General features: G+C 40.4%; 1 protein-coding gene across 3 annotated transcripts; it reads left to right on the top strand.

Moving 5' to 3' along the window:
• Window positions 1-23,499: 23,499 nt before the first annotated feature.
• On the top strand, window positions 23,500-134,755 carry LOC121489616 (cytosolic beta-glucosidase). 3 transcript variants are annotated; one of them, XM_041752849.1, is made up of 7 exons: window positions 23,500-23,664; window positions 50,725-50,883; window positions 59,323-59,550; window positions 66,711-66,803; window positions 69,641-70,437; window positions 71,159-71,282; window positions 132,578-134,755. In XM_041752849.1, exons 2-7 carry the CDS (start codon window positions 50,799-50,801, stop codon window positions 132,778-132,780), a joined length of 1,530 nt encoding a protein of 509 aa, XP_041608783.1. In that variant the 5' UTR covers window positions 23,500-23,664; window positions 50,725-50,798; the 3' UTR covers window positions 132,781-134,755. The 3 variants fall into 3 exon arrangements, with proteins under 3 accessions (XP_041608783.1, XP_041608785.1, XP_041608784.1); XM_041752850.1 differs by lacking the exon at window positions 23,500-23,664 and adding an exon at window positions 24,180-24,262; XM_041752851.1 differs by lacking the exons at window positions 50,725-50,883; window positions 66,711-66,803 and having other exon boundaries at window positions 23,504-23,664; window positions 132,578-134,717.
• The last annotated feature ends 9,424 nt before the right edge of the window (window positions 134,756-144,179 follow it).

Below are 144,179 nucleotides of genomic sequence, written 5' to 3'. Positions count from 1 at the left end.
TATCTTCAGAGTTGTGAGATGGGGTTAATAATACCTTTCTCATACAGTTGTCCTGTGAAGTCTAAATGACACAAAACAGTGTATGATACATATTAAGCACTTCAAAATATTGACTGTTTTTAGGGGAGCGAAGGTAAAGATACAAACCATTTAAATAGTTGAGCATGAAATGAACATGATATTAATGAAAAATGATGAAAATAAAAGCCCACAGGAATCACTTACTTAAGAAAAATGTAAAGACACACAATAGCATAAATCCTATGAAATTGGTAACTTTTTTTGGAATTTAGTAACACTTAGAGTTCAAAAAATTCAAAACTAAATTTAGTATCCTAAAAGCTTTTCCAATGAAAGTCAATAATAATAATGATGATGATGCTTCATTTCTCTATTGTTAACACCAAAACTCACCATCATCTTTAACGTTGCCCTATTTGAGGTGAATGGACAGATTAAATGTCCAAGATAATGTGGATGCTGGAAAAGACATTATTAGAATCTGGCAAAAAGTGTAACAGGTCAGACTGACACCCATGAGGTGAGGAAGAAGCAGTCAGGAGATGTCTTTCTTGTAAAACTTGGTGTTGAAATTATATATGTGATATGCAATGCACAGAATACAGGGGAATCAGAAAATCCTGTTCATAATGGAAAACGGTGGCCTAGAATAAGAATATGTCATGTTTTCAGCCTTAAGCCAAGAGCCAATGGGTTCTGATTCTAATCAGCAGTTTCTCTTTATTCCTCATTTGACTTAAAAACATTAGCTCTGAATACCAGGTACTCTTGGAAGGAAGGGAACATGCCACATATTTTGTCATCTTTCCATGGAATCCAACAAGGTGTTGAGCACCTTAGAATCCTAGAAGCAACCTTAGAGAACACTTAGTCCAAGAAAATCCAGGTTACTCCAAAAAAACTAGGAAAAGAAATCCCAGAAGAATGTAAGATGCAACATTCTTTGGTTTGACCCATAGAGAGTCTGCTAATAGATATTTGATAGATTGTCGCAGTGCATAAAAATAAATTTTGACAATTGGCCCAGGCATATTTTCCAGCATATTTAAAAGTAAAGATGGAATCTCTTTTATCTGTATCCTGCAGCTCAATTCACAGGGACTCAGGGAAATGATGAAATTAAGTTTTCTGCTCAATCCACCTGGAAATGGGATCTCAGATCTGAAATAATCTCATCAAGTCAATAGTCATAATAATCGCTAATATCTATATAGTACCTTATAGTTTGCTCATTTCTTAAAAAAATCCATTTATTTTGTGTCTTCTGTGTTCTGCATTTAGCTACTATTGTTAAAATAAATAATACATGTCATATGTTGAGAAGTTCCTCTGTCATACTTTTTTCTGAATTTACTGCTTATATGCATTGTATCATTTTTTTAAATTTTTTTATTTATGATAGTCACAGAGAGAGAGAGAGAGAGAGAGAGAGAGAGAGAGAGACATAGGCAGAGGGAGAAGCAGGCTCCATGCACCGGGAGCCTGATGTGGGATTCGATCCCGGGTCTCCCGGATCGTGCCCTGGGCCAAAGGCAGGCGCTAAACCGCTGCGCCACCCAGGGATCCCCTATGCATTGTATCCTTAAAACAACCTGCCCATGTAGCTAATATTACCTGCATATTACAGGAGTGAAATTGAGACATAGAGATGAAAGATCTCATTCAATGACCCACCACTCTTAAATAACAGCTGATAGAACCAGGTGTGTGTTTGTCAGGCTTTAAGACTCCCATGCTCCATGGTATCTGCCTTCCAGTGGCTCCTGGTACAAAGGAAACATCAATACAAAAGCAGTTGTGGTATATTATAATAGAACCTAGCACACAGTAATGTGAAAATATTTCTGATATTTATTCTCCGAATGTGCCATGTGCTTTGTTTACAATACTGCAAATTCTCAAGACTTTGTAAGCTGCTCTGGTAGTTTCTCCCCAACACTAATATTCTCTCTCTCAATCTGTTTTTATTTTTAAGAGTTTATATTTTTAAGTAATCTCTTTAACCAATGTGTGTCTCAAACCCACAATCCTGAGATCAAGAGTTGCATGTTCTATCAACTGAGCCAGCCAGGCACCACTCTTTTTCTATTTTTGGTGAAGGAACTGGAGTTTAGAGTAGGTTTAACAGACTTAATAAAAATAATCAGAATGATAAGTGATTAAGCTAGGATTCAAACATAGGGTTGTCAGGTGTCAAAAACTATACCTTTCACTGGCCCGTGAAGTGCTCAGAGTCTGTTGGGTGCTATGAGATATTGGGAAGCATTTAAATACTTCTGCCTGGGAGAGTTCTTACTGATAAGGTAGCACTTGGACTGTGGTTTGCATGATTAGAAGTCCACTAAGTGAACAAGATGATGGAAGGCATCTCAGATTGTAGAGCCAGTATGGGCAAAACATGCCTGGGAGAGAAGAGCAGAATGGTGTGGGGGAGAGAAAGTCATTCGCCATGGTTGTTGAGATGCAGTGGCATGTCAGATGAGCTCTGATTTCCCACAACATTATAAATAAAGCACCAGCATTGTTCAGAGAATGAAGAAAATATTGTTGACCCCAGGGAAATGACATAGGAATGACATTTAAATCTTGAAGGATGAGTGAGGAGAGGATTGGGCAGATGAAGACAGAGAAGGAAAAGCATTCTAAATGGCAGGAATAGCATTAGAGAAGGAATAAATAAATATCCAGTCTGTGGATAGGAATAGTGAGTAATCATTCACTTTGAGGAGACTCAGGGAAATAAGATTGGAAAATAAATGCTTTGCTAAATCTGGGAAAACCTTGACTTCCAGGAGAAGGAATTTTATTTTACTTGTAGGAACCTCTGATGAAAAGACATAATCAAAACTCTGCTTTAAAGGGATCCTGGGGGGCTCAATTGGTTGAGCTTCTGGACTCTTGGTTTTGGCTCAGGTCATGATCTCAAGGTCCTGGGATCAAGCCCCACATGGCTCTCCATTCTCAGTGGGGAGTCTGCTTGGAGGCTCTCTACCTCTCTCTTTCCCACCTCCCTCTCTCTACCTCCCCTCCCCCAAATAAATAAATAAAATCTTAAAAAAAAACAAAAAACAAAAAAGGTGCTTTAAGACATTGCCAGTTGATACAGAATTAATTTCTAAGACTTTATTTACTTATTTACTAAATTTTTTAAAGAAGATTTTATTTATCCATTTGAGAGATTAGAGAGAGAGAGAGAGAGAGAGAGAGAGCGAGAGCGAGCATGAGCTGGGAGGTGGGGAGAGAGAGATGCAGGGCTCTATCCCAGGACCTTGAGATCATGTCCTGAGCCAAAATCGAGTCCAGAAGTTCAACCAACTGAACCATCCAGGAGCCCCAATTTATAAGACTTTAATAAAAACTATAGTCAGATTAATTTTGGTAAAAATCAACACTAAGATAAATAACCAAACTGACATTTATATCATGTTTTTCATTTTACAACAGGTTTCAGCTAAGAATTCATTTGATTGTTCAACATTCAAGGCAAGCAGATGAGGTAACTTGAAGAAAGAGATTTTAGGAGATGTTCCCACGTGCACCCTGTTCTTACAGAGTGCCTTCAGATCTTTGGATTGCAGGCTCAATATTTCCTGAGTATCCTCACGGTAGGGCCTGGAATTTTACATTTCTTTGTTTTCTTCTTTAGACCATCTTGTTCTCCTTCCCACAATGAAACAGATGTCTGTTTCAGCATGAGTGATAATAGCTAGCATTAATGATTATTATATATCAGGCACAGTCCTAAATGTTCCCCGTGAATAACATATATTAATGGTAACGATTATCCAAAGTGGGTACCATTACATTTCACAGATAAAGGAATTGAGGCATAGTTTGCTTCGAGTTCTTGCAGCTGTAAGTGACAGAGCTCGGATCTGAACTCATGACGTAGGGCATGAACATGTGACCTTGTAACTGCCACACTCCACCATTTTCTCGAGAGCAAAAGCTGTGTTGGAGTTTGGTTAATATAAATGCAAAATAAGCAGCCCTTTCAAGACGACAGAATTATTTTTCGGCCTGACCAGAAATCTGTAATAACACTTTGTAAAAGCAATCACAGTGTAAATCTATATGCGATCCATTTGAAAGTAGCAATTCAAATTTACAGGTGTTAAAATGACCTTTGTAGCGTTCCGATCCTCTTATGAACATCTCTAGTTGACCTAGAGTTGAGCCAGTGGAGAAAGCAGGTTGAAGTCAATGAGATCAACTTGCATTGGTTTTACAGGCTGTAAGCCAGTGTCTTAAATTCCTCATTTCTAAAATAAGACCAACAGAAATAATCCCTAGGAACCAATATTCCCTCTTTCTTGGCTCTTTGCTTTCTCTTTACATGGTTGTATCAGTAGGTACACCCACCCACTGATGTGATATTTGCCAGAGGCATCAGATCTAGCCTGTTGAAACATTTTCCTATGTACTTATTATGCACATCATCAACAGGTCACAAATCAGGAGGTCTTAGGGTCTGATGTTGTCCACCAACAGAAAATTAAATTTTGCTGATGGAATACATTTGAGCCACGCCTGAGTGATGATCTTTCTAATATGATTTTATTTATTTTTATTTTTTTTTTTTTATTTTTATTTTTTTTATTTTTTATTTTATTTTTTTTTTTTTATTTTTATTTTTTTATTTTTTTTTTTTTCTAATATGATTTTAAAAAGATAAAGGGAGGCGAATGACCAAGATGATATATGGAAGTGGATTTGGAAAAAAAAAAAAATGTGTCAGATCTCGGAAATCTGGGAAAAGCAGCAGTCTGGGTTTTTGTGTGTGTTTGTGTGTTTTCCTGTTTGTTTTGTATTAGAAAAACTTTATCCCTTTCCATCCAGTCCTTTTTCCCTTACTTGCCTACTTTACTCAAGAAAACAACCAGAATGCAAGTTCAGGTCCTTTGAAGATATCAAAATAGTTAAGACAGGTCAGTTTGTACTCAAGAAGCTTAAAATCTACCCTTGGAGAGAGACTCCAAGCCCCCGCTATACAAAGGAAGAAGTCTCTGGGAGGTAGAGCTTTTTAAATGAAGGTGTTAACAGTCCAGGAAGTCAGAAGTCAGAGCTCCAAACAAAGATGATTTCTGCAACAGCTGGTGTCCCATAAAAAAGGGGAGGGTGGCCTTCTGGGGCTTTTGTCTCCAGTGACTCCCAAACTGTAAATCAGAACAGTTCCCACACTCCACAGGGCTTTTCTTTCATCTATCAACATGAATACACAATCCTACCCCAGGGGCTAAACCTCCTCCTTTCTAGGCATCATTTGTCTAGAAGAGCCTAAATTTTGCCTAAATGGAAAATGGTGATATTTGAGGAATTCAGTTTCACTGAATAAGCGGTCGGGGCTTCTAAGGGGCTTGTCCTTTTGCCCAAGGGTGAAGAGCTAAAATCACACATTGGAGATTAGCTTCGAGTGTCATGATTTGGGTTAAGGCCAATAGGTCTTATTGTCAGATAAATCCCCATGCCGCTCTTCCCCAGCTTTGAATTGAGCAAATTGCTAAACCTTGATAACGGTCCATTTCTAAGACTTTAAGAAGAGTAAGACTTCTTGGCCTTGAAGATTGTAGAGAGGAACTACGTTGACTTGGCAATGTGGTTAAGATAATGCCTGGTCTACACCTGTTGATTCTCTTCACTGGTCTCCCCAAATACCTACTTTCACCATGAAAAATGGGAAACATTTTAAGACATAGTGAAGCAGTTATTGTAGATCTGAGCATGGTGAACACAGTCCCATATGTATGGCCAATAGTCATGGAAAGAATAACATGTCTATGTGTCTGCTTTTTGGACATTTCTTTTTCTCAGACATCTGAAGTTTATCTGTGAACTATTTGCATTTATGGTAGGGGTTTGTGAAGAGAGAAAGGAGAGGAGAGGTAAAGAGTTGATCCTCGGCTTGGAAAACCCACCGCATTCTCCTACCCAGCCTGGACCTTGTAGTACAGGTTTCTAGAATCAGGCTGTGTTCTGGAATGTGAAACCTAGGCTGAAGTAGAAAGCTCAGATGTTAGAGCTGATTGTTCTGACTTAGGGAAGCATGTCGCTTTTCCCTCCCTGTTAAAGGCAAGTTACCTCGCTATCTTCAAAAAGTATTATTCTCACCTACATAAATTAACCCAACTAAGTTCTTTGACATTTTTTTTTTTTTTTTGAATGATTTAAATTGCAGGAAGATTTTTTAAAAAAGCATTTTGGTGGACTTTTTTTTTTTTTTTTAAGTGTAGTGTTGATCCAACAAAATGGAGCCAACTGCTAGAATTCTGGTTGTATGTTCACCCTGGAAAGAAATATTTGTCCAAAATACACTGAGCTCTTGAAATAACCCTCCTGGTTCAACGCTTTGTAGTCAGGGTGCTACCAATTCATTTCGAGTGTGCTCCATGGTCATGAGTTTCTTTTATTCTCGTGTGTAAAACCCAGTGCCAAGCCCTTGTCGACACGTATTTCTAGGTGTGTCCCTCCAATTGCAATTTTTTACTTTTATACATAGGAGAGTGGGGGAAAGAGTAGAGAGGGTTATTAACAAAACAAAACGTAGATCGAAGAGATGTTGGCTGGGAGTGGAATTTTCATGATCATTTTGGTTATTGTTAGATACATGCCGGTTGAAAAGTGGAACTACCAAGTAAAGATAAGTGCTTGTAAAAAGCTAAAAAAAAAAAAAAAAAAAAAATCAAAGCAATTTTGGGAAAAGCTCTTCTAGGACATGGGCTCTGTAGCAGAAATGTGTTCTGCCTTTTATAAGAATAATCACTGAACCTTCAAACGGAATGAAAATGCTGGAAAGACACAGCACTTGGAATGGAAAAGCCTGGACTTGAGTTCTGGCTTTGCTGACTTATCACAGTGCTTTTCCAGGCAATGCTCTGGCTCTCTTCTTCATTTATAAATGATTGCTCCTTACCAAATGACCTTTAATATTATTTCTAGCTCCAAAGACTCTATGACCTTACCCAAGGATTCCTCTCCAAATTCCATGAATAGAGCCTTTTCAGTTCTATGTTTTATGATGCTGAATGGAGGTCTTGCTTCCACTTGACCGCTGTGGAAAAAGAGGAGAGAGATTTGGAAGGGGACTGTGTGCAGTTAACTGCTCTACCATGTGGCACAAAGAACAGCTGTACTCCAAGCATGCCTGTTTCCTAAAAAAAATAAGATGTTCTGAAGTGGACAAAAAAAGACCAAAGAGTAGAAGGGCAAGAGCCTCTGGAATGTTAGCTTTATTTAGCCCCAAATGATTGGCAGCCAGTTGTGACATTATTACTCAATGCGTCTATGTTGTCATTCAAAACAGTTGTTGCAAGTGCTCAGGAGAGAACAGTAGGCCTGTGTAGCTCTGTTTTTCCCATTTTCTGGTGGGGGCGGAGTGGAATGCACACACAGCTTGCTTTGAAGAGTGCTGGTGGTTAGAATCGGGGTCTGTCCTTGGTCAGTAGAATTCATCTACTCCTCATGTGGTCTCATTTTAAGGAAAATGCTTTCCCCCCTCTGATACATAATGTATACTTACTGGGAACATACCATAACCTCGACGGCAAGACATAACCCCATTTTTGGCAATGTAGGAAGTGTATCTTGTAAGAAATACATCAATAAGAAGCCAAAGGGGGACGGGAGGTAAGAAACACAGATGTAGGCAGATGGAAATAGGCACTGGAGAAGTCAAGGAACCTTGCAACGTCTACAGATTCTTTCTACTTACCACACTTCCTCAGGGGCTCCGCTCACCATTTCAGAGGAATGAAAGCACTGTTGACATCCAAAAGCTAGAGTAAGGTCCTGAGAGAAGGCAATCTTTTTCTATTTCTTAGGGAAGAAAAGAATCACAGTGCTCACCAGGATAATGATTTTGGAAGCTCAGTTAATTGTGAAGGTGAGGCTGATCCAGCTTGTGGTTAGATACAAAGGAAATATTGTTCACTTCCCATAAATGATTTCCCATATGTAAAGTGGGGCTGATCCTAGCAGGTGACTTCAGAGATGTGGAAACATTTAACCACATATGAATAAATCTTGCAAACACTTGAAAAAAAAATGCAAAGTATAACCTTTAAAGCAAAATCGTGGCTGTCACATTTTGAGACTGAAAGCTCTAAAAACGGAGCTTTTTATACCAAACCACAAAGGCCAGGGACCTGTGGTTTTATTGGATTTCTCATCCCAAGAAAATATTTACACTTGGAGGAAATGATGCGTTTTTAACTATAAAAGCCAAACATAGCATATTTATGAAGAATATTGCAAATAAAAATGTTTTTTTTTTCCTTAGGCTGGCAAAGTTGACAGCTCTGTTTAAGGAACAAAAAAGTTAGTAAAATACAGATTCTAGTTGTCTTTTTAAAAAAGATTTTATTCATTTATTTGAGAGAGAGAGAGAGAGAGAGAGAGCAAGCATAAGGCAGGGGCTGGTGGGTGGGGGAAGAGGGAGAGGGAGAGAGAAGAGTCTCTTCACTGAGCAGGGACCCCCATGGCCTTGGGGCTCGATCCCTGGGCCCCAGGATCACGACCTGACCCGAAGGCAGATGCTTAATGGATTGAGCCCCAGATTTTAGTTCTTTTAAATGGGTGGAGCTTTTATTCTTAGTAGGATGTATATGAGTGATGGCCATGAAGGAGAAAGACCTTCGGTGAGTGTCCTGCTTTCACTGCCAAAAAATCCCAGGTGCTAGAGTTTTTGGAAACTTAGGTACATGTGTTGAGAAGAGAAAAGAACAGCATAAGAGAGAATGAGGGAAAAAAAATTAACACAGATATAGTTCAATAGACCAGAGGCAAAAGGAAGTAAATTAACATTGTAGGGAAATAAAGTCATTAGGGAGAAATTTTTTTTATTTTATTTTTTTTTATTTTTTTATTTTTTTTTTTTTATTAGGGAGAAATTTAACAATGTTTGCCATTCAATCATTGAGAATCCATTTTTTTTATTTAAGTTACTTATTTAGGGGTCGATCGGTTTGGGAAAAAACCCAACCCAAACTAAATATTTGCCTCATGTATTAGCCATTATACCATAAAATAAAAGTCCATATTTTTAACTGAAGCCTCCAGGCTCCTAAATAACAGAAATAAAACAAAATCTGGGTAAAGTGATCTAGAAATGGATGGAACGAGACACGCTGGTATTTTGTCCTAACAAAAGTAATATCCAAATGCACTAAAGTGAAAGGGGCAAAGTCTCATCCATCCTTAATACTCTGTATTTCTTTGCTCTTTTTTATAGTTTCTGATTGCCTCTTTAAAAAAATATGAGGCCAACCTCATGACCAAATTACATAAAGAACTTCTTACACTGTCAGGATTTTTATCAGCTTACGCTGACATGAAGTGCCAAGACTTATCTATGTTGGTCTCTGGCCCCTGTTCCTGACACAGAGCTCCTAAAGTCCTTGTAACTTCCAAGGTTACAGGAGCATCTTTTCTTTTAGCCAGGGGACCTTTGGTAGGTCCCTGAGTGGGACTGGTCACAAGAAAGACCAAGCCATGGTGGGGGTGCTTGGAAGTTTCAGCTTCATCCCCCCATTCTCCAGAGAGGGTGAAGGGGCTAGAAGTGTAGTTAATAACTGATCATACCTCCATGAGGAAGCCTCCATAAAAATCCTAATTGTAGGAGGTTCAAAGAGCTTCCGGGTTGGTGAACACATCCAAGCTGGGAGATGGAGCATCTCAACTCCATGGGGACAGAAAGTCCTGCGCTCGGGACTCTACTAGACTTTTTGCCCTGGGTGTCTCTGCATGTGGCCGTGCATCTGTGTCCTTTATCACATCCTTTATTATACAGCAAACTGATAAACACACGTGAGCGTCTCCCTGAGTTCTGGGAGCTGTTCTTACAAATCATCAAACAAGGAGTGGGGGGTGGGACCCCTGACTTCTAGCTGGTCGGTCAGAAGCACAGGTGACAATGTAGGACTTTTAACTGGCCTCTGAACTACTATTGAGCACGTAACTTGTGGTATCTGATGCAAAGTCTAAGTGGATAGTGTCAAAACTGAGCTGAGTTGTAGGACCGCCTGCTGGTGTTGAACTGGTCAGTGTGGGGGAAAAAAAACCCACACGTCTGGCATCAGAAGTACTGTGAGCGCAAGGGGCGCCTGGCTGGCTCAATCAGAAGAGCATGTGATTCTTGATCTCAGAGCCATGAGTTGAAGCTCCAGGCTGTGGGTAGAGCTTACTTAAAAAAAAAAAAAAAAAAAGTATGGTGAGTATAAGAATATGGATAACTATATTTTTCCTGGACAGTTAAGATTTACAATCATAGTGTTTGTTGGACGACACTGGGTCTCAGTTGGAATAACAAATGGCAAAAAGCCACAAGTCCAGCAAAAGAGGGGGCACCTCACACTGCACGTTGGAAAGAATTAGCAGGATGCAGTTTTCCACCCACATGTGACTTCTGTTCTGGCTCCATTCCTTTGTTGGATTTGCCTAAATAAGAGCGGGTCCTTGTAAAAGTGGGAGAACCCGTGTCAGAGGAGCGGTGTCTCCTGAGAGCAGCCACTCACAAGTGTGAGCCTGGGCAAAGCACTGCTCCCTTACCCCCCATAACTGTCTGCTTTAACACTTTCTCTGTCTCCCACCTGTGCCCCTTCCACTGCCGAGTTACACTGACTTAGGGAATTGACTGCTTTTAGATGTTCTAGTCGGCGGCCAAGAATCCCTGCCCAAACTTACAACTGTCCTCTGGTCCCCTGAGACTCCTACTTTGAACAAAGAGCAGTGTCTTCCCCATGACTGTTTCTGAAGGAGCGTACCCGGTCTGGGCCTGGTACTCTTCCCAGGGCTTCCGCTGTAACGTCTCATTTGATCTGCAACAGCAAGCCCGTGAACTAAGAATGACCATCCCTCCCTGGCAGGAGAGCTGTTGTTCAGACAGGTCAAGAAATGCATTCAGAGGGGTGCCTGGCTGGCTCACTCAGTGGAGTGTGCAAGTCTTCAACCCAAGGTTGTGGATCCGAGTCCCACATTGGGTGTAGAGACTGCTTAAAAAGAAAAAAAGAGAAATAATAAAACAAGGAAATGCCCCCAAGCTTACATCTAAGGAACAGCCATGCTGTGCGTCTCATGGGGCCCGTTGCTTGACCCCCAAGCCCGAGGCCTCTTACAGTTGCTATTCTAGAAAACAGATATCACCTGTAGTTTAAAAATACTCCGTATTCTAATTTCCTTTCCAATAAAAATGGCGAAGGCTAAGCCCATCGATGTCTTCCTTTCTGTTAGAGCACCTGTAAGACGGAGGGGGAGTGATCACTTGTGCGTGGGTTGAAAATGGGGGAAAATGATGAGCTAAGAGAGCACTTCCCCAGTTTTCAAACTTTGGGTACTGCCTTTAAATTTTTTGCTGTAGCCTTGTAATACCTGCATTACTACTTACTTTATCTTGACTTATTTATTTTTTTAAAAACCAGAAAAGGATTTATAAATGTATTTATGTCATGGTGGCATATGGAAAACTACTGTCATGTGTTATAAATAAGAGGTACCAAGAAATATGTATAATGACAACATAACAATTTTACTGTTTTAGCTTCCTCTGTTCTTGGATTTCCACTTCAGTTTCTAACCACCAACCCATCAGGCTTCTTCCCTTGTCTCCCTTGAGGCCAGAGGACAGGGGTGTCCTGCTTGACTTCTGTGAAGGGTGTCCTCAGGACAAAAACCTTTAAAAATAGATCACACTCTGGTTCACTTCCCTTCTTTCACGGTTTAAATCTTCCCCAGTATCTTCCCCACTTTTGTATTATCTTCAGGTGTTTTTGGTGTTATATTTAGAGTTTACAATTGAAATTGGTAACAGGATAGTTCAGATACAAGCTACTCTGCCGTTATCAGAAGCTGGAACTTCTGTTTTCTATCGCAGTTGTAATTAGATTTTTGTGGGGTTTTGTTGTGTGTGTGTGTGTGTGTGTGTGTATAATGTCTGTCTTTTCAAAGAAACTCTAAGCACATGAACTGAATGTGATAAAAAGAGGTTTTCAGGAAAAATTCTCGTCTGTCACAAGCTTCTTCATGCTGACTTTAGCTGCCTTGGCATATTTTAATGACCTCCCTTTGACTTCAGGAATAATATCAACGTGTTGCTCATGTTTTATACATTTTGATTGTTATATAGAGAGATTGCAATGCAAGACATCATTAGGATACAACCACATAAAATGCACCCATGAAATGAGAATAATCTTTTCTAATTGTTGAAAATGAACAGAGTATATTTTAGCTCTAAATGTTATGAAACAAAACAGACGTTGAGGGCTGATGTGGTGCCGTGCGGTATTGTTCCATGCAGGGATTCCCAAATAAAGGGAAGGTGTACAATACATTCTTGTACAGTACAGTACAGTCTTGCCTGGGTGGGACGGGGAGGAGGAGCTCCTGGCTTGGGCAGATGCTGAGAGATGCCCCGTACCATGAGTAGCCCAGATTGGGCTGGCGGACTTTTATGCCAGCCGCCCTAAGACTGAGAAGCTTCATGGAGAGCTTTTCTGGTGGAGGGCTCTGAGGAGCATCCTTATTGTCTGCTACATGAGCCTAAATCCTAAGAAATATTGTCCGTTGTTGGGGGTGGGAGTGGCAATAATACACTTAGGAAAACTATTGGTAACTCCCTACTTAGTCTTTGAGTCTTCCCTTAGTACCTTGGTGTAAAAATGGGATGCCATTAAAACAAAGTTGTGGAGCTTTAATTAGTAGATTGGAAGGTGATTCAAACCCTGACACCGTGTTGATTGGATTGGTTTGCCACTTTCTTCCTAGGGTTTAGTACGCTGCCTTACTCATGGCAAATACTCGTCATTCATTTGGCAAATGGCTTGATGAATTTAGGGAAAAAATATACCAAATGAGCCTCTCATTCCTAGCTTGCCTGAGTAAGGTAACCTCTACTCCTGAAAAGTTATAAACTGTTCAAAAAGTCAGACAACTAAATACACTTTAAAATAAAATGCCATGAGTGTATGACAAGGGGTGGACCAGGTCCACTGGGAGCATGGTGCAGGGACCTAGCTTGTTCTGGGGAGTAGGTCCTTCGAAAAGTAACCTGAAGTCGGCCGATGGAAGAGAAGTGAGAGGAGCCCAGATAAAGGGAGAAAGATGTTCTAGGTAGAGGAAGCAGCGTTTGTTAAGAATTAGTGTTGAGTGTATGTTCTCATTCATTTGGGGAATATGAATAATAGTGAAAGGGAATATATAGGAAGGGAAAAGAAATGTTGGGAAATATCAGGGAGGGAGACAGAACATAAAGACTCCTAACTCGGGGAAACGAACTAGGGGTGGTGGAAGGGGAGGAGGGCGGGTGTTGGAGGGGAATGGGTGACGGGCACTGAGGTGGACACTTGACGGGATGAGCACTGGGTGTTTTTCTGTATGTTGGTAAATTGAACACCAATAAAAATTAATTAAAAAAAAAAGAATTAGTGTTGAGAAAGAGATGGAGCATGGTAGATTGGTTTGCTTTTTTTCTTTTTTTTTTAATATGTATTTTTTAATTGGAGTTCAATTGGCCAACATGTAGCATAACACCCAGTGCTCATCCCGTCTAGTGCCCCCTCAGTGCCTGTCACCCATTCACTCCCACCCCCCATCCACCTCCCTTTCTACCACCCCTTGTTTGTTTCCCAGAGTCAGGAGTCTCTCATGTTCTGTCTCCCTCTCTAATTTTTTCCCACTCGTTTTTTTCTCCTTTCTCCTATAATCCCTCTCACTATTTTTTATATTCCCCAAATGAATGAGACCATATGTTTGTCCTTCTCCGATTGACTTACTTCACTCATCATAATACCCTCCAGTTCCATCCATGTCGAAGCAAATGGTGGGTATTCATCGTTTCTAATGGCTGAGGAATATCCCACTGTATACACAGACCACAGCTTCTTTATCCATCATCTGTCGATGGACACTGAGGCTCCTTCCACAGTGTGGCTATTGTGGACATCACTGCTAGAAACATCGGGGTGCGGGTGTCCTGGCGTTTCACTGCATCTGTATCTTTCATTTGCATTTGTATCCAGTGCAATTACTGGGTCGTAGGGCAGGTCTATTTTTAACTCTTTGAGGAACCTCCACACAGTTTTCCAGAGTGGCTGCACCAGTTCACATTCCCACCAACAGTGCAAGAGGGTTCCCTTCCTCCACATCCTCTCCAACATTTGTGGTTTCCTACCTTGTTAATTTTCCCCATTCTCACTGGTGTGAGGTGGGATCTCATTGTGGTTTTGATTGGTATTTCCCTGATGGCCAGTGATGGGGGGCATTTTCTCATGTGCATGTTGGCCATGTCTATGTCTTCTTTGCTGAAATTTCTGTCCATGTCTTTTGCCCATTTCGTGATGGGATTGTTTGTTTCTTTGCTGTTGAGTTTAATAAGTTCTTCATAGACCTTGGATACTAGTCCTTTACCTGCTATGTCATTTGCAAATCTCTTCTCCCATTCTGTAGGATGACTTTTAGTTTTGTTGACTGTTTCTTTTGCTGCGCAGAAGATTTTTATCTTGATGAAGTCACAATAATTCATTTTTGCTTTTGTTTCCCTTGCCTTCATAGATGTATCTTGCAAGAAGTTGCTGTGGCCGAGTTCAAAAAGGGTGTTGCCTGTGTTCTCCTCTAGGATTTTGATAGATTCTTGTCTCACATTTAGATCTTTCATCCATTTTGAGTTTATCTTTGTGTCTGGTGTAAGAGAATAGTCTAGTTTCATTCTTCTGCACGTGGCTGTCCAATTGTCCCAGCACCATTTATTGAAGAGACTGTCGTTTTTCCAGTAGATAGTCTTTCCTGCTTTGTCGAATATTAGTTGACCATAGAGTCGAGGGCCCATTTCTGAGTTCTCTATTCTGTTCCATTGATCTGTGTGTCTGTTTTTGTGCCAGTAAAAGGCAGAAAAAACTTAGAAGAGCTTATAAGAAGAGCACTGGTGTGGATGCAAGTGGAAGGGAGGCAGGAACCAGATCATTGCAGACCTCATACAGGTCAAGAAGTTTGAACTTCAGGGGCAGGTGACAATCTGAACAATTTGCATTTTAGAAAGATGGCTCAGAAAAAAAAAAATGAAGAAAGATGGCTCAGACTGTAGTAAAATCTGTCAAGTGAGTACAAAATAGGACATTGGGAGTTAGTATATTTGAAACTTCATAGGCTTGAGGGGATTTCTATGGATTTTGTATAGAGAAGAAGCCACAAGGACGAAAGGTGAATGGACATGTGTAAGACATGTCAAGGAGTGGAATCCATGATATTTGGAGGTGGGCTGCACATGGCAGGAAGTAGGAGGAGAACAAGAGAAGGGTTCAGAATGGTGTCCAGGCTATGAGGTGGTCTTTGAGGAAGGACCCAAGAGACAAAAGTCTGGGTAGGAGCTCCTAGATCATCACATGGGATACAGAAGGCAGTGCTTGTTCTCCCAATATAAGTCATGGAAAACAATTTTTTGATGCCTGAAATTGTTCCTTTCACTCTGGTTTTTCATTTTATTTGGCTTGATTCCACCCTTTTACGCTTCCTTTTCAGATTGTGGGCATCCAATGCTGTATTCACTGTGGGAAGAAAATGCTTTTGAAGTTCTAAACCCAATCCCTGAAGCAAGATTAACAATCAAAGATACTTTCAAATGTGCAAATGCTCACGGGACTTAGGTGAATTAGCTACAGTCTAGTCTGGAGTCAGAGGGCACACCTGTGCATGTCCACAAACCGTTCAGAAGGAAAACCAGTTCGTGGTCTGTAGCAAGGCATTTGAACCTGAATGGTCTGTTTCTGACATTGAACACAAGGGTCAGGACTGAGAAGAAGTACCTTCCCTCAGTTTTGCTCCTAGGCCATGAGGGACAACAAATACCCACCATTTGCTTCAACGTGGATGGAACTGGAGGGTATTATGCTGAGTGAAGTAAGTTAATCGGAGAAGGACAAACATTACATGGTCTCATTCATTTGGGGAATATCAGAAAAGGAGACAGAACATGAGCGACACCTAACTCTGGGAAACAAAAAGGGGTGGTGGAAGGGGAGGTGGGCAGGGGGACCGGGTGACTGGGTGACGGGCCCTGAGGCAGGCACTAGACAGGATGAGCACGGGGTGTTATGCTATATGTTGGCCAATTGAACTCCAGTAAAAAAATATACAAAAAAAAATTTTGCTCCTAGGCACCTCACTTGCTGTACCCCAATTCCAAGCTCAGTTTATCACTTCTCCGAATGATCCATAAGTTTATAAATGGAGTTTAGATGGCATTGGTGGAGGAGTCTTTTAGGAGGATGATCCGAGTGGCTAAATCCGAATTTGTGTAACAATAATTCTGGTGAGTCTGAAACATCCGTGAGGGAGACAGAATCATGGGCAGCTGCACCGTGAATAATGTTCTGAAGTGTGCGGCTCCTGGAATCTGGTGTTGTAGCTGTGGGTATTTGCTGGAAGCCTTTTATTATTATTATTATTATTATTATTATTATTATTATTATTACAGTTTGAAAGCAGCATTTACTTTGGTTTTCACTTCTCTGAGGCCCCAGGACCTTTTAAAAGTCCTCGCTGTTGGTCCTGTGCTCTGTGTCCATTGATCCTGCTCCAGGCCCTGCAGTAGCTGAGGCGCAGGTGATGATGTGCGGGCACCTGCGTCAGGAGGCGGTCAGGGCCTGCAGGCAGCAGCCCTGGGACCAAGCACCCCAGCCCAGGCTCCGGGAACGTGGGACGCGGCCAGGGGGGCTCAGGGTGCTTGTCCTTGACCCCCCGCTCGATGTCCAGGTAGGGCATTCCCGGCTGCACCACGACTGCCTTCACCAACTGCTTTATCAAGCTTTCCTAAGGAGTGAAAAGCACCTGATGGTGGGACTTTGGTGGAAAAGAAATCAAGGTAGCAAGACCCTGGCCCACTGGTCGTGTGGCTTGGGTGACCCAGGAGACCCCAACTCCTGACTGTCATCTCTCCTCCACCTGTCGATGCCTCTCCACCAGGAGCAGGTGCGGCCTAGTCTTGGGTGGCTTTAAACAGCATCGCTACCCCCTGTGTAAAAGCCACCCTGACGTGCTTTTTGAGAAACAGTAATGGGAAGTGACGTGCGACCGAGCTGAGGTAGGGGCTTGTCCCCACTAAGTTAAGGACTTTTTTTTTTACAGCCTAAAGCAGGCCTGAACCCATTGCTTTTAGATAAAAATGTACGTGATGCTGTATTATATAGAAAAAGTTTAAAATCCTGTAATTTAGCACAGCAAAAAGTGTCAAAAAGTATCTTTTTGAGCTCTGACTTTTTACAGTAGCGTAGGAGGAAAGGTGACCCATTGTTTACAGATGCCGACCTGTGGTTGGGCCATTTTTAGGGGAAAAGCTCATTAAGTCCTGCTTAATGTCCACGCGCCTTCCAAGAAAAATGTGGTGAATTCTGTTTCGGGTTGACTCTCCTCCTCCTCCTAAAATTGGCAAAGCTGTTTTTTGTGTTTTCTCTTCTGATGCAGTGTTGTGTGTGTGTGTGTGTGTGTGTGTTTGTGTGTGTGTGTTTTAACACCAATTGAAACATTTCATCTGTGGTTCCTGCCTCATTTCTCATTTCTGGGGGTTTGTCAATCAGAGTTCGCTAACACTGGCTCCTGAGAACTAACGGTCTTTCGATTTCTATTATCTTTTTAATCCCAGGGCATTTATTTCCTTTGTCATATACACTTGGTGTCCTTTACCAAGTGGTGAGTTCAACTTAAAAAAAAAAAAAAACACACAAATAAATAAAAATAAAATAAAAAATAAAAAAACCTCAAGGGCTCTCTCTGCTTCTTCTGCCTTTTATTATTAGAGATTCTAAGCTCAAAGGTTGAACTTTGAGTGGTATTGGGTGTTTTTTTGTGGTTACCTGTATGCCATCATTAGTACCAGCCTGTCAACACTACAGTGGGACAGAGCATCTTTCTGTTTGTTTTGGAAATGACTCAACAGTAATCCTTAATTATAAAACAGTATGACTTTTTGAAATATTGATTGATGCACTGCTGTTGTTTTATATTGCATTCATGCTAAATCTTACAGAGTGTATGGCCTTCAATAAATAAATGCAAATAATGTAATTGAATCCCACTTCAGCGTGCCATTAATTATCTCACATATATCTTCATTTCCAGGCTGGTGATGTGAGCCAACATTCATGACACCTAGAAAAAATATCCAGTAAAGTTCCTTTATTTGGAGGGGATTTATGATGTGTACTCACACATATGAATCATGTGCGTGTACACACATCTACTCTCCATATATCTATGTCTGTGCTCACTTAGAGACGTCTACATCAAACCACATGCGTGGATAAATATAAACACATGCACATATATATTACACATATATACACACGTGCATATATATGCACGTATATGCAGAGATAGACATAGGCGCACACACACACTGCAAATAGATATGTGTACTGTGCATGAATCTTTTGGTTGCAAGTCATAGGAAACCCAACCCAAACAGGCCTAAACCATGAAGGCAATTTATTGGTTCTCAAAGGTACAATTCCTTCCATCTTTCTTCCATATCCCAAAGGTAGTCCTCTTTATGTTTTTGAAATGGCTGCCCAAGACTGCCACATTTAAATGTAGCAGGAAGGAAGGTAGTGTCTATGGAAGAGTGAAAAAGCTTCTTTCTCAGAACCCCTAAAAGTACATTTTCTCATGTCTTACTTGTTTGATTGGATTTCAAGCCCACCTTTAATCCAATCCTTTAGCCAGCGAGAGTTGTGAAGATGCCTAAAATCAATCCCTAGAGCTGGTGGATTAGTGGGTGGGGTGCACTGTCAGCTCTTCCAGAAACCTGTGGGCTACATAGGGGAAAGCAGATAGTCAAAGGAAAATCATATTCTGTTACCAACAGGAGCCTGAGAGTTGATTGAGTCCTGGGTGGTCCAGATTAACAAATGCCCCTACGCCCGGTCTCCCACACTCGTGTGTTCACACATCACGGTTGTCAGGAATCTCACAATCCAAGACTCCTTTTATAGTGGATTTACTTTCTGGACTTCATGTTTTGGCAGATTCTATCTACTAAGGAAACTGAGAGCATTGTTATAACAAATTCATTTTTGCATTTTCATGCATGAGAAACTGGTATTATCACAATGAGTTCATATAATTCCAGGCTAAAGTAATAAAATTGAGCTTTTAGAAAGACTGGGAGACCTGATAGGAAGTAAATGTACAGTTGCAATTAGAATAATTGAAATATTAAAAATAGCTTGATGACTCTCAGGAATCAAGGGCTCTGTTTGGGAAGCACTTTTGTAAAATGTGCCTCTTCAGGTCAAGTTTTGACTAGATCTTTCTTGACAAATGCAGAAAATCAAGATGAATAATCCATTGCACAAACAACCTGGGGTAGATTTGCCCTTTGGTGCCTCACACCAGCTCCACCCCCTTCACTTTCCCTGTCACTGCCTTTTCCCTTCAGTGATGTGATGATACTACCAAAGACTCTCCCTGATAGAAGAAAAAAATACCTTCACATAATTAGACTTTTTCCTTGGACCTTTTTAAAAAAAATTTTTAACATAGTCACTATTCAGAAAGTGTGATTATCAGCAACTCTCTAATATCAGTGGTTTAGCAAAATAAATATTTATTTTTCATTCATATGAACAGTCCAGAGAAGATTGCTCATGGAGTCTGTATGGGCCTGCTCCATGCTGTGATATGGGGAACCAGGCTCCTTCCATCTCAGGAGCCCCTACGGCCTCAGAGTTTTCTAGTGGAGCCTGTGTGTCTGGTCAGAGAACGAAGAGAAAATGATGACATCTGGATGAAACCCAGATGATTGTGTGGGCAGGTCTCAGCAACCTGGCCTAGAAGTGGTGCACATTATTTCTGCCCACATTCCATGGGTCAAAGACATAGTCCTATGGCCTCATCTAACTGTGAGGGATCTGACATGGCCTGATTGTGGTCTGGGTGTGTTCCCAGATGGAAAAAGATTTGGTCAATGCAGAGGAGTCTTTGTTGTAGACAGAAAGATGCTGATTTAGAACCTTACTTTTCTCCTGACACAGGTACACAGGAACATTTTGAAAGCCAGGGTTTTGAATTTCAGCATTTTAAAGCAAGAGGATCATAACGAATGAGCTGAATCTTCATTGAAGAACAGTTTGTTTTGCAATTAACAAAAAAATGAGTTTCTACAAGATGTATTTTTACCCCAGAGATCACTGGATACAGCCTCTTGGTACCCCCAGGACTTCTGGTGACAGCATACATTACGGTAGCCATTACGTGAGTAACCATAATGCAAGTAACCAATTTCCATCCAGTTGGAAGGTAGACGGAGGTCGGTGGCTCTCATGAACAGCAGGTTCGGAGTTCTATCCTGAAGCTCTTCCCTGGGAAGTTAGCAGGATCTCAAAGGAATTACTGTGTGGTTTTGAGGAGGGAATTGGACCAACGTCTCAGATTTATGCCCATAGAGAGGGATTTCTGTGTCTCAAGAGCAAAGAGTATGTGGATTTGAAGGACCCACGGCAGCTTTGGATAGTGGACATCTTGGCACTAACGAAGATGGGCCCAAACTGAGAGATGGAAGAAATGAGACCCTAAACATCTTTAAAATAAAATTTGATCTTTACATGATCTAAGTCTTCTTGAATGGCCCTAGAATGGAGTGGAGGGGACCCACATTATATGACAAATTAAATTATTAGCCAGTTTGCTAGACAGGGCTATAAAATCAGAATTCATTTTGTATAAATAAAATAAATAATTCTTACTCAAGATTGTGTGTGGCTGCACATTTACAGGTCTTGCATCCATTAGGGCTTTAGTGCAGAGAATGTTAGTAGGGGGGACTCTCTGTAAGGGCAGAAGAATACAGAGGGATTGTGGGTAGCAAAGCAAGGTACTAGAAGAGAGAAAGGAAGAGAGTTCTAGGAAAATCATGGTTCTTAAAGTGTAGACCATGGACCCCTGGGATCCTTGAGACTCTTTTGGAAGTGCAGAAGGTCAAAACTACTTTCATAAATAGAAAGACATGATTTTCCCGTTTTATTCTTGTCTCTATGAATGTACAGTGAAGTTCTATAGAGACAACAAAGAATAAGAAGCAGATATGATCATCCAGCTGTTTTCTCTTAAACCAGGCATAAAGGGATTTGCAAAAATGTAAAACAGTCTTCCCGCTAAACATTTTTTATTTTGGATTATACGATTATTTTTTTCATAAAATATGTTATTTATGTTCCCTGCTTTCTATTGCTATGTTAAATCAAGTCATCAGTAATTTTTTTAAAGTCTCAGTTTCAATTTCCAAAACTGTAAATATTGATAAACATAATCCAGATTTTTAAAAAGTTCCTCAGGGGCCTCAATTATTTTTAAGAATGTAAAGAGGTCCTGACATCAAGTTGCTTCAGAATGCTATTGTAGAGAATCATATCAGGGGTGAGAAAAATTAAATTCTTCCATTTGTGGTCAAGTAAACTCAGAGGCTGTGGAGTGCTGAGAAAGTAGGTTGTTCCTTCTGGAGAAAAATGCTTAGAAGAGCAGTAGCAATTAGCCAGAGGTTGCAGGGGTGGGTGGTCATTGTTGGGATAACTAAATGTTCCTAACACTTCCTACGTCAACGTGTAAACCTAAAATAATTGCAATACTGCCATCTAGTGTTTCATAATGAAAATATTTTAATATTTATTTATTTTTCATTCAATTTATGATGATGGCTTCAGAACCGAATGACTATAGAGACTCATCTGAATAGTATGCCCTGTAATTTTGTATGTGTGTTTATTTCACCAAACACGTACCTTTAAATATTTGAAGTGTCTTCTCTCATTTCTTTCTATATTTGACCTCTTCTTCTTTCTTCTTAGGGTTAGGATAATGGACAGGGTAGGATTCCCATCTAGTTATACCCCGTTCCAATCTTGTGTTCCTGTCATTACACAGGGTAGGAGGATTTAAACACTGTCTTAGGGGGGACTGAATTAGTAACTTTCCCCATTGTGATTTTGCCTAACTCCTCTCTCCACTGGCATTAAAAACAAAACAAAACAAAACAAACAAAACAAAACAAACCAAAACAACAACAACAACAAAACTTAATTTTGCCTTATTTTTTATTTTTTAAGGTTTTTACTTTCATTTTAGTTAGTCTTCAGTGTTATATTAGATTCAGGATCCATTTTAGATGCGTAGAAAAGCTGCAAAGGTCGTACAGAGCATTCCCACCTACCCCCCACCCAGTTTCCCCTAAGGCCAACATTCTGCATTACTGTGGTACCTATACTGAGTGCCTGACGCAACGGAGGAAGAGTCCCACATCAAGGCTCACGGCTGTGAGGTTTCAGAAATAGAAGCTTGGGAAGCAGGGAAAGTGGGCTGGGGCACAAAACAGGTTATATATAAAAGACTAGGACTTGGATTGTCATCAGACTTCTCAGTAGCCACATCAGAAGCCAGAAGGGCATGAACCAAAGCCTTCAGAATTCGGAGTGAAATTACTTCCGTCAGAGAATCCCATAGTAGTCAAGCTACATATCAAGTGTGACATTAGGATAAAGACAATTCCAGAAACACAGAGATTCCACAGAGTTACTTCTCACGTCCCCTTTATCAGAAAGTCATTCAAGGATCTGCTTCTCTAAAAGGAAGAGACAAAGAGGAAGAAAGCACAAAGGAGAGGTGACGGAGGTTGCAGATTATGTAACTCTGTGCTGGCCTGAAAAACAGTGCAGAATGAGCAAGGGAAACAGAAGCGTTTGCACATCGGAGATGTAGAGCTCTATCAGAGTGTGTGGGGATGAATTAGGGATAGGCATATAGAAAATTCAATATAAAAACCAGACAGTTGATTAATCCCAGAGAAAATAGAAGGTTGCATGTAAGCATGGTCTATTCTTACATGGCTCAACTTTGAGCCATATATAGTCGTAGTAATGTAAATACCGAGTATTTATTTAAACAAAAAAAAAGGGCATCTCATCATGTTGAGGGAGGAGGAGAGACAACAGGAGGGAAGGGAAGAGAGGGAGCAAGAGAAGGGAGACGAGAGAGTGAGTTAGATCTTCTACCTCTATATCCAGAATCTGATAGCTATCATCTAAAATTAAAAACAAATTAAGAAGCAGTAACCTGAGGTTATTATTTAAATAACATGGGAGAAAACTTTAGAAGAAATAGTTGTGAATGGTTACCTCTGAGGAGTGGGGATTAGGAATTGGGAGGAACCGGTTAAGGGAAAACTCTAGAAGGATTATGTGACTTGTAAAAAACAAGGAAAAAAATAAAAAATAAAAAATAAAAAACAAGGTCCATGTATTTCATTAAAATGGATAATATTAGATGAATGGGTGCCCTGCCCAAGCACCCAGGCTGGCCCAGCTCTGTTAAGAATCAGGGAGTGCCCGGAGAAGAAAGTGGAAATGCTTGCCTTTACAAAAGTGTCTTGGATTTATATTAAGGCCATGGCCAGTCAAGTGTGATCATTTAATCTGGCTCCCTTCTTGTTTGCGTACGTATTTGTGTTCCAGACTTTGGTCAGGGTGAGTCCAATGACTGTTTACTGGGCTCCTCTGAATAAAGGACACACAAGTTCCCGTTTGGCAGCGTGTTCCAGCTGGCCACCCTCTGACGGCATGGCTTTCCCGGCAGGATTTGGATGGGGGGCATCCACTGCAGCTTATCAAGTGGAAGGTAGGAGAAGCTCCTTCCCTTTCTCGAGGGCTGGGGGGAAAATGACTTCTGGTGGACTCTGTATGCCTAGAGGAGAGGGTGAGGGCCAGGAGGCAAAAGGAAAGGAAGGAAGAGGATCAATGAGTCCATAAACTGTACAAGTGAAACTGTCACTTTACACAGAAGAGGCTCACCTCCCCTCGTCCCCGTCCCTTTCTTACGCAAGGGTGGTGGTAGTGAGGGCTTGGCGACCAAACCGCACCTCTAATTTCAGTCAGTCCAAGTTTATCTGAGACATCGGCTTACATCAGACTAGCTGCTTTTGTCATTGGTTTCTTGAACACATTTGTCTCAATTCCCCCAACAAAAAAAATATATAATTTCCCTATTGGATGGAAAAATATTGGGTAAATCTCTTCAAGGAATCCAAGAGACTTGATTGGAGGATGTTCATCCATTGAGAGAGGTGTCCTGTTCTATTTCTGGTGGCCACAAATCAGAGCCTCATCTCATGTGCCACCCTATCTCCTGGGCCGCTGAGAGGTACGAGGAAGAACCGCAAGATGACGGAGAGCGCCCTGGAGTCAGAAGTCTGGGTTCGGTCTCGATGCTACTATACGTGAGCATGAGCGTCAGAATCCATCATCCTCCCCACGTCTCAGCTTCTTCATCTGTAAAACAGGAAAATTAGGCTTTCCCAAAATATATATATTTCCCATCTAATGAATTAAGGGTTGTTAATGTCTATGATGGGAACAATATTTGGTTAATTTTTTGGTTAAATATTTGATTAACTTTATTTGGTTAAATAAATGTGGGAAGCCCTGGCTTTAAACAAAACTAAGACTTTCTTGCAGTAGTTTCCTAGAGCTGCTGTAGCAACTCACATATAGTGAGAGGTTTATTTTCTCATTGTCCCTGAGGCCAGAACAAGCCACTTGACTCCCTAGACTTGGTGCGCATCTCAACTTTTTACTAGTTTGGTGTGACTTTGGGCAAGTTACTCAATTACTCAACCTCTCTGTGCTTTCTTATCTGTAAGATGGGGATAATCATGGGATCTACATTATAGTGGCTGTGGGGTTTAAATAAGATGATGTGTATCAAATGCTTGGTGCTTAGGAAGTGCTCAACGCATGGCATTTGTACTGAGGGGGGCATAAAAGGATTTCTGAGGATGACTCTATAGAATTCAGCTGTTAACTTGGCATAAATCTGCAATTAGTTATAGAAGACAATATTGTGGGTTTCAGGTACCAGTTCCCAGTCCCATTCACTCAGCACCCTGGGATACCCTTACTGCTCCAATCTGACCTCCTTTCTTCATGGGTTGACCTTCTTCCTCTTCTTCCTCCTCCTCCTCCTACTACTCTTTTTCTTCTTCTTCTTCTTCTTCTTCTTCTTCTTCTTCTTCTTCTTCTTCTTCTTCTTCTTCTTTTTTCTTCTTCTTTGATTTTATCTATTTATTCATGAGAGGCACAGAGACACAGGCAGAGGGAGAAGCAGGCTCCATGCAGGGAGCCCGATGCAGGGCCCTGGGACCATGCCCTGAGCCAAAGTGTCTGCCTCACTCAACCACTGAGACACCCAGATGCCCGGCCACACTTGTTCTATCAGATTGCTTCACGCTCTTCTGCACCAGGCTTGCTGCAGCCTTATTTTAAGATTTTTATTTGTGACCCCTAACCTGCTCTTGTGCTGTTAACTCTCTATCAGCGGCTTGGAAGTGAGGAGACTTGATCTGACATGTCTCCTCTCTTTGTCAACTCAGAAAATTTTATGTCTGCTGTTCTCCACCCAGGAACTCTTACCTACTCTTTTGTGCTGGGTTTGAATACTAGGTCAAGCACTTGAATGACCTTGGACAAATAGCTTAAGCCTCAGTTTCCTTATTTGTAAAATCAGGAAAATGATAGTGCCCACTCTGTAGGTTTGTTCTGGAAATTGCAGAGGTTAGTATGTGCAACCAGAGCAGCAGAGTGCCCGGCACAGTAACAGCCACAATAACATAACACTAGTATGTCTGGCTATATATTCAGGCTATAGTCTCTCCTACTGTGTTACTGACGGGAGAGTGACATTGTCTGCTCCACGTAGTGGGAATGATCATCTCCTCTTTGTTCTGCATGTTCGAATATATTCCCTCTTTGCTCGTCTGGACTGGTTCTACCAGCAGCTGGTGGGAGAGTTACCATTTAGCTACCCCTCCGCTGTTGTGCAGGTCACATACGCAGGCTGTCAGTGGCTTTGTCAAATCAGTGTGGCCAGGGATTTAAAAGCTGAGGTCACCCTGTCACTTTTTGATTTTGAGAATCTCTGAACTTTTAGTTTGCCCTGGCTCTGAAAGTCTACAGAACCATCAGAAGTCACATACACTCAGCAGCACTGAGGACTGAACATGGATTGTATTTGCAAACACACTCCCCCCACCCCCCACCCCCCCAAAAAAAGAACCCAAAACCAAAATCTAACAGTTTGGCAATTTATTATAAAGCTTCTTCATAAAAAAAAATAAAAAAAAAAAAAAAAAAAAAAAAAATAAAGCTTCTTCATGTATATCTTTCCACTGGTTTTCAAAACACAGTTGTCTGTGTAGGTTTCTTTGTTTTCATGTATCCTCTAGAGAGCCTTGATAGATAACTCTCAAAATCTCCCACCTCCCCACTGCCCTGCGTACCCAAGCTTCACTCCTACACAGAAATGGAGATATTTTGGCTCTGTGACTTGGAGTAGAAGGCACTGTCAGGTTCCCTGCAGGTGAATGATGGAAAGGGCTGATGGAAAGGGGCAGGACAGGACTTTTATGATCATTGGGCCTCCTAATATGTTGATTGCTTGGTTGCATATTTCACCGGACCCATGGTTCTTCCTTTTTCCTGTCCTGGTTCATATCCCTTCTACTTCCATTCTGGCTACTTCCCTGTTCATGGTTTTTAAGAAGAGTTTAATGAAATGTTTATTATGTAAGAGTTGGCTGTGCGGTGCTTTGAGCCTTTTGGAGGAAAGCACAATATAAATCTAATAAATAAATAATAAACAAGCGATATAAGCAGGAGGAAAATTATGTGTTTTAGGTGAGTTGTAAAGAACGTTGTAAAACCTGTAAAATGTATTTGTTAGATGAAGAGGCAGGGAAAAAAATGTAGATAACCATCGTTCTTACAGAGGTGAGTCTTACACAATATTTTAAATGACAAACGCGTTTCTCACGAGTTTTAACCCTTTGTGAAGCCACCTTTGCTTCTGTTTTTGGCTGGAGGGGATGTGAAACCGAAAACAGCAGGTAGCTCAGTAGCATTTTGTTTACTTCCTCGGTAGGCCACGGAGGAGCTATGAAAATGACATTTAGGACCCAATTCTACAGCTCTTATGAGCTTATAACTCCCAGTGATTTCAGGGAAGGCTCTTAAGGGGTGAACATGCTCTGTAAAATCCCACAAATCCTAAGCAAAGTCTAAACTACTCCATTAACACTTCCTGGTGGGATCTGAATTTGTGGTTCTTAGGGAGGCAAAGACCTCAGTTTTATGAGTGCCATTATCAAACTTTGATGCCTCACTAGATACCAATATAATGTTTGGATTTTTTTTTTTAATGTTTGGATTTTGACTTTGGCTTTGTGTTGGCAGAAATTGAGGCTGGGCTCCAACTCTGGCCTTCTGTTTGCCTCTGTATGCCAAAGATGGAATCCTATAGTTAAGGAACTTGGAGTTATTTTTGCATTTAAAAAGTCGGACAGTAAACAAGGCTGCAGATTAGTTGGTTTTAGATCCCATTTGTGGTGATTTCTAGTCAGACTATTTCTTCTCTAGTCCCTTTTAAAAACTCATAATCTACGCAAACCTGAGCTGGAGGCACATTTCATCTGCCTGCTTTAGATGTCAGCACAGGCCATATTTTTTTTTTAATTTTTTAAAATTTTTATTTATTTATGATAGTCACAGAAAGAGAAAGAGAGAGAGGCAGAGACAGGCAGAGGGAGAAGCAGGCTCCATGCACTGGGAGCCCGATGTGGGATTCGATCCCAGGTGTCCAGGATCGCGCCCTGGGCCAAAGGCAGGCCAAACCGCTGCGCCACCCAGGGATCCCCCATATATTTCTTTAGGTCACTTCCTGTTTGTGTTCTCCATTCCAGCAACTTGGCCTGTGTATCTTGGTTCCTGTTTTCTGCTAAATCCCTTAGATTCAACATTCCAGTTTGGGATGACTGCCTATGGAAGTCTTCTTGAACAGGACTCAGCAGATAGATCTACTCATAGTCTGGACCAACTGGGGAAGAAGGAGAGGAAAATAGACTAAAGCATCAATCATTGTTCATTTTGTGGTGTGCAAGGAGAAAGGAAGAAGAGAAGGAAGCATGTATCCATGGAATTTTTGTAGCTTAAAGGTTGATATGACAAAAAACACTTTTATTTCTTTCCCCCAGGTTCAAATTTGTGGTCCACAAAAATCTCAGTGATTGCCCCCTTTAAGTTTTTATTTAAATTTCAGTTAGCTAACATACAAGGTAATAGTAGTCTCAGGTGTACAAGATCCATCCACACAGCACCCCCTGCTCATCACAGCAGGTGCACTCCTTAATCCCAACACCTATTTAATCCATCTCCCTTTTTTGACTCTGTCATGGAATTATATAGGCATCATGTAGAGTATGGGCTTAGGCAGGAATGATATTCAAATATTCATCAACTCATTTTCACTACCCAAGCAGATACCAACAGTAAACAATGGATGTAAGCTAGACTGGCACTTGCATTGACTAGTGAGACAGGGTGTCAGCCATAAACAACTGGTATGGGACCATTAAGACCATGAAGAGCGGAGCTCAGCTCTAAACAACTGATATTGACCAGGCTGGGACCCGCAGGAACCAATCCGAGTGGGTGGCAGCTGTAAACAAGCATTGGGACCACATTGACACGTACTGATTGGATTTAGCCTTGGGCTTATGAGTGGGACACATCTGGAATATATCCGACTCCAGACTTCTGGAGAACTAAATCAGTTAACTTCCTTAAGACTCAGATTTCTCCTTCTCCTTCTCCTTCTCCTTCTCCTTCTCCTTCTCCTTCTCCTTCTCCTTCTCCTTCTCCTCCTCCTCCTCCAACTCCTCCTCCTCCTTCTCTTCCTCCTCCTCCTTCTTCTTCCTTAAGATTTATTTATTTATTTAAGAGAGAGAGAGAGAGCATGAGCAAGTGTGCACATGCATGCACAAGTAGGGGAAGGGGCAGAGGGAGAGGCTCTTTAAGTAGACTCCCTGCTTAGCACTGAGCCTGATGGAGGCTCTATCTCATGAAATCATGAGATCGCGACCTGAGCTGAATCGAAGCTGAAACCTGAGCTGAAATCATGGAATCATGACCTGAGCTTTGACTGAAACCAAGAGTTGGACACTTAACTGACTGAGCCACTCAGGCACCACACCCCTGTAGAATTTCTAATGCTTATCTCTTTTTATTGGAATTTCTTTGGGTGAATACGGGAGAAATTTTTCTTATATTTTATGCTTCTTTGGATCTGGTTGATGGCTCAACTTTTTCTTCCACATTACTAATTTGGACTTTAGCTTCATTCATTCTGTTTTTCAACTCCAATATTGAATATTTAATTGTGGCAATCATATTTTTAGGTTTTCAAATTTATTCTTTGATTGCTTCATTTTCAGGAAGCCGTGTTTTGTTTTCTGGATGTAATCATGCCTCAAATCTTTTTAAGAATGCTAGCTTAAAAAATTAAGCTCTCTTTCTTTCTCTTTCTCTCTACCTTTCTGTATTATTTTGAGATTTTGGGGTTATTTGCTTATTTGGGACCTTATCTTTCATGCTGTTTGTTTTTGTGCAAAGTTTGGTGATCCTTGAGAGCCTGTTCATATTTATGAATGAAAGAGTATGTTGATATCAGTATTTGAGTTAGTTGTTTTTTAAAATTAAAGAGTTCTATTTAACTGAAACAGGCCCGCCTTTATAAGAAGCAGGGTTCTATATAAGTGAGTGGGACCTATTGGCAATCTTTTCATAAAAGACTATATCTGAGGTGAAAGAGCCAAGATTTGGAGCTCAAGAGTTGCCAGATTTCAAGGATTTTAAGGAAGAATATTTTTGTTTGGTTTTTTATTAAGTCTAATTTTTCAATTTTATTGAAATCTAATTGACATACAGTATAAGTTTAAGGTGTACAGTGTAATGATTTGACTTACACATACTGAGAAAGGATCACCACAATAAGGCCAGTTAGCACCCGTTATCTCGTATAGAAACCCACCATTCCCTAAAAAAAAAGTCTTTTTCTTATGATGAGAAATTTTAGGATCTACTCTCCTAGCAGCTTGCAAATGCACCATACATCAGAGTTAGCTATAGTCGTCACGTCATCCATTGTGTCCCAGTACTTAATTATCTCATACCTGGTAGTTTGTGCCTGTTGAACACCTTCTTCCAACCCCCAATGCCCCATCTCTTGCTTCTGATAGGCACAAATCTAAACTCCTTTCCTGTGAGTTTTGTTTGTTTAAGATTCCACATAAGTGAGATCATCGAGTGTTTGTCTTTCTCTAATTGTTTGCTTGTTACTTTTATGTCTCCTGTCCCTGTTCCTCTTTAAGTTCATATTAGGTTGAGTTTGTTCAACCTCTCTTGGCCATTTCAGTACCATTGATAAGGAGGCTTCCTACCACATCTCTCACTTTTATTAGACATTTCTTAGGATTTCAACATGGGCTAAGGGGGTACCAACTGTTCTGTTTATGGGGGAAAAGAACCAATCAAGCCAGCAGTATGACAGATAATACTTTAATTAATTATCTGAGGCCTGCTCTGCTCTCTGCATTGGTTAAACCAGAGATTCCCCAGAGGATGACCTCTTAATCCTTACCAGTCATCAAACTTTAAATTTGTGTTGTAATTCTTTGCTTTAGTTTCTCAGACAATTCTATTTTCTTTCTATTATCTGGAAATACTTTAATAAATGTGGTACTCTATCGGGACAGGTCTTTTTTTCTTTTTTCTTTTGTTTTCAGTTCAGCTGTGGATTTTCTTTTTATTTACTCTCATTTCAATGGGGTTGTAAGGGATTGAAATTAAATAGGTATATCCCATCCCCCATCTTGAACTTGAACTCTATTAACATGAGTTAATACACAGTAGTACCTCATAAACCATGAAGCATTGTTCCAAGTTAACAAGTGAATTTCCCTCTTCTTCTCCTTACCATTATCATTTTCCTCATTATCACTAACACAACCAACCTCTGAACCAATGTCTAGTCTTGTGCTTTTTAGATAGAAGATGAGATAACATGGAATTGATGGAATTTTAGACAATGTAACAGGAGAAAGTGAAATATTCAAGTAATGTGAGAAAAGTGGTTGACGAGGAATGCTATGACCTACACGTGCCCCATGTCCAGGTATCTGTTTCTGAGGTCGGCTGCTCTAAGCCATTTGCACTTTTCATCATTTATTAACTCCCTTTATTCTCAACACACAGACTCTTCATGTACCAAATTTTCTAGTATTTCCATTGGCTTCATGGACAGTGCTGAAAGGTACCTACCACCATCACTACTGGCCTGTGTGGATTATTTATGGATAAGTGTCTGCCTACTTGTGTATTATTTTGTATCAGCAGGATTCTGGATATAGATGCCTATCATATATGCTTAGAAAAAAATTGTTCGTATTATGAAAGTAATACAGATAATTGTAGAACACTTAAAATGTATAAATAAGCAAGAAATTTAAAAAATCATTCAGAGAGCTATTTTCAAACTTTGAGTATACACTTCTAGTCTTTTGCATATATCCACAGACTTTCATGCACATACACCCTTTTATATTTTTCACCCTCATAGGAATGTTCTATAAATGGTTTTGGCTTTTTTATGACACTTAACAACTCTCTTAATAAGCTATAACATGTCTGCATCTTCTATCTTAATCCTGTGCTTTTTCTCTCTTATTTGTCTTTCTATAGTCGCTCATGGATGTTGCATGGAAAGCTAAATGTGAGTCAATATATTTAACCTGGAAAAATAAAAAAAAAAATTGCCGTGCCTCAATCATTTTTTTGGAGTATGGGTTCTATATATTAGCCTACATATTTGTACATGAGTTTTGTTTTGTTACCACCAAATTCATCAGTTAAGATGGGACATTTGTTTCTTTGGATGAGTATGTGCCAGCACTGTACTGGAAAATAAAAATCATTACTTGTGTTCTTCCTTCCTAGGCCTGCCCATCTGGTAGGGTTGCTTTCCAGGTAAGTTCAGTGGTCCACAAGGTCAAGTGGTTCTTTAAAAATTATTAGGCCATCACACAGTGCCCAAGTCAGCACTCTGGGACTCATGCTAGACTCTTCCTCTTCCTCTCTCCTTCATTTAACCAATTAATATTATTTTTTTTATATCTCCTCTTAGCCCCCTGGTTACACTTTTTTCTCCATTACTATCTTTCCTTTAGTTCTGAGACTCACTGGCTCTTGTCTTCTTGAAATATTCTTCCCTCCTTCATACTCCTCCAATCTCTCCAGGATGTTGCTTATAGTGTGATCTGTTAAAATTCTGACCACATCGTTCCATTTCTTGAGAGATAGCGAGAACTCTGAAATCAAATAGGCCAGGTTTGAATCCTGACTCTACCACTTATCAGTTCTGTGATCCTGGGAGATCCCTGAGCTTTGCCATCTCAGTTTCCTCATTTGTACAATGGGAACAACAGTAATAGTTGTTGCAAACATTAAATGTGTTTATTAACATCAAATGCTTAGAGCAGTCCTGGGCAAACTGTATTCAGTAAATTTTAACATTGATTAGACACATTTTTATTGTCTTCCTCCCTTCTCTAGAATAATTTCTGAACTTTTGGCATGGCATGAAAAAACTCTTTGTAATTTCACCTCTGACTACATCCTGAGCTTCACCTCTTGCTTCTTCATTTGTATCTTGTTCTTTGACCAAGATAAAGCACATGTCATTCTTTAAATGTGCCATGACCTTCATGTCCTGCTGCACACACTGTTCCCTCTGCTTGGGTGCACACCTGACTGCTGGCATGAGCAGAGGCCAACAGGGGACAAAGATCCAGGCCTCCCAACTTCCAAGCTGGAGCTTTTGCTACTCCAACATACTGCTTTGTTCATCTTCATCCTTTATACCCCTCTTCCGAGTATGTTACCACGAACTTGGTAGAGGAGTAGAGGCGGGGGAGTGAAGTGAGGCAAAGGGAACACCTAAAAGAGGTTTTTAGTGTACATGAAAGATCTATTCTTATAGTAACTGTTTGAAACAACCTGCCTTTGTACCTAGGAGGCATTTGGGCATAACTCCATGCTTCTAAAGATGACTACAATCCTGAGAGGTGTTGATAGGGATACTGTAGCTGTGTGTTGGTGTTTTGGATGGCACAGGTAGTCAACATTGGTAGTAGCTGGGGCCCTATTGTTTTCCTTCTGTTCTGCTACCTGGGCCTCTGCCTTGAGGTGCCCTAAACCAGCTGAGCACATCTATATTGGCTTTGGATCTTTCTCAAGGTGCCTGTTCTTCCTTTCATTAGTGTGGATAATCAGAGTTTGATTGTAAAGTATGCCCGGGCCAAATACAAGGGCTTTTAAAATTGTCTGCTGTTTTAGATTATCCAGGCCACTGATCCCCCTTCCTTAGCATGGATAATTGAGAGTGGACTGGGCTGAAGAATGTTAAGCAGAACCAATTGACAAAATAAATGAGATTTTAAAAATCCTTTACATTTTAATAATAGAAAAAAAAAACAAGCTAGGTTTTCTTTTCTTTTTTTTTTTCTTAGCCTAAAAGGGCCTATTTTATATTTTGAAACTGTAAATTTATTTACTTTTACATTGATTCAAAATAGGAAAATATTTTCTGTGATGTACCCAAATAAAACCTATTTAAAATGTATACTAATTATAATAGGCACTTAATGGAGCTAGAGGAAAATTGAAAATATAGACAAGAGGTTGGACAGTTTCAGAGTCAATGTCAAATCTTCTTATAACTGTGTTTATGTTTCAACTAGGTAGCAAGGAGAGGGTGGTAGTCACTTCAAATATTGAAAATCTCTCTCTTGATAGTGGAGGCTATAATTCTTTGCCCCTAATGAGCAATAATCATGTAGAGAAGGGCATTTTTTGGATGTATGTATAAGATTAACAGGGTTTTGATCCCTGTCTGAATGTCTGTGCTCATTCACTTCTCATTTTCATCCTCTCATCTTTTCCCATGTGCCTCTGAATGCAGAGAGAAATGTATTTACATGTCACTTGACTGGGAATTTAGAGGACATTTTCTCCAAGGAACAATGCTGTAAATAGGGGTAGGTGTCACTGAATACCCTTCAGGTGTGTAATGAGATAAATAGATTTTGGGGGTTGCTTGGGAATTTGGAATGTAATATAAGAGGCAATGGTGAGTTTCTGGGCAAGTGACTCATAAACAAGGTTTTTGAAACATTACCCATTTTTATGTTGGGAATTGCCAAGCTAAGGTTTAAAGTCTCCCGCAACACCCATGAATAATCATTTAAATACAGGCTTTGAGACTTGGGGGGGAAAGTGCATTATTTACTCTAAAGACAATAATCTTCCTTTGGAGTCATTGTAGTCTATCATACAGATGCATACTTGGGGATCTTTGAAAGAGCAACATTTTCTCTTGATGATCCATTACTTCATATATCCTAGAAATTATTATTCGGGTCTAGATTGCAGGCACAGGTTAGAGATGCACATCAACCACTCTGTAAGAGTGTGGGATACTAAGGCTCTTTCATTCACACAGTGAAACATGACAAGGGGCTTTGGCCATTGCCTACTTTGCATGAAGAGCAAGATACGGAAATGGAGGTGATGGAGAATCTAATGTATCCTTTGGTTCCTCGCAATGCTGAGAACTTGGCAAATGTTGGTACACAATAAATTCTCATTGTTCGATTGATTTGCTGAAGGGAGAACCAAGGGCTTCTCAGTACAGATATTGTACAGCTGAGGCCAAACATTTGCCAGGGTCACCCCAGTACACTCCCTGCGACTCAAATAAAGACAAGGTGCAGCCATACTAAAACTGTGATGAAGTTGGCTTGATTTTGGATAATGTCTTTGGAGAGGAATTGTGCCAGAAGAGTCAGAAAAGATCTGTTTCCATGATGTGCTGGAACACCTGGCTCCTTCACATGAGTTAATAATTAAATTAAATTTAATGAATATTTATTTGAATTGATGCTATGTAGTCCATCCCAGTTAGACATTTATTCACTGTGGTATTGGAGCCTGGAAATGTAAAAAGCAAATAAAATGATCATTCAAATCCAACCTTCTAGTGAGAGAGAGAAGCATATGCAGAACTGTGACATCATGTGACAACCTAATAGTAGATCAAACAAAATGCTAGTGGAGCATTGGTGGGAAGGGTGGGGACACAAGAATAAAATGGGATGGACTTGATGGGTATCTAAGTTTTAATGAGAAGTTTGTTTCATTTTGCCTTGCTTTGTTTTGTTTTCCGGGATAGATACTAGGAAGGGCGTATCAGCAGGGGAAACATTTTGAGCCAAGCCTCGGAAATATGAATATTTATGTAGTTTTTGTGGAACGGTATAGTCACACCTAGTAAAGTAGGTAAATGGTTTAGGATTCTAATATTTTAAATCTATTAGAATCACCTAGCATTCTTGTTAAAATGTAGATTTGGGGGCTTCATGCGAGGCTATATAATACCACTATTTATAGATAGGGCCCATGCTTTTTTAATAAGCATTCTCTATGATGGCTCATGCTTTGAGGAAGCCTGCCACAGTCTGTTTTCTGATGATAGGGTGAATGGCAGGACCTGAAGTTAGAAAGGTAGGACAAGTCCATGTCATGATATATACAAGGTACCAGGCTAAGGAGTTGGTGTTAGGATCATATGCAATAGGTTCTTGGTAGCCATAAAATATTCTTAAGCAGTAGGAATAATGTGATTAGGTTTGTATGTTAGAAGGAGTTTTGACTGCAGTGTGGAGGATGAACTGGGGGGCAGGGGAAGGAGACATGGGAGCTAGGGAGCAGTTGTTAGGCTCTTACGGGAGATGAGGCGGGTGATGATGAAGGCCTTCATTTGGGTGGAGGGGGCAATGGAGGAGAAAGCATAAAGAGACATCACTGAGGGAGAATTGAAAGGATGTGTTCATGAATATAATGCAGGGAAGGAGGGAAATAGGAGGATGACTAAGGTGACTCTTGTCATTATAGTTTAAGTGACCAGCTGGCTGATGGCACTATGAATAGGAACACAATACACTGGAGAAAGAGCAGATTTGGAGTTGGTGGTGGTAAAAGTGGGATAGGTTCAACGTGGGCTTGGGATTCCCCTAGGTTATTTACTTATTTATTTGAGGGGGAAAGAATGAGAGAGAGAGAGAGAGAGAGAGAGAGAGCACAGGCTGGGGAAGGGAGGCAGAGGGAGAGGGAGAAGCAGATTCCCTGCTTCAAAGAGCCCAACTCGGGACTCAAACCCAAGACCCTGAGCCCTAGGCAGACGCTTAAGTGACTGAGCCACCCAGGTGCCCCCTGCCCTCCTTAGGGTATTTAAATGGGTGACTGGAAATTCCTATCTCCTTTTCAGGTTAGATTTGCTGGTAGTTACCAGCATCTAGTCGATAGTTAAAGTCACGATGGGTGAGAGTTCTTGAAATAAGGTCATAGAGGGAGGTGAAAAGAGGAACAAGGGGTTGCAAAGTCTGGACTGAGCACAGTGGAAGAACTCAGGAGACTCAGAGGGACCCCACATGAAACTGACATTCTTTCAGGACGTCACACTGACTAGAAAGAATTCTAGAAACCTTCTAATCCAATGGTTTCAAAATATTTTTTTTTTTTTAAGCAACAGAACTAAGAAAATCTAACTCAGAATTCTAACAAGAGAGATACCGATGGAGCGTCTCTGGTTGAAGGAAATGTCGGCAGACTTTGCCTGTCCATCCAGCATTTCTTTCTTTAGTGTTTCTTCCCCAAGTAGCAACTCTGGATTCCATGCTGGGGAACACGGTTTTTCAAACATCTTATAGAAGAGAAGATGTTTTTCAAACATCTTGTAGAGAGATGGCTTGATATGATCAATGTTGCACAACTCATTAGTGACAGAGGGCAAGTATGACGGGATAAGGTCCACGAGAAACAGAGCAACAAAAGACAATGTGGGATTCATGGCCAAAATGAGTGGTGCAGACGATATGGGTGTCCAGGCAGGGGGTTGACATTCTGCCTTGTGATATTCAGGGAAGGAGTTGCAGAGGTAGTAGATTTTTTGGAGGCTCAGAAAACATTTAGGGGTTTAGTTTCTTGCCCATTTAAAAGTCGGAGCTTTAAGTTTGTGCTGGGTTGGAGAAAGAAAGTGAGTCTTTCCAACTTCTAGAAAACTGAGGCAATTGTTATGTATGTGACGTCATCATTATTGCTCAGACCCCATTCCAATTCCATAGAAGTGGAACTTTAACGAGGGGACAAGCTGAAGAGTCAGAGTGAAGGACAGCAGTAGCTTCCCTTTCCATGCAGAAGGGACTTTGGGAGAGGCAGCTTATTTGGGGGGCAATGTCTCGGTAACTTGTCTTGAGGGTGAATTTGCAAGGCAAACATGCTCTCCTTACTAGAAGGCATATTTCTTTCAGAAGGCTATTTTGGGGCGTTCACCAGTGGGATACCCCTTTACACTGACAGTTGACATACTGTGGAAACGTAGCTGCCACAGTCTTTAACATGAAAGGTCCAGAAAACTCTGTACTCAAGGGAGTTGTTTTGAGACATCAGCAGAAATCTGCCGAGACTGAAGACTGACCCAGGGATTCCTGGGGGACCTTGAGGAAAGTCGATTAGTTTATGAGTCAAAGAAACCTCAAATTATTCTGAAAGGCGTTTGTGCCATCAGAAAGTTCCGTTCTTGAATTAGCAAGCTGCTACAAGTTCCAAGTGGTGTTCTTTCTTAAAAAGAAGCTTATGAGGTATAAATCTTTTGAAGTACGTTTTTTGTACCAATTGTTTCATTTAGAAAAAAAGCCCATTAGTTTGTTATTAAATGGTCTATCTAATAGTGTCAATAAATTCTAAAATTGGAGACTGGGTATTGTTATTTTGGATGTTTTAATGGTCCCAATTGTTTAAGTTACTTGGCTTAGAGTCATTTGCTTGACCTTTGTTGTTTTAAGGGCTTGGAAAAACTCCCCCAACTCCCCAGGGTTGATGTAGTGGTTCGTCATATATGTGATACAAATATGAAAAATATTTATAAGTTAACTAACAGTGTTTGAATGATTGAGTCAGGTCTACACAACCAAAGTAAAATAGGTAACCATGCAAATGCTAAAGTAATCAAAAAGTTTAAATAAAAATTCAATTTCTTACCAAAAAAGGCTTAACTTAATACATTATTATTTTGAGTTTAATTGTAATACTGATCTAGAAAAAGGGCTGTAAGGTTATACTAAAAAATTATACTAAAATATTAATATATAGAAGTAACATGATATAGTTGTTACTGGCACCAGTACTTCACTTCACTGGCTGAGGAAGAGTACCCGTTCATATTTGACTTTCACAAGCAATGTGGGCTTGTTTTTGCTATTGAACCTCTTTAAGACTCACTTCCTTTGGGGCGCCTGGGTGGCTCGGTGGTTGAGCATCAGGTCATGATCCTGGGGTCCTAGGATTGAGTCCTGCATCAGGCTCCCTGCATGAAGCCTGCTTCTCCCTCTGCCTGTGTCTCTGCCTCTCTCTCTGTGTCTCTCATGAATAAATATATAAAATCTTTTTTTTTTAGGGATCCCTGGGTGGCGCAGCGGTTTGGCGCCTGCCTTTGGCCCAGGGCGCGATCCTGGAGACCCGGGATCGAATCCCACATCAGGCTCCCGGTGCATGGAGCCTGCTTCTCCCTCCGCCTGTGTCTCTGCCTCTCTCTCTCTCTCTGTGACTATCATAAATAAATAAAAAATTTAAAAAAAAATTAAAATCTTTTTTTTTAAAGACTTACTTCCCTTAGGTGGGTAATATCTATCTTTCGGAGGTTATTGGGAATAGTGCATGAAATAATTGAGGCCACTTCTTAGCACATGGTCTGGCATTTTTTTTTCAAGATTTATTTATTTTTGAGGGGAAAGGGGCAGAGGGCGAGGGAGAGAGAAACCCAAGCAGACTCTGGGCTGAGCGTAGAGTCTGATGGAGGCTTGATCTCACAACCCTGAGATCATGATCTGATCTGAAACCAAGTGAATAGTACTTAACCGACTGAGCCACCCGGACCCCTCAAAGGCCTGGCATTTTTAAAAGTACTCAAAAAATGTTAATCCTTATCATTATGTCAACTACCATCAACACCACCATCATCACTGACACCACCATCATGGCCATCAGATGACATGTTAGACTGGGTCGTCCAGGAAGCAGTGGCCAGGATGGCGTTGAGTGTGCAAGAAGTTTATTCTTCATGACAGAAACGAGTGAGAGCGAGAGAGGCTGGGATGCAGGTCTGATGAGTGAAGGAGAGAGGGAAGGAAGAAGGAAGCTTGAGTGAAGCATTTAGACTGCAGGTCAGCTCAAGGGAAAGCTCAGCCAGGTCTTCAGGGAAGTCAAAAGTTGACTGTTGGGAAGTCCCACGTCTCCCAGGTGCAGACTTGTCACAGTAGGGTCACCACATTCAGCACTGCCTGGGGTCAGTCGGGGAAGTGTGGCCACAGTGTGTACTCCAGCACCTGTGGTGGATTTCAGGGCTCAGAGCTGGGGCCCTGCAGTCATCTATGCTCCCCGAGGTTGGGGGTTTGCAAATGTGTTGGCAATGACCGTCGTAGTTGTGAGTCATTTAAAAAATCTTTCTTTTTCTGGTATTTTTTTCATCTTTGAAAGCATTTATTGCTTACTTCTGAGCACACATATTGCAAGGAGGGGGCAGGTCCAGCCTGGGGGCCTGCTCCCTGGTGCAGCATTTCTGAGCTCCCAGTGGAGGCAAAGGGAAGACCAGCTCATCCTTCTATGTTGAGTAGCAGGAGGATCCCTGAGTAAAGGCCTTTCCTTAAGTGGGATGTGTCGAGGTCTCAGCAGCAGTCCTGAGGCCTAGTTGGGTGGGGTGTGGGGCTCCAGCTGCCCTTCAGGTCAGAGCATTGGCCACGACCACGGGAAAGCTGCCCCGGCTCCTCAGATCTTGCAGGCTGAGGCTCTGCAGCTGGGACTGGGCCCCTTTCAGGCCAGAGGCAGCTCCAACTTGGTTTTAAAAAGCAATCCGTGACCTGGGCAGTTTGCAGCATCTCTGCAAGCTCGCTTCTCGCAGCAGCCCCGAGTTGGGTTGAACACACATGTGTCACTCTTTCGGTTTCCACACTGATCACACTTGGTGCATTTTGGCTTCAGACAGGGATCTTGTGGGAGTGCCTCAGCTGCTGCTGCTGCTTTTTCTTGGCTAGAACGTCTGTGTCACCCTCCTCCTCCAGGGCCGGCTTGCTGCAGGCACCCCCCACCCCCCTTCTCCTTGCTCCCTCCCCTGGGCCCTGGCTTCTTTCCCTCCTTCTGCTTGGATATATCCTCCTGACACCGCAGCTCTAGCTCCTGGTTCGTAGCCACAACATCCTTCACTCTGGCGGGCTCTTCTGGAAGCTGCTGCAGCTGGAAGAGGTGGGCCTGGACATGGGACAAGGGGCAGGGTGCTGCCCCGCTCGGCCAGGCGCTCCTTGGCCAGCTCCCGGGGCAGGGCTGCGGCCCTCAGACAGGGTGAGGCTGTGCAGGTTGCCGTCGGCCCTCCTGACTGTACAGAGGGGGGATGTTCCAAACACGGCACCTGACGTGCTCCCGGGATGCTGTGCCAGGGAAGGGCCCCTCTGCACCTTGGTGCACCCGTGCATGGTCAGCGGGCAGCCAGCCCCTGGCGTCCGGGCGTGCTGCACGGTCTGGCCAGACTCTGGAATGACCCAGATTTGCGCTCTGGGGACAGAGATTCCCACGGGCCCGCAGCATCGTCCTCTGCAGCAGGTGCCCCCGCCCCCGCAGGAAGGCACCCTACTGACCTGGGCCGCGCCTCATCCGGGGCAGCCCGCCCTGAGGTCGCGGGCGTCAGCACAGTCCTGACCCCTCCCCGTGAGGTTCCCCCCGCACGGTGGGCATCGCGGACGAAGCCCTGGGCTTGCAGCAGGCGGTGGAGCAGAGCTGGGCCCCTGCAGCCTCCGCGCCAGCTCGGGGGGGGGCACCCCCGTGGGCTGCACCCCGTGACGAGCACCCCCGCCCCTGCCACCACCCCAAGGTGCGGCTCTAGAACCCGAAGCCCTGCAGCTTAGGCATCGCCTGCACACTGAGCCCTTGGCGGACCTGCCCCAGCGGAACCCCGGAGGGGCACCCCGACCCCAGGGGCCACCGGGCTTGGGGGGCGCAGCCCGCGCACCGCGCTCCGCGATCCTCCCGAGCACAGCGCCGCTCCCCCCCCCCAGGGCGCACCTGGGGGTCGGGCACGTAGGTAGACCCCGAGGTCCCCCGGGATAGTCCCCGAAGCGGCCGGAGCACCTGCTCCCCCCCGCAAGGGTGCACCTGGGGGTTCGCACATCAGGGACCCTGAGGTCCCCGGGATAGTCCCCGAAGCGGCCGGAGCACCTGCTCCCCCCCGCAAGGGCGCACCTGGGGGTTCGCACATCAGGGACCCTGAGGTCCCCGGGATAGTCCCCGAAGCGGCCGGAGCACCTGCGCCCGGGTTTCCCCCACCCTAAGGGCGCACCTGGGGGTCGGCACGTCAGGAACCCCGAGGTCCCCCGGGGATGGTCCCCGAACCAGCCGGAGCACCTGCGCCCGGGTTGCTCCTCCGGGACCAGCGCGCGCCCCGGGGGCTCCGTGGGGGGATGCAGGCAGGTGCCTCCGCCCCGCGGTTCACCAGTGGCAGGTGATACGCCTGCCTTCTTCTAACGTCAGGAAGGTGTGAAATAAGGACTTCAGAGCTTGGGTAACCCAGCGGGTTAGAGACCTGCCCCAGCCTCCCGGTGGCTCCCGGCCTCTTCCCTCCGCTGCTGCGGTATTTTGTCTGGGGCCTTGCCGTGAAAAGTTCTGCTGTGGAGCTCCAACTTCAGTTTCTATTTAGAGACCTGATTTGATTAAAGACTGGGAGTTTTTAAGTGTTTGTAACAGGATTCAATTAAAATAGGTCATTCTAGGGGCTCTGAAAATGGGAACTGGCCTTGGGCAAATTAGAACAAAAGTTATAAAATTCAATGGGATGCATCACAACATTTAACATCTTTAAGGAGGACGTTTTGCCTAATAGATTCAATTTAGAAATATTTAGTGTAGGTCATCAGCTTAAGCACCTAAAAAATGTGTTTATTTTTTCTTTTTTTTTCTTTTTTTCCCCCCTCTCCCTTTAGTTATAGCTAGGATCAGGACACCTGGACTCTAATCTACAAAATAAACAATTTGTGGTGGGACCTTGAAGAAAGTCAATTAGTTTCTGTGACTTTACCAGTAGGTTAAAAAGGAGATTGTAATATTGGTGAATAATGTGCTTAGAGATGTTTGCATAAAAGATGCTTTGTCATTGTAAAGTATTATTGAATATTTATGGTCTACCAGACTGAGCCAAATGGCCCAGAGGAAAAAACAGTCAGATTTATGTAAACCTTGTTCAGTGTCCCAGATACTTCAGGGTGGGTGCTCTATATATGAATGAATAAATAAATGGAATAAACATTATTCTACATTTTGAAGGTACATCAATATTATCTGGGGTTTTAGCCAATGTGCCTGACCTATGACATTGAAAGGAAGTGTCTGCCTCCAGGTAACTATGTCGATCTCATAAATATTTTTAAAGCCAGAGGCATCGCTGGCAAGTCATGTTTTCTTAGAGTTTTGTACCTGCAAATAAAGGCAAATTATATCTTTACCTAAAACCTACAAGAAATGATTGTCTCTCACCCACAGGGTCGCTCTGAGAATTCTCAGACGGAAATTGCGCATCTTATACATACTTCTTTGTTCCCCTTTTCTTTTAAAGAGTGTTTTACTCACGGTCCGTAGAGTAGTTTTCTATCACTTTATGTGAGAAATCTGAGCCTCAAAAAAATCATAATAAAAACAGTAGCCGTAAACACTGCCCAAGGACTTAATGGATCTTACCGAGCCACACGATGCAGATGTATTGGGACATAAATAGGTGATAAGAGAGAAGCAGCACAGAAGCATTGTGTTTGGAGCGGGTCACTGCTTAATCCGGATGGGTTCAGCACGAAGATTCATGAAACGTGACAGTGGGCCAGGAGGAGCTCGCTGTGACATTTCAGATGCCCTTCCTCTTCTAATTAACCATTTCAAGTGTATAACAAAACCTAGATCCCATACAGATTGCGTGAGACCCGGCGATACCAAGTGTAGCCCTGTCTGGGAGGGGATGGATGACTCTGCTCTCCTCAGGCAATGGACTATGACTCAGTAATACCTCCAGTTGGGCTTTTAATTTCTGTGATACATTGGTCCTGAAGAGCATCTGTCTAAAAGAGAAAAACTGTAGCAGAGCTGCTTTATGACATATCCTGTCATCAGATGTATTTGGGTATATTGCATGGGTCTAAATATACCTTAGCAAGTCTAATGAGATGTTTGAAACCATGAAAACCACATGTAAAAAAAGCTTGGTATCACAGGAACAATAGGAATAATAAAAATCACAATAATAGCTGCCTTTTAAAATATTGTATTTATTATTTTAAAGAGAGAGAGAGTGTGTGTGCAAAAGGTGACGTGTGTGTGTGGGGGGGGGGCGGGGGGGATGTGCAGAGGAGCAGAGGGAGAGAATCCCAAGCAGGCTCCATGCTGAGTGAAGAGTCAGACAGGGAGGGGGGTGGTGTGTGGGTTTGGGGCTTGATCTCATGACCCTGAGATCATGACCTGAGTGGAAACCAAGAGTTGGATGCTTAACCATCTGAGCCCGCCAGGTGCCCCAATAGCTGCCTTTTTAAACAACCACTATTTACCACCATGCCAGACATTTTACAGACTTCCCATATAATTATCCCCTCTTTACAGATGAGGACACAGACTCTAAGAAATAAAGCTATCCACGGTGAATTAGTGTATGGGAGTTCTGAATTTTTTTTTAATTATAGAAATTAATTTTAATCTCTAAAAAAAAATCTTTTAATCTAAAAAAGAAACCCACAGCCCAAATTCCTGCCGAGGCAAGTTGTCAGGAATTCTGACCCTATTAGTTGGTGGGCTCAGAAATGTTTAGGGTACTAATATCTGGACACGACCCACCACTCTTCATCTTAGCCTCTCCAAGTCTGCTCACCCCTAGCCATTCTCACTTGTCTGGGAAATGGGAACCAGGATTTAAACCCAGAGTCATGCCTCAGTATCTGTAGCATTATGTGACCCATAAATATTTGTTGGTATGATAAAAAAGACTCAGCTGACTCTGAAGCCAGTGATTTTCATTAGTCAAGGAAAGGATGCCATTAGCCCATTTTCACGAATGCCAGATTTATAGAGGCGTTCTAGAAAACATATATTAAAATGGAATTATTTAAAATAAGACATTTGTATTTAACTGGCAAACGGAATCAATTTACCTGGTGCAATTCATAGAGTAGATTTAGGAAGCACCCCCTCCTTTTCCGTTTAGTTCTGTTGGACAATGAAAATCTGATTGGTGATTGATAGGAAAATAATGAAAAGCAAATTGGTGCTCATAAAATTTCTGAGTGGATCTGCTACTGGAAGCAGGCCAGACCAACCCATAGGGGTTGAGGTTTTTAGGGGTATTTTTATGTCTGCCATGATGTCACTAGGGAGTTATAGATTAATAGCATAATAGCATGGCGCTCTTTATGATTTTCACGTAGCAGAGGGAGGAAAGAGTTAAAGGATTTAAGTGTTGCAAAGGGTATTTCTTCTAGGCAGGAGAGGTTTGAATGTAGGGCACCTTTTGCATTTTAAGCACGGATGTTTGATCCCTTGTCCCACAGTTATGTAATAAAAGAACTTTATTATTATTTTTAAAGGGAAACAGAAAAAAAGGCCACTGGGAAAAATACCTGCCCCTGGGGGACAGCTTTTACAGTGCATGTTGTTCAGGAGCCACTTCTTCCTGCCCCAAAGTTCTGGAACGGAATGCCCTTCTCAAGGTGCTGAGAGTCCAGAGCGACGACTGAGTACAGGCATCAGAGGAACCGTGCGGACAGGATGCACTGCACAGCCAGCAGGCTTGGGGGGCGTCCCTGGCCCCAAAAAGCCAATGCAGCCAGGCAGTCAGCCAGTCCAGAGTAGGGAATCTGGAGGAGGCCAGCAAGACAGGGTGGACCCCTAAGAAGACTGGATACTCCGAGGTCTCTTCTGAGGAGAGACAGTGTAGGCTGGAGCACTGGGTTCAGAAACCATTTATTAACAACAAGTATACGCTGCCTCCCAGAGCATCATTCCCAAGTGCATCAACTCCCCTAATACACCCTATAAGTTGTCTCAACAACACCATCTAGTAGGAAGACCCAGGGGGTATTATGACTTCTGCAGACGAGGCAACGGAGACACAGAGAGTTTGGGTGAATTGCCTGAGGTCACAGAGGTAGTGAGGCGTAGACATAAACTGATATGCTTATAGGAAATGTGAACAAGAGCGCAGTCTGTTCGGTGACGCTTGGCTTACAGTCTCACTTGTATCTGTTACCTATGCTCTCCTCCAAACCCTCAAACTCAAGGAAACTGCAGGCTCCTCCAGTTTAAGGGGGGAGGGTGATATCGGTGGTGTAGAGTATGGCATGGGGTTCAAGACATGGTCCAATACTTAGGAATCTGAAGGAGTTGGAGAAAACAGCCCAAGTGGGAAGGTCACCCTGACCTCCTCCCCCCCCCCCCGGAAAGAGGTCCTAAAGCACCCATGGGAGAGGTGCCTTCACTATACCTGGACGAAAGGAGCATCCTTAGCTCTGAAGACAGAGAGACACTGAGCAGAATCTGAGAAAAACAGGCCTTGCCAAGCGTCCCCCAATATCTTCCCCTTACCTTACGCTCTGCGGCCTATCGTATTCCTCCACAACTGTCCACTCTTCACCAAACCGGCATAAAAACACTCAGGCTTAACCATTTCTTCAGGTCTTTCATTTCCTCACGAAGGCCCCCGGGGCATATAAGGCTGAAATAAATCTGCATGCTTTTGGCAATATTTATCTGTCTTGGTCAGTTTAATTTTTAGCCCCAGCCAGGGACCCTACGAGAGTCCAGGAAAACTTTTTTCCTTCCCTACACATGTAGAGGGCTTGGCAAAGTGCCTGTCCCATCGCAAGGCCTAATAAATGATAGCGATTCTTATTATCATGATGCTTTTTTTTCAGTATACTCTTCCATCCTTCCAAATGGGGCTCAGATTAGCATAGTGGCAATCAGAAGCTGAAGCCAGTTTAGATTAGTGCGATGCTCTGATGGATGAAGAGAAGAGTAGAGATTTTTCTCCAAAGACAGAGAAAAGTGGCTTTCACTAGAAAGCGTGTTTCGATGCACGGATGGCTGAATGCAAAGAGACCTAATTGAAAGATATGAGAATAATCACAGCAGAATAGCAGAGGCAAAAGCAGTTAAGACAAAAAGCCGCACATGTTAAACAGGACGAAAGTCCGTGAAAAAGGGTGTCTGGGAAGCCTGTGTGGCGAAACGCCTTACGATCGTCAGAAAACGACGACACGACAGGTGCAGAGTTGAAGCCCAAGGGTCGAGGCCCCCAACCGGGACTGCACTATTTCCTCTCGCTATTTATTTCTGGGAAAATTGATCACATCCCTGGATTCCTAAATTAGCGGGGAAGCTGTATCCACACTCTTGCTATTCATTTCACGTGGCGTCCACAAATAGGACACTGAGGCCACGCTCTGAAAAGTTGCCCGTGTTTTTCTTCCCGCCGCTGTGCCTTCACAGGTGGTGGGGGTGGCTCCTCTCTCGCCCTTGGAAGGCAGCACAGTGGGCTCGGGGGCTCAGGGTCCCTTGTGTGCGGGGTATTTTCCTTTGCTTGTGCAGAGCTACCCTCCACCGCCTCGCCTCTGGGCCCCGGGCGAGTCACCCCGCATTGCTGTCGTTGTCCTTTTTACTCGGCTTTGGATTTGATCAAGGGCAGGTGTTGGCAGGAGATGGGAGAGTCCGGTGGGAGGAGAGAGAAGCCGGGCTGTTCAGTCTCCTGGTGCCTGCCCTGCTGGGTGGCCCTGAGCCACAGGCCTCGTCGGCCAGGCCGCCCCTGGCAAGTGGCTTCTCTCTACAGGCCCTGGGAACTGATCCTGCACCTGCCCCTCTGGGGGTGCTGATGCCTTCCTGCTGTTGCAAGCCCGGGGGTGCCGCAGCATCCCTCGTTGGGTCTCCCCAAACCCTGCTCACCCCACTGCAAAGAGCCCTTTATGAAGCCCACCTCAACTTCCCAGTTTGAGTGCCATCTGTTTCCTGCCGGGACCCCGGCTCATACCCACGGCCACTCCCCGTCACAGAGCACAGTCCCACTTGGGTGCTTAGAATAATGAGACCAAGAAATAGCTAAACCCCAAATATGATTGAGGGCTCAGTGCTGTTGTCTCTGGATGTCTCAGTGCTGTTGGAGGAGACGGTTGGCCAATCGTCTTTCTTTCCTTGCTTCTCTTATTTCTGCGTATTTACTGAGGCCTCTGACCTGGCTGAGCCTGGTTGACCCCGTTTGAGGCGAGGTAATAAAAAAGAACATTCTTAAGGTGGTTTCAGGACACCTGACTCTGGCAGGTATATAGGACGGAGCCTTCTTCTGCTGCACGTGCCTCCGAGTATCCCGGATGCCCCCGAAGCTGTGTGCTCCTGCTCACCCCTTGCTCTCTCCAGCCCTTCACCTCCCTCCATCTGTCCAGGGGAAGTCGCTTGTAAAGCATTTAGCTGCATCAAAGAGGTTCGTTTTCAGGTTTCTGCCTTTTCTTAACATAGTTTTAATAACACATTTTTCCCCCTTAAAAATCATTCTGAAAAAAAAAAGAAAAAAAAATCATTCTGCTTTAATCTTCTGTTTATTAGAAGATTTACTTAGAATTTCAAAAAAAATTAAAAAAAAATCCAAGTGGGTAGATGGACATTCTTTTCTTCTTAATCTTCCTCTCCCCCCTCCCTTTATTTTCTCTTTCATTCTTTTCTTTTTCTGCGTTCAATTGTCAGAGAATGTAGCCTGCGTGAGTTCTTTTTTTTTAATAAATTTATTTATTTGTGTTCAATTTGCCAACATAAAGAATAACACCCAGTGCTCATCCCATCAAGTGCCCCCCCCATCCTATCAAGTGCCCGTCACCCAGTCACCTCCAACCCCCTCCCACCTCCCTTCCACCACCCCTTGCTCATTTCCCAGAGTTGGGAGTCTCTCATGTTCTGTCTCCCTCTCTGACATTTCCCACTCATTTTTTCTCCTTTCCCCTTTATTCCCTTTCACTATTTTTTTTATATTCCCCAAACGAATAAGACCATATAATGTTTGTTCTATAAAGAACTTATTAAACTCAACAGCAAAGAAACAAACAATCCAATCATGAAATGGGCCTGCGTGAGTTCTAATATCCGTGAATACTTCAAGGTGTTTGAAAATAATTTTCTGTAGTTGAGTAACAATCTCTGTCTCTCGTGTGCCTGTGTGTATCCACACATCCATGTGTACCTATATGTAGAAAGTCATACAGGGACATCCGTCCATAGGAGCATAAGCTTGTAAACTACGTTCATCAAATTCTCTCTTTCTCTGCCATTTTCCAAGAGAGTCTCTCCTGCGTTAGTGGAGTTTTCAGTATACCCCTGCATTTATCTCTAATATCTCTAATATTATATTTCAAGACTCTATTGTTAGATGCACAGAAGTTCATTACTGCTATAGGGTTTTGGTGGGCTGTCACTTTTGTTAATGTGAGAATATTGCCCTGTCCCATGTAATGCTTTTTCCCTTATATCCATTTTATATATTATTTCTTAAAGTTTCATTTACTTAACTCATCTCTACACCCCATGCAGGGCTCAAACCCAAGACCCTGAGATCAAGAGTTACATGATTTTCCAACGGAACCAACCAGATACCCTTCATCTTTATATAATATCAATATTGCTGAGTCCATGTTATTTTTATCAGGATTTACATGGCAGATATATTTTCCTCTTCACCTTTACTGTATTCAAACAGGACTATTTAGTGGGTTTCTGATTACCAAGATTTCAGCTTTTTTATTTTTTTGCCGTATTATTATTTTATATTTTATTTTATATTTATATTTATTTATTTTCTAACCCCCTCCTCTTTTCCACCCCCTCCACTGCCATTTTATTTTTCTTTACTCTTTTTCCCACTGAGTGTGGTGTTCATTTCTTGGTTTTGTGTGTGGCTGCCCTGCACATGGCAGGCCCTCATTGTTGGCCTTGCCACTAAATATCAGAGCAGCCTCATTTCTGGGATGATGGAAAGCACACCTGCACCTTCTCACATACCACTCCTAACCTCAAAACGGTGTCGACTTTGGTCTGTAATTTCCTTTCTCTTGCGATTATCTTTATTTTTCTGACTTAATTTTTAATTTTATCTTAGTAACATGTACATGGTTTAAAAACTCAAATAGTACTTGGAGAATTATAACACGGAACAACAGAGACAGACCTTTTATGTCACTTCTCTCAACTTATTATAGTTCCCTTAAACCAACATATGTGAATCTTTTCACCATCTTTTTCTAGTACCTACTTCTATGTTTCTAAACAGCATGCATATATGGTCATTATTTGGTATCTAGTTGAAAATACAGCATATTGACTTCCCATTTTGTAAGATGAGATTTTTTTTTTTCTTTTTTAGCCTGCTCTAGCACCATACTCACGAAGCAAACTTTTTCGTCACCATTTTTTTCCATTTGGTTATTTAACAAATTTTGTTTAAATCTTTGCTGTTTTTACATCACTGTTTTATGTAAAAATTGTGCGTGACTGAGCCACCTAATGTCCTATGATTGAGTTTTTCTTGTACAGTTTTTGTTTTACTTGGGAGTTAATAATTGTCTCTTGGTGGTGGCTTCCATTCTAGGATCCTTTCACTAATTCATCCCCATGCTGTCGGCAGAAATGTAAATTGTTTCTTGATATGTTTAAACACATAGGATGCTTTGTCAGTTTCTCTCTTTCTTTTTTTTTAATTCTCGGAGGTATCTTTTCTGGAACCTTCTATCCTCCTGTGACACGACATCGAAATGCGTTTCCAACAGTATAGTGGCTTTTCCTGTTATTTTGGAGGCTCTGTCCTTTCTGAATTAGTTTTGGACACAGAATGCTGTTAGTAGATCAGGGAATCTTGGCTTACCATAACCTCAAAGTTCCACGTAGAATAGTTATGTCTAATACATTTGAAAGTTAATTGCAAAAATAAACATTTTTGTCTGAAAGTACGCCAGGTCGTAACTTATAAATGGCAATTGCTTGAATTTCTAGCCACATTTAATTTCTTAAATCATTTACAAGCATTAAAATAACTTCTGCATATTTCTGTGAAGCGACAAGATAGCAAACATCAATATTTATATTTTATGCTAAACACACCTCACAGAAACTATTTTACTCAGCACATACTACAGGCAACCCCCCACCCACTTCCCTGAAGTTCATGTTATGCCGCTTAGCTACAGTAGTATGCTAATGGCTTTATTCATAAAAGCCAAGTGGCATAATGCAAACCTTAGGAAAGCAGGGGGTACCCTTCGCTTTATGCCATTTCAGGTAATGAAAGGTTTCCTAGGAACGCTCTCCTCTGAGAGAGCCAAAAAATCTTATTTCCAAACAGTCTTCGTGGTACTGGAGAGACACAGACAAGAGTGAAACCTGGTCCCTGCCTGGACGGAGCTCCAAGTGTGAAGGAGGCAAAGATATTTTTAAAGATGACTCAACACTATATGCTAATTGTACTGAGTGTGCATCCAGAAGGGCGCGGTTCTGATGGGGAGTCGGGGAATATTTCCAAAAAGAGGTGTTGTGGTAGTGCTTTTTAGGGGGGTTGTTGAAGGAAGAGTACACACACACGTACACACACGCTCACATACTTATTTACTTCTTATTTGACGTGATTTCCTTTATGCAGAGGACTGAGGTCTACATAGATCTATGTCCTCTCCAACGGCATTGTCACAGCAAAAATGACAGTGACACGGCTCCATGTGTATTGATGACTCCCAATTCCGGCAGCTGAGGGCCCCACAGACCGAGTCATGCAAGCCTGGACACCAGTTCTTCATCACAGGCAAGTTTGCAAACATCTTTGGTTAGAGTCATTCCTATGTATGCTCTACCGTATCAAGAGCAGGCCACAGAGAGAAGGGAAAAGAGCAAATGGTCACTTTTTGTGTGATTGTTGTTAGCGTTTGTTGTGTTGAGTCTAGAAGAGAAGAAAAGGACACTTGTTGAGCACACACCTTCTACCATGTACCTTGCTCGCACCTTTGCTTTGGCTCAGTCGATTTTTACTAGAACCCCACAGAGCAGGTCTCATCCTCCCACTTCATATGTACAGAGAAGCGAAGTGAGGGGCAGAGACGGGATTTGAACCTACCTGTTCCTGGATCGAGAGCGTGTGCTATTTCCATAATACTTTTCAGTCTTGGAATCTTTGATTTTAGGCTGGTACGTAATATCGATATTTTACATTTTTTTAAAAAAAGATTTTATTTATTTATTCTTGACAGACAGAAAGAGAAGCAGAGACACAGGAAGAGGGAGAAGCAGGCTCCATGCAGGGAGCTCGATGTAGGACTCGATCCCCAGAACTTGGGGACCACGCCCTGGGCTGAAGGCAGGGGCCAAACTGCTGAACCACCCGGGCGTCCCTGTATTTTACATTTTTGTGGGAATCCCTCCCCATGTCCTAACATGGTAAGGACTTCAGAGACTATTTTATTTTCTTTCAAATTATTAAAAAATAAAATCTAGAAACCTATCATTTCCTATCAAAAATATTTCAATCACCTGCTAGTGCGGTCCTTGGGTCCCTAGTACCTTCTTTCCGCAAGTCAGCCTGAGCATTGCCACTGAATTATGCATTTGCATTTCCCCTTATCAGGTCCACTGTGACAACTCTTCCTCATTTTTCCACGCCTGCCTTAAAATGTTTCTCTTGGGCAAGTCTATCTAACTCCCAATGACAAAAGTAACTCAATGCTTTCTTCTTGATTCCCCCATAGTGTTTTTACATGATCTTAATTCAGCTCTTCTCTGGTGCAGCTTAAGAATTTATTTGTCTGATAGCAACTGGGTTGTGAGTTTTACATGTTTTGGATATTTTATAAATGGAAATATGTCATGTATTTTTTTCCTGCAATTTGCTTTCTGCGTCTCAATATTACATTTGGGAGAGTATGGATGTTGATCTGAATAGACGTAGTTCATTTATTCTTACTCCTGTATAGTCTTCACTATATGACTCTTCTCTAGGTTATTTATTCATTTATTGATTAATTGTCCTGACAAAGGAAATTTGGCCTGTTTCCTATGGGGTTTTTGTTGTTGTTTGTTGTAGTCATGGATATATATGCCTCCTGGTTTGCATTTGTAGAAACAGGATATATGGTGCTATGTGAATTATTGGGTTTTGGTTTATGCGCTTCTTCAACTTTACAAAATATTTCCGTATTGCTCTCTTACTAGCAGTGGATAAACATTGCTGCCATGCAACAATCTCTCTAATGCTGGATATCGCCCAATTTTTAAATTTGTACCAACTGTGTGGGTGTAGAATGGTATCTCATTGTGGTTTTCATTTGCATTTTCCAGATTTTTAATGATCTCTTACATTTTTTTGAATGTTTACTAGCCATGTGTTTCTCCTTCTGTGAAGGAACTGTTTACATCTTTCGTCCATTTTTCTATAGTCTTGTTGGTCTTTTTAATTGAAATACTCTAATAAAAGTGTATTTTTCTAGGTTTTGCAGTTCTATTAGGTTCTGCTTCTTGTATTTTGGATCTCTATCATTAGGTGCATAAACATTTAGGATTGTTAAGTCTTCTTGATAAATCGACCCCTTTAATTTTATGAAATGACTTTTCATATCCCCAGTAATATTCTTGCTCTGAAATCTACATGGGTACTCACATAGCCACTCTAGTTTTGTTGGATTAAAATTAGCATGGTATATGTCTGTTTTTTTCATCCTGACTCTTTTAACCTTCTTTTGTCTTTACATTTAAAGTGGATTTCTTATAGGCAGCATATAGTTGAGTCTGATGTTTTTATTTAATCTGATAATCTCTGTCTTTCAGTTGTTTAGACTCATTCACATTTAATGGTATTGATATGGTTGGGTTTAAATCTAGCATCTTGCTATTTATTTTCTATTTTTTCTGTCTTTTATTTTCATTTCCCTCTTTTTCTTTCTCAGATAACTTATCTTTAATGACTACTATATATTCTTTGCTGACTTACTAATTGTAATTCTTTGTTTTATTAGCATTTATAGTATATATATTTATATATATATATTTATATATATATATTTATAGTATATATTTTTAACTTGCTACAGTCTACCTTCAAGTGTTATTATAATGCTTATCATGCATAGCTAAAGACTCTTACAACATACTTCTATTTCTCCCTTCCTTGCCTTTGTGTACTGTTGCCATACATTTTATGCCTCCATATGTTATAAACTTTATGCTACATACTGTATTTCTTTAGCCAATAAATTATCTATGGAGATTTGAATAATAAAAAAAATTCTTATGTATTTACCCATGTAATGACCATTTCTGGTGTTCTTTCCATTGTGTAGATCCATACTTCCCTCTGGTATCCATTGCTGTCTACCTGAATGATTTTCTTTAATGTATTGAGGATTTGCTGGTGATGAATTCTTTGAGCTTTTGTATGTCTGGACAAGTATTTAGCCTTCATTTTTGCAATATATTTTTACTAGTATAAAATCTTAGTTACACAGATTTTTGTCCCTTTCATTTTTTTTCAAAGATGTTACTCCATTGTCTTCTTGCTTGCATTGTTTTTGACAACAAATCCGCAGTATTCTTATCTTTGTTCCTCTAGACATTATATATCTTTTTCCTCTGGCAGCTTTTAAGATATTTCTCTTATGACTGGTTTTGAGCAATTTAATTATGCTTTGGCATAGTTTTCTTCATTTGTCTTGTGCTTGAGGCTCATTGATCTGGGATTTCTAGGTTTATTATTTTCATTAAATTAAAAAATAATTTCAGTCATCATTTCTTCAGAAAATGTGCTTGTCCCCTCCTTTGTTCAGTCCTTTGGAAATTCTGATTATACGTGTATTGGGCTGATTGAAGTCATCTCAGAGGTCACTGATCCTTTGTTTACATTTTGAGTCTTTTTTTTTCCCCCTCATGTTTCATTTTAGAGAGTTTCTATTGCTATGTCTTCAAGTACACCAATTGTTTCTTCTACAATGTTTCATCTGCTGTTAATCCCATCTGGTGTATTTTTTGTCTCAGGCATTGTAGTTTTTATATCTTGAAGTTCAATTTAGATTTAAAAAAAATTTCCATGTCTCTATCTACATTTGCAACTGTGTTTATGAGTGAGATTAGCTTCTAATTTTTTCTTTCATGTAGTGTTATTTTCTGGTTTTGGAACTAGGATATTTTAGCCACATAAATTGAGAAATTCCAAAAAAAAATTTTTGGAATAATTTACACAACAGTGGACTTTTTTTGTGTGTGTTTGTTTGCTTTTAAATGTTTGGTAGAACTCAGTATTATAACCAACTGGCATGGCATTTTCTTTGTGGAACATTTTAACTACTGATTTAATTTTGAAATTGTTAAAAGATCTTTCAGATTTTTCAGTTTTCCTCGAACCAATTTTGTTAAGGCTAATTTCCTAAAATGTGTCATTTCTAAATAATTTTTCAAACATATTTTAATAAGGTTTTAAGAATAATATACCATTTCATCACTATAATCTCTGCAGTTTCTATAGCTCTATTCCCCTTTGCATTACTAATACTTATTTTTATCTTCTTTCATTTAAAAAATTATTTTGCAGGAGTTTTTCTATTTAATTAGACTTTTCTAAAAGCCACTTTTTTGCCTCTGTTAATCCTCTCTATCCTGCTTTGTTTTCTGTTTTATTGTTTCTGATATTACCTTATTTTTTCTATTTATTTGTCTCCGTTCTCCTGATTTGCTCCTTCTCCTCCTTCTTTTCTTCCTCTTCTTTCTCTCTCTGCTTTACACTTTTAAGTGAGATACTTAGCACATTAACTCTGAGGCTTGGTTCTTTTCTCATACATGAATTAAGGCTTTCTCTCTAAATACCACTTAAATCCCATACCATAATGTTTTCATATTTATCTTTCTGTTACAAAGTTTTTAATATTTTCTGATGACCATCATTATACCTTCTTTGAATCTTAAGTTATTCAGATGTACCTACCTTTTTAGATTTCTAAACATTTAGAAGTTTCTTTTTTTTCCTTTTTTTAGATTTTATTTATTTGATAGAGAGAGAGCGAGCACAAGTGGAGGTGGAGCAGAGGGAGAGAGAGAAGCAGACTCCTTGCTGATTTCTCACTTTTGTGCCTTTATGTTGTTTTGGTCCAGTATTTTAGTTATTCTTTTTAATCCTCATAAAATATACATTTTGTTATCCTTTTATATGTTAAGAGCTTGTTTAGGTTATCCATATATTTATTAATATCTTTATCATCCTCTTTCTTCTAATGTTTCATTTAATATTATTTCTTAAATTAATTTCCATGCTAATTAAAGCTTATATAATAAAATAATTTAAAGAATCAAAATGAAACTGTTTTAGAGACCATTAATCTCTGGTCCCCTTCCATGTTCCTCTCTCTAGAGGAAACTCCTTTAACTCTTTAGTTAATCCTTTTGGCACTGACTAGTATATTTTAAACAAGTTTATGCTACTAGTTCTTGGTTTTAGTCCTATTGTAGGCATAATCCATTGACTTCTCACTGTGAAAAGTGAGGATTTACCATTTTGTCCACTTTCTTTCCTTCTACCTTCCCACTTTCACTGACCCCATGGGCAATTCCAATACCATAAAAATTGGGGAGTTACTACTAACTTGGTATAGAGTTGCAGTTTTGCAAGATGAAAAGAGTTCTGGAGATGATGTGGTGATGGTCCCACAATAGCATGAGTGTACTTAATGTCACTGAACTGTACACTTGGAAGTAGTTAAGATGGTTAGTCTTATGTGTGTTTTACCACAATTAAAAAATACTATTGTCAGAGCACATACTGCAATGTTTATAGATTGAATGAAGGAGCATGGGTAGTTACAGATGAAACAAGATTTGCACCATGTTGAAAACTGCTAAAGCAGAGCCATGGGTACACAGGGCTTTGCTGTATTATTCTGTCTACTTTTGTGCATGTTGACAATTCCATAATAAATTTTTAAAAATTTGAGAGAGAGAGAATGGGGGGAGGGGCAAACGTGGGGGGAGAGAGAGAATCTCCCGCAGACTCCACACAGTGTAGAGCCCAGATGAGTGGGGCTCCATCTCACGACCCTGAGATTCATGGCCTGAGCCAAAATCAAGAGTTGCCTGCTTAACCAACTGAGCCACCCAAGTGCCCTCCATGACAAATTTTCAAAATTAAAAATATCATACTAGATACTCTATCAGTTTAATCTTCTTGAAGAACTATTTCCTATACCTTGTGATGTACTTACATTGGCTGGTTAGTCCCTAGGTTTGCTGCACAGCTGTATCCGTAGAGGTCTCCTTTTGCCATTGCCTGGAGATTCCCTTTCTTGACTTTTTTTTTTTCCTGCTGAATTCCTGTTTTCCTGGATCCTAGATTTTATCTTTCATGGTCTACATGATTGTTGTAGTGACACTAATCCTCTTATAATATCCAATGAAAAGAATTTTTTTTTCTCAGTATCCAATGAGATCTCATATGTCTGATAATATCTTTTCTTTTTATTCTCACAATTAATGGTTGGAAGGCTGGATTGTTGTTGCAAATATTGAGGAGTCATTTCCCCCTTCCACCCAACTTTGTGTCAAGTTGGTTGCTTTGTTGTCTCTTTCTCAGGTAGAGTTTGTTGCTTGTTTATTCTTGCACAGAGTGTGGAGTCCTTGCATTGCTAGCCTGATATAAGCATGTTCATGTAGGCTCCCATCTTTGGTAAGCTTTAGACTTTGTCTCCCTTCTGCTTTGTCCCACAGGCCATTAAAATGGCAGCTCACATCATCTGGGTTTGGCAGATGGTCCAGGAAAAAAATTTTTAATAGGTATGATTTCTTTGTATACATACTTAGTATCCGACTTGATTTCAACTGCCATTTCTGCTTTTGTCAGAGCTCTTCCTTTTACCAGTCTCTCCTGTCTCCCCACGGTCCCCTCCCATAATTTACAGCCTATACTGACCTTTTTTTTTGGTCTGAAAACGAATACCTAATTCTGCTTGAATTGTCCACAAAATATGAGTAACTAGTTGCTAAATGAGGACCTAAAAGACTTTCCTGTAATTGTTTTAGTTTACTCTATCTGTGGCTTTCTTTCTTACATAAAACTCATTATGAAATATTTTAGGCATATCAAAAGGGTTGTGAATAATATAATAAACATCTCTCCATATACCCTTAACCCAGTTTAAAGAATGAGATATAAAAGGTACAATCAAACTCCTCTCTGGTTCCATTAGCCCTTTTTCTCCCTAAATGTAACCACTAGCCTGAACTGATCATTTCCAGGCATGCTGTATGTTTATCTCATATGTATATATTCAGAATACATATGGATTGTTTTACATATTCAAAAATATACAAAACATGATGAACATATTGTGTATATTCTTTAAAAAAATAAGTAGATTTTATATTTTAGAGTAATTTTAGGCTTGCAGAAAAATTGAACAGAAAGTACTGAGAGTTTCCATATACCTCATTCCCCCAGTTTCCTCTACTGGTAATGTCTTGCTTTACTGCGAGACAATTATTACAACTGATGAATGAATATCAATATATTATTAAATAAAGTTCATACTTTATAGGCTTTGATAAATGTATCTACCATTACAGCATCATGTAGAATAATTTTATTGCCTTAAAAACCTAAATTCCACCCATTTATCTCTCTATGCATTCTTTTGAATCTCAATTTTTTTGGTTGTATAGCTTTTTTGTTTTGAGGCTGAGTCCATTTGGAGCCCTATAACAAAACATCATAAACTAGATGCCTTATAAACAATAAATATTTATTTCTCACAATTCTGGAGGCTGTAAGTCTGAGGTGAGAGTGCTGGCATGGCTCGGCGAGGGCTCTCTTCTGCATCACAGACGTTTGTGTGTTCACATGGCACGAGGGAGTGGGGAATTCTGTGGGGTCTCTTTTATAAGGGGCTACCTGATTCATGAGGCCTCCACCCTCCTGACTTCAGCACCTCCCAAAGACCCCGCCTTCTCAAACCAGGCCATTGGCATTAGGATTTCAACATAACTTTTTGGGGGGGATACAAACATTCAGACTGTAGCAGAGGGTTATTGATGCTCCAGTTCTTTTCCTTTAACTGCTCATTAGTGTTTCTTCTGTACAATTATACTTCAAATTAATTATCTGTTCTACTGTTGGTAGAACATAGGTTGTTTCCAGGAGTCTGTTATTACAGACATCTCTGCCTCAATGATCTCATATAATCTCTTTGTGAAAATGCATGAGCATTTCTCCAGGGTATGTACCTAGAAGTGAAATGAGAGAGTCATGAGATTTTTAAAATTACTCCGTTATACCATAAGATGGATTCTAACTACATTTTAAACAAGATTTCTGTGTGTACAAATATTCCACATGTAATGTAATTTCTACTTTCTGTTCTTCTAACGTGCAACAGTCTCTTTCCTGTGGGCTTATTTGGATCCTAGCTTCTCTTTTTTTCTATTTTATTCCCATTCCCACCTCCCAGCAACTCATCTTGATGACCCAATTTTTTCTTTAGGTGTCCGTCTAAAAGTCATTTCTCTAAGAGATCTGAGACTCTAGCCCACATCTGGATAAATGCCCCTCCTTGGTTTTCTGGCAAGGCTTGTACTTCGGCTGTTTTGCAATTGCCCATAGCTAAGTTCTCCAAGGACAGGAAGCACAGCAGAGCGCACTGTGCTATCTTCTGTGCTCAGCATAGAGCCTGACACGTAACAGTTGTGGAATTAGTGGAGGCATGAATGAATGAAGGTAGGACACTAATATCATGTCAAAAATGGCAGAAACTTGTGCCCTCCCCACAATAATTGACTGGACCATTGCAGGCTCCATTGTTGGCTAACAGGAGACTAGAGTTCAAGTGTAGAGGGCCAGGGACAAGGTCCTGAGACTCTGACAGGCACCCCAAGGACAAGGCTTGTCAGCCATGGCCAGGAGGAGATATTTTCAACTCAGACATTCATAAGCTGGGGCCTGCCTCTGTTTACCAGCTGGGAAATCTTCAGAAAATGAACCATGAAAGCCTGCTATGCGGCAGCACTGTGCAATAATTTTTCATTTGCCACCAGTCAGCTTCAGGGATCAAGGACAGCTAAACACATAACTCGCTCATGCATGTTATTTTAAAGGCATATTTTAAAGTTATAAATATGGTACATTGAGTTAATGAGGTATGTTCTTTTGGCGACAAATATTTACATTCCACATATGCCTCTTGATGTCAAGAGTGTAACTGTTTCATTTTCTTCTTTTTCTCAGGAGGCTGGGATGCAGATGGAAAAGGCCCTAGTGTCTGGGACACATTCACCCATCAGGGAGGAGAGAGAGTTTTCAAGAACCAGACTGGCGATGTAGCTTGTGGCAGCTACACTCTGTGGGAGGAAGATTTGAAATGTATCAAACAGCTTGGATTGACTCATTACCGCTTCTCTCTTTCCTGGTCACGTCTGTTACCTGATGGGACGACAGGTTTCATCAACCAGAAAGGCAAGTGTTTCTTAAAAATAGAAGGTTGCAGCTTTAATTCAAGGTTATTGCTGCAGTCTGGCATAATTAATCCAGTATGCTATTCTGCAGTGGAGCTTTGAAATTGCACGTTTTTAGGGTGATTATAGGATGAATTTTTTGAAATGGGTTTGCATGAGCTCTCTTAGTAATATTCTGTTTTCCCTTAACTGGAGATATTTGTCGGGAAGGGACAAATAGGTGAGTAGGAAAGGGGGTGAGAATAATAAGTGTTTCATTTGTGGAAGATATTCTTGAGTATTAACCTAAAGGTAAATCTCCAAAACTTAGGTACTGAGCTATTTTCAGTTGCGGTATGCTGCGAAGAGTTATGAAAAGCCCTGGAGAACTTGAGAAGATTTTGAGTGTTTCAACTGGAGCTGAGTTAGTGGAGCAAATTAACTAGCACACAGAGATGAGCACCAAAGCATCTGGAGTCCGCTTAATTTGGGATTAAGGGCCAGCTACCTCACTACTATCTCTGGAAGCATCCCTTGTGCATTTTTTCTGCCTCAGTTTCCCCGCAAGTAGAAAGGAATACCCTAATAGTTCCTAGTTCAGAGAGTTGCTGGAAAATTAAATGAAATAATCTTTGTAAACCGCTTTATACAGTAGCTGGTATATCGTAAAAGCTTTCAAAAAATGTTAGCTATTATTCTTATCAAGCTTTGTCATTAAAAGGACTACTGCCCTCTTTGAATGTGTGTTATTTATGAGGCATTTTACATACATTTTCTCTAATCCCCATAATCAGTGAGAAAGGTATAATTAATCACATTTTACAGTGGTGCATATCCAAATCCAGATATTTTGTAAATAGTATATTTGGAATTTCAGCCTAACACCTGGCTAGTTCCTTCCACACAACAGGGTTGGCAAACTATGACCTGAGAGCCAAATTTGGCCTGCTTCCTAATTTTGTAAATAAAGCTCTATTGCAGCATAGCTGTGCCCATTCATTACACATAGTCTGTGGTTGCTTTCCCATCACAATGGTAGAACTGAGTAGTTGGGGCAGAGATCATAGGGCTTGCAGAGCCTACAATATTTACTACCTGGTACTTTACAAGAAGTTTTGTGACCCCCATACTACAACTTAAGGGCTTCTTAATAAAGAACCTTTATTGCTTCTTTGTTCTGGAAAATATTTCACACTACTCCTATGGTTGGGACTAGGTGAGACAAGTGATACGTCTAAGGTGCAAAATTTAAAGAAATGTTGGCTCTCAGAAGTGCAAGATGGGCACTTGCAGCTTCCTGAGTGAAGGCACCTGCTTGCCCCACCCTACTTTCAGCTGTGGTGTCTTCAATGATCCTCGGGGGTTCTATTTGAATAAGTTGTCGGATTTCCTTCATAGTAAGAACAATCTGTGATAACAACTACTAGGTGGGCTTGTGTACTTGCTAGGCTCATTTTATGTAAGTTGAGGTGACCTGAACATTGGGAACTGCAGCTGCAACCTATGTCTCCCCCAAAATAGGGACAACACAAGGGTAGCAGGTCCATTGCTCGATTCCAAAGATAGTAGCTCCCTTGACTAACTGCTGTTGGTTGAATGTCTACTTTCTTGACATCACTGGCCAGGGTTTTGTTTTGTTTTGTTTTGTTTTTTCCTGACTTTGAACAGCATTTAATTTGTTGTAAAGTTTAAAAGTGAACTAATAATTTTAAAAGTGAATGTGCTTTGCTCATTCGTCATCTGTAACCTTCTCTTTTCTCAGGCACCATCACATCCCCAAGGACTAAAACCTAAGAGTAATCTTAGTTGCTGGGTCTACTTATTTTCACTCATTTTCTGTCCTTTAATCCCTTGCACAAAATGCTGCCTTGCACAATCCCTTGCACAAAAAACTTGCCTAAAGCTTTGCCTCAGTTGTGTTGGCTTGCATCATCTCCTGCTAAAGACAAAGCAAGATTAAAAAGTAGTAATAATATTTATTTATTTGAGGAGGGGAGGGGATGAAGGAGAGGAAGAGGGAAAATAATCCCAAACTGACTTCCTGCTGAGCACAGATCCCAAAGCAGTGCTTGATCTCATGACCTTGAGATCATGACTTGAGCCAAAATCAACAGCCTGTCACTCAAGTGACTGAGCCACCCAAGCACCCCTATAACATTTTATTTTTGGTCATCTTAAGCCTCAACTGCTGAGCCACCCAGGTTTCCCAACTTATTTATTTTATAATTGGAAGATTTACCTCTTAATTCTCTTTATCTATTTTGCTCATCCTCACTCCTCCATCCTCTCTAGCAACTATCAGCTTGTTCTCTATACCTATAGATATCTATATCTCTATATCTTTGTATCTCTCTCTATATATATATATCTATGAAACTGTTTCCATTCTGTTTTGTTTGCTCATTTGTTTCCTAGATTCTGCATGTAAGTGAAGTCATACAGAAATTGCCTCTGACTTATTTCACTTAGCATATTACCCTCTAGGTCCATCCATGTTATTGCAAATAGCTAGATTCCATTCTTTCTTATGGCTGATCAATATTCCATTATATACACACAGACACATGTACACACACATACATACACACATAAACCACATCTTTATCCATTCGTCCATCAATGGACATTTAGGTTGTTTTCATATCTTGGCTATTACGAATAATGCTGCAATGAACACAGAGGTTCATGTGTCTTTTCAAATTAGTGTTTTTGTTTTCTTCAGGTAAATATCTAGAAGCGGAATTTTTGGATCATATGACAGTTCTATTTTAATTTTTTTGAAGAACCTGGATACTGTTTTCTATAGTGGCTACACCAATTTACATTACTACTAACACTGCATGAGGGTGCCCCGTTTCTCCACATCCTCACTAACACTTGTTATTTCTTGATAATAGCCATTCTGACAGGTGTGAGGTGATACCTCATTGTGGTTTTGATTTGCATCTCCCTGATGGTTAGTGACATTGAGGATTTCTTCATGTGCCTGTTGGCCATCTGTATGTCTTTTTTGGAAAAATGTCTATACAGGTTCCCTGCCTATTTTTAAATCAGATTGTGTTTTGATATTGAGTTTTATGGGTTCTTTATATATTTTGGATGTTAAACCCTTGTGAAACTTATTTTTTATAATCTCAAGTGATTTCATTTGGTAAGAATATTTACATAATTTACTGCAGGAATATTAAGGGACACTGACCCAGACCCACTGGGAGTGTTAATATATGTTATTTGCTCTGTGTTTCCTTTCTAAAAATCCAGAAATTCTGACCACATTTGTCCCCAAGGTTTTCAGATAGGGGATTACCATACCACTATGTCAATATATGAAACTATTTAAAATGAACTTGAGATATACAGAAGTTCATGGAGCACTCTGTAGATCAGTAATCCAGGAGCGGGGCAGCAGAAAAGCTGAGGGTGGTGGTGGTGAGACTGGAGATACTGGGACCACTTGAATGATGTAGGAGATCACTCATCTACATCTCATGTGGGGATCATGTGCGCCAGCACTGAGCTCTTCATGTTTGGCCCCAGCTTTTGTAAAGTCATAACTCATTAATATTACAGACTTTTCCATGAACAAGAGGGCATGGGAGGTGCTTCCAGTAGGCAGGATTTCAATATGGGGTTGTTCACTCTTGTGCAGTGATCTGTTGAAGCAACTGGAACTGTTTTAACTTAGAAAGGCCATCATTTGTTTTTTCTGTTTAAGCATTTTCTCAAAGAGCCTGTAAAGAATTGGGAAACCTTTGTCACTATCCTTTACAGGGCACCTCCATTTTTTGGTATTCAACTCCCTATTTTAAAGTGTGATTAGAGGACATTTGGAAACTTGTAAAATCTTATGTTCCCAAACTGGAAGAATATTTTATGAAGTGGAATTGTTCCACAGCCTTTCTCTTTCAAATGTCAAGTTTTCAAGATTTAACAAGAAGAGATTGAGCTGGCAACTGAAATCACATATTTCTGAAATTCTCAACTGTTCAAGTGAATTTTCATATCTGCCACAAATGCAAGTTTCAGATGATTAGTAGGAACCCAAGTATTGGAAATAAAAAAAAAATGAATGTTTATGCGGAATTTCTTATTCACTTTAGTATTTAAAATATGAGCACAGTTAGCAGGAATGGTAAAGTAAATAACCAAAGAAACATTTACTAACTCCTACTCCATATTGAACAGAGTGTTGTTAGGCTGAATAATGGCTCCCCAAAGATGTTCATCCTAATTCTTAGAAACTGTAAATATGTTTTCCGACATGGTAAAAGGGACTTTAGAGCTGTCATTATACTAAAAATCTTGAGATGGGGAGATTGTCCTGGATTATCTGGGTGGTCCCAGAGTAATAACATGAACCCTTACAAGAGGGAGGCAAGGGGATTGGAACCAGAGAGAAGATATAGGAACTGAAGGAGGTCAGAGAGAAGAGGTACACTGTTGGCTTTGAAGGTAAAGAAAGGGGCCATGAGCCAAGGAATGCACGCAGCCTCTGGAAGCTTGAAGAGGCAAAGAAATGGGTTCTCCTTGAGAGCCTCCAGAAGGAATTTAGCCCTCCTGACATGTTGATTTTAGTTCATCGAGAATCATTTTGGATATCTAATGCCTAGAACTATAAGATGATGAATTTGTGTTGGTTTAAGCCACTAAGTTTATGGTACTTTGTTATAGCAGCAATTGGAGACTAATGCAGGCAGTGTGCTAAGAGAATGTAGGGCAATTAAAGAAATTAACTGGTGGAATGAGTCTAGAGGAGAGTGACCTCGTTATCATGTGTGATAGATGGTAGGCACTTGACCAAAATTAATTCTACATTAAGACATTTGTAGTTTGACTAGCAATATTCCTGTTCAGTAATTTTCTGTACTGAGACATCATCTTTGCAAGTCCTAGCCATGCCCTCTTCTAAGGGAATTTCCCTATTTCTTTGTTCTACATAAACCTGCTTCACTCCCGGCCATAGCTGACTGAACAAGGGAAAGACCTCTTTCCTTGTAGACGTATTATTGGGTAACCTAATGGAAAAGGAGAATCTTGCTCAATTGTCTTCACCTCTCAGGGATGTTTGGAATCAAGGAGTTGAGAATCTGAGTTGGTTGGTGTTGGAACCAGGACTATAAGGTAGCTTTGCAAATGGGATGCCATTTTGAGATCATAGCGAATTGGATGCTAAGGAAATGGGTTCTGGGAGAAGGAAAGGAATCAAGTAGATGTGTTGAATGAAATTGAATGAGTGATTCCAGCTTTCTGGAGAGGCAAACACTTTCTCGGCCTCCAGTTTCAATTCCCTTGAGTTTCAGTTGTAATTTTCCATCATTGGGTATCTGATAGCTCTCTATCATTTTGAATAATGCCCATGTATCCCACACTGAGTAGCCACCTGCCCCTCATGCTACCTTTATAGTTGAGTTAATCAAAGTGAGTTACTTGTCTCTATATCTAAAAGACCTTTAACTCAAATTTGCTTTATAAGTCTAAAGATGAAACAAGATGGAATGGGCTTGATTAAATCAGAAAAAAAAATGGTAGTAAGTAAGTATGAAGGAAGGCTGTGGGAGTCTTGATGGTTAATCAGTTATGCCCTAAATATCCAGAAGCAGAACAGGGTCCAAATATCCTGTCAAAGTTTCAAGATCCCTAGATTGGTAACAAATGATCATTTAAAAATATATATTTGTTCAGAGAATTAGTTACTACTGAATTGTGCTGATAAAGCTAGAGAAGCCTTTCATGGTTTGTTCTCATTTTTTACTCAAAATGGTCATGAGGTGTCACTACTAATATGCACTTTTTGCTGAGAAGGAAACTTAGGTGTAGACAGACCAAGTGATTTATCCACAAGTCCACGATACTTTGGTGGAACTGTTTGACTCTGGAGCTCTGCTCTTAAAAATCTTACTTCACCGCTTCATGGGAAACTTGCGTTACAGCACCAAACCAGAAGTGCTCTGTACAAACCAGAAGCACTCAGTTCTGGGATGTTAAATATTAATTATGCAATGCTCTGTTGCTCTGCCAGGCTGATGAGTGAGAAAAATAATCTTATTTAAAAAATTTTAAATCTTCAATTCAACTAAAGATTATCATGTTGTTTGAATTACATTGATTGCTATCATTAATGATTGTGCCATATCTAATGATGCTTACAAGAGATAAATCATTGATTCCTCCAAAAATGAAAAAAAAGGGGGGGAGGGATCCGATATTATGAATCAGCTCCAAAATAGGTGATTGTGAAGACCTAAAAAATAGAGTCACCATGTTTCTGGTTCTGAAACATTTATGGGACATGGAATGTCTTAGTAGGACAGGGTCAGTCTTTGTAGTGAGATGGGCTGGGTTATGGAGGTTAAATGCTGGTAGTGCCATATGACAACCATATGACAAAGTTATCACTTAAGTCTGGTATTCACTCTCTTTGAATCTTGGTTTTCTTAGATGCTTAGTGAGGATTAGAATGCCGACTTTTAGGGTTTAGGGCTAAGATTAAACAAAATGTGTGACATTTGGTATGTATAGTATGAATACAATGAATAAAAGCTGATATTATTTTTATATTCAGAGCCAATGGAAGGAATTGGTTATGAAAATCTTAACACAGGGCAGCCCAGGTGGCTCAGTGATTTAGTGCCTCCTGCAGCCCAGGGCCTGATCCTGGAGACCCGGGATGGGGTCCCACGCTGGGCGCCCTGTGTGGAGCCTGCTTCTGTCTCTGCCTGTGTCTCTGCCTCTCTCTCTCTCTCTCTCTCTCTCTCTCTCTGTGTGTGTGTGTCATGAATAAATAAATAAAATCTTAAAAAAAAAAATCTTAACACATACCAATTCCCAACTGATTCCATCATACCATCTTTGGGTATTGCATTTTACAGGTGAGGATATGTGGGCTTACAGAGGCCCAGGGATGGGATTGTGGGATGTTCTTTTATTGCAAGAGATAAGAAAAACTATACATTTTGGTGAATATATTAGTATTCTATTGCTGCTGCAACAAATTTACCACAAGCTTAGCTGCTTAAAAATAGCATAAATTTTATAACTGAAAATAATATAACATTGTATATTAATTATATTTTAATAAAACCCCACAAATGTATTACCTTAGAGTCATCAAGGCCAGAAGTCTGACATGGGTCTCTGTAGGCTAAAATTAAGGTGCCTCCATGGTCGCATTTTTTTCCACAGGATCTAGAAGACAGTCTTTCTTGGCTCATTCAGATTGCTGGAAGAACTCAGTTTCTTGTGCTTGTAGGACTGAAGTCCTCATTTCCTTGATCGGTATGAACTGAGGGCAATTTTAAGTTTCTAGAAGCCACCTGCATTCCTTGGCAAGTGGCTTCCTTCTTCTGTCTTTAAAGTTGGCAATAGTGGGTTGAGTCCTTCTTATGCTACTACCCTCTCCTACTCCTTCTTCTATTATTGTATCTTTCTGATCCTCTCTGCTCTAATCATTCATTTCCAGGGTGTAGTTAGTTTGGGCCCATCTGAATCATCTAGAGAAATCTTCCCATCTTAAGATCCTTAACCCTAATCACATATGCAAATCCTTTTTGCTATGTAAAGTAACATATTCACATGTTTCATGGATTAGGGCATGACATCTTTTTGGAGCTAGGGTATTCCATCAAGTGAGTAATGGCATACAAATGGGTCTTCTAAGTATGGAGTTATTATGCATGATTCACATTATGTTCTGGTTTGCAAAACAAGTGAACTGTTGTTAAAAATATCCACTCTTACAGACAGATAGGTAGACAACACATGGCCTTGCATAATTTGGTGTCTGTTTACCCCTCACCACTCTTATTCTTTCTCTGCTCAGCTATACATTCTCATTATACTGAACTTACAGTTCCCAGACAGAACTATACTTGGCTAAATTACAATATAAATGCAAACAATAGCCAGTCCATATATGATAATAAAACTCTGACCCACAAAAAAAATCTGGGAAACCTAACCACAACCTCTGCAGAGATTGGTCCAGAATAGTCAGAACTTGGTCAATGTCTGCCAACTTCTCTGTTTCTATTTTTGTTGTTGTTGTTGTTGGTGGTGGTGGTGGTTCATTCTCTTGCTCCCTGCTTCCAAATTAGGACCAACCAAAGAAAACCAAATAAGTAGCCCAAAGCAATTGCTTAGGATGCCCCATTTCTAGTTAGCCTACCTCCCGCCTCCCTTGCCAACAACTTTCAATCGGAAGGTAACTGAACCTTCTCCTTCCCCTCCTTTTTGTCACTCTAAAGCTTTCCCTCTTCCCTGACAGTCTTTGAGTATCTGTCAAATGCAAGCGGTGATGGCTGACTCCCTTGCTACAGCAAACTGAATAAATAGACTGCTCACAATTGGGTGGTATTTGTTTGTTTCCACACCCCCTTTATTCTTTCACATATTTGTTTCTCTTTGTTCTCTTTTTGGATCACTTGTTCTTCCTTGCCTTATGTGAGTAATTTATATTCATCATTTGAGTGTCAGCTTAGATGTCACTAATGACAACAATAACAATAATTATTAAAATGATAGCTAACCTGTACTGAGCCCTTACCTTATGCCAAGAGCTATTCTAACCATTTTCAATTTATCAACTCTTTAAACCCCTGCAATACATTATTGAAGTAGGTTTCTATTATTGTCAAAATTTTACAGACAGAGAAAGATAACTCAGAGAGATAGAGTAACTTGCCTAAGGTCACTGAAATAGGTGAAGGAATTGGGATAGAATTGTGGTAGTCTGTTGCCCTATTTTACTTTTGAAATAATGATGGTGTATTGCTTTCAAAATAAGTTTTCAAATGTCCTCAGTTTAGAATGGGTACTCCTTATCATATGCTTGAAAGGTATTTAATTTGTCTTTACCAATAACACTGTATTATAATTGTTTACAAATTATCTGTAATCCCTACTAAAATTGAAGCTACCTTAGACCCAGAACAATATTATCTTACATACGTTTGTATGTCCAGCATATAGTAGTTTATCTATACATGTGTATTGAAGGGATGGACAAATTAATGATTGAATGAATAAATTTAAAAATCTGAATTATTTTTTTAATTGGAGGATACTAAGTTAAAAACAGAAAAAGGGACCCTGCTTCTAGACAAACTTTGAAAGCAACACAATTCTACATATGAATGTACAGTTATTATCCAGGAAACAATCTCAAAACAGGACAACTTCCTCTCCTGAGCTTAAGTTTCTTCCATAATCTTAAACATAAAATCACAGGAAGCACTAATACTGGTTTCTCCCCAGAAGTTGTCTTCCAATTAGGAGCCATTATTAGGTTGGACTCTACATCTTCTTGGCATTGGTTTCTGAGGCAGAGTCTTTCTAACTTAATAACATTCTTCTGAACTCTACCACAATCCTAAAAATCTCCCCGCTCCACCACCGCACTTACAGTGCTACAAAATTAGCTGAGAGCCAGGGGTGGCGAGGTATTCTCTTTGACTATGTCAGCATTTTAGAGCAAAGTCCCCAACCATGTTCCATAGCATGCCCAGCCTCTGGCCAACTGTCCTTATAATCCACATTCTGGGAGCTCTTATTCACGCTCAGTGGGTCTGCTTTTTAAACTTGAAAGACTGATGTATCTGGAGAAGCACTGAGGCAGTCATCTGGTTCAATTCCTTTACTTTATATTTAATACACTGAGAACCATTCATTCATTCAACAAATATTTATTGAGTATCTACTGAATTCTGGTTTTGATCCAGGATTTGGGGGATCCAGAAGTGAACTAGATAAGGCCCCAGCTATTATGAGGCTTATATTCTTAATGAGGTTAAGACAAAAATCAAGCTAAGAAACAATTTCATTCAGTGTGGCCATAACACAAAGTTGTGTGGTAGCAATTTGCCCAAATGTATCCCTTTTAGAACATATGTCTTCTACGTCTTCCATCACACCCCTGACTTTCTGATCAGCCATTCTTCCTTGGCAGCCTTAATGTTTCCTCTCAAACTTTAACTGATTATATGTAGGAAGTAACAAACCTTATTTTGGATTAAAATTGTTAAGGAAATTATTCCTGATCCTCTCTGCTCTTTACTTATTGTCGATGTTCTAAAAATAAGTTTTCTTCTCATGCTTCATTTTTGTTTTTCTCGTAGGAATCGACTATTACAACAAGATCATTGATGATTTGTTAGCTAATGGAGTCATGCCCATAGTGACCCTCTACCACTTTGACTTGCCTCAGGCCTTAGAAAACAAAGGAGGTTGGTTGTCAGAGGCAATCGTTGAATCCTTTGACAAATATGCCCGGTTTTGCTTCAGTACTTTTGGAGATCGAGTCAAACAGTGGATCACTATAAATGAGCCTAATGTTTTTGCCCTGCTGGCATATGATCTTGGTATATTTCCTCCTGGCATACCTCACGTTGGAACCGGAGGTTATCAGGCAGCTCATAATTTGATTAAAGCTCACGCCAGATCCTGGCACAGCTATAATTCCTTATTCCGAAGAGAGCAGAAGGGTATGGTGTCCCTAGCAATTTTTGCTCCCTGGGTGGAACCAGCAGATCCCAACTCAGTGTCTGACCAGGAAGCTGCTAAAAGAGCCATAGCTTTCTCCTTGGATTTCTTTGCTAAACCCATATTTACTGATGGTGATTATCCGGAAGTTGTCAAGTCCCAGATTGCCTTCATGAGTAAAAAGCAAGGCTATCCATCATCAAGGCTTCCAGAATTTACAGAAGAAGAGAAGAGAATGATTAAAGGCACTGCTGATTTCTTTGCTCTGCATTATTATACAACTCGCTTAGTCAAGTACCAGGAGAATAAGAAAGGAGAACTGGGTTTTCTCCAGGATGTGGAGATTGAAATTTTTCCAGATCCATCTTGGATAAGTTTGGGTTGGATCTACGTGGTACCATGGGGAATACGTAAACTACTGAAATACATTAAGGTAAAACACAGTGTTTCTGTTCATGTATGCCGAAGTATGGGAAGACAGACATATGTGTGAACTTGGAAAAAGAATGGTTTTAAGCAGTAGGTTATACTTTTGTTGGCTTGGGAAGAGAGATTAGGATTTAAGTTGGTGAGGAGTTAACTACCTGATAAGAGGCTTCAATACCATGGTTAAAGTTGAGATTCTCTGTTAAAGTCAGTTGTGGTCATAGGAATAGCTTGGGCATATTTTTCAGGCTGATGTCACAATTATAATTCTTAAAAAAAAGCATATTAAGGGTTGAAATCGTTGGATCCTTTTTGGGCCTCTGTTATGCTGGATGGAGTCCAGGTAGCTAAAATTAAAATTTTAAGTTAATGATTTTTAGGACCCTTGCTGTGGGGGGATAGAGAGTGTAGCTGTTGGTGGGACCAAAGGGTTAAAGAGTAGTGACAATCAGCAGATGCTGATGGAAGAAAGATATTTCTGTCTTCTCATTATGATAAGAGTCATTTGACTGTCTTCATGGACATTTGCACAGTTTTGATTTTCCATTGTTAGTCATAAAAGGTCAGTGCGTGGAAAATTAAGTTAATAGGGTCAGTGCAATTTGATGAAAACTAGTTTTGGGTTGTAGCTTAGAGAAGATAGAGGGTAATGCACCTGATTTTATGAGTCTTTTTTTCTTTTTCTTTTTACATCTGTTTGGAATAAAACTTCTGCTCTCTTGTTTCAGGACACATATAATAACCCTGTAATTTACATCACTGAGAATGGGTTTTCCCAGGGTGACCCTGCATCTCTTGATGACACTCAGCGCTGGGAGTATTTCAGACAGACATTTCAGGAACTGTTCAAAGGTACCATTTGAAATGATGAAAGATCAATTGTGCAAACTTAATATAATTTTCCCATGTGCCTATTTGCATTCAGCAAAGACCAATGATTTTGAAAGCTGAAATTCATGTAAATCAGTGTAAAGCCATGTAATTAAGAGAGAAGAGAAAAAGTATTTAGGAAAGAGGAAGGTGAGGATTTGGGCCTAGCTTCAACCTCCCCAAATTTAATCAAGTAAAAGCAACCGTCTTCAGTATTTTGTGACTCCTGGGTGAAGGTGACATGAACAGAAGGGGTAGTGGCTGCTGAAAGAGAACATTAGTTATTATAAAAAGATTAGCACGGACCAACTACATCATGCCTATTTGCATATTTTTTTATATCCTAACTACCAAGAAATGAATTGACAGAATTTTTAAAGGACCAAACATTAAAATGGCTTTGGTTGAGTTTCAGCCTCAAATGAGTCTTCCATCACTATGTGTTTCCTTTAAGCTGTAACCAAACAGCCCCTTTTAAGAACAGGTTTTTGTCACATAGAATCTGTGGATTTTATTTCAAGACAATATTATTATTCTAGCAACTGTTCTTTCTCCATGGAATTCTCTTCATATTTGAAAACAAATGTGAAGGAATAATCTCCAAGTGGTAACACACATTTCTACACCAGTTAATTTCCCCATTTCAGCATCTATTTGGAACACTGTTGCATCATAAATTTAATTTCTCCTCCCTATAAAGGAATCATATCAGAGAAACAAAATCCAATGTAAAATGAGTCTTTCAATTTCCTTTTTTACTATGATAGGCACACTTCTCTCTATCATTCTATTTGAAAGGTCCTAGAATTATTCTCTCCAAAATTAGTAATATACTGAAATCAGCCAGAAAGAATTCTAGAAAGTGACACAAAATGGTCTCTTTCCAAAACCTAAAATATATTGTCCTCAGCCCCTCACTCAAGCGTGGAGTTTATTGGCAGAGGGCAATTGGATTCCTACGATTTGATCCAAGTGAAATAATTCTTTTGTATTACATGCAAAACAAATTCTTTCTCTAGGTAAGAATTCACTTTCTGATTAAAACAACAACAACAACAGGAAATGTCTAGTTTTCTGAGATTCCACTCTTCTTTTCCCTGTAAACCCTATTTAGAGTTAATCCATTCCTCTTAGAGGAAAGTAAGCTGGTTACCAACAGGCAGATTTATGGATGGTATGAGGACCACAAATGACTTGTCCGAAATTGTTCTGTGTATTTTTGGGAAAAGGGAGAAAAATAGAAATTGGCTTTCTTCATTTCCAGCTTGGTGCTCCGTTTACTGCTAACATATAGGGGCATTTCATTGCTCTTTGAAATCGTTTCAAGTACTTTAATATAGTCCCTTAGATCTTTAACGCTAAAAACGCGGTAGTAGACCCACAAACTAAGACAACTTAAAGATAGAAAAGTAATTGAAAGTGAGAGTGGAAAATGTGAGAAGATTTGGGTTTCTGAAGGGCAGAGAAGGAGAATAGGATTAGAGACAAAATTCTGTTTTTCTACTTATTGAATTTCAATTGTGTCTTTAAACAGATGGAAAAAATACCGTGCACTTAAGACATTAATTGTTCACAGTATGCATGTTCTCTTCTGAATTTTAACATTAGGTGATCTATATTTATTGTAATTAATACATAGTATTATATTTACTTTGCTTTTTAAAAAGATGTAGCCTTTCAAATGTGCAGAAATCTACTTCTTGACAAAAGAAAAATACGTGTTCTCTCTTCTAGAGTGGGTATAGTGATAGCTATTTCTTACATATTGTTGTAGACACCGATTATTTAATCTGTTGTAAAACTCTTTTCTGGTAATTACTCCCTTTTCTCTATGAAATATCCACCTCAGGCTTACCACAGCGACAGCCACGTCAGTAGAATAACATCCCCCTCTTCCTAACACAGAATTGATTGATTTAAATGTAGGCACATGACATGACCTAGGCCAATCCCTGTTCTTCCCTGAGATTTAGAATTTGGGCCAGTTGCTTTGTCTCTTAGTCTAGGTTGGGCAGGAGAATGTAGCTTTGTGAGCCGTTGGTAGCTATGTCCTGCCCTGGAAGCTAAGGAGTAGTATGAAGGGTTGCTGTAGGTGCATCGAGGAAGTGGAGGCAAGAAATAGGAAGAGCTTCAGGTGACACTTGAGCCTATAATTCCAGTTTTTCCCTCAGACCCAGATGCATGCATGCTCTTGAGAGACATTACTTTTGCTCATAATTAAGTGCTCTTTCTGCTTCACCTGAATCTGATTTGTTTTTCTTTCACTTGGAGTGTGGACACTCCAAAGAGCGTTAACTGATGGTGACATAACACTTCATTTTCTAAACAGTGAGGTGAGGCCATTGCTCTTATTATACAGATGAGAAAACTGAGTTTCAAAGAGGCTAGCTAAGTCATTTGTTCAAGATCACAAAGTTACTAAGAAATACTTCCTGGAACCAAGCAGAATATATGCGTCTTTACTGCTACTACCACTATTTTGGTGTTTGATGAGGTCTGTGAGTTCAGGGCTTTTGGACTCAGAGTAGTTGCTTGTTGTACCACACAGAACCTTTTCCTCACCTTTGGTACTCTGAACTTGCATAGATTCTTGAAATCTGCAGGAGCCAACAAGTCCAATGACCTTTTGGACAAAGCTCAGACTGCCCTCTCCTCCCCCAGTCCTGCCTCTCGTCAGGGGAGTGGAGCTTAATTTACTAATCAATGTCCTGAGACTCCTTTGAGGTAGTGCTGAAGATGTAGATTGGCAAGAACTTTACTAGTAAGAAGCACCCTGTGAGTGATTAAAAATAATAACAGGCCAAGGAAGACGTTCGTGGGAAGTGCCGCAGGTGAGAGCCCGCTTGAACCCAGGGAGTCAGATAGATGATCCCCACAAACAAAACCCTCTCTCTAACATCACACGTACGGACAGGTACATAATGACACTACAGTTGGATCAATGACATCAGCCTGGAGGTCTTACTGATCTCTACAGAGAGAAACCCACGGCAATTAATTGAGCAGTAAAAAGTAAGCTAATGTTTTTGTTTCCTTTTGGGAAAGGGGGAAAAAAAAGAAAAATGTCATTTCAAGAAAAAAAAGAAAGAAAGAAATCAACTAATGCCTTTTTAATCATTGTGTTATTTAAATAATTGTGTTTTAATTAATATAGATACAGATAAAAGGAAAGCAACACAGTAGAGATACAGAAAACTTGCAAGAACATATAACCAGGCTTATATTTCAGCTCTGCAAGTGATTCGATGAGGGACCTTTGGCAAATCGTTCAACCTCCCAAACTCTCAGTTTGTTCATCTATAAAGATGGATTAACACTTTTCCTGACAGGGTTGTTGGAAAGATTCCATTTAATGAGCTCATGTGTAATCACCCCCAACCAGCAATTGCCTGGCACACAGTAGGCTCTCAACCAATGCTATTAATTATTATCATTACAAAATGTGTACTCTTAAGAATTCATTGATCACCCCAAGTTATTTAACTTTTAATTTTAAAAATGTTATGCTAAGACTTTTTTTTTTTTTTTAATTTTCCACCAAGTATTTAAGTTCTAGCATAATATTCCCCTATACCTGCAGGCTTCTCCATCATTCTTTTTGGGGAACCCCTTAATGAATGTTGCACCGTAGGCCCTCTGGCTCTCTACGGTTGACTTCTGTGGAGTAGAAAGCAGCAACGGCCTCCGTCCATTCATTATTTCCATCAGGAGTGTTGCCAGATTAGGTGAAAAATTAAATCATTGGCAGCAGAAATAACCACCCAGCACCTAGGGGGCTGCAACTGCCCTGCCACATGAATTTTTGCATAGGTTCAGAAGGCAGTGATCTTCAAAGAGTTAAGCTTTTCTCACATCGTAGGAATCTCTATTATATTCATAGAATTTGACCAGTCTTTGCTGCTCCAGAGCCAGCAGGCTGCGTTCGTCAGGAAAGTTGAAGTTCACACGTACACACACACACAAGTGGATGCCTCAGGAATCGGAATGTTGCTGAGGAGGTGAGGAAGGGTGTGGAGCAGGGGAGCTTACTCCCGAGGGGTAGCACTCCAGCCGTGACCCCAATTCTCCTTAAAGGGGATCTGAGCCTATGTTCCATCCGTTCCTCACCCGCCTGAGGATGTGCCCAGCACAGGCCTGCATTTTACTTTCCTCAGCCTGGAATGCCATGGTCTCTGCCTCCTTCCTGGCCCACATCCCGTTGTTTGGAGCACACGAGCTTGTGGGAAGCCAGACAAGATCTGGGTTTGAGACCTGGTTCTGGCTGCTCACAAGCTCAATAATTTTGGGATGATTCTTAAACAAACAATTCTTCCGCCACCTAATCTTTAAAATAGGGATAATGAGAACATCTGTCTTCTAAAGAGTGGTGAAAAATGAACAAGGCGATGCCAATAAAGCCTAAACACAAAGTCTAGAACATTACAAAGGATTCTGTAAATGGCGGCTAAGTTTGGAGCAGGGCCATGGACCCTCTGAGTGCTGGAGCTATGCCTCTTTCATGATTATATCTTCAGCCCTGACTCCCATTAATGCTGTGTAGTAGGTGTTCTACACATTTGTTGAATTTGGACGTGTCTATCGGAGAAGAGTTGGCCAATGGGTAATGAGATATAAATGATTAAATAATTGGGAACTGTATTTTCTTTCCCTAAAGAAATATACCCCATAGAGAGGGGGGAAAAAAAAAGTAGACTTCTGGAAAGTTTCTGAGCCAGCCCAACTTTCCCGTCAGATCCATGCCTGAGTTAGCACAGCAGTAGATGATTGCAGAGAAGGTTTGTTAATGACCAGCTTTAGGCTTTTAATGACAAAACCCCTCAGCAAGATGTCATCGAAGTTATTGAAGACTTCACTGAGAGTGGTGAAGCTGATGCATTGTAACAAGAAGGTTATAAATCTTGCAGCTCGGGTATACCAGCAAGACAAGATGCTGAGCACAGAATCGCCCTGCTGTTGTCTGTCAGCATCCGCCCTCCTTTCCCTCCTCTCCTTCCCACGGAGAGCCAGTAAAGGAGAAATACATCCATTTCCCGAAGTAGCAGAGGCCTGGCAGCCACCTGCCTGGGCCAATTTCAGATCACAGAGGCCCATTTAACTGGACAAAATGTGTTAAAGCACCTGTGTTTTTCTCAACGGGCATTTAAAAAATCCTAAGAATTAAGGAAAGATCTCAAAGGTTAATCCATTGACCTTTTAGAAAAACTAACCAATTAAAAATCCATTGCAAGCGCTGAATAGAGACCCAGGTACCTGCATCTAGAGTTCCACTCCCTACCTATCGAGTTATTGCTTCTCAAGGCCAATCTCTGTCCACTTAGCCCCAATGAAGCAGCTCATCTCATAGCTCTTGGTCTTGGATGCATGTGGGGTAGGACCTCAGATCCACGTGGCACTCTTGCTCTTGGCTGGACTGCATGAGGGCGACTCGAGGTCAGAATAGAGAGGAAAGAACAAGGTTTGAAGGCCGTGCATTAGAATTGTTTGCGTGCGATAGTGTACAGGCCTGTGGAATTTGAAAAGTCGCAAAGAAAACACTTTTCAATATGTCTGTGTTCCACCAACCTCCACACGCAGACCACACACGAACTCAGACAGCCAGAGGTTACCGGGATTACAGGGTTCACCTTAGACAGACGCCAGATGACCTTCTCCTATTTTGTTTCTTCCCTACTTACCTTTACCTTCTATTCTCCATATAAAGCCTGATGGGGTCAAACGTCTTCAGGGCTTGAAGAGTGAAGACAGACACCAAGGCCCATTCTAGTGACATGCCTTCAGGTGAGCGCCCATGGGGACCCTGAATGTCATCCTGCTCACCGGTTAAGTGGGACCAATGCTAATCACTGGTCTGCCTAACCCCAAGTCAGTGTGAAATAAAATGAGATGATTTATGTCCCTATGTGCCCTGAATACGTTAAAATATTAGACGTTATATTTCTATATTGATGTATCAACTTTACACTTGTAAGGACATCTGTCACTCTGGCCCAGATCCATCATCTGGACCTCAGCATTCTCCATCGCAAAGAGAAGGGACTGATATTCATTATCCAGTTGCTTTCAACATCTGCCAATCCCAGATTCTGTGCTTTGACTTTCCCGCACATTTCTAAACTGCTGTGATGGTGTGATTGGTTTAGGGGTTTTAGAGAACAGGTACTATGACCAAATGACTGATGCAGAGCTTGGTGACGCTCAGAATCCCACACACCGTACATGCACACACACAGGCGGTGGTTGCTAAGCTGCTTGGCCAGGCTTACCCGGGTGAGGCACGTGTTGATGTAATTAGGGACGTACACCGTTTAGCAGATACACCGTCCTGGAAACAGAGAACCTGGGGCATCTGCTTCATGGGAATCGGCTTCCTGGAGCAGCTCAGTCACACACCAGAGAATCTGCCTGTGTGCCCTGTGACCGAAATCCACTCGTTACCTTCTCCCTCAGTAGCGTTCCAACACTTCTGCTGTCCCCTGCAGATGGACATTGCTCTGTGCTTCTTTTTAATTCAGTTTCACCTGCTCTGAGGGGATAATTTCTTAAGGTTCCCCACTACCTGAGGCCCTCAGTGAATCTTAAGACTACTATAAAGTCTTTTAAGAAAGTATTCAGACTTTTTTTTAGATATTTTATTTATTTATTCACGAAAGACACAGAGAGAGAGGCAGAGACACAGGCAGAGGGAGAAGCAGGCTCCCTGCAGGGAGCCCGATGTGGGACTCGATCCCAGGACCCCGGGATCACGACCTGTGCTGAAGGCAGACGCTCAACCACTGAGCCACCCAGATACCCCCCAAGATATTCAGATTATCTCAAACTTAACCTCTCCATTTTTTTTATGACAATCTGTCCAGTAATTTTTGTGTGACGTTACAGCAAACAAAAACTCAGTTTTATTCATATAACTATAAAAGCGACCTGTAAAATAATTGGAGCATAGTTTATCTGGAGGAAATCTACTTTTCCAAAATGAAGAGTAGACTCAGTGGAATCTTGAAAAAGGTGAAAAAAGAGGAAGGATTTGACAATGAGTTTTATTTTTTTAATTAATTTTTAAAAATATATTATTTATTTATTCATGAGAGACAGAGAGAGAGAGAGACAGAGAGACAGAGACACAGAGACACAGGCAGAGGGAGAAGCAGGCTCCATGCAGGGAGCCTGATGTGGGACTCGATCCCAGGACTCCAGGATCAGGCCCTGGGCCGAAGGTGGCGCTAAACCTCTGAGACACCTAGGGATTCCCCGACAATGACTTTTAAAGGAGATATATTTGACATACAACGTTTTGTAAGTTTGAAGTGTACAACATGTTAATTTGATATATTTATATATTGCAATAGGATTACCACCCTAATGTTAGCTATTACGTTGCATAATTATTTCTTTTTTTTTTTTTGTGGTGGGAACAACTGAGATTTAGTTTCTTAGCAACTTCAAAGTTTATAATACAGCATTGTTGGCTATAATCACTATGATGTGCGTTAGCTCTCCAGAACTTATTTTTACTTCCCATTTTGTGTCTTTAAAGAACACAGCCCCATTTCCCTCAGCCCCCAGCCACCAGTGACCACCATTCTATTTTGTCTTTATGAGTTTGGCCTTTTTTGATTCCACATATAAGTGATATTATACAGTAGTTATCTTTCCCTGTCTGATTTATATCATGTAGCATAATGCCCTTAGGTTCCATCTTTGTTGTTGAAGATGAGTATTTGCCTTTTTCTCGCAGAATAGTATTTCATATATATATATATATATATACACATATACATGCACACACATACACCCCCCCACATACCATTTGTCCATTCATCTGGTGGTAAACCCTTAGATTGTGTCCATATCTGAGGTCATTGTGAATAATGCTGCAGTAAACATAGGAGTGCGTATCTCTTGGCTATCATCAAGAAGGTAAGAGATAAGAGTTGGCGAGGATGTAGAGATAAAGGAACGCACTGCTGGAAGGAATGTACATTAGCTCAGCCATTATGGAAAACAGTAGAGAGGTCCCCCCCCCCCAAAAAAAAAAAAACCAAAAACAAATAGAACTAACATACGATCAAGCAGTTTCTCTTCTGGGTAAATATCCAAAGGAAATAACAACATGGGTTTGAAGAGATAATGATTCTTTTTGTTTTGTTTTGTTTTGTTTTTTACCTGTTTCAGGAAAGAGGGATGGTGAAATATTCAGGTGATGAGAGAGCTGTTGGAATTGAGAGAAGGTGAATGTCTCAGGTTTTTCCCTGGGCCAAGGTGGAGAGGTCCTCAAGCGTCTGCTTACATCAGCCCTTATTCCCCGATCTCCAAAGTAACCTGATTACTACTCGGCCTCCTAGTTATCCTGAGAATTACAAGCCACTGCTTTGGAACAAGGCTAGTAAGGTTTATCTTAGTGTGATTGGCAGGGGTGTCAATAAAGTTATTAATGGTGTAAATAAAGATCCTGCCGGACACCCGAGTGGGCTCGTGGAAAGGATAGGGAGAAGTCAATAGCCAAGTGTCAGCCATTCCTACCCAGGAAACTTAACATGAGTTTCCCAGTGCTTGGAAAGGAATATTCCCCATTATAAATTAATACATTGACATTTATGTTTTGTAAATCAAGGTCTTGTGAGTTCATCAGTGGGGATTAGCTCTGGGTGCACTGAAGATATGAGTGTTTGGATTTGCAGTGTTGGTAATTAGGCTGTAAGTGCTAATCTCACAGTTTTATAGCTTTCCTCTCTGTGGTCTTATCTTCTATTTATAACTCTGACATTACTTATGCTGGTCAGTCGCTCTGTAGTGACATAAATATCGCATCTGTCAGCTCTCCCAGATTCGTAATTGGGTGAGTAACTGGTTAACCACATCCTATATTATTTTTTCAATAGCAAGCCTGCCACCGCGTAGAAAAAAAAATCAGCAATATTATGAATACGGGCATTAAAAATTGGCGCCAAAACTGATTCATGGGCACCTTGTGCAATTGCGGGGCCTTGTTGTTGCAAGTAAGCACATGTTGAATAAGACAATTGAATAGATGGGAGTTGACAGATACTTTGAGTCTTGAAGGCCCATTATATAATCCTTGGAAGTAAGGGAGAAAACCATCTTCAGAAGAGATGGAGATTATTAAAACATACAAGAGCTCATAGGCAGGATCAGTGTGTATAAAGATTTTATTTACCGTTTTTTAATGACATAATTCAGACCAGAATTAAATTTTGGAGTTTTGAGCTATAGACTTAAAATTTAGTAGCTGGTCAGTAAATGGGTAATGGTTGATTAGGAAATTGAGTGTAAATAATAGAAGGAAAACTGAATCACTCCTGGGAATTTTAATAAAACATTTAGATTTATACCACTATTTTGCTTTTAAAAAAAAGAAATGGTGGATTGTTTTTGCTATTATGAGATAATTTTCATGCTTTGGTATTATGCATAGGTACTAATTATACCCTTTAGATACTAAATTTGGTTTTGCTCTGACAACAATTGAAATACATGCCAAAGGTTTTTAAACTCTTTGTATAAATACACTTAACTCCTCCATGCCTCAATTTATTCATTAGAAAAAGGAAAGGGTTGAACTAGCGATTCTTTTGGGATCCTTCCAGTTTAAGAATTTTGTGACCCTCTAAATATCCTTTCGACTCAGATATGTCACGGATCATATTTTATTAGAACTCTTGATAATTTGTTAGGCTATAAAATTAAATCTAAGGAATTAATATCCTTTTTTTTTTTTTTTTTACTTTCTTCACTCTTCTTATTTAGCTACGTAATGTGAAATGTGAACACCTTTCTTAGCTGAACATAAAATAAGATAAAATAAGACCTTGCTCTTCAATGAAGTGTTTCTATTGATATTGATTCAGTTTCCAGGTAACATTTTCTTGACCTTCAATCTGGGTGTTTCCTCTTCTAGTCACTCATACCGAAAATGAACCTTACTTTTCCTCCCCCGAGAAAGTTATCCCTTGGAGATCAGAGTCAGAAGGGTCACCTCAGATTCTAGTTCAACAAAGTTATTGCATAGAACATAACATATCAGGGAGGAAACAGAATGAACAAATCAGTCCAGAGTGTTAGTATAAAATCCCCAGCTGAACAAGTCCAGGGCTGTTACAATCACGAGCAGTGGAATCACCTTTCACGACATGATCATAGCCAACCCTACCTAATCCATCAAGTTTTAAGACAGTTAAGTATGATTTCAAAGCTTCACCATACATGCATAATTTAATTCAGTTAGGCAGTGCAGTGATTTTCACCTTCCTTAAATTTGACTTGAGCGTGATTTTTTTTTTTTTTTTTTTTTTTTGAGTGTGAACCTTTTGTGTTTGGGTGAGCTCCTGAATTAGAACGAAGACTCGGGTTGCAACCATTTTCAAAATTACTTTCCCACCATAATTCTGCAGAGAGACTTTGTAGCTGGGAAGTCTCCTCTTCTATTTGGAACTTTTGAGCACAGAGTTTACTTCAATCAGGGTCTTTTTTTTTTTTTTTTTTTCTTTCCCCCAAGTTACTGTTTAGGTAGGATTTTTCTTCAACACAATGAAAATATCAGCCTGGTGCTGGAGATGAAAGTAGTTTCTTTCAGAATAGAAAGAAATTCTTAAGGCTTATCTGGAAATGCTCTGTGCAGAGGAGGGGGAGGGAGACCTGTCTCCCTGAATAGGGTCATCTCAGCAACAGCAAAGTCTCCTGTGTGTGAATGAGATTAGCTAATGAAACAGTATCATGGCCTGAGATTATTTTGTACCATTCTAAAGTTCAGCCACATTTCCCCCCTTGTTTGTGAAATTCCATTATAGGAATCACTGCCTGCTTTAGAGATAAGTGAAACCATTATGGGTGGAGGAAGAAAAGGCATTTGAACCTTGAAGAATTTTAATTGGCGCTGGTGAGTGAAGGTGAACAAGAAGCCATAAATGTTTCAAGTGAAAACATTAATGAGCTTGGGACTAAACGTAGATGATGAGAGGCAGGATGCATCACATCTGTTGATGAAATAACTTTTTTCTCCCCTAACAAGTGGAATTCACTTCTTTAGTAGATTTAAACTGCCTAAATTCTTCAATAATCTTAAATGGCCACATTGTTTCATGAGTAATAATCTAGTCAAGTACGTTTTATAGCTAAAAATAAGCCAAATATCACAAAAAATTATTTTACCGAATAAAATGGGGGTACATGAGTGTACATTAAGTGTATATACCTTTATTGGTGGATCATTTTGTTCTGTGGCTGAGACCACGCTGGCTTAGCCTCTTAAAATATTTTTCTTCCAAAGATGTTCAGCCTGTGTTGTTGATCCCTTGAATGAACAGTTGTCCTTTCATTTAGAAAGAAACTTCAAAAATATTTCATGGCCAAAGCTTGCTGCCCTCGTGAATATATGATAATAATCTCAAGAGTGACTCGGAAATATTCTTCAGCACTCCTGAAAGAACAAACAGCATGACCCATTGTAAGGTTTGTACAGACAGGCAGCATATTTTATGAATACTTCTACACAACAAGGATTTGCTTATTTGACACAGTGAAAGAGCATATTCTTTAAAGACAGATAGTTCTGCATTCAAAACCTGGTTCTGACACCCTTTCATGCTGTGTGACCTTGGACGAGTTATTCTGACGCTATGAATATCAGTTTGTCATTTGTGAAATTTTATTTTTGGTGAGGATTAATGACATACTTCATATCCCAGAAAAATGCCTAGCACATAAATCCCCCAAATGATAACTATTGCAGTGAATTCTTTGTTAACCAGGATTTTAGAAAAACTGTGACTTCCTGCACAGTCATCAAGCGCTGATAATTTATGCTTCTCTTGATGACCCTGAAATGCATTCTGAATAATTAGAGAAAGATTAAATTATAATCAGTTTAGTTTCAGTGTTAAGTGTATTTTAATTTATTCTCATTCTTTAAAAATTTGTAATCCTTCTGCATGTGGTAACAATTAACAAAAAATATTTGATTAGCTGGAGCACTCCACTTCCTGACTGTCAGACTAATAAAGAGTTTATTGTATATTGTTGGAGTTCAAACTCTGCCCTGCAGATAAACTGGGCATTTGCCGGATGGATTCGCTTCACACTGGTCTGATCTCCATTCTTAGACCCACTGTGTTGACTTCTTGCCTGTTGGAAATTCTAGAATTAATCCTTAAATATCCTTAAACAATATACAAGGGACTGTTTGCATTTCTTTTTTTCTTTTCTTTTTTTTTTTTTTTTTGATCACAAGGTCATGACGCTGGTCATCCCATCTGATTTTGTGCAGATGAGTAAATCTCACCCTGAGCGTTGTCTGTTCTTTTCCTACAGATATCTAGAGATGGACATCACAACTGACATTAGTAATCAATCTATCTTGGTGTTTCATCAACCTTTACTCTTCTCCAATCATGTTTTAGACTTATTTTCATTGGGCTTTTTAGGCCGTATAACCTTCCCTGATGAAAACTTCACTATGCATTTTATCATTTCTGTGGACCTTTGAACTTCCCACATTTTCTCCCAATAATCCCCTCCTCCACCCTGCCCCACAGAAGGTCATATGCTGCTTTAAAGGATAGCCTAGCAACTGACTTGAGTTAAACATAGTGTCTCCAAAAAATTATCACTATTACTGTCGTTTTTTGATCTCTTAAAAAAGTTCATTTTCAGGCAAGTAGATTGATTTTAGATTGATCAACCATAGGACATGGTATTCATTGGTTTGCCTCTGTCTGGCCTCATTCTGCCTGCCTTTAAATCCCTGCCTTGCCCCCAAATCCCTCTTCTAACAGGGTAGTCTCTTTGATAATGTCCTTCACATCCCGGACAACTTCCTCAGTACTCACTCCATAATAGCAGCAGTGTCTGTAGAAGGGGACTAATTGTTTTATTTAAAAGGAGAGCCAGCCCAAGGGAAAAACAGCTGGTGAAGGTTTCATTTTGCTTTCCAAGACCAGGCAAGTCTTGGCCCTGGTGTGAAGGCAGGATTGGCTAGGATGCTCCCGTCAAAATGGTGGGAGTCCTCCTTGGTAACACCAGGGAGGGGTCTATATAAGGACAGGAAGCCTGGGTGCGTAGCCAGAAAGCAACCATTAGCATTCTACTGCAGTCCTGTGATTTATCCGAGACTCAGCTCACCAGGTGGCTGTCGCTCAGTTGATAAGGTAGTTTCGTGTTATTGCTACCGTGTGTAATTTCCCCACAAAGTGGCTTTTTCTCATTAGATAGACATATTAAAAGCCAGCGACTCAATGGCATCACCATCACTGCTTCTTCAGCTACACAAACTTATATCTATTTAGCTACCACAAACATGTGTCATGTTTGACAAGCCATATTTGCATTACAGGGCTATTTTGGGTCTTTTGGGAACCATGACTTTGAACTTTGGTATATCAGAATGGTCAGTTGCAATATTTTATTTCATAGGCTTCTTGAACAAAGGTGTGACATTTCCCTAAGTATGGTATAAGACCATTTGGCAGAACAAGTGAATACAATATAGGTCAATACAAATCTAATGCTAAAACTTAAGAACTTTCATAAAACTGAAGTTTAAATGTCTTTACTAGCTTTCCATACTGATACATCATTAGTCACAGAAATGTCATATTAAATATTTGTGTTGGTCAGTAGTTGAAGGGTGTTTATATGATGTATCTTATGTTTCTGACTTTCGAAATTCCTAATGCCGTATTCTCTTATAAACATGTGTAACTGCATTTACCTGAAGTCCTTTATTACTTTCCTTTGATTTAAGGGAGATTTGCTTCTTGAAAAAACGATCTTCTTTTCGTGTTTCTATTTTTTAAAATATTTTTCGGTTGACACAAACAGTGTTAACTCTGGTAGTGAGAATAATGGTAGGAAGGACTGTTAAGAAATGCCAGTTTAAACTTGTTGAGAAGCATTAATTTTCGTCAATTATTGAAGATTGGCCATTTTATTATATTCAGGCTCTAGATGCAAAGAAATACCAGCCAGTAAAGCTGAAGAAGGAGAGGAAAGGGGGGAATGCAAACATTCTGACCATAGATTGTTGACCTAAAGCTTGGAAACTAACTCGTCGTGTCCTGGCATCCAGGTCAAAGGGGACGCACCATTAGTTACATCTGTCATTTCAAGTTTTGTGCTCTGCGGAGCCTTGGGTTCCATGGAGGTATCTTTGAGGACTGTTAGTTTGCATATAGGGAAGGTGAGAAAGTGGGGCTCCAGGGCACCTCAGCTTTTATTGGTTGTATGTATTAGGAATCCATCAAAATTTTCATTTGAAAGGAAGGCTCTCTTGCTAAAAAAAGAAAAATTGGAAAGCCGGTGAATAATAGGGATCTCATTATCAGAGGGGAAGCAACATAGTAGCTCCTTTGGGGAAATGACGCTTTAACTGCCTTTCTCTTTCACTTAAAAAAAAGTTATTTCAAACATACAGGAAAATGCAGGTACCCATATAACTGTGACCCAGATTTAACAAATGTTCATATTTTTCCGCATGCATTTTACATTCAAAGGATAAATATAATAAATAAAATTGACCCTGGTGAAACTCCTTTGTGCCCTTCCTCTCCAAATCTCCTTTGTTCAGTCCCTGAGCTTAGATAAACTCGATCCTGAAGTTGATGTGTGTCCACTTGTGCGCTAGATCCACATCTTACTACAAATGTGTGTATCCATACCCCATTTGTGTATTGTTTTGTGCATTATCCTTTTGCATAATGATGTTACACTATACAAATCCATTTTCAACTATATATTTAAGATTTACCCACGTTGATACTTGTAGCTTTAATTCATTCTTTTTAGTGGATCTATGCTATACTGATACATGAACAAACCACATTTATTTATTCATTCTCCTGTTGACAGACATTTGGAGTCCAGACGATGGACGTTTTTTTCACTTTTACAAATAGTGTTGTACCGAATATCCTTGAGTAGCTCATTTCGAAAGGCGCTTCTTACATGGCTGTTTATGAAGCAGGCCATCAGCTAGCCCACTTGGTGTCTTTAATCCATTTAGAATGAGGCTCTCTTTCCTTCCAACACTTTCCATTTTCTGGGAAATGATCGTAAAGACTAAGCAAATCCCTTTATTTCAAGGGTGTCTTCCATATTTGTGCAAAGTAAAACTTGCATGATCATAGCAGTCACCCTGCACGTAGGCGATGCATAGTAAGACAACCCACAGGATATAAAGAGTTTGGGTGAATGAGTGTGCTTGACAGGTTAGCAGCTGTAATCCAAATAAGATTGGTGCTTAGTATTTACACGAGATCTTTCCAGCTAAAGGCATGGTCTGGGAAAAACTGTATCTTTTTCAGAGTTAATTTGATGCAAATAAAGAACACAGGGAAGCTGTGTAAGGCTTCTTTTCTTTTCCAGGTCACAGAGGACGAGTGGCAGGGTCAAGTGATATTGTATAGAGGTGTCACTTCTCCGTTTTCCCCTTTCCAGAACCCTGCCCTCAAACCCCTCCCAGGTAGACGCACAGACAGCACAGGCTCCTACCAGGCTTCACCTGGTACCTCCACAATATGCTACTAGAGCAGGCAAGCTGTCCAGGGAGGGCATGCGTGTTTTTCCTCTGGGAAAGGAAGTTTGACTTGTCTTGGGCTGAGGTGCATGCTGTGAGCTCCCACTGAGGCTGGCTCTACACGCCAATACACCAATACATTGAAATACATTTGTGGGATGTTTCTTTGGTACTCACCAGGTGGCTTTGCTAGATAGGAAAAGAACCCTACGAGAGGCAGTGCAATGTCCCCTCTGTGGTTCATGGGAGTTTTGTGGGGGACAAACTCTGCCCTGCTTTTGAAATCTTAAAAACATATTATTTGCTTTGCAAAGTCCTTGCAGGTAGATGTTGCATGAGACAGTCTAGCAGGAGACTCTCTGAGGTGCCTAACGTTCTCATCTTCTTGACCCTGTCCCAGCAACATTTTAATCAATGATTTGGGTAAAGAGTTGAGGGAATGCGTTTCCAATTTGCAGATGACAAAAAGCTCATTAGGAGAAAGAGCAAAAAAAACAAGCTTGCTGCTACTTTTATGGTGGTTTGTTCATTTTCATCAAATAGGTCTTAGCTTAAATTTCACCTCCTCACAGAGGCTTTCCCTGAGGATCTGCCTAATGTATGACCTTCATTTCCAATCAGTTTTTACCTGTTTTCTTTATCCAAAATTTTATTTCTTAGTTGTTTAATGGTTTCCTGACACATCTCCATAGACTCTAAGCTTGATGAGAGAAGGGACCATGCTTCCCTGATCATTTCTGGCACCCCAGGACATAGCATAGCTCCTGGTACATAATAGGAACTTAATAAATTTTTGTTGATTAAGTGAAAGTCATGGGAATCATTGAAGAATATTAGGCATGGAAGTGACATGATAGGATTCTTAGTTCAGAAATGGAATTTGGAAGAAGTCAAGACCAGAAACTTGGTATACATTATTGAATGTGCTTCACAGAAGAAAACATGTATGTTGTAGTTGTTCGAAACTTGCCTTGCATGCATTCATGGTGTCAAATTTCCTGATTATAAGATATAAGAGCGTCACTCTTAATTTTGCCTTGAATATTATCTTCCATCCTTGACACCATTGAGTATTAACATTAAAATTAACAATCTAAATCCTACCCAGAAGATAATGTCTAGGATGATCTCACAACAAGGAGAGAGAGAAGGCTTTTAGTTTTTGTTAAAATTGTTAAAGAACTATCAGGTATAAGACTAAAAAGATTCATTCTGTGTTGTTAGGGAGGGCAAAACTCAGGCCAGTGGGGGCCCATTACATGAAAGCAACTTTCAGTTTAACATGAGACAGAGCTTTCTAACAATTAGTGGGGCCGAATAAGGGAATGGATGTCCTCAGGAGATCATTAGATACTTGTCAATAGATGGCATGGAAGCAGATGCCAGATGCCCATCTGTCAAAGACGCTGTTGAGAGGATGTCTGCCCCATGTGAGAGGGTCATTCCACAAGTGTGTGCAATCGCCTAATATTCATTGAGAACCCACAGTGCACTTGCTTCCGTGGAGGATACAGAAATATATAAGGCACAGCTGCTGTCTGGACATGATCACCTTCCAATCCTAAGTTCTATGAATTCCAGGAAGTTTTAACCAAGGCCCTAATGTAATTCTCATGTCCTCCACATTCAAGCAGACTGAAATTATGAAGTCCCCAAACATGGCCAACCTGCTATTAACATGTAGTCTTAGGCCCAGCAGTATGGACATGGTGCAGAATACAACTTCATAGCCACATCCGACCTTTGTCCCCCAAGTCAAACTCTGGCTTTGTTTTTATGACATAAAAGATTCTAGAATATGAAAGAGAGTTTCGTTTCTTTGGTTCGCTTCTGGGTTTGAAAGTTAATATGAGTTCTGACCTCAGGATGACATGTACTGGCTTTATTTAATCAAACTTTGTTGAGATTAATATTTTTGCATTAGAATTGGATCTCTGTGGGGCACCTGGGGGGCTCAGCGGTTGAGCATCTGCCTTCGGCTCAGGTGGTAATCCCAGGGTCCTGGGATTGAGTCCCGTATTAGGCTCCCTGCAGGGAACACGCTTCTCTCTCTGCCTGTGTCTCTGCCCCTCTCTCTCTCTCTCTGTGTGTCTCTCATTAATAAATAAATAAAATCTTTAAATAAAATTGGATCTCTGTGACTCCAACTGATGACAAAAACATGAATTATAAAGTAGAGACTTTATGGAAATATAAGTAAGCACACTTAATACTTTAAAGTCAGATCTGCCCCAATCGATCACAAAGTGTTTGACCTGGAAACCTCTTTCCACACATAGAGAACATTAATAAATAAATGTCTGGATGGAGCCGTTTTGGGGTTAGATTTGGATATCATATTAATGACCTAACATTTTGGTCTGAATTCTTATGGCTTCTGTCAATGACATGAAGTTGGCTGTCACATGGATATGCCCTCTCTCTCTTTTTCACACACTTCAGTAACAGGAGCGTTGGAACCTCATTAATGTAGGTAATATCTGCTGTAGTCACTGATCCACAAGCTATCACAGTGATCTGAGGGATTAGTATGCTTCCTTAGGCTACTTAACAGAACATTGGGAGCCTCCTTGACCCTGATTATATTTACAGACCCAGATATTTAATATTAGATTGCATACTATATTAGTAAATATACAAGACCCTTGAATAGTCCTTTAAAAATATTCCTTTGATGGATAGTCTGGGGACTTAGTTATTTCCTCCATTGGCCGAAGTCTCTTTGTATGTGCTTACTTTTCATTTGTTGGCCTTCAAATTAATCCAGATTACAATTATGTTCTCCAAAAGTTATTCAGATTACTGTATTCTGAGTAAAGGGTATAGTACAGAAGGTGCTCATGAGGGAGACAAGCCATTCCTCCCTAAGCCTAAGCCATTGCTTTGAAGTCACCAGGAATCATATGCCAGCAGAGCCTAGAGTGTCCATTTGGTATTGTATGCAAGGATTTTTAAAAGATCTTAGCTGGAAATGCAAAAAAAAAATTAGGGAATTGAAAATATTAAAATGGAAGTTTGCATATTCTCACCAGGTAGAAAACATTGCTCCTTCATCACTCTTTGTTTCTTTTTCTTTTAAGATTTTATTTATTATTTGAGAGAGAGAGAGAGCAAGAGAAAGAGACAGAACAGGAGTGATGGGAGGGGCAAAGGTAGAGGAAGAAACAGACTCCCCACTGAGTGGTGAGCCAGCTGGGGCTCCATCCCAGGACCCTGAGATCAGGACCCAAGCTGAAGATAAATGCTTCACCAACTGAGCCACCCAGGCACCCTTATATCACTTCTTTTTAATAGTCTATTTTTTGCTCTCCTTAGAGCAAAGATTTGAAGCGCTGTGTCTTAATCTTGCCTGCAACACTGGGAAGACAACAAATACTGACACCTGGATTCCACCCCCAGTGAAAAAAAATTTTTTTTCATTAATATCCCTCATCTCATGTAGTGATTCTAATTTATTTTTTCCTACTTTATTGAGATGTAATTGACAAAAACATTGTATAATTATACAATTGTATAATTGTAAAGCGTACAATTGTATAATTGTAAATTTTAAAGTGTATAATTGTAAAGGTGATGATTAGATGTGTGTATATATTATGAAATGATCACCACACATTAACAGGGTTAATTAAGACCTCCATCAACTCATGTAATTACTTTTTTTTTTTTTTTTTCAGTGAGAACATTTAAGTTCTACTCCTAGGAACTTTCAAGTATGTGATACTTGAAAGTATGGTTTACTGTGATTGCCAAGCTATACATTAGATCCCTAGAACTTATTCATCTTGTAACTACAAGCTTGTGCCCTCTGACCAACATCTTCCCATTCCCCCCACTCTGCCTGGCCTAACAATCACCATTCTATTGTTTCTATGAATTTGACTTTCTTTTAGATTCTACATATAAGTGAGATCATACAGTACTTATTTTCCCCTGTCTGACTTATCTCACTTAGCATAATGCCCTCAAATCCATCCATGCTGGTGCGGTTGGCAGGGTTTCATTTCTTCTCAGAGCTGAATGTTACTTCGTTGTCTACACACACCACACCTTCTTTATCCATTCATCTATAGATAGACACTGAGTTCGTTTCCACGCGTTGGCTATTGTGAATAATGCTGCAATGGACAAGAAAATACAGAACAGAGATTCTAATTTAAGTGTCTGGGCTGTGCCCTGGGCATTAGGGATTTTACAATTTCCCCAAGATTCTAATGTACAGATAATGCTGAGAACCACTGATACGTATATTTTGAAATATTCTATAGGAATATGAGAATTGGGAGAATTAGATATATGTGCTTACACTGGCAGCTTATCTAAAATCATGATAAATCTTTGTAGAATGCTTATCTTAATTTTAATTTAATTTAGTTTATTTATTTTATTAAAGAATATCTTTTAGGCCCAGCTTTTGTTTATGTTCTTAGGATACAGTTCTAGATGGAATATTACTAGGTGAGCATTATGTTCTTAACGTGTTTAGTTATATATTTTAAATTTGATTTCTAGAAATTAACTTTTTTTTCCTTAATTCTTGTTAGGATATATATTTAGCCACATCTTCACTAAGACTGAGTGTTATCTTTAAAACACACACATACATGCAACACACACTTTGCTAATTTGACATGAGATCTATCTATCATCTATCTATTCACAAGTGTGCTTTTCTTTTCATTTATATTAAATTAATTTCAGAGAAGACCAAATATTTTATTACCAGTTATTTGAATTGCTTCAGTGAGGTGTCTCTTCATGTTATTTGAACATTCTGTAGTAGATTTCATGTTTAGCGTGTGTTTTAGGAAAATAATGGCCATTATAATAAATGAATGTAATTTTCCCTAGCAATCCCCCCAGAACCAATACTGATTCTAATATATGGACCAAAGTCTTCAATTTTCTTTATATCTTTAATATCTAACCCATTCATTATAATCTTAGATGTAGTTTTACAGATTTTTAAAAGCTTAAAATGAAATTTTGAGGTGTCATTAGGTAAATGACATCATATGGAGCCGTCTAAAGGATGATGAAGTGAGGAGAGAAAGGGGCTAGGATGCTCTGATTCCATGAAGCATGGTTTAAAAGCTAGAGTTTAGAGCTTTCTCCTTTCCTCTTCATGCTAATAGAACACTTTGTTATCCTTTCACCGTAACTATTTGCCTTCAATGTTGGCAAATCTAGTGGCATATCCATAGCTGCCTACTGCTGCAGGGATACGTACATTATGGAAAACCATTATAAATTTAGTCATGATGATGAAGAAAAATATGGTGCTTGTTACATTCTAATTAAACCCAAAGTTGTTTTTGTGATTCCTTAAATCTAAGGCCAAATTTTGCTTTAATCTCACAGATATATCCCAAATCAGAGGCAGATATAACTATATTGCATTATCTTTCTCTGGCTATACATGATTTATGTCCTCTCTGGGTGAAAATATTTCAGATGTTTTTGCTATTCACATGATTTTGCTATGTGATAAATTGAAGGTATGATATTACAAACCAGGATTTGGAACAAGAAAGACCATGAAAATTACAGTTTCTATTTACATGCAGGATACTTTTTAGTTGTCACTGAATTTTTTCATCAATAATCAAGATGTCTCTGTATAAAAGATGTAAAAATGCTTCAGTTTTCTGGAATATGACAATTTTCCAAACCTCCTTTTTATTTCCCTTGCTTATTTTATGAATATGGCCTTTAGATGTGTCTTTTCCATTTCCTCATTTACCCTTCTAAGTTCACTGCTATTTTTTTTTTCTACCCTTAATGCCCTTTCTATTTCAAAATGGGAAAGTATAAGGCTTGAGGCTCAATTCAGCCTGGCTTGGAATAGCTTTGTGTAAATAAGAGAATTGTGTTTTATGCTATTCAATCTTAAGGAGTAAAAATGACTTTCACTTTAGTGAAAAGGAGCATCACCATGTTTTAAAATTATAGGCTTTTAGGGCTGAGAGGAACCCTGGAAATCATTGAGTCCATCCTTCTTGTTTTATGGATTAGAAGTGATCCTGCAATCATTCTGTCATAGGCAAACTGCTCCTTGTCCTCATGGGCAGACTTCATATATTCCGCCCACCTTACATCCTCAGAGGAAGTTGAACCAGAGGTAGACTAAAATATAGCAGTTAGGAGTAGAAGTTTGAGGTTAGACTGATATGAGTTCAAACCAATTCTCTTTCAGCTACTAGATCCTGAGCAAGTCATTTTACTTGGCTGAGCTTTAGTTTTCCTTCAGTAAATTGGGCTAATTGTATCAACCACATCAAGTCATTATGAGGACTGAGTCGTGTCATGTTTGTAGAATATTTAATTCAGTGCCTGGTACAAAGTGAGTATAAGAAATGGAACTTGCTTTTATCAATATCTTTCTTCTCATCCATCTCCTTGTCTAGATTGTGAGTTCAGTGAGCCACTGCTTCCTGTTCATCCTCTGTATGCCCTACGCCTTGGCACGGTATCTCATTCCATGGCAACTCCATGCTTACAAAGACTAGAGCCCCAAATCTTGGAGTTATTTTGTCTTTTCTCTTTCTTTCGTCAACCCTCTCTCTTTTATCTACAAATACCTAGGTGCAAAGTGCCATGATACTTTCCTGGACTAATGACGGAGGCTCTTAACTGGTTCCCCATTTCTCTTAGAGCAGCCAAAGTTATCCTCTTAAAACACAAGTCAGATCATATAAATATCCTGCTTAGAGCTCTTTGATGGCTTTCCACTTCACAAGCATAATAGTGAAAACCTTTCTTTTATAAACTCTTGGATCTTTTCTGCTATTATTCTCTCTGCCTCATTCCACCCCAGCCATACTTGCCTTCTTGCTGTTCGTCAACACTCCAGGAACATGACTGTCTAGAGTGAAGATTTTTATTTTATTTATTTATTTATTTATTTATTTATTTATTTATTTATTTATTTATGATAGTCACACAGAGAGAGAGAGAGAGAGAGGCAGAGACACAGGCAGAGGGAGAAGCAGGCTCCATGCACCGGGAGCCCGACGTGGGACTCGATGCCGGGTCTCCAGGATCGCGCCCTGAGCCAAAGGCAGGCGCCAAACCGCTGCGCCACCCAGGGATCCCCTAGAGTGAAGATTTTTAAAGAAAGGTCATTGATATGTCATTTGCAAATATCTTCTCCCATTCTGTAGGTTGTCTTATTAAACTCAACACCAAAGAAACAAACAATCCAATCAGGAAATGGGCAAAAGACATGAAGAGAAATCTCACAGAGGAAGACATGGACATGGCCAACAAGCACATGAGAAAATGCTCTGCATCACTTGCCATCAGGGAAATACAAATCAAAACCACAATGAGATCCCACCTCACACAGTGAGGATGGGGAAAATTAACAAGGCAGGAAACCACAAATGTTGGAGAGGATGCGGAGAAAGGGGAACCCTCCTGCACTGTTGGTGGGAATGTGAACTGGTGCAGCCACTCTGGAAAACTGTGTGGAGGTTCCTCAAAGAGTTAAAAATAGACCTGCCCTACGACCCAGCAATTGCACTGTTGGGGATTTACCCCAAAGATTCAGATGCAATGAAACGTCGGGACACCTGCACTCCGATGTTTCTATCAGCAATGGCCACAATAGCCAAACTATTGGAAGGAGCCTCGGAGTCCATCGAAAGATGACGGATAAAGAAGATGTGGTTTATGTATACAATGGAATATTACTCAGCAATTAGAAACGACAAATACCCACCATTTGCTTCAACGTGGATGGAACTGGAGGGTATGATGCTGAGTGAAATAAGTCAATCGGAGAAGGACAAACAGTGTATGTTCTCATTCATTTGGGGAATATGAATAATAGTGAAAGGGAATATAAAGGAAGGGAAAAGAAATGTTGGGAAATATCAGGAAGGGAGACAGAACATAAAGACTCCTAACTCGGGGAAATGAACTAGGGGTGGTGGAAGGGGAGGAGGGCGGGTGTTGGAGGGAAATGGGTGACGGGCACTGAGGTGGACACTTGACGGGATGAGCACTGGGTGTTTTTCTGTATGTTGGTAAATTGAACACCAATAAAAGTTAATTAAAAAAAATAAATAAAATAAAATAAAAAAAAAAGAAAGGTCATTGATAGTGCATCACATATTTTAGACTGTTTACTTGCTTTCATATAGGAATAGAAGTGGCTAAAAACAAAATAACATATTCAATTAGATAGATATATAACAAAGGTGTTAAATTGGAGCAAGATGACTCTTTAGGAATCTCGGCTGGGAAACCAATCAAGACACTCATGAGGTAGATATAGGGGTGCTTGTACTGAATTCACAGGACTTTGGTCCTAGTTAGCCCTCTTCTTCTTTAAATTTTATTATTTTTAGCTAACATGCGTTTCACTTCTATTTTATTATCTGTGGTTTCTCTCTAGTCTGATGCACAGTTTGTCCTAATTTTCTGGGTGTTTATCTTGCTATGATTTTACTTAGCTCATCCCAGATGAACCATAGATTACCTATTACCAGAATCTCCACTCTCCATCATCCTTACATAGTTTCCTCTTGGGCAGCTCTGCCTGAATGTGGCTTGAGCTCAGTACGACTGGCCCAGAGTAAAGCGTGCAAATATATCAAAACATGTCTAAAATAATTCTTGTGATTGAACATTACATTTGCTGTTGGGTCACCCATCAGCCAGGACAAAAAAGGAAAATACTATGGGCTGTATAACTTTCCTTACCCAACAAAAGGATACATGCCAGTTCTTCAAGAAGCAAAGCAGTATAATCTTCTGAGACCAAAATTAACACATGACTGTCTGTGACATTATCAGAAACTTACTCTGTGTCATGTAAAACTGAGAACTCATGTTGAGGTGACAACTTATTAAAATTAGTATTTCACTTTATCTATATTGAAATTTAATATGAAGTCTTAGGATCATTTTAATAAGGAAATGGAAAACTCATCAAGGCAATTATAATTTGGTTACAAATTAGAGCATTTTATCTTCAAAATGCAATAAAAAACTTCTACACTTTTTGGTGGAGAGGGACATAGACTGGAATTGGCTATATTTTCAAATTTAATTTGTTTAATAACAATCATGAGTGCAAAAGAAGGCTTTTTGTGGATATGGTGATAACTTTGATACTCTTTAGGGACCATTGTGGTGCAGTGGAAAGAAACTAAGATTTGAACCAAGAATCCTGAGTCCTATTTTTATCAAAAATGTGTGACCATAAAGGAGTCGCTTGACTTCTTTGAGACTTTGTCATCACATAAAATGAGGACTCACTACAGCTCTTAAATTCTGTATGGGTTTTGACTTTTGACTACTTTGGATGAAGTAGCCCTTAAATTGCAACATAGAAAGGTCTCTCCCAAGCTTCTAATTAAAGGGGAGGCTAATCTTCTGCAAGGAAGTTGACTTTGCTGACCACTCTGCATTGTTGTTGCAGTTCGAAGGCATGAGCAAAAGGGTTGATGCCTAGAGAGTCCATCAGGACAGCTGGGCAAGTTCCCTCAGAGGACGTTACCCTGGACAGCGATGGGTCTGCTCTTCAGCTGTGCTTGTTCAGGAAATGAAGTGTTGTCTCCATTCCCAGAGTAGATCAGTTTCTCATGTAATAGACACATATCTAGCAACGAAAGACACTGATATGTAAACCCAAATGCCAATTTATTAATTTATGACTTGAAATACAACTGTCAAGGACATAAGATATTTGTAGCAATTAATCAACACATTCTCTTTCTGGAAGGAAGCTGTAAGGGAAACAAAAAAAGCTTAAAAGCTGGGTAAGGGATCAAGGCACCTCAAGGACTAAGAGCATCTTGCAGCCTGATGCACCCAGCTCTAATAATGGCATTCCTCCAAGGGAGGCCACAAAAAACTCCTAGTTGTCTAGGGCATCTAGTTCCTGGATGTGGTGAGCACACATTCTGTCCAGAATTCTGTCCAATTCTTATGTTTTCATGGCTGAACTTCTTTATCTTGTCCTTAGGTGTAACTACACCTTCATTCGGGCTCTGGTCAGCTTTGTTCTGTACTGGGGGAGATGGTGTTGCGTAAGAGTGTCTCTGCAGTTGTCTGCTATCACCCATTTTTATATGGTAAGGCTCTTCTAACTCACTGAGCACTGGGCCTGTCTTTTCTTCCCTTGTGTTCCGCCCACATCATACTGCTTGATTCTCCCTCCTGTGTGTTTTGGCAGTAACAAAAGGAATTCTCTCTGGGATCTGCATTCCCAGGGTGTGAGCTATCTCCAGGCCTAAATGCTAGGGGAGGGGAGAGGAGGATTAGAAGGATGGAGGTGGAGCAAAGTGTGAGGGGAGTGGCTACTCTCAAAGCCAAATCCTTTGTCTTTGCTTTGTCCTTGCTGGGCTCCAGCCACAGGGAAGAAATGTTTGGTATTTAGCAACGCTCACATTAGTCTGGGACTCTTTTTGTGCAGACCATGAATATTTCCCCCCCTCAGGGAAAACAGGATTCTCAAGAGTAAAATGAATTATCTACTTGGCTAATTAGCTAGGATATAACAAAATTCTCGGGAGGATCATCCCATCTGAGAATTTCTATAATGTATGCTTATTTTTGCAGAATCTATCTCTTTTCATTCTGTAGCCTGCCTGTCCTACAGCTCATTCCTCCCAAAGAAGGCAAAGTTGTCAAGTAGGCAAAAACCTCTTTAAAAAACCTCCTCCTCTTTCCTGTACCTCTCTGCTTTTCTCCTCTTTTCTCTGCCTCGTAACTTCTGATACTCCAGGGTGACCTAAGGCATTCAGTCCCCTCAGGTTGTCCCAGTTCTTGCATATGCCTCCTCTACTAACTCTCACTTCAGGGGATTTTCATCTCACCCTGGTTGGGTGCCATGGCCCAGCACCCTCCCGCGTTAACATCCTCTGCATATTCTTCTTCTCTTTGTCTTGTAGACAAAGAGATGCCACACTTGACCTTCAGTCGATAAACCAATATCCTGATAAAGTATTCAAAACCCAAACTGGTTTTATAATTTACTCTTTGCTAGTGGGCATGTGGTAGCATTTCTAACATTGTCCCATCTTTCCTTCCCGCAATTCATTTGGTTCCCATTTCAGCCACCTAATTTCAGCAAGAATGGGTCCATGCTTAGCTTCAGAGAGGAGGTCTAATTAGTTCAAGTCAATCAGAGACACTCTGAAGCACAGAAAAGGGTATAACCTAATTAGAGATAAAGAGATGCAAGAAGACATTTGTTGGTATTGCCACAAAGATTGTTTTCCTCCCTCCCATTGGTGCTATGAAAGAAGACACTTGGGTCTTCCTCCCGTTGTATAGGAAAGGGAAGTCTGAGACTCTGGCCCTGTGTTACATTGGCGGGGGGGGGGATCCTTGAGCTTCAGGGTCTCTGAGGGAATCCTGAGACTGATGCAGATATCATAGAAGACAGAACAGACGGAGGGAACCTGGATCCTTGGATGAGATCATTTGAGTTGCCAGGTCAAACCTTACCTTAAGCCAATTGTCTCTCAACTTTTAATTACCTAGGTCTATAAATTCCCTTTATTGTTTAGGTCTGGATCTTCATTAGTCACAAAAGAAAGAGTTTTAGAAAATGCTTTGTTGTAATTTTAAAAGGTTTAGTGGAATATAGTAATCCCATAACACAAAGATTCATTTTTATTGACGGAATTGCATGCATTGTAACAGACTTTATAGGATCCCTCTGCTCATAATATGTAGGTTATATAAAGGTTAGCTCTGACCACAAGGAAAAAATACCATAAAGCATATGCTCATCAGCCCCTATATACAAGTATACACCAAAATTACTAATTTTTCTCTTTGAGAAGACCCTACCTCATATGAGAATCTTACCTCTTGATCCATATTTATGTAATACCCATATTATCCACAGCTGTAACTGAACCCAAGTCCATCTGTCTGAAACACTGCAAAGCCCTCATCTGAGACATCAGATGCATAGCAAGGAAACTGTTTATTTGAGAGGCAGCCAAATGAGAAGATAGGAGGGCAAGCCTTAAATCTGCATCCCCCCACCCTGAAGTGGGGGAGAACAAGGTTTTTATAACTATAGAAATTGAGATTACATCCATCTTGAAAAAAGGCTAGGGAAATTTAAGATTATTCTTCATGGAAGTTAGAGAGCATGTGCATTGGGCAGGTACGTATGTAACATTCATCCCATGTTCACTTTAGGGTGGAGACAACATCAGAAGGAGGCAAAATTCAGCCCCTGAAGTCAGGAGGTTATTTTAGGACAAGCAGAAGGGGCTATGGGCATGTTCCTAGACCTGGTACAAACTGAATGGGGTCTTCAGAGTGCAGAGCCTTGCTTGTTTCTAGGCTGGAACCACATCAGTTGACCTTGAGTCCAGGTTTTGTTAGTGGGGTCTGCAAAGGCACAATAGCTGATTAGGGGGAAACGGTTCTGGGAAGAAACAGCTTTAAAAGTTTCTGCAAGTTTCAACCTCATGAACCCTATGGGGCACAGTTTCACAACAGATGATTAGCAATAGTGTGGAGTAGTGGATACCTAGATTTTAGAAGAATAAAATTCTCTCATTTGATGTGTTACCTAATCCCTTCTAAAAAGCTGTCCCCACATTTGTGTAAAGGGAACCACACCAACTTTCACAAAATTGTTTGGCAATTAATTAAATGAAACCATGTGCAAAAAGTGTGCCCTGGCATGGGAGTGTGGCCTGTGCCTGATGCTCCGAGCTCACTCTGAAAGCAATGTTTCCCAATATACACCTACATCAAATCATTACATTGTATACCTCAAAGTTACACAACATTATATTGTCAATTATAGGTCAGTAAAGCTGGGGAAAAGTGGCATTTCCTTCTACCCAAAACAGCACCAGAGTCTAGTTGAGTGATGAAGGTTGTGGAATTAGAGTTGGATTGCCTGGCTTCAAACCCTGGTCACTCTGCTTCTGGGATTTTTTTTTTTTTTTTTAAGATTTTATTTATTTATTCATGAGAGACACACAGAGGCAGAGACACAGGCAGAGGGAGAAGCAGGCTCCATGCAGGGAGCCTGATGTGGGATTTGATCCCAGGACCCCAGGATCATGACCTGAGCCAAAGGCAGATAGATGCTCAACCACTGACCCACCCAGGTATCCTCCTGCTTCTGGGATTAATGGACAAGGACAAGATAATTACACCATTTCTTCCTCAGTTTCTTCATCTATAAAATGAGGATAATAATAGCACTTTCTGGGGATCCCTGAGTGGCTCAGTGGTTTAGCACCTGCCTTCGGCCCAGGGAGTGATCCTGGAGTCCTGGGATCAAATACCACATCGGGTTCCCTGCGTGGAGCCTGCTTCTCCCTCTGCTTCTCTCTCTCTTCTCTCTGAGCCTCTCATGAATAAATAAATAAAATCTTAAAAAAAAAATAATAGCACTTTCTTCATGGGGCTCCTGAGAGGATTGGTAAAGTGGAATGGGAATGTGGGGGCCAGAGATACTGAGAGCAGAGTGACACTGGGAGTGGGGGTGAAGGCTGGTTGCAACACAAGTCCCACCCAGTAGGGGCTTCTGAGGATTGACTTAGAGGAGATGAGAGTGGAACGGTGCAAATATTAGGCAAAAAGCTCCTGGGCAGCAGGAAAAGCCAGAACAGAATCTGTGGACTGGGATCTGGTGTGGCATGGCCCAGGGATGGGGGTGGGGGGGAAGTGCAGCATGGTTGGAAAGGCATAGGTGAGGGAAAAGGAGTCCTTGAGAAAGAGAAGAAACCTGTGTGGACAGATCGCACAGGGCAGGGCAGGCCGTCAATGATATTGGCTTCTATCTGGACTACGGTGGAAGGATTTGTGCAGATGCGTGTTCTCAGCGAACCGCTGGATACTCCAGTTGGAAGAGATTTAGATTGTGTCTTAGTCCATCAGGACTGTCACACCACAGACTGGGTGACTTCAACAGCAGAAATTTTTTTTTTCTTACATTTCTGGAGGCCAACATCCAAGATCAAAGTGCTTAGCAGGGTTAATATCTTGTGAGGCATTTTGCCTTGGTGTCCAGATAGCTGCCTTCTTGCTGTGTGCTCACATAGCCTTTCCCCTGGGTGCATGGGGGAGAGAAAATGAGAGAGAGGTCTCTGGTGTCTCTTCCTCCTCTTAGAGGAGGGGCACCAGTCTTCTTGGATTAGGGCCTCACCCTTACCAGCTCATGTAAGCTTAACTACCTCCGTGAAGACTCTTATTTCCGAATACAGTCACAGGTGACAGCTTTGACGTAAGAATTTGGTGGCGAGGGGGGTGGGGGGCAAAATCTAGTCCATAACTACCATTGGACGGTTAATTCTATGCATTAACTTGGTAGGCTGCGGTGGCCAGAAATTTGATCAAATACCAATCTAGATGTCACCGTGAAGATATCTTTTAGTTGTGATTAAAGTGAGCAGACTTTTTTTTTTTTTTTTTTTTTTTTTTTTAATTTTATTTATTTATTTATTTATGATAGTCACAGAGAGATAGAGAGAGGCAGAAACACAGGCAGAGGGAGAAGCAGGTTCCATGCACCGGGAACCCGACGTGGGATTCGATCCCGGGTCTCCAGGATCGCGCCCTGGGCCAAAGGCAGGCGCCAAACCGCTGCGCCACCCAGGGATCCCAAAGTGAGCAGACTTTGAGTAAAGCAGATTACCTTCTATAACGCGAGTGGCGTTAATCCAATCAGTTGGAAGCATTAAGAGAAAAAGATCGAGGTCCTTCAAAAGGGAAGAAATCTGCCTCCAGACGTTCTTTGGACTTGAGCTGCAATGTTAACTCTTTCTTGGGCTCCTGGCCCTCTAGGCCTTGTATTTCCTAGTTCCCACAGTTATGCAAGGTGATTTCTTAATTCTGTCTCTCTCCAGCCTCCTCCATTGGTTCTGTATCTCTGCTTCAGGTGTACCCTGACGAATATAGGTAGCAGGGTGGGATTAGGGGCATAAATCAGACAGCCATTGTAGTGGTTCATCTAGAGGTCAAGTGAGATGTTTAGAACATTATGCTTTTAAGAGTTAAATTGCAGTGTGCATATGATATTATAATTTGGGTTATTTGCATCTTCTCTATATTACATAATATTCATATTATATTCTACAAAAGAACTTGGATCCCAACATGAAAAAACCAAAACGGCCCTTTTTACCAAATGTGGCATATATGGGCTTATAGATATTTTGTTTTGAACTTTGTCCTTTTTTGGGAAGTTTTAAGGGTATAAAAAAATTAGTAGACTGTGCTTATAGCTGAGAATTACACACTGAGCTCATAGTAGGTATTTGGTTCATATTACATAATACATAAATGGTGGGAGAAAACACTGGCTAGAAGGAGACTTTGGGGGACTCTCGGCATAATGAGGGCTGGTATGTTGTTTCTCCCAGGTAGTAGGGGATCTAGTTTATTTTGACGTTGTGAGTTCCCTCAACATATATCATTCGATCTCTTTCTAGTTCCTGTATTCATGGTCAATTTATTCTTTGAATAATTGTGCTGCAAAAACTTCAGAGCTGAGACGCCTGGGTGGCTCAGTGGTTGAGTCAGGGCGTGATCCTGGAGTCCCGGGATCGAGTCCCCCATCGGGCTCCCTGCATGGAGCCTGCTTCTCCCTCTGCCTGTGTCTCTGCCTCTCTCTGTCTCTCTCTCTCTCTGTCTCTGTGTATCTTTCATGAATAAATAAAATATAAAAAAAAAAAAAACCCTTAGAGCTTAATTTTTTTTAGGAAGGAGCTCCATTATTCCTTGTAGTAAGAATTTGCACTAGTAGCCTCTCCTAAGACTGAATTTCTCACTTTAAAAAATGTGGATGAAATGGAGACAGGATGCAGACTGGCGGTTGCCAGGGACTGAGAGGAGGGAAGAGTGAAGAACCACCGAATCACAGATAGGCGCTTTCCAACGATGAAAATGTTTTGAGACTAGAGAGAGGTACTGGTTACACAACATTGTAAATGAACTAAATGTGTGTTCGCTTCAAAGTGGTTAAGTCTACGTGATGTCAGGTTCACCTCAACAGAAAGAAGTGGGGATGAAAAGAGCATCCACCTCATCGGGTTATAAGGAGACTTCTGGCCGTTAGGTGCTAGCACCACGGCTGATACTTAGCACAGGGCAACCAGTCAAAGCCAATCTCGTCTTCTTCCCCTTCCCCTTCCCCTTCCCCTTCCCCTTCCCCTTCCCCTTCCCCTTCCCCATCCCCATCCCCATCCCCTTCCCCTTCTTCCTCTTCTCTTTCCTCGTCATCATCAGTGTTGTTAGCACTACCATAGCCATTCTAGAACCAATTCCTCCTCAGATAAAAATGCTAACCTGTGTTGCTGTCACCCAAAGGGGAATACTGGGAGGCAAGGCTAGGAGATCAGGTTGGGATTAGTTTACGCCAACTGAAGAGATCCAGAATGCATTTAGCAGGCAGCAGAGAAGCCCTGGAGATGCTTGAGCTGGACAGTGAAGTGAGTCATCCTGCGCTTTGAATCAATTAGCCTTGGAACCATGCGGAGGGGATGAGGCTGAAAGAGGGGGACATAGTTAGCAAGTCTCTCTCAACAGGGTCCTTAGATTGCACTTTCTTATTTCCTCCTCAATCACCTTGGATTTGGCTGGCTACATAGCAAACACTTAATAAATACTTGTAGATTAGTTATTTTACACTTGTTTAATGCCTTCCTTTGAAGTACTTCCAGTTGAGATTACTTCTACAAATCACATAATGCAAGATAAAATGCCCTATATATCTGTCAGTTTTCTCTAAGACTGTTTTCTAAGTATTATATGTGCTCGGTTCATGGACTGGGTGTTCAGTTGCTGGAAAAATAGAAATCACCCCATTAGTCATACCTCTGCAAATTTCACATTTTATATTCCAAGTTTTGTGGCGGGTGATATTTAAAGCCTATTTTTTGCTGGCTATTGTATCACTACAACTGTATATTGCTCGTGGACATTTTGTGATCTCAGATCTAAGGAAAATGATGATGTTCCATTTGTTATCACTTTGAGGGAAGCACAGAAAGACCTTACAGTGAGAAACACAGCTTAATTAGCACGTTGGTGATTTATATTACCCAGTGTGAAATCTCCACTGGCACCAAAGGAAGGATCAAAACAAAAGGCATCTTTTGGATTTAATTTTTTTTTTTCTGTCTTACTCAGAATTCGCAACCTTATTTCCACATCTCTAATCTGCAAAACCCACAATGTAATTTCATTGTCTCAAAGTTATCACATTTCACAATATCAGGGAAAGATACACAGCTGCTTATTGATTAATCTCTGTGGACAAATGTCTCCTGCACCGTCTTGTGTACAGGTGTATACCTTGATTGATGTAATTCAAAGGCTCTTCAGCATCACAGGGTTTTGGAACCTGAAGGGACTGTGGAAATTTTTAAGTTATACCTTTGTTATATATCGATTGAGAAAATCCTAATAAAAATCAGAAAACTTTAAAAAAAGTCAGAAAACGTTTACACTGATTTATATTTGATTTGGCATATTACTTGCATATGTTATAAAACTATTGGTATATCTATGGATTTACCTAAATAAATTCTTCAATTTGTAGACCATAAGTATGAGACATATATCTTTCAGACATAAAAAAAAAAAAATGTGACAGAAACTGGTTTTGGTTACAAAAACGAACAAACAAAAACAACAACAACAGAAATAAGGAAATTTATTTGCTTAAGTGATGAATTCAAGGATAGTTCTTTAAATTAATTGGATTTAGTGGTTTAAAGAGATCTATTTCTTCTCCATATCTTGCTTTTACTTTCCTGTGGATTTTCTTCAACTCTCAGACTCTCTTTGTGATGGTTGCTGGAACATTTGGGCTTCCATCTTCTAGGATCAAGATCAGAGGGAAGAGACTAACTTCTTCTTACTTCTCCAGGCAATGCTTAACGTAGCTCTGATTAGACAACTTGAATCAGGAGTTCATCCTTGAACCCATCACTGTGACTTTAGTTTAGGAAAATATTGATTGACAGAAATAGCATTTGTGTCAACACCTGGATTCATGGAATCTGGCCAGTCCCAACCAAACTATGTATTCTGGGTGTGGGCAATATGATTTCTCCATAAAAGTTGGAGTGTTCTTACCAGTGTTTGGTGGGCAAAACTGACAGATGACTGTGAAATTTCACAGGTGGGCTCCAGGGTACATTGCAGCAACAAAAGGAGAGGAGGTAGGTGTAATATTAGGAGGAACCCCTCTCCAGAGGACTGTAAATCCACAGATTAGGAACACTTTCGACATCCCAGCTCCTCCAGGAAGGTATAATCTCTAAAAATGACTTATTCATTGAGTCATGGTTAAAAAGGCAGAGGCAGCCTAGAACCATTCTAATGTTTTTACCATAGATGATAATTCTTAGGTTAATCATATCTATGATTTAAAAAATAGTCTATTTTCGAAAGTATTATTTTTGCCTTTTCAAAAATCTGGAAAACCCCCAAGTGCAAGTGAATACGACTTTATGAGAGACCTATTAAAACTTTCCATTGAATTGTTTTGAATTTAATTCTGTAAAAGGTGAATATATAAGCTCTATTTAATCATTCTCTCTTGATAACATTTTTAAACGTAGAATATTTTCACTGAGGTGTTTTCACAACTTAAACTATATGTAGAAGAGCATGTTGTAAGTTCCTCAGTGAGATATCCCTAAATGATAATATTATCACGTAAAAAGCAACAGTTTTAGGGTAAGGGGCTTTTCAAGATTTCTCAGAGTCCTTTAGTCTGCCTTTGTTTATCAATTGGTTGTCACTCTTTCTTCTGTGTAGCAGGTCACCAAAGAGTTACCTCTAATGGGTGCTCATGGAGAGCGGTCTTCATCCTTGCCCTACATAGTATACTATGCCGTTAAGAATGCCATCTTCTAGCCCATGTGAAGTGCAACACAGGTGCAGCTTCCAGACCCACCTCCCCAGAGAGCCCCTCTCTACGACCCCAAAAAGATGCCACTTATTGGGCCCAGGCATGATCTCCCTTCCCACACACAGATTTTCCCTTTGTTCTCATAATGACCACGAGATGGTACAGTGATCCCTGTTTTACAGACGAGGAAACCACAGAAAAGTTATGCACTTAAAAAAGAAATGGAAAAGAAAAGTTATGCACTTTCTCTGAAGTCATGCTAGGCAGAACTCTCTCCCCACTCAAAGATTCCAGGCTGTGTTTTCTTTGCGTGTTTTTTTCCCAAATACAAGGTGGGATTTCAGCCCCAGGTAGAAGACCAGGAGGTCTTCCATCCAGGAGACCTGACTCAGTCCTGACCTCTTCCTGCCAGCTTCAGCCCACACCATGGGCGGATCACTCACTCTGTAGCCTCTTCCTGCAGGGTCCCCTCGCTCACTAAGTGACCTTTTTGGAAGTGCTTACGTCCATCTCTCTTCTGGCACTGGTCCACCCAGAGGAGCTTTCTCTATCTTTGCTTTGGTAAACCGTGTGAGTGCAGGCTGCCCCAAACCCCTGCCTATCATACTCCTGCCATTCTTCTCTTGCCCTTGATCCCACGTTTGCAACACTGGGCACTCTGAGGATCCTACTGCTCAGCACTTCTGGCAAGAAATGATCATGTCCCTGACTTAGCAGAGGTAGGGAGGACATTTGGGTCCCCTTCATATTACAGAAAGAGGTGATGGAGAGGTGTAAGAAGAGAGGATGCTTGCTGCTCTACACACTCATAAGGTGACCTCTCCCCTCCTGGTTCTGCTTATATCTACTGGGTTGGGTGGAGGTGTTGGTAGTGGCTGCCGTGGTGGGTGATCAACTGAGGTCTCAAATGAAACAAGCTCTGTGGGGCAATGGCTGCTACCAGCTAGCGGCAATTTTCTAAAGTACCCTTTGCTTTCTCCCTAGTGCTTCACCCTTTCCACATCAGAAAGGTCAGACTATGCCACTTTTTTGCTCAGAACACTCTAAGGGCTTTCCATCTTTCTCTGAATGTGCTCCAAAGTCCTTGCTGTGGCCCACAAGACCCTGCCTGATGTGGTCCCCACGTCCCACTCACTCCTGCTCCTCTACTCTTCTTCTACTCATTCAAACCCAGCCTGGCCTTCCTGTTGTTTCCGGTTCATGTCAAAAATGCTTTCACTACTTGCTGCTTCCCCTGCCTGAAATGCTTCGATTGTAGATTCTCAAGACTTGCTCCCTTTCTCTTGTAAATCTTGTCTCAAATGTCACTTCATCAGTGAGGCCTGCCTTGACCATTCTACATGAAATAGCATCTTCTGACAATCTTGACTCTCACCCTGATTCCTGATTTCCTTTTCTTTATATCATCCACCAATACCTGATATATACATGTCTGTACTTGTTTATTGACCCCCCGCCCCCCGAGACTTTCTCTGCTTGGTTCATTGCTATACTCCAGCAGCCAAGGCCACGCCTGATACTTGGTAGCTTTCCGTAAATATTTGTTGACTTAATAAGTGCATGTGTGATGAATTAATTAGGATGCATATGGTAAAATCAAGGCAAAACAAAGAAACTCACTTTGATGTTTCAGATGACTGATTTCAACTAAGTGCAAATTTCAAATCTCCAGCTGGAAAGCCAACCCCTCTCTTAATTTTGACACAATACTTTTGACTGTTTTCATTTTCATGGAGAACAACCAGGTACCTGCACAAACCCTGAGAAGCCCCACAGGCATTTGGCACCATGCGTCAGTTCATTTCTTCTTTGCCAGAGGGAAGCCTTTTTGCATTCCACATTTCCATTCCCACACCCTCATGTGATGGAAGCTGTGAGACCAGACTAGGTTACTGGTAAGGTCTCTTTTTGCTCTAAAATGTGCACCTTATGCATTTCTTTTTCTTCCATTCCACTTTGTATGCACGTTAGAGCAGACGCTGTTCCTTTTTGCCTCATCTGTATTGTTCATCTGCTCATAACTTGTAGATGAGGCTATTGTGGTACATGATTTGGAAGACTGGTCTTGACTATGTCTTTCAAATATGAGCTAATGGTGACTGCAGAGGCTGCTAATTCAGGAATATGATTCAGGTAGTATGGATGATGCAGTTATTGTTCAGGTTAAGGCTCTACTTGAGGCTATCAGTTTTCATCTGTAGAGCTCTGTGGAGTTTAGAGCTCTGAAAGCCATTAAAGATGGTTTCTCTCCCATTAGCCAAGTACATTTCCTAAGGTGATTTCACAGTTAGTCTCCAAAGCACTGTTGACAGGGAACAACAGGACAGGGCTTTTTATATAAACATTTCTCACCAGAATTTTTCAGACTCTCATTCTTGGCATAGGATTTTAGTCCCATTTTTGCCTAAAATCAATACAGTTAAATTTGTCTGGTAAGATTATTTGTGTGTGTATTTTTTTTTCTCCATTTAATTCATGTAGGGTGGAAGAAAAAGGATTTTGTGGTTAGATTGACAGAATGTTTGTGTTAAGTACATTTCCAGTGAAGAATAGAACAAAAGCAAAAGCCCCTACTTGGAAGAAAGTTTGTTTAGAACTGGAATTAACCTGTCTTGAGCATGATAAATGCCATACTTTTCAAAGGTTTGTTATAGAATTGATTTCTTTCCATATGGTTCTGGTGGTTTAATTTGATTGGCATAGCAAAAAAATTGCTATTTGATGTGGGAAAAGTTATTTTTAATGCACAGGACTGTAGGTGTAAATTTTATTTGTGTTAATAATACTGAATAAACTTCATTTATGTGTTGAGTTTATTTCTGGTTACTGTACTACTCCGTAATTTGATTGTCCAGTGTTCAGACACGGATTTAAATCTTTATGCAGCTGGGAATTAGCTAGTCACATTGTATTTGCTTCTGCTTATGAAATCAGGAAAATGACCATGCTAAGGAAAGGAAGCTATTTCATGATTTTCTTTTAAGTACAAAGTTATTTCCATTGAAGCCTGATAATGAAGAATAACTTTTTACCTAAGTCTGTCTGAATGACAGGTCTGCAGGTTCTGATTTTTCTACTCATCTGTTACCTATGCTTAACAAAAAATATGACAGATTTTTTTCTTATTTTTCCTTTAAACAAATTTGTATATTGTTTTTATGGTTTTAAAATCAACTGTAAAAAGATTAAATAGAATTATTGGCTTTTACCACATCATGAGGTAATTTTTTCCAATATTTACCTTGAAAACTATAATTTTTAATAAAGGTACTCAAACTCTTACCATGGCTGCTGGGTTAACGTTGTTTCAATAATACCACACACATTATCTTCATGTATACTAAGACGAACTTAACATTTCGCAGACAATAAGATTATTTGATGAAGTTTGTTTAGCTTCAATGACAATTACAGTTAATTTAGGCAGAGATTTAATTTAGGTTTTAGAGTCTGTTCTAGTTCTTAGGCTAACTGTTGGCCAGCTCCGGGGGAGTTAAGACCATGAAAACTTTAGTATTCATCTGCTTTAGCTTTGTGTTGAAGTCCTCATAACATAAACAACTATGATTCATGAATAGAGTAAGTTTTTGTCTTACTTTATTTTATTACTATTTTGCCCTATGGGTTTGACTGTATATATGTTTAATTTGACACCAAATCATGAGTAGAGATTAAATTCATTGGAAATTTTTAATCATGAAGAATTAAGTATTCATAGATAGTAACACACCAATATTCATTCCAGCGGATTGTTATCAGAAAAGGCAATTTACTCAAGGACATTGATGATAAACAAATATCTATTTAATGTTTCGATGGTACCAGGAGGTATGTAGGTGCATGGAACCTGTCTTCAAGGAGCATGAAATAAAATTGTTGAGATAATTAGTGCTTAGGTATATGAAAAGTCACTTAGTGACACCGTAATGCAAACTGATAATAAATTATATCTTAATTGCCAAATAAGGAGGATAGCAGACATCACAGATACCCTGAATAAATATATTTACTCAAACTTGAGTAATCAAAGTTGAGTAAATTTATACTGGTTTCTCTCACCTTTTTATATTACATTCTTTGGAATAAGGTGGTTGTTCCACATAAATAAGCAAGGGCAGTAAGCAATACCAGATAATGTTTATGGACTAATTCCTATGTGCTGGGCACAGGTGTATGACTTCAGCTTAGCCCCCCAAATCCCATGAAGTAGGCCCTGTAATCCTCCTTTCACAGATGAGAAAACTGAAGCCGGAACAACTTGCTGATGTCCACATAGCTGGTAGGTACCAGAGCTTAGATCCTGTGGCTGTACCGTTATGCCATTGTGCCCTCTAGGACCCCTGGTTCTGAGGTGCACCAGAGAGAGGAATCTGGCCACAGAGAGCTAGCTTCTCACTGCAAATTTACTTTTACAGGGCTCCAATTAGTACACAGAAAGAGCTCATTTACTAAACGGGCTCTGAGTAATTGGCTAATGGGCTTTTGGTGAGTAGTGTCCTCTGGAGGGCTGTTTCTACAGCCTGATGCATTGGGCAGTCAAGCCTGAGGTTGTTTATCCCGCTCCAGGACAGCTCAGCCCAGCACACTAACGCTGCTAGAAAATGGTTCCCTATTGAAAACTCAAACTGGATCAACAGCAGAGCCTGGCTTTAGTTTTCCAAAGGCAACACTAGCTGCCCAGCACGGAGGTCCTGGATATCCTCGTCTGTAAACTCAGGGAATTGGGGTTGAGGGGAAAATGGTTCTCATCTTTCATATATGGGTTAAAATGGTGAGGACCTGGATCCGGATTTTTTCCCCTAGACCCCAGGCTCTGAAAGAAACCTGATGTGTGGTGAAGAATGCAAAGGGGTCAAGTCATTGACCTACGGCTATGTGGCTCTGCTTGCCAAGGCATTGGATCCGCCCCATAGGGGAAATGGTGACAGGTATATCCCAACTGATGCAGCTTACTGCTGGCACCTCTTTGTGTCCCATTTGCTTCAGAAGTAAAATGGAAACAACAATACCCACTGGGCGTGGTTGTGGTGAGGAGTCACTAGATTGATAAAGTTCTTGGAAGAGAACCTGGGTGTTCAACACACATTAGCTATCACGATTATTATTATGCTAATATTATTACATGTGTCAGATTACATAGTGGAAAGAAAATGGGATTTAGAAAGGGTTAAAGTTCTAGTTCTTCCCTCTACTACTTGTGTGAACTTGAACAAGTCACTTGTCCTCTCTGCTCAGGGCTCCCAACTGAGATGATTATGGCCCTCATAGGGTTGTTTAAAGGAATAATAAAAATCATATCTGTCCATTTAGTTTGTAAACTGTGAAGTCCCTTGTTCATTGTCATTATTAATGCCCCCAACTCGATCCTTCTGTTGAAGCCTCTCTCTTATTAATGCAATGGACACAACTATAAATGTGGGAGTCATATTACTCTTCTTCCCAATTAGTTGGCTGTAAGATTTGATTCTTAATATCTCTAGCATCTGGTTCCTCCTTATCCCATGGCAATTGTGTTAACTACAAGGCTGTAGCAGCCTCCTAACTGGCCTCTCTGACTCCAGTCTCTGGTCTGTTGGAAGAATGATGGTTCTAAAATGCAAACTCAGTCCTCTTATACCCCTTCTGAAAACCCCCCAGTGGTTTCTCATTGCCTTCAGCATCAAATTCCAATTTATTAGCCTATGGTCTCCCATGACATGGCTTTTCACATACTTCCTCAGGGTTACTCTTGCCCTTTTGCCTTTATCAATGCTTGTGTCATATTAAATTAGATATAGTTCTCAGAACATGTCCTTTTCTTTTTTCTTGTGCTTTCTGGCCCTATCTTCCTCATTATCGTCTACCTGCCCTTTAAGATTATTCTAGCATTATCTACACTAAATAAGGTCTGATGTCGCTTTTTGCCAATACCCTTGCTGAGTCAGGAGTTTTTCTTGTGTGCCCCATGACACGTTGTGTTTGTTCTGATTGCATTGTTTCATAACTACTCCTTTATGTATCTTTTTTCTTTATAAGGCAGAGGAACCCTTTGGGACTTTGATCTCATCCTGCTTGTTTCTGTATTTTTGGTGGCTTGAAAAAATTGTTGGTTGAATGAAAGAATAAATATGACATTCAACACAAAATTGTAAAAATATCCAATAAAAATAAGATGATGTAGTTGTCCTTCCAGAATCATTTCCAAGTTGCTAATCCACTCCACTCTACCAGAGGTTTACAAAGGAGACCATATTTGAGATGTATTATCATATGCATGACCTTGGACAAACAACCTCCATGAGTCTCTTTTTTTTTTTTTTTTTTTTTCGGCTTTAAGATGAGAATAAGAGTAACTACCTTGTTTTTGCAAAAGGCAACAGAAATATGCATATAAAACTCTTATATGCATGTAAATATTGCTTGGTATCCAGTAAACACCCAGTAAATGTGAATTACTACTGTCTTATTAGCTTCAAAATAGGAGTAAATTCACCCTATCTTTCATTCAAGAAAGTCGTTCTTGAGTTGTGTGGGAGAGGTGGTCTGTAGCTTTTCTAGACCACAGTGAAATAGCTTATAAAAGAAAGGATTCATTAAAATTCAAATAAAGTCAATATTTATCAAGAAAAATAATGGAGTTCAAAGAATATAGAGTTCTACCATAAGCTGAAGGAAAAACAAGAATCAGTTGATTCCATTTTCTCTTTGAATGATGGTTTCCTCCGCCTGTAGTTCATAGTAAAACAAAAAGTTTTCAATTCTCTACTCTCCCTTTCTGCTGACACCTCTTAGGAATATTTTTGTCTCTTTAATAATCAAGCCAGAAAAGATTAACTGATATATGACAGACAGTGAGGTCAAATAAAAAGAGACACTGGCTGGACCTGCACCTGTCCGTGACATGCTCAGTGTCAGGATATCCATCCGGAATTCCTTTGACCCTTCATGCGCTGTGCCACCTACATGGCTGTGATCAACAGTCTTTCAAAGCACAGGTAAAACAGAGGAAGAAAAAAATGGCTGTTCTCTACCACCTGAGCAGGGGTGTCAGGAAGATGATTTAGGAAGAGGGAAAAATAGGATGTTGGAAAGAGCATGGACTTTGGTGGCAGGCTGCTGGGTGTTCCTCCTTTCTCTGTCCCCTGTCCTCTCGTTCACCTTGAACACACTTCACTTTCTGTGAACTTTATTTTATTTATCCATATAATGGACGTAACAGTATCAGTCTTGAAGGGTTGTTGTGAACAACATGTTTTTTAGCAATATATCATAGCTGTCTCTTTTTCTGTGTGCCTGGGCAGTATCAGGTACCATCTTTGGTAATCCTCTGCTGTTCTCCTTGAATCTAAAAAAGGCTTGAAAGATAATGCCCTGGCTACACACTGTGATTCATTGTCGGGAGCCTGGAGATAAAAACAGTTTAGGGACACTGTTGATTATAGTAAGTAAATGTTTCTCTGCCTTCCTCCCTCCCTTCCTCTCTCCCTCTCTTTTTCTGCTCCTCCCTTCTTCCCATTTCCTCTCTTTCTCTTTTTGCCTCCTTGCTCCTCTATTCCCCATGCCTCCCTCTCTTCCTTCTGTGCTTCTCTTTTGTTCCTTCAGTGTACTTGTGAAATAATCCGTGGTCAAAAAAAAAAGCTCATCTTCTTGCATATTACGATGGCATCATCAGTACCTCTAGGAAGCAGCAGTTTTTCAGATATTTCTAGGTCTACATGTAATTTCAGAGTCAAAGTCTTTATTTCATCTACCATTATTGGTCCTACATTCTTGAAAGCTGAGTATGATATAATCCTTCTATGATACAATCCAAAATCTCTTTTGATGCAAGACTATGGGTGCAAGGGGAATAAAAGAGGATCTTAGCAGTAAGACTCAGCCACTCCATCACACTGCATAATGATTAGGCTAAGCTATCTTATGTAAAATCCACTTCTAAATCCTAAAATATACCATTGTGTACTGTTTTGGGGTAGAGTAATGTAAGAAGTCCAAATTTCTTCTTCTTCTTCTTCTTCTTCTTTTTTTTTTTTTAGAAGTCCAAATTTCAAGTAGACTCTTAGTTTGGAGAGAAGCCTAGAAGGATTCTAGTACCAAGAGACCTGTAAAGGTCATCGATCCTAAACCCATCACTGGATCCTGTGAATGATCTCAGGAACAATGTCTTGTTAATGCATAAGCTGATTAGAGGTAAGGATAGAAACAGCACTCGTGGCCCCAAACTGTATCACGCTGCTTGTAGCCTTGGGACAGGCTATTAGAATTGACATATGGGCAGAGTTCCCACACTCCGGCTTATGCCTTCTCTTACTTAACTAGCTAGTGAATTATTACCTTTCAAGTTTTGATTCAAATGCCCATTTCCCTGGAAAGCTGTACCTGAACTTCCCATGAGAGTTAAGTCACCCCATTTTGGTTCCTCTAGTGTCTTTTTTGTATTTCCAAGCCAGTTCTTTTTGAGGCCATCTTCCCAATGAGACCATCAACTCCTGAGGGCAGAAACTATGTGCTATTTTTCTCTGAATCACCACACCTAGCTTAGAGTCTGGCACATCATTGCTGCTCAGCGAACATTTGTTGAGTGAATAATGGAAAGACTGCGCTTCTCAAATGTTTGGACCGGATGTAGAGTCACGGAGCTCACTGGTAAAGGGAAACTGTTCATGCCCCTCCCACCCCTGCCATTGCTGATGGATGAAGCCCAGCCTAAATTCATGTCAAATGCTCTCCTGTCTTTGCAGGGCTGCATGATTGAGCTGCTGCTTTTTCCTTTCAGGCAGACTGGAAGGTTCTATATGCAATAATGTTGGAGTACCTAAAATTTAGGAGGAGAGATATTTCATGGCCCTCATGCTGAGGTCTATAAGGAGTTTTATTTTCTGAATAAGTATTGATCGCAGCTTACAAAATACTGCAAACCTATATAATTAAAAAGAATGAGACCAGTCATTGGTGGGCAGTGCATAGCTAAAGTGTAAGAGAAGACAAATTCTTCAGGTGCCTGTGATTTTATAATTGTACTTGCTTGGGAAGCTTATTAAAGCTTTGCAGGTGCAATGTTTCATCACAGAGTAGTGAACCTTTGAAAGATATGCATAATAAACAGAGTTTGAAATATGTTTTTATTCCAGGCCATATGGTCCTGTCTGGAGCTTTCCTGGATCTTTGGGTCAGTTCATTGTTGAAAGATGGGCTTGCAAGGATCCACCTCTCAGAGCAGCTGTCAGAGCCCTATCAGAACGAATCTGCTTTTGCATGATTATTTATTTTATGTGGCTCTCTGAAATGAGCCCAGCCTTGCTCAGTAGCTGAAATGTGCTGAGCAAAGTCTCTTCCCTGAACAGCTTGTGGCCACATCACCAAGCAGTGTCCTTCCTTGTCCTTAAGAAGCAGACTAGCGAGACTTGTACAATAGGCCAGGACAGGCAGTCTGGGTGAGGTGTACCCACCTGGGCTTGAACTTGGTGCCAGAAAAATGAAAACTTACACAGTAGCATTTTAAAGAGATGCCGTTGTTTTTTCTTTTCAACTTTCTATTACTCACTCCCCTGTATCTCTTGACTCTCAGCCATTATAGTGGCCACTATATGCAAGCACTTGAAGTGTTTTTGTGGTGTTATTGTGGTGAGGATAATGCTAACACTTGCTTCCTCTCCTTTTGTCATTAGCAAAAGGTGGCATTGACTCCTTTGAAAATGGCTTTTTAAGGGGCATTTAATATCATTTATTCAACGTTTATTATATATGTATAGGAATTCCAGTAACTGGCAAGAGACCTGGAAGAAGATATTTCTTTCTCTTTATTTGGACAAGATGAATTTGGAGTTGAATTTTGTTACTGTGGTCAAGAAAATAATCTTGCCTTCTTGAGAACTCTATTCTTATTCTTCTATTGGTAACATTATATACAGTATTCTATATTCATTTGTGTAGCATTTGTTCATTTAAGCAATATTCATTAAACACCTACCCTTCACCAGGATAAGATCCATGTGTTTAATGCTCTCATGGAGTTTAGAGTCTGGAGTAGAAGCCAGAACATGAACAAATAGTTAGTTCCGTGTCTTATTGATGTTACAAAAGGGAAGTTAAGGATGTTGACTGAATGCACAAATCAGATAAACTATGTGGGGGCATTTCTCTTCTATTTTACTACTTGACCTTGAGGTAAGGTCTACATCAGATTTTCCTCTCCTATATGAGAATCACTCTATCTTGAATAATAACTTGCATATAGTAAATACTTAATAAAGTGTTTTGTGGATGTAAGGGAGGAATGAAAGACCCTAAGAAGGAAGTATTAATATTAGTCTATATGTTCAGAATTCAGTTTGACAAAATATAGTTCTAAAGCCCTGAATCAGTGTTAGAGAAAAACTACACATTTTTTTTTTTTTTGTCCTCACATGCAGTTATACTACTTCTATTCAGCCGTAGTGCTTCTTTCTCCACTTCTAGAGCCAGAGAACCAGAACCTAGTTTTTATTTGATATTTCTATCTGGGGCACCAGCTACTTTCTTTGAGGGCTATTCTTTGTTGACTATAGTTTTTAGAGATGAGCTATTTCTATAGACAAATAGATCCATATTCTTATGGACTGAAAAAAAAAAGTGATAGTTATTCCAAAGTGTGTACTTTAGGCCTACAGATAAGGGCCTAAGATGGGAGATGTTTTCTCCTGGGGCTCTACTCTGGTGCCCTGTGGGATTTCTGGGACCAAGAGCCACCATTCAAGCTTATAACCATATCCAAGAGAGTTGAGGGACATTACTCAAGAGTGTTGAGAGCTCCTAGAGTTCTCAAGAAGGGAAAACACTCCAGAGGACTAGGCCAGACATGTGACCAAGAGCCAAATAAAGAATTCTTTAAGAAATATTGGGCATCAGAGGTGAAGTGTGGTAGCAGCAGCTGAGACAATGGAGAAGCTTTTGGGAAATGTCAGAGAGTAAGAGGCCAATGGAAAGTGATGAGGAATCTCAGGTCTGAATGGATGGAAACTTGGACTCACCAGGTTGGGACTGGAAGCAGAGACTGGTTTCCCATGGAACAGGGACAGGCAGCAGTATAGTAACAGGGATTCAGGTGTTGGGTGTGGATCTGGAATCAATACTCATCGAAGTTTTGGTTGAAGATGCTATGATTCTAATACCAGATGGTAATAGCGAGATCAGAGTCTTATCAAGATCATATTAAGATGACTTCTTTTCGTTTGTTCATTCCTTCCTTCTTTCCTCTCTCTTCCATATATCATTCCCTCCCTCTCTTTTTCATTCCTACAACAAGTGTTTATTTAGCTTCTACTATGTGCTAAGTACTGTTCTCAGGATTGGGCATACTGAAAACAATAGAAGTCCCTTTTTCTCATGGGATATTCAGTCTTCTGGGAAGATAGACAATAAAAAATAAATAAATACATGAATAAGACCTTTTCACTTAGTGATAAGGGCCACAGAGAAAATAGTAGAGGATTATATGAAAGAATGGTGTAGTTGGGAACAAATCTTTAAATTGGGGCATCAGAAAAGATAGCTTATGGAGATGAATTTAAATTAAGCCTGTTGACAATAAAGAGTCATACAGTGAGGACCTAGAGGAGTGATCCAGGCAGAATGAAAGTCAGGGTAAAAGGCATAAAATGGAAAAGAGCTCAGCACATTTCAAGAAGAGAAAGAAGCCCAGTGTGTCTTGGGCAGCAAAGGTGGAAGACAGCAAGGAGAACAGCAGAGAGGAGTCAGGCAGGTCCCAGATCCTACAGAGCCTTAAAGGTCATATAAGGACGTCAAATTTTGCACTAGGAAACCATTGAGTGGAGGAGTTAAATCAGGAAAGACATAAGCTAAATTGGTTTTTTAAAGATTTACAATTTCTGGCTAAATTGTGTGCAAGCGTTGTGGCAGGTAACCAGTAAGGAAGCTACTGTGGGTAGCGTAGAGGGATAGAGAGAGGTGGGTGGAGGCAGAGCCAGTTACAGATTGGCAGTGGGAGAGAATAAGGCAAAAGAGAATCAAGCACGACTTCTAGGTGCTTGACGGGGAGATTTAGATAGACGGTGCCGTTTGCTAGGACTAGAGAAGCTGGTGGGGGGGAGTTTTGAGGAACGGGTTAAAAATCAAGAGTTCCATTTTATACATGTTAAATGGTATTTATTTAAAATTTTAAAATTAGTTTTTAAATTTCAAATTTAAGACTCATAAATTTAAAATGTACCATTTTAACCATTTTCAGGCATACAGGTAAGTGGGATTGAGTACACTCATGTTGCACAACCATCACTTGCATCTTCTCTACCAACTTCTTCATCTTCCCAAAACCAAAACTGTGCCCCAAACTCCCCATTGCCTCTGCTCCTCCATCCCTGGTAACTACGATTCTACTTTGGCTCTGTGAATTTGACGCTCTCGGTACCTCTTCTAAGTCGAATCATACAATACGTGTCTTCTATGTTTAGCTTATTTCACTTAGCATAGTGCCTTCAAGGTTCATCCATACTGTAGAACGTATCAAAACTTTATTCCATTTTAAAACCAAATAGTATTCCACTGTAGGCATACGGCACATTTTGTTTAGCCATTCATCTAGTGATGGACATTTGGGTTATTTCCATCTTTTGACTATTGTGACTAATCCTGCTTTGAACAATATTGTACAAATATATGTGTTAAAATTTAAAATGTCATTTTGACTGAAAGGAGAGCAGTTAATTAGTCAACTATATAGAGATTTTGCAGCTAAGGGAGATGCCAGAGCTGGACATATAAATTTTGGAGTCATTGTATGATATTTGACCGGGGGCCTCATGACCTAAATTGGGTGATGGCCCTCAATTCTCTTCAGAATTTTAGTGAGCTAGGCTGAATCATATGGTGTAGTCTTTTGCCTAGGATGAGATAGGTTAGAGGTAGTCTAAAGCCCAGAGGTAAAACAAGCTGAAAAGGCCACAATTTTTCCTAAATCCACCTTAGGATCTCTGAACTTATCCTTCTAATAAGATAAAAACCAGCACAACTATATCAAACCCTAGGAGATAGGGCCAAAACAACAGATAGCAGGAGAAGGTACTTTCCCCCTGCCGTCCCTCCCCGCCCTCACCCCAACCTGCCTCTGTCTTTGGCCTACGCAAACCAAGAAGCTCTGGGCCTATTGACAAGTAGGAAGAAGAGAGACTCAATAAAGTATGTGCCTTGGCAAAGTGTGTTCCAAGGGGAAAGAACCCCTGCCATCTTAACCACTCTGACGTCAAGAGTGCATGAAAGAGAGATGCCTACCTCTGCAGGTCACAACTTCATAATCTGACCCCCTTTAAAACTATCATCCCAGCAAGACCTGGACCAATTACTGTGCTCTAAATTAAGTGCTACTCTTTCTCGCTAGGGGCAAGTTTTTTGGTTTTGATCCTGAATTTTTCCTGTAGTGATAGAAGGGGATTCGGAAAAGGGGGAGAAGCCTTGAGAATTTTCCCAACATCAGAAGCACTAGATTTTTGCTCTTAGGGTATTGATGTTATAGGTGCTTCCCTACGTCCACTCACTTTATGCTTTTCACATGGTCTGCCTGTGTGCTTCTCCTAGTGGCTTTGACCCCTGCATATCACCCACAGTCTTAGATTTACAATCTTTCCATGCTATTCTGATAGAAGGACTGTGGGCTTTGGAGTCAGACAGGCTTCGTGTCCATTTCCAAATTCTCTCCCTTTAGCTGTGTGACTGGTCAAATTACACCCACAGAAAGTGTCATCTATGGTTGCATCGGGTCAAGGATATGGAATATTTCTGGTCCTCCTCCTCCTCAATTTCCCTTTCCAGCTTATTTTTAAATGTCGGAATACCATAAGCCTTGCATAAATATCTTTTCTTCCTCTTTTGAATTGTGTTCGACAACCATGATTTCAATGACCTCCTCTACATGATGACTCTGAAATTTACATTTCCATCCCAGACTCTACTTTGAGCTCTTTCAACTCTTCATTTGAATATTAAAAAAAAGAAGCCTGAAGTCATCATAACCAAAGCTTGATTCATTATCTTCTATGCCTTTCTTCCAAAACTTCTCTATGCCTAGTATTCCCTAACTCAGAGACTGATAATGATATCCATTAAATTGTGTTATCTTTGCTTCCTTATCTCCGTCACTACTGATATCCAGTGAATTGTTCAATCCAGTTGATTTTATCCAAATATCTATTTAATCCATCTGATCCTCTCTTGTCTTCACTTATACCACCCCAGACCAAGCTCCCATCATCTCCCTCATGATTTACTGCAATCACTCCTAAATACTGTCCTGGATTCCCTTCTTGGTACACTTAAATTTATTCTCTACAGAGGTCACAGTAATCTTCTAAAAATGCAAATTAGCTAAAGTCACTCCCTTGCTTAAACTCCCTCAATGACTTTTAATGTGGTTGGGATAAAGATCAAAATCCTTAAAATCTTGAGAAGGACCCGCATGTCCCCAGCCTTATGTCACTCTCCACAAGTCTTTTTTTTTTTTTTTTCCCCTTACGCTTTTTTGAGATATAATTAAAACATAGCATTGTGTAAGTTTAAGGTGTGTAGTGTATTGATTTGATACATTTATACATGTGAAATGATTCCCACTGTAGCATTACCTAACACCCTCCATCACCTCCTATATCTATCCTTTTTTTTGTGATGATACCATGTAAAATCTAATCTCATAGCAACTGTCAAGTGTGTTATACAGTATGATTATCAAACTATTAACTATAGACACCAAACAGTACATTAGATCCCCAGAACTTATTCATCTTATAACTGAAAGTTTGTACCCTTTGAACAACCTCTCCCCATTTCCCTCAGCCCCAGCCCTTGGTAACCACCATTCTACTCTCCGTTTCTATGAATTCTTGGTAAGTCTTTATTATCCACTGAACCGCCTTGTTGGAGTTCCTTAAATATGCCGTGAACTTTCCCATGTCTGATCTTTCACATACATGGTTCACTTTTCCTGGGTTGCTCTTGCCTGTGTTCATCTAGCTAAGTGGACATCTGTCATGTTTTCTGGCTGCCTAGTGCTTGTAGAACACCCTTGCTACATTTGAAGAGTGTCCAGGTTTAGGAGTTTTGCCTAGCCGAAGTAGAGAATGACATTCCTCAGGTTTTGTCAGAGCAGAGGCACACACATGTGATCTAGGCTCTGCCAATCAGACTTATCCATGTGAGAATACAATCTGAAGGTGAACAACTTGGAAAGGTAGAACCTGTTGTGCTGGTGAGGACAGCGGCATAGGAAGTCAGCTTTTATAAGGTCCAGCCTCTGCTTCAGAAGTGGCGGCTGCTGTGCTTGCAGGAAAGTTGGGCCTGGGCAGCCATGAGCTGCAGGACTTAGTGCCTGTTGGGTCGTTAACAGTTAAGGAAGTTTCTTCCATCCGCCAGTTCTGTGTCGTGCTTTTGGGCACTGGTCCTGAAAGCTTTGTTTGAGCCTCCTTCTCCAACTTGACCCTTCTATGCTTCATCAATCAAGGTCAGCTTCTGTTACAATTAAGAGAGAACCCTGGCTGATGGCAATAGGTAACTCCAATGAATGCTGAGCTTTCAGCTCTAGTTTGCTCCAGGAAACTGCCCACCTTTTGTTCTCCCACCCTTCCTGACTGGACCAGATCTTCCACTGCAGCGTGAGTCAGGACACGGTATAGCGCTGTGGCTCCGCACGCAGCCTCTGTTGTTATCTTGCTTGGGTTCCAACCCCAGTTCTCTCACTTACTTGCTGCCTGAATTTCGTAAATGTTACCTCACCTCTCTGTGCATCAATTCCCTTCCCTGTAAAATGGGGACAATGATAATATCTAACTCCCAGGTTTACAGGTAAAGAGGAAACGAGTGAAAGCATACACGAAATGCTTGGATCAGTACCTAAATGCTCAATAAATGTGAGCTGCTATGCTGTTCTTTCTCACAGCTCCCATGTCTTTCCTTCCATACTGCTCTTCACAGATTGCAATTAAAGGCTCACAGGGTGGTAATTGGATTAAGATATGTCTTCCAGTCTTCCACATGTGCTGTTAAGCTCTACAAAAAGAGGGGTTGTTTATTTTACTCTGCATTATATTCCCAATTGCTAGCGCAATATGTATTTATTTAATAAGTGTAGGGTGGATGCTGTCTCAGGATCTGGGAAAGGCTGAGTGATGCAGTCCCCCTCCCAGCACACCGAGCGAGGCAGGGAGCCTTCAGTAGCACCTGGAGCTCCCAGCAGGCTCACCCTAAGGTCCTTGTCCTTAGTGATTTATTCTTCGTGACCGACAGCTGACCCTTTCCTACAGAGCACAAGCCCTGGCCCAGATGCTGCTCTTTCCCTTGATGCCCTGATTTCTCTGGTTCTCAGCACTGAGCATTTTTTGCTGACTCTACACCCTCTGAAAGCTGTTTGAAGCCAGATGGGAGGCAGAGAGAAAACAGGTTTCATTCATCGCCCTTACAGACACTGAGAGGAGTAATAACAACCATTCCGGCAAGTAGAATATGTTGTGTTTAGTATAAACTTGGTATCATTCATAGAGCTTTATATGTATTAATTTATTTAATACTGCAGCCATAGGGAAAAGATACTATTGCCCCCATTTTACAGAAGGGGAAAGTAAGCCCCAGAAGGAAAGTAAGAAAAGGAGAAAGGAAGAGGGGAAAGAGAAGGAAAAGGGGAAGGAAGGAAGGTTTTCTGGTAGAAGAGAGTTTCACGTGCTCAGAACTTTGGTTTTCATAGGAGCTTCTCTATTTTTTTTTATTTTTTTTTATTGGAGTTCAATTTGCCAACATTTAGCTTAACACCCAGTGCTCATCCCGCCAAGTGCCCCCCTCAGTGCCCATCACCCCGTCAGCTTCTCTATTTCACAGAGGTAACTGTGAAAGTAATATCGATGAAGACATTATAGAAGGGGACACTGAATGGGCACCTCCTCTCAGATCAGCTTTATAATTAAGTAAAAATACATATTTTTATACCTTTCAACTGCTTGCTATTTGCAAGGTCCCCCCGCCCCCCAATCTAATGTAAGTAATAGGAACAATACAGATAATTAAGAAATCTTTACAGCTTATTTCTGGTTAATTGGCATTTTCCTATAAAATATTTAAAACTTAGCCTTTGGTTTTCAGACTCTATTTTGAGAGAGTCATAGATTTTGCTACTAGAAGTTCCCATGTACAGGTGGGGCCTCCTGTGTTGGGATTATTTGGACATTTTCACAGATGCTGTCCAGCCACTGATACTCACCTGGAGTTGGGGTGGGGGGAATTATTGTGCATTTTCTATGTTTAGATCTTCCTGATGTCGTTCTGTTTTATTTTATTTTATTTTCCAAAGAAAGGGAAAGGCAGTTGGTGTGCCAGTTCCCTTGCAGGCACTGCTACCCAGCTAAAGCTGTCCTCCAATTGTAATGCTCTGTGCAATTCAACCAAGCTCAGAGAAACACATTTGCAAGGTTGGTGTGTGGGGCAATTGCCAGAAAATCTGCTTCAAACTGTGTCCTGGGAAGGATTTCTTTCTCTTTGACAGGCCTTGAGGAAAGATTCTCACAAGCCCTCAGCAAAATCAGGTGGGTGGTTTGGGACTTGGAGCCCAGTTGGCAACTACTCTACAGGAGTATGGTGCATGATCTGTGGCTGCTGTAACAAATTACTACAAACTTGGTGGCTCAAAACAACAGAAATTTATTGTCTCACAGTTCTGGAGGCCAGAAATCCGAAATTAAAGTGCCAGCAGGATTGGTTCCTTCTGGAGGCTCTGAGAGAGAAGCTATGCCATGCCTGTCTACGAGCTTCTGGTGGCTGTCTTGGCATGCCTTGGCTTACAGACATATCACTCCAATCTCTGCCTCTCTTCACGTTGCCTTCTTCCCTGCACGTCTTCTTCCCTTTCCTTCTCTTCTAAGGACATTGGTCATTGCATTTAGGACTCACATTATCTGGGATGATCTCATCTTGAGATTTTTTTTTTTAAGTTTTATTTAACTAATCTCCACAGTCATTGTGGGGCTCCAACTCATGACCTGGATATCAAGAGTCAGATGCTCTTTGGACTGAGGTAGCCAGGTGCCCCTCTTATCTTGAGATCCTTAACTGTATTTGCAAAGTCCCTTTTTCCAAATAAGGGCGCAGTCACAAGTTTCGGATGGACAGATCTTTACAGGGAGCCACCAATCAACCAATTACCCTCGGTGAATTGAGAAGATTTCTCATGATCCATTGGGGTAACATGAGGCTTTGATTAAACAGTGGATGACAGGCATGTGGCATTCCTGAGCTTGCAGGCTTCCCACCTTCATCTGTCCATGGTCCCCTATTTCTGAAAGGTGGTGAAGCCTGGCCTGCTGTGTCTCTTGGCCTAGGGCTTCTCTGGCTATGAGTGTTAACAGGCTAAGGGAGTTGTCTACATTTATAACCTCAAGAGAGATGCCTTTGTGTTCAAAACGTTGAAGTGGACTCTTGGAGCTGATCCTAGGCTTAGTAGTCTCAGACTTGATTGAGTATAAAAATCACTGAGGTAGTTTATTAAAAAAAAAGAAATTCTCAGATCTCAATCTAGTTTGCTAAGAGCTGCCATATCAAAATGCCACAGACCGGGTGGCTTAAACAACAGTGATTTATTTTCTAAAGGTGTAAGATTGAGGGGTCAGCAAGTTTGGTTTCTCCTGAGGTTTCTCTCTTTGCCTTTCAGATAACCAATTTCTCACTGTGTCCTCACTGGTCTTTCTTCTGGGCGCACACACAGCTCTGGTGACTTCTGTCTTCTTAGAAGGACACCCTTCCATTGGATTAGGGTCTGCCCTAACAACTTACTACCTCTTAAAAGAGTTGATGTCCAAATAAAGTCATATGCTGAGGTACTAGGGAATGGGTCTTCAACATATGGATTGGATGGGCCGTAATTTAGCTCATAACACAACCCAAGAGATTCTGATCTTAGTAGATTTGGGGTGAGGCTAATACACTTTTTTTTTTTCAGATATACCCTGGGTAATTCCCAGTGGTTCTGGTGGTCAGAGTCAACACTTTGAGAAACAGTGCCCTGCTGGATTAGTAATCATATTGATGTTTTTTGGCTCCATGTCTTTATATCAGCCTGATTCTTCTATATACAACGTATTCAACAATAAGTTAATGCAAATAGAAAATATTCCATGACCCTCAGAGACACCCCCCAAGACTGCTCTACAACCTGTGTTTGTCTTTGATCCGTTCCCCTTCCATTTCAGTGACTGAATCTGAGCTTGTTTTGCATCCTGCCTTTTGTACTTGTTATATTGCATTGACTTAGCCACATGCTACTTAAGGATTTTGACTCAAACCCACTCTTTTAGTTTTTTTTTTTTTTTTTCCATATCTGGGATTGGATTTGCTGCTCAAAAAGTAAATCCCATGATGCACTGGCTCAACTAACATCTCACAAGCTCAAGAGCTTAGACACCTGAAACTCAGTGCCGTAGGGTTCTCAGGGCTGCTTCTCAGGACTCAGAGAAGCAGGAAGCCAGGCAAGGCCTTCAAGCGAGATGTCACCCTGGAGAAAAGAAAGGAGTTTTCTAACTGATGTAAAGAGCTCTGTCTTCAGATTTATATAGTCTGTGCCCCTCCCTTCGTCCTTATACTTTCTTAGACTAAGAGGTTTGTCCCCCTGACTCCTCTTCCTCTTTTACATTGTCCCAGATGCTCATGTAAACCCAGTTTCAACTTCATCGAAATATCTGGGTTGTTGGGGAGAGGGCACATCAAAGTATAGTTTAACTTTGGATTCTGTATTCTGCTAATAGGGGGCCAGAGAGGAAGATGATAGAAACCCACATGGGTGAGATACTGTGCTGGGGCCATGCTTATCCCACTTAATCTTACAGCAGCCCTACGAGGAGCTATGACTGTCCCCACTGCACTCAGGAGAAACTCCAGGCTCCATCAACTACTAACTGCTGCATTTGGGATTCTAAGTGTTAGTTCCTTTCCCAAATATGCCACATCACTTTTTTAAAGTATTTTATTTATGAGAGAGAGAGAGAGAGAGAGGCAGAGACACAGGCAGAGAGAGAAGCAGGCTCCATGCAGGGAGCTCGACGTGGGACTCGATCCTGGGTCTCCAGGGTCACACCCTGGGCTGAAGGCAGCGCTAAACCACTGAGCCACCCGGGCTGCCCAAGCACATAATTTTTAATAGATTCCTGAACCTTGAAGATATTTCAGTTTATCTCTACGATATAAACATAATGACATGGATATTTTAGAGTCTGTCTGACACTTCTAATAACTGAGCTCTTGTGGGTTTGTGTACGGTGTCTATTGATTTTGCTGATTTTCTAATTGTCATAGTTTTTCCCATGACTTTCTGGTTATATTTGTTTTAAGATTTTATTCATTTGAGAGAGAAAGAGAGAGAGAGAGCAGATGTCTGTGTGCAGGTTGTGGGAGGAAGGAGGGGCAGAGAGAGAGGGAGAAGCAAACTCCCCACTGAATGTGGAGCCTGCCATGGGGCTCGATCCCAGGACCTTGAGATCATGACCTGAGCCAAAGTCAGATGCTTAACTGAGTGAGCCACCAGATGCCCCTGTTTCTGTTTGTTGATTTTGCCAATTTTCTAATTATCACTGTTTTCCCATGCCTTTCTGGTTATAATTAATTATGTGCTGATGATTATACCTAAAAATATTTGTGATAATAATTGAAGGGTTGGAATAGAGGTATCTCCTCCCAAAACAGATTTGAATGTTGTACCTTTCAGGGGTACTATCAATCTGAGATCACCTCTATCCAAGATCCCGACTTGACATTTTCTTTCTTTTTTTTTTTTTTTTTTAACATTTTATTTATTTATTTGACAGAGCACACGTAGGGAAAGGACAGAGGGAGAGAGACAAGCAGGGTCCCCGCTGAGCAGGGAGCCTGATGTGGGACTTGATCCCAGGACCCCGGGATCATGTCCTGAGCCAAATGCAGATGCCCAACTGAGCCACCCATGTGCCCCTAGATTTGACATTTTCTGAGCCAAAAATGACCTGAGACTTTCTAGTGACTGGTTTGTTTCTGGCTAACCCTTCCCCTGAGGGATTAGTCTTTTGGGGTCTTAGTTTCCTCTGGGTGGGGTCTCAGATTTCCTTCTCTGTATCTCTGGGCTTTGACACTTGACCCCACCCTAGAAAATTGGAAAAGATTCTGATTTCCTAAGATTGGAAAACTCCATGAGGTGAAAGCAGCCGCCGTGCCTATCAATTTTAATTACTTCATCCTGCTTTGGCCTGGTAATTCTCTATGAAATTGTCAGCTTTTCATTGTTTTGAAGATTTGCTTTTAAAATTCTATCCAGCATGCTTACTTGTTTTCATTAGGAGGGCTTGCTCAAATAACGTAGCCTGCCATCACTGGAACACGGAAATCGAGATGCTAATATTTTTCCTTCTCACTCTTTCCCGGGGCTTTATCTCTGTCATTTTTCTTCTGTGAGGGGCTCAGCTTAGAAGCTGAGCTGCCTTTTGCACTGTCTGGAACCTTTCTACTGGTTCTCACCACGGCGGCCTGGGTCTGTGGATTAGCTGATTGACAGCTGAACAGTTGTGCCACATTCATGGATGTCTTATAAAGTCTTAGGTAATCTTGACAACAAAGACTATCTCTGTTTATAAACTGTTGGGAAATCCCACTGAAGCCGAGGGCCCAATTTTTAGCCATGATGAACACGGGCATAATCACGGCGCTTCATAAACCAGTAATTTAAGAAGATTGTGCCCAGTAGCATGAGATAATGAGCTTCTAAGATAGGTGTGTGTGTGTGTGTGTGTGTGTGTGTGTAGTTAAGAATTTGGTTTTGCCCAAATAATGGCTTGGACTTTGCCCTCAGCTTTTGGGAGGAAACCTGTGCCATGTGTGACCGAATGTCCTTGTTTAGGGTGGGGGGCTAGTAACATCAGAAAGACCAACCCTGTGATTGAAGTTGTGGGCATTGGGTAACACAGTGTCACTTGACCTGGAGTCTGAGTTCATCTACAGGGACAGCCAATGAATCAAGCGTGACGATATAATGAAGTCCCAATAAAAACTCTGGACACTGAAGCTCAGGTGAGCAACTGATTGCCACTGCTCTGTGCACGTTGTCACATGTCCATCCCAGGACTCCTAGGGGAGGGGAGGAGGGGGGCTTCCTGTTGGAGCCCTTGAGTCTCTGAACTATCCGTCTCTTCTTCTGGCTGATGTTGACTTGTATCCTCTGCCATAATGAACCACAACTGTGAGTATACAGGGTTCAGTGAATTCTATTGAGTTCTAGCAAAGTATTGAAACTGAGGGTGGTTTGGGGAATCCCTTGAACTTATAGTTGTGTCACAAATGAGGGCGGTCTGATGAAAGACCATTCCCTCAACCTTCTCAGTTTGGGTAAAACAGGGCAGTGTGTGCATGTATGTGTGTGTGCACGTGTGTGTAGTCCAATACTGGCACGGGGTTCTCCTCATTAGAACAGACTAAGACTTTAATGCATTAGCAAGTCTTAGGTATCTTTCTCCTTGCATCTTTTTATTCAGCTGCTGACTGTGAGGCCTTTTCCACCGGCCTTTTAAGTCCAAAACCAAACTTTGGCTCTGTGTGTTTGTCGTTTTATCCCGTGTGTGCTTTGTACCCATCCACAGTCCCTGTCAGTCTGTGTTTACTTTGCCCGCAATTCTGGTTTAAGAAAGAAAGTGAACTCACAGAAGTGATTTTTCCCTACTAAGATTTGGGACCTCATAAATCACACTGACAAGAAATGCGATGAGGGTCTCTTTCTGTTCTGGAGGAGATTGGAAGAGGAAAGGTACGCGGGCTCTAGCACAGTTTTGTAATTTTTCCCAGTGGTAGCACAATGAGAAGGATTCCAGCAGGCCAGCTCCTCAGCCCTAACCAGGTAATTCTCTATTTGAATGTTCCTACAATGAAAATGCAGAGACACCCACCAGTGTCACTCGGCAGTTTAGTACCTGCAGCTGAACTCCTGGCAGTTAACAATGAAATTGTCAGCGTTTCTCTTTTGTTCCCTTGCAAGCAGGCGAGGCACCGTTTTTATCCCCTGGTTGAGCACATGAATCAATCCTTTGTACATGTTCCGTGGGACTGTGCGTGTTTTCAGAAACTGTCTGGCTTTCTACCCAGCAGGCTTTCTTGTTGGGCAGTAGTTCTGCAGATGAGAAAAAAACTATGCAGATTCTCACATGTCCCCAGACTGAATTCTAAGGCAGTCGAAGGAGATTGTTATTTTCTGGCCTGGTATTTGGTTTAGGCTGTTTTAATTCTTACGTATAGGCCATGCAGAACTTAAATTAGTTATAAAATTATTTTATTATATTGATATTTTGCAGTTGTGGTTGGCAGATATGGGAAGAGACACAAAAGGCAATGTGGGCGAGGAGAAGAAGGAATACCTATAAATGTTTTTAATTCCTACAAAACTTGATGTGCTTGAATATTATATATTTCATTTTTCAACCATGCTTTATTTAAAAAATAGCCAATCTAAGAGCTTGGTGTAATTCCTGTCTCAACGCCATTCATAAGGTGCTCTCTTAGGTACAGCACTCTGCATGCCGCTATGCACAAAGGTAGAGGGGTTAGGGGTCAATTAACTTCTCAGGAACCTTTTTTCTATGGAGTATCCATAGTCAAAAAAAAAAAGTTCCAAGATGATTCAGAGTGTATATATGTGTCATAGTTTATGGGTATAGTTCCTTTAAGAGACTCCCAGAATACAGATTTACAAAGAAAAAGGTAAAGTAAATCTTGCTTTGCCAATGCTAGAAGAGTCATTTTGGTTGAGAGCGATCCTTAATATCATTAACATTTGCTATGTCATATGAATGTTCATTTTCACCCAACTTTAGGAATATGTCTATCATGTAAAGGAAACTTGCCTTTTTATTTAATTTCTGCAGTAGGAAATAGATATTAGTCCATCCCATAAATAGAATTACTTATTCTCGTTTTGAAAGAAATATTCAGTGCAACAATTCATGCAACCTTGGAGGGCTTATTTTTTTTTCCAAACTTGAAATATTAAATTAAAATACTAATTAATAAATACTAATGCTAAAATAATATTTGTTAAAGTATTTAAAATACTAAAAATTGAGTTGATTTCCCTGACTAACATGATGGAAATAAGTGTAAAACTACTCAGAAAATTCTCCACATTTTGACATCTTACGGTGGGCTTTGGGGTATCCACAAATGAAATTATATAGAATGTTGTATATGTGCATATGTGTATTTAGAGAAGAAATGGCCCATTTCTTTGGCTCTTGGAGGGTTTAAACACCACTCTGAGTTTAGATGTTGAGCAGAGGGGATGCCATAACATTTTTATGCCTACTTAGTCTAAGATACATGTACAGAGTTGTGTGTTGATCCATTCCGTTTTAAGGTTTTATTTCCAGAATTATAAGACATGTCTCCATTTGGTCATAGGAACACAAGGTAATAGCTGGGACTGCCTTAGCCCTGTTATTATCACCTTTTCCAACTTACTAGTGGACTTTCTGGATTGTTTGGAGGTTGCACTTAGAAGCTGAGCAGTGTCTTTTTTTTTTTTTAAGGAATTATTATTTATTTTTAAAATTTTATTTTATTTAAATTTAGTTACTTAACATATAGTGTATTATCAGTTTCAGAGAGAGAGTTCAGTGATTCATCAGTCGCATATAATACCCAGTGCTCATTATATCATGTGCCCTCCTTCATACCCATCACCTAGTTACTCCATGCTGTCACCCACCTCTCCTCCAGCTACCCTGTTTGTTTCCTATACTTAAGAATCTCTTCTGGTTTGTCTCCCTCTCTGCTCTTGTCTTATTTTATTTCCCCCCCCCCTTCCCTATAATCCTCTGTTTTCTTTCTTAAATTCCAAATGAGTGAAACCATATGATATTTGTCTTGCTCTGATTGACTTATTTTGCTCAGCATAATACCCTCTAGTTCCATCCATGTAATTGCAAATGGTAAGGTTCCATCTTTTTCATGGCTGAGTAATATTCCTGTGTGTGTGTATGTGTGTGTGTGTGTGTGTGTGTGTGTGTGTCTGAATGTGTACACCATATCTTCTGTATCCATTGGGGAGCAGGTCTCCCTTTAGATCACTATATTTGTATGCTTTGGGTGAATACCTAACAGTGCAATTACTGGGTCATGGGGTAGCTCTATTTTTCACTTTTCGAGGAACCTCCACACTGCTTTCCAGAGTCACTATACCAGCTTGCATTCCCAACAATAGTGTAAGAGGGTTCTCCTTTCTCTGGATCCTCACCAACATTTATTGTTTCCTGACTTGGTAATTTTAGCCATTCTGACTGGTGTGAGGTGATATCTCATTGTGGCTTTCGTTTGTATTTCCCTGATGCCAAGTGATGTTGAGCATTTTTCTATTGTCTCTTGGCCATTTGTATGTCTTCTTTGGAGAAATAAATGTCTATTCATGTCTTCTGCCCATTTCTTAAACTAGATTATTTGCTTTTGAGTGTTGAGTTTCATAAGTTTTTTTTATAGAGCTTGGATACTAGCCCTTTATCTGATAAGATGTTTACAAATATATTCTCCATTCTTATAGGTTGTATTTTGGTTATGTTGACCATTTCTTTTGCTTTGCAAAAGTTTTTTACCTCGATGATATCCCAACGGTTCATTTTTGCTTTTGTTTCCCTTGCACTTGGAGACGTGTCTAGGAAGAAGTTGCTGTGGCCAAAGTTGAATAGGTTGCTACCTGTGTTCTCCTCTAGGATTTTGATGGATTCCTGTCTCATATTTGGGTCTTTCATCCATTTAGAGTTTATTTTAGTGTATGGTGTGAGAAAATCATCCAGTTTAATTCTTCTACATGTGGTTGTCCAATTTCCCAAATACCATTTTTGAAGAGACTGTCTTTTTTCAATTGGATATTATTTCCTGTTTTGTTGAGGATTAGTTGACCATAGGGTCCATTTCTAGCTTCTTTATTATGTTCCACTGTGTGTTTGTTTTTGTGCCAGTACCATACTGGCTTGATTATTACAGCTTTTTAATATAGCTTGAAGTCCAGAATTGTGATGCCACCAGCTTCGGTTTTCTTTTTCAACATTTCTCTAGCTATGCAGGGTCTTTTCTGGTTCCATACAAATTTTAGGGTTATTTATTCCAGCTCTGTGAAAAATGACAATGGCATTTTGATAGGAATTGCGTTGAATGTGTAGATTGCTCTGGATAGCATGGACATTTTAACAATATTTGTTCTTCCAATCCATGGCATAGAATGTTTTCCACAATTTCTTTCATAAGTGTTCTATAGTGTTCAGAGTACAGATCCTTTACTTTGGTGAGATTTATTCCTGGGTATTTTATGGGGTTTGGTGCAACTGTAAATGGGATAGATTCCTTAATTTCTTTCTTCTGTCTCATTGTTAGTGTATAGAAATGCAACTGATTCCTGCATTGATTTTATATCCTGATACTTTGCTGAATTCCTGTATGAGTTCTAGCAATTTTGGGGTGGAGTCATTTAGATTTTCCACATAAAGTATCATGGCATCTGCAAAGGGTGAGAGCTGAGCAGTGTCCTTAATGAATAATTTTAGGTACCAGGGACAAACTGTGTCTGTGTGTATCTGTATTTCTTCGTGCATGAAAAGTAATAGAAATTGAAAAAGATATTTATTGAGTAAAGAATAGATGAATAAAACATATATCAAATGAAGGAATGACCAAATAATTAGAATGATATGTAATTTAACTTCTTGAATGGAACCTCTACTTGGTTAAAAGAGAAAATTGGAAAAGAGCATTGAGAGGTTTTTTTTCTATGATCCCTGCAAGAGAAAGATACTTGCAGTAGTTGCTAGTGATTTTGTATGTTTACAAAAAGCCTTCCCAGAGATGATAATTTTCCTCCTTTTTTTTCTCATTTCTTTTCTCTCATTAAAAAAAAAAAATCAGCTATCCAACTTGATAAAGTCAATCTTAAAATATATTGTGCATGGACTCTTCTGGATAACTTCGAGTGGAACGATGGTTACAGTAAACGGTTTGGTCTCTTCCATGTTGATTTTGAGGATCCTGCTAGACCTCGAGTGCCTTACACATCAGCCAAGGAATATGCCAAGATCATCCAAAACAATGGACTAGAGGAGCATCTATAAAGGATGGCTGGCCCATGTCTCCTGGAGAAGAAGCCTCTGGTTTTGGAAAGGAAGTCTGCTTTGGTGATCCTTTAGACAATCTCAAATTGCCTTTGTAATCATCTCCTGCCAGCTGATCCGTGATTATGAAGTCTGAATATGGAATGCCTGGGGATGTATTTAATGATGGCCTTTACTCTATTTGCATTTGGATCAATGAGGCTTAAAAAAAAAAACAGAGTAGAAAACCACTGAAATTGATTTTTATATTAAGAAATCAGATGGATTTGGCAACTTCAATTTAAATCCTTAGAATTTTTCTAGAAAAAAATAATGCAAAATTTATAAAGATGGTGTGCTCATGATTTGCAGCTCTAACAGCAGGACCACTTATTATAAGAACACTTGTTTATGAGCCTAGTTTTTCTGGTTATGTCAGCTATTGTTTGCTTTGTAGATCTATTTTCATGTGGTCCAAAAATTTTCTACGGTTTAGTATAAAAAAATCAGAATTAAAAGTTAGTAACATTATATAGTCATGCATTCTATTCAACAAAGGAATTAATTTATAACACATTTAACAACATTGATTTGTTGATCTTTTGGCATATATTTTCTTTATGCATGAACAAGTACCTCTTTCTCTGGCCTGATGGATTATTTTTGAAAAATAATAAATTAATAAAACAAATTAGACTATGAATGGAAAAAAGGCATTTGAGTTGATGTTTAGCAGAAACTGAATTCCTACTCCAGAGTGACACCAAATGAAAGACAAATAATAAGCAGGGCATGTTTTCTACTTTTGGGTATTTTTTTAAAGTTTAATATCTGTAAGACCATTGATGACACCCATGAGATATATACATGGATTGAATGACCTACGTGAGTGTAAGATGTCTATACATGTCTGAGATGAATATGGGGATGGATTGGTGTTGGACATTTTACCTAGCTTCCTCAGTTGGGGTTAGTAGTAGTAGATGTAGGGGTCCCTCTGGATGTAAGGTGTCCACACTGGCAAACCTTTCACATATATCAAATTTAGACCCTCACCTCCATATTTGAGTAGTATTTATGCAACATTCATTTGTGTATTGTGGTTGAAGCTAAGAGGTATTATCGCCTCCATTTTGCAGACTGAGAAACTGAGGATGCACTGATGATGTGAATTGTCCTCAATTCACATCGGTATTTGTTGCCAGGACAAAGAATTTCTTTGGCATCAGTTCTGGGCTCTGTCCAGCACACTGTAGGTCCAGGTGCCACAGAGGACTTTTCTCCTTCTCTTGAAGAAAGGAAAACAAAGAAACAAAGGTGTAGGGTTGCCTATGCAGGAGGAAGTGGGGATGTGTTTTTCTGTGTTCTCTTTCTGTTTCCCTGAGGAAACTACCCATACTATGCCATTCCCATAAGGCCTATGGCCCCACGCAGACACGATGTCATTTTTAAAAAATACTGTGGTCAATTTCTAGATCGTTTTCATGTTCATAATCAGGGAATTATTTACAGCACAGAGCACTGTGTTAGTAACTTTGGACAGAGTGGGAAAGAAATGGTCGTAGTAGTTCAATAAACGTGGATGCACTGGGGAAAATTATATTAAGATTAAAATGGTATACATAGGAAATTCTATTACATCTTTGCCACTGTTTTGTTATTTTTATTGTTCAATGAGACATTATCTCACAATTTGTGTTCATTTAAAAAGCACATTTCCAAATCTTATTTCATTCCTTTCCTATCCAGCCTGTCTTTTTCATTTTTACCATGTATCTTATTTACAATTTATGTGCCCTCCTTATATTATCTTGCAAGACAACTGAGTTTTCCTTTTAATTAGGATTTTGTTTTGAATATTACTTATCCTACAGGGCATATTTACAAGTTTTACAACAATACAAATGAGCACTGCATTTTCGTTACCAAAACCAGAAAATTAATATTCGTGCTGTAAATAAAATGATCTGTCACATTTGGTCTACCAGGTGAAATAAGCATTGGAGCTGCAGCGTGCCGGGGCTTCCTCACAGTGCAGTGGCTCTCTGCAGCTCTCAGCTGGATTTCAAGGGCCAGCTCCTCATCCCAGAAACGGATCAAACCAAGGGTATTCCCTCAATTAGTCCAGTAAATTAGAATTGTCATAAATTTAGGGGAAGAAAAAAGTCTCTACCACCCCAAATCTAACAGCTCCTGTAGTATTTTAATTAATGTTATTTTTAATTGCTCGTATTAGCATTTGAAAACAAGATTGATTGGCTTTTGCCTGTCAAGGAAACAGAACTCAGATTCTTTAAATGGAAAAACAGAGGAGTTGTTAATTATACTTAAAAATCCATAGATACTGTACTTAGATGTCCTGAAGGTCATCTGAGGCTTGTAAAGGACGTGTTTTATGTCTGTTTTATCTAAGGAGAAACTTGGATATCATCATGATGGATTGGGTCTACTTGTATTTCTTTTTCTCGACCTTCCTTCCTTGCTTTATTTTTTATTTTTTAATTTTTTTTTTTAAATTTTAAGAGAATGTGAACACATGTTATTAACATTCTGGGCATCACTTTTAAAGAACTGTGGTATTTTTTGGGGGGAGAGGATAGTTTTTATTTTAGGGTAAGTTATTTCTGAATTGCTAAGGACGTACAGAAAATAACAGAAGCCCATTTTCATTTTGATGTGTAGGGCTTTAGTTTTATAACTCCCGTGAACACCAGCAGGAAATGTCCACCTAAGCCCTTTATTGAATGAGAAGGTACGAGTTCTCATTAAGAAACCCGTAAACTAAAAAGCTGGCAACCTTGGTATTTGGCAGTGGCATGCCAGTCAGGCTTTTGTGCTCTGGGAATTTGTGTTCGGCCGTAGCTTTTAATTATTTTTATGAACGAGGGAATAATGAATACATTTGTAATATATTGAAAAAATTCCCCAACACTGACTGACCAAAAAGTAGATTTATATGATAATCCTTAAACACCAATTCTATTGCTCAGTGCTAGGCAGAGAAAAAATAGAATACCGAGCTTCATTACTGAGAGAGCAGAATAAATCAAAGCTGATGGAATTAATACTGTTTAATTACTAGCAATACACCTTACCTGGAGAACACATATTCATCACGGATGACAATATTTTAGGCTCTAGTTGTCCTGGGAGGGATATAGTACTTAGCACAAAGCATGATGAGCCTTAAAGAATGAAATTAGAAGAAAATTTGACATAGAGACACTTTATGGTGGCCTTCATGAGGTGAGAATTAACCTTATTAATTGTGGCAGTGGTGAGATGGGGAGATGTTGTAGAAGTAGTGGGTTAGGGTCACAGGGAAGAGTGGTCCCTAATGGTGAGCGTTAATGAGTGTTTCTTGTAGAGGGTAAATGTCCTATTGTCCTAGGTTTTCCCAGCATCGTCGGTGTCACCTGACACATACCTGGCTTATGTGACTTTGCCTGAAAGGCCACTGGTACCTGGTATGAGGCAAATGTAATGTAATCACTGTCAATGCGGGTCCTGGAGCCAGTTCATCTGGATTTAAATCCTGGCTCTGACATTTACTAACCAAGCCACTTGTTGACCGTCCCTGTGCCTCAGTTTTTCTATCTGTTAAATGGGCTCTTCATAAAACTCTTGCAAGACATAAGTGACCTGATAGATGTAACACATCTAGACAGTTCCCAGAACACGGTAAGGGCACAGTTAGTGTGAGCCAGGGTTCTTAACTCTCCGACTTGTTCACACTGATCCTCCCACAATTTGTCAATTGCAGTTCAGGTTTTTCTTATTCTGGTTCTACCTCCATGTCCTGTAGAGGTTTCTGCTCTGGTCAGTTGGGATTCACTGTCATTCCAATTTTCTCTCTCTCCAATTTTTGTGGCAGTGGTTTTCCTTGTGACCTCAATTCTGTGACTGATCTAAGAAGAATAGCTAATTTTCAGCTCATTCGGCTTTTTTCTTATTAGGAGAAGAGCAATAATTTCCAAGCTCCTTACATTGGGCCAGAAGCAGGAACTTGCCATTATTTTTATAATCGTTAGAACTGAAATTCAAAAAAAAAAAAAAAAAAAAAGAACTGAAGTTTTCCAGCAGCCCAATCAGTGCATATTTATCAAACTAAATTGCACGATAGGTTGTGGGAGTGCACCACTGCATCCAAGACAGGTCTTCTCCAAAGAAATTCACAGTCTGGTTAGGAGACTAGAATGGAGACCTGAAGTGATAACAGATAATGCGAGGTGAATTGTCTAGACAGTAGGAGTAAGGTCAGCTCTCTGCTAGATGGGGTTGGGCAAATATGGCTTCACAGACAAAGGAAATAATATATATTGAAAACAGGGGTGCTTGGCTGGTTTAGTCTGAAGAGCATGCGACTCTTGATCTTGGGGTCCTAAGGTCAAGCCTCATGTTGGGTGTCAAGATTACTTATTTTTTTTAACAATAAATTTATTTTTTATTGGTGTTCAATTTGCCATCATACAGAATAACACCCAGTGCTCATCCCGTCAAGTGCCCCCCTCAGTGCCCGTCACCCAGTCACCCCCCACCCCCCGCCCTCCTCCCCTTCCACCACCCCTAGTTCGTTTCCCAGAGTTAGGGGTCTTCATGTTTCGTCTCCCTTTCTGATATTTCCTACCCATTTCTTCTCCCTTCCCTTCTATTCCCTTTCACTATTATTTATATTCCCCAAATGAATGAGACCATATAATGTTTGTCCTTCTCCAATTGACTCATTTCACTCAGCATAATACCCTCCAGTTCCATCCATGTTGAAGCAAATGGTGGGTATTTGTCGTTTCTAATGGCTGAGGAATATTCCATTGTATACAGAGACCACAGCTTCTTTATCCATCATCTGTCGATGGACACCGAGGCTCCTTCCACAGTTTGGCTATTGTGGACATCGCTGCTAGAAACATCGGGGTGCAGGTGTCCCGGCGCTTCATTGCTTCTGAATCTTTGGGGTAAATCCCCAGCAGGGCAACCGCTGGGTCGTAGGGCAGGTCTATTTTTAACTCTTTGAGGAACCTCCACACAGTTTTCCAGAGTGGCTGCACCAGTTCACATTCCCACCAACAGTGTAAGAGGGTTCCCCTTTCTCCGCATCCTCTCCAACATTTGTGGTTTCCTGCCTCATTAATTTTCCCCATTCTCACTGGTGTGAGGTGGGATCTCATTGTGGTTTTGATGTGTATTTCCCTGATGGCCAGTGATGCGGAGCATTTTCTCATGTGCGCGTTGGCCATGTCTATGTCTTCCTCTGTGAGATTTCTGTTCATGTCCTTTGCCCATTTCATGATTGGATTGTTTGTTTCTTTGGTGTTGAGTTTAATAAGTTCTTTACAGATCTGGGAAACTAGCCCTTTATCTGATACGTCATTTGCAAATATCTTCTCCCATTCTGTAGGTTGTCTTTTAGTTTTGTTGACTGTATCCTTAAAATGTTAAAAAAATATTTTTAAAAATACAATAATATAAATAATGTAAGTAGAAATACAGAAGTGGAAAACATGAAGCCTTGGGCATGGGAAGTAGTGCCCAGGCCCATTCACCTGAGGGAAGGGAGTGGGAAGATTGGACGTGGACAGTCTGATGTTCTTGGTCTTAGAACAAGATGAAGATTTCTGAGCAGGGTGGGGAAGATTTAAAAGCAATCTGTTGAAAGATGGCAAAGAAAGTAGGATGTAGGAACCAGTTAGAAAGCTGCTTGTAGCAGAATATAGTTGCTGTGTGAAGGACTCTATTTAAGGTAGGAAGTGCATATATGAAAAGTTAATATATAATTATAATTAATGTATGAAAAGTACACAGGAACTTAAATGCAACATGGTCGCTTGGATCAGATCCTGGAACAGAAAAAGAGATTAGTGGAAAGACTGGGAAATTCACATAAAGTCTTCAGTTTAATTAATGGTGGTTTGCCAACGTTAACTCCTTGGGTTTGATGAATAAATAAAACATGGTCATAATATAATATAATATAATAATATTATATATATTATATAATATATATATAATATATATAATATATTAATATAAGCATGTATTATAATATACATATACTGAGATAAAAGGCAGCTGTCTTTTATAACCACTGTTAATGTCTTGATAATTCCTTTTGTCCTTTCTCTTGAAGTTGTGCTATTATGGCTAAATTTTCTTTTTTATGATTTATTCTTAAGTTTTCATTAATTAGCTTCTGTTTTCTTTTATTATTAGAAAATATTTTTAAAGACCAACTTCAGCGGTCAAGGCGATTCGTTGCATATTGGAGTCATAGAGGTAGATAAGCCAGTGATGACGCTGTAAGGGAGCAATGGCATAGTTGATGAAAATTGGCAAACATACGCATTACTCCATCTAGGTGATAGTTTAAACGCATCGTGACAACAAATATTTCTTAAGTACTTGTTACAGTTTTGAGATATTTAAAAATTAATTGCTACATCTTGTCTGTAATCACCAATATATTATATCTCGGCTGCACATAATGTTTTTAGTTGTTTGCTCTCCTAGATGGTGAACAACTTGAGGTCTTATTTATCTTAATATTTCCAGTACCTTGCATGGTATCTGGAAATTCTAAGCAATTTATAGATGTGTATTAAGTCATTGATGCAATGGATGTTAGGTAGTCAAATTCTTATTTGCAATGGAAATCTAAGATCTAGATTGACTCATTTAATCCTAACAAGAACCATATGAGGTAAATTCTATAGTTATTATCCCTGTTTTGTAGATGAGTAAGCTGAGGCAGAGAGAATATAAGTAACTTGTCTAAGCCACAGAGCTAGTGAAGAGTAGAGTCAGCATTGCAAACCATATATCTATTTTCAAACCCCAAAAAGCTGCTTCATATTCCTTCCTGATTCAGTTGCAGCAGAATCAGACCTGCCTCCTTGGTTATTTGAAATAGGCCACCCTTACACATAATTCAACCAAACTGCAACATTTCAATATAAGATCCTCTGTGTCCCTAAAACTTCAGCTGACTTCCCGTACCTCACAGGTACTCACATTTCACAAAGTTGCGGATGTGCAGTTTCTTTCTTTCCTAAGACCACTGTCCATGCCAAACATTGTCTTTGCTTCTGCACTCATCCAGGCCATGTTGTTTTTGAATCCGGTCTCTTAAAGAACTGGTTACTTTTCCCAGCAATGGCACTTAGAAAATAAAAGTACTCACATGATAAAGGTGCTGCATATACAATCAAAACCACGATGAGGGATCACCTTACATTTGTCAGAATGGCTTAAAGAAAAAAGAAAAAAAAATAAGTGTAGCTGAGATGTGGAGAAAAGGGAAGCCTCATGCCCTGTTGGTGGTGGGAATATAAACCAGTACAACTCCTGGGAAAAATAGTATGGAAGTTCCTCAAAAAATTGAAAATAGAAACATCATATGATACAGTAATTCCAGTAGTGGATATTTACCCAAAGAAAACAAAAATCCTAATTTGCAATATGCTTATTGCAGCATTATTTATAATAGCCGAGATATGGAAGCAACCCAAGTGTCCATTGACAGATGAATGGGTAAAGAAGATGTGGTGTTTACATATACAATGGAATAGTACTCAGCCATAAAAAAGAATGACATCCTGCCATTTGTGACAACATGAATGAACCCAGAGGGTGGTATGTCAAGTGAAGTAAGTCAGAGAAAGACAGCATCATACGATTTCGCTTATACGTGGAATCTAAAAAACGAAACAAATGAACAAACAAACAAAAAACGAGAAACAGAATCATAAATACAGAGAACCAGGTTGGTGGTCATCAGAAGGGAGGGGATTGGGGGAGTGGACAATTAATCAAAGAGGATTAAGAGGTACACACTTAGATCTGTAAAATAAATAAGTCTCAGGGATGAAAAGTACAACATTGGGAATATAGTCAGTGATATTGTAATAATGTTGTGTGGTGACAGATGGTAACTACACTCATTATGTTGAACATGGCTTATTGTATAGAACTGTTGAATCACTATGTTGTACACCTAAAACTAACATAACCTGGTGTGTCAACTATACTTCAGCTTAAAAAAAGGCGGGGAGGGAAGGAACAGCCTTGTTTTCAGTCATCAGTTGAGCAGATGTGCTGGTTAAGCACAGAGATAAGAGTCAGATAACCCAAGGCTTGATTGCAGCTCTAGCATTTATGGAGTGCATGACCTCAAGCAACTCACTCATATCTCTCTGATTTTTGTTTCTCTCATCTGTGAAGTGAGAATTAAATCAAAACTAGCTCCAGGGCACCTGGATGGCACAGTCGGTTAAGCATCTGACTCTCAGTTTCAGCTCCGATCAAGATCTCTGGATGTGGGATCAAGGCCTATGCCAGGCTCCTTGCTCAGTGTGGAGTCTGGTTGGGAGTCTCTCTCTCCCTCTCCCTCTGCTCCCCGCTCCCCACCGCCCCCTGCTCTCTCTTGTTCTCTCAAAAATACATAAATCTTTAAAAAGTAATAAAATAAAACTAGCTTCTTTACGGGGCTACGGTGAGAATTAGATGAGATGATACAGGCAAGATAACTCAGAGCCTCCTCCACCAAGTGGTAATTACACTGTCTTGTAAGGGGTAGCTATTATTTTCTGTTACTAGTAATGTGAAGGTTCTAAATTAGGGAAATAATTTCAGGCAGTGCAGTCTTGCTACATGCCTATCTTCCTTCCTTATTTCTTCCATCTGTACTAAAGCAGTGATTCAGTGAAGAGCATCCACGGGCAGCTTCAAGAAAGAAGCTCATCCTTCTTGCTGTGGAGGATTATTCTTTCCTGGGCTAGATTTCATCCCAATGCTCAAGTTTCCCATTACTTTCCTAGACCCACTCTGCACAGGGGATAGAGGGTTGCCTTCTGGAAGAGTGACTGCCTACCTATCGCTGCTGCTTGCAGGGTGATGATTTGGCAACTGTCCTGCAGCAAATGCCAATCTGTGGTAGGCCTTATGTGCCCTTTGCCCTCTCCATGTCACACAAAACTGAAAACGTTTTACTTACCACTTACATAATAACAAAGAACTGGTGGAGAGCTCACACTATGTTTTCCGTTTTCCCAGAAATCTCTCTCTTTCTCTCTCTTTTTCCTCCCTATAAATGAGAGTACATGGTTCTTATTACCTTAATAGACTGTGAACTGATTTGCGTGAGAGATGGAACAAGCGAAAGGATTTGGCGGAGAATAATTTTTTTTCTCTTCTCCGTTTCATTTTTTTACAGTAGAATGCACCCTTGAAAACCTTCCAGATTTTCTACCTTCTGATCATACTGTCTATTATAATTCCGCCCGATGGCAAACTTCTCCTTATTGACTCTAAATTACATTTAATCCTGTTAGGATCACTTTTTATTGAAAGGCATGTGTTGTGATGGCGTTGACGGGAGTCCAGAAGCCGAGATGCCCAGCCAGAGGAAAATAAACTCGTGGAGCTTTTGAATGGTTGTCATTTTCATGCTGGGCCCAGCTGTGTAGCCTCTTGAAGGATGTTGAGGATTGGGGTGTTCGGTGCAGATAATGGTGGGCTCCCGGGTGGAGTGGAGAGCTCTCCACACAAGAAAATAATCTTTTGAGCCCAGTGGACTAAGAACCAAAGGCCATTTTGAGCTAAGACAGTATAATTCTATTAGTGAAAAGCCCTTGCAGGGGGAAATTGCCTGTGCTAAAATCTGTGCACAAATTAAAATAACAGGGCTAAGGGGGAAAATATCTCTATAAAAGGCTTTATGACTCTAGTGGATAATAATATCCTTGTCACATTAGGATCTGGGGACCTAAAGATATAGAAGCTTTTTTACACAGCATATGGGTCTTCTTTACTCAACTTTAGCCTGTGCAATAAATCCGTTCTTGGGTGCTTATTTGATGAATTTGAATGCTGTGCCAAAGCATACTTTTGTTCTCATCAGGAAAAAGCAGAAAGTAGGGTCTGCATATCATTGCTGTGTGTTGACACCTTATAAGACTGCTGTCATCTAAAAGCCCCGTTTTGGCTAACGGTATTGCATGTGTAAGTTCTCTGTAATTTGCATGGGATTTTGTGGCGACAAGTGCTGTTAATATTGCTGTTTTGATATGGCGTGTAAAATTTATTTAAATGCGTCGCATGGTTTAGAATAGATTCATTAGAAAGGGGTGAATTGGAAAAAAAAAAAGCTGTCAGCACAAATGCTGTTCATTTTCCAGGGTGACAGAAATCAAAAGTCCCACGGACTGCAACTGTTGAATAGGAAGTTCATGTATCACAGCACTATCGGTAGGCCGGGGCCTCCTCAAGGATCGGACAGCAGCTTCAAAGTTAAAGCTTATGCTACATTTCCCTAATTCCATGACAAAGACATGAGCAATGGGCTGTCACGTATTTGAAAACTGTGCCGTGTAAGTAAATAAAGACACAGTTCATAATTCTATAAAAGGGTGATGGCAACATTTATTCTAGAATTAAGCAATTAATGAAACAGATGATTCTCTGAGCTCTGGCAACAGACTAGGGAGTTTAGTACCAGTCCCCTTCTCTCTTAAACTACCACAAAATTAGGATAGTAACCAACTTCACTTCTTGTCTTCTGCCTTTCTGCTTTCTTCCCCCGTCTGCCTCATCTCTACCCTCACTTTCCTCTCTCTCTGCCTTTCCTCCCCGTCACTTTAACTTTTCTACCTCATTCTCTTCCTCTTGCTCCATCCATCCACTAGACGACCTTCCTGTTCTTTCATCGGATCTTTCTTAAGAACTTATCTTGGCTCAGACATCGTGCCAGTATTGGGACCACACTGGGACTCAGACAGATGTGGTTTCATCCTCATGACACCTTCAATTTATGTAGAAATGGTGCTGGCTTACCCAATATGAAGATCCCTGTGCTTCAGGCACCAGCAAAGGAGGAGTCACCCCCTCCCCATTTAAAACAAAATTATGCTCAGTCTATCATATTTGGAAGAAAGCATTGAAGCAGTCATCATGGGCAATATCAAAACCTGTTGGACACCTTCAACTTATTTGAAAGTTTTGATTTTTTTCCCCTAATTTCAAAATCCATATGGTGTTGGAGGAGACACCATTATCTTGTCAGAGCTTAGGGCCTCTAAAAGTCTTAATAGAGAACATGTGGGGAACAAGTAATTAGACAGTGACATTGAACAAGTAATTAGAAATGTGATGAGCACTGTAAAGGAGAAGTACAGAGTGCTGTGGAGCATATGACAGGGGAGCCTAACCTCCCTTCTTTTTTCTTGATGAAATCCAAGACATGCACATTTTAAACTATAGTGGAATAAAGCCCTTGAAACAGTAGGTGTTTACAGTGTGCCAGGAGTGGGTGAATGGTGGGGAGAAGTAGTCACTCCTTCTGGCTGCCCATTAATTGGCTAAAAACTATTCCAGCAGACTGAGAATGACCTGAAGACCCTACAGAAAGGACTTCCATAGAATAAAGA

Source organism: Vulpes lagopus, chromosome 4, assembly GCF_018345385.1.
Source record: "Vulpes lagopus strain Blue_001 chromosome 4, ASM1834538v1, whole genome shotgun sequence".
In the NCBI taxonomy this organism is placed as follows: domain Eukaryota; kingdom Metazoa; phylum Chordata; class Mammalia; order Carnivora; family Canidae; genus Vulpes; species Vulpes lagopus.
The sequence above is the reverse complement of the archived record's forward strand: the minus strand, read 5'-3'. Positions and strand labels throughout refer to the sequence as shown.

Coding starts and splice junctions, on each gene's coding strand:
- LOC121489616 (XM_041752849.1), top strand. CDS start 50,799: ATGTGTATTGATGACTCCCAATTCCGGCAGCTGAGGGCCCCACAGACC. Junction 59,551..66,710: donor AGGTTTCATCAACCAGAAAG/GCAAGTGTTTCT, acceptor TTTTTTCCACAG/GATCTAGAAGACAGTCTTTC. Junction 66,804..69,640: donor AGTCCTCATTTCCTTGATCG/GTATGAACTGAG, acceptor TTTTTCTCGTAG/GAATCGACTATTACAACAAG.